Here is a 106,594-nt window from a genome sequence, read left to right on the forward strand (position 1 = left end):
CAATTCTAGGAGGAAAGCTGTCACACAGGGTTCTGTTACTGTTACTTTGTTTTAGTTGCTACTCGGGGGCCATTATAGCGACTGTTTTGGATATGCCTCCAGGCAGTTCTGGCCTGCTGAGATCTTTTTCTGACACCCTGAGAACTACTGATGAGTTTCTGTACCCCTGCGGCAGTGCAACCTGTCTCCTTGGCAGCTAAAAGTGACACTGCGCTGGTTGGACGGCACTCTAGTACGGTTCATGGATTCTCTGCTTGGCACACAGTTACCAACAGGTGTGGCCATGCTCTAAGAGGCCCGTGGTAGCAGCCTGTAATACACTAATTGCTTAAAGGAGCTGTTCTTTTAGAAGAAATGATGCTTGCATTGTCATGCAGGCTGCTGATCATTGCCTGGCACCTCGGTGCCCAAGGCAGGAGTCCAAACAACTTGTGACAAGGCACTCTGCCATCTCAGCAGATGGACATGAGCATAAGCAGCTTAGGGACTATGCCTGCATTTCAAGCATAGGCATTGAGGGCATGATTCCTAGCCAAGAATGCTGCAACTGCTGTTTATCTTCTGCTTACCAACCTAGAGTTGTTTATCTTCCCTTACCAACCCAGAGTTCAGGGAATATGTCATTGCTAATTAAGACCTGGGCTGGACTCAGTTGCAAAAGCATAAAATATGGCTGTGCAAAACAAGTGTCTGTCTGGCTTGAATTGAACCACAAGTCCTAAGAGAGGGAGTTATCAGGATGAAATTGGTACTGGGGCAGACCAATAAGATACCTCAAAATGTTGCCATTTCATCAGATTCAGGAAAAAGAATAAGTTAAGTGAAACAGGGAAATCACTATTAATATATGGGCAGATTTATAATTTCTCAAAAGAAAAAGTAAAACTTTTTCATAAAGGTATGCAGTTGAAATGGGAAAAAAGTAGGGACAAATATGAGGAAAAAATCCTGATATTAAATTGCATGAATTCACAGAACAATCTCAGAAAGGCAAGCTTAGGGGCATTTTTGTTTGGCAGTTGAAATACTGAAAGAAAAAAACTTCTTCAAAAGAAGAATACAATAATATATTCACTGTGAGAAAACCCAGATCCTAAGGGATCTTTTCTCCTGCCAGTTCCATGAGTCAGATAAGATTTCATTACCTGAGGTACAGTGGTACTAGAGGTCCTAGAATGCCTCTAAAGGCCTAAACTAGCATTTAGTGTTCAGAGACCTTGTCCAGGTACAGAAAAGACACGAACCACAGGAATGGACAATATATTATTTAAACCATGACATGACGTGCTTCTGCTCATTGGAGGCAACTGCAGTATCAGATGGCAGGATCAAGGACACACTGAAAATATATTGGAAATTTATTAAAACTGGATTTTGATCTTGCCACTGGTATCCAAGCTGCAGGCCGAATATTCACGAAATATCCTTCCTTACAATTTCAGTATCAAAACTGATTTGTAATTAAGGTAAGAGAAGAGGTCAAACATTTGCTTTTCTGATAAAAATCCAAATATAAATAGATAGAGGGAAAACAAGTGAATAAAAACGCAAAACTAAAACTGAAAAGGATTCACTGCATGACACTTCATTGACTACTTGAAATACAGGAAAAGCTACCCCAAAAAAGTAAAACCCTGACAAATGAAATTCAGAAACCAGGCACAGCAAATTTCAGTGCTGATATAGTCTCATTCAAGTCATTATTCACACACTATGAGTAGTAACAGGACCATGCATTTTACATTATTTCATTTCACCTTGTTTTGCTCACACCCATGAAGCAATCTTTATCAAGCGAAGGTTGAAGGACATTACGCCTGTGTGGAAACTGGAATACAAGAAACTCAAATGTTACTTAAAGTTTAACAAATCAATATATCAAGACTAGTAAGTTTCTATATATTGTACGTTGCTTTTATCATGCACTGATTCTAAGAAGTTAATGTCTTACATCCTCTTTGTCTTATATTTGAGGTTGGGAAAGAGGAAGGACAGTGGGAAAGGAAGTTTTGCTTACAAAGAAGCAACACTGAAGAATAAGCAAGAACAAGATGCAGCATATTCCAAGACCCTTCTCTAATGATACAACTAGATAAATTATATCACTTCAGATCATTCTCCAGCCCTATGCAGAAAGACTGATGGGATTCATTTGTCATTGCCAAAATGTCTTCCCACAGTGCTATAACCTTTCAAGACCAGGGTGGCCCTGACAGCTTTCATTACTATTACACTTGTATCTATATCAATGTTTGAATTTGAATGTATATATTTATGCTTCCATCAGAGGACCTTAATTTACAGGAAAATATTTTGGTAGTATCAATAGTATTTTGCAGTGTCATCACATTCCCTTGCATTGTTTAATGTAATAATTTTGGAATACAAAGTAAATTAGAAAAAATCTGCAGTTTGCCCTTGTCTGTTACCATGCACTTTTTCCTATTGTAACTATTTAAAGTCTAAATCAAAGCACAGTGAAGTTAGAATTTGCTCAATGAAAAAACCCTTTCTTATTTATCACACTTCAAGTCACCCAGTTTTCATCTGAATATCCTGATGGGGCTGGAATTACACATGGCTGTCAGCTGAACCATTCAACTTGTTGTCTCAGAATGCTCAGACTGCTTTGCAGTCCAGCCACAGCCCTCCATCACCACACCAAAAGAGTAAATTAAATTAATATACTTTTCTTTGTAAGATGAAGATCAGCTACCTGGTTGAAGATGGCACATTAGTCTTGTCTTCACTGCTAGCTGGAAGAATATCTAATTTATGGAGGGCTGGCTTGCAAAAAAATGTAGTAAAGTATTGCTTTCCATCACAAATCACAAATCCCATGACTGGGTTTTCAAATGCTGGAGGATGAGCACTGGGCAGCTTTAGGGAAAACAAAAACCTGAAGAAAATAACTAGCAACCAGCACTAGATAAGACACCAACAACGAAAATGTCTGCTGCTAAATTGTGCTGCTTTTTTCTCTTCCACCTTTAGCTTTTTTCTCCTCTTCCATGGTATCAAAGCCAAGGCTCACAAGGAGAGTAAGCACTTGCAAGTCAGGCATTCCGTAGTCAAATCTGAACTTTCTAGCATCCACCTCTCTGAAAGCTCTCCAGATACCTGCTCAAGGCACCACTGCTCCACAAGGGAGAATTAAAAGGGCATCCAAAGAGACATTAATATATGGTACTAAAGATAGACACTGGTATTATTGTATTATTGGTAAAGATAGTTCTGGCTTTCATCCTGTCTCCAGCTTCTTGATTTCTCTGTTCACTCTCTCACAAATGCACACTCTTCGCTTCAGAGGATTGCTCTAGCTATTCACCTCATTTTCCATTTCACTGATTCTCCTCTAGCATAAACATCCAGACCTGTTTCTATCCTGCACAAAGAGTCTTAATTGCCCGAGCTCCAGCAGAAGGCAACTCATCCGGGACTCCTATTGTCAAGAGATCAAGAAAGCTCAGCTCCTGCCAACCTTACTCTAAAGAGGAATTGTGTGGCCTCCCATCACTTACCTTAGGCCTTGTTTCCCCATTCACAGACACATTCAGTGGGAAATGGCCTTTTTCTCACAGTCGGGTTTCACTGCTGCCTTACCCCACCGGGTAAGCAGAGATCTGTGGTGGTACAGCCGGGCCAGAGCCAGGCAGGCTGGAGAGGGGCAGGAGAGACTGAGCATCTTCACCCAGCAGCTGCCAGGAGGATAAGGCACACTGGAGCCCTGAGCCTTGCCCATGCCTTCCTCCAGCATGCTTTGCCTACAGTAACAAATGTACACTTTTCACATGATTATCAGGGAGAAAGATGATAAAGTAAAAGGTAGAGTCTTAATCTTTCTCTAATCTTTCCTTAGGCCTCCTTTTGCTCCTGAGAGAAGTATTTCAAGAATTCATTTTCTGTTGTGGGGGAAGGAGGGCAAGGAAGCAGCTGTTTTAGGAAACAGTAAGCGCCTTTGAAATGTGACTGTGACCTACTCTGTGGTTCACATTTTGCAGGAAAATGCTTTTATCTGTTGCAGATTCACAGCTTTTAGCCCTTTCCTGAAAGAAGGGGTCTGCGACCCGTCTTTGAAATAGCTAAGCAGGAACTATTATTTTCCTTTTAAAACACAGTTGAAAGGGGACATGATGAAACAGCATTGAATAAAAGAGGAATCCTTGGAGCAGAACTGAAGCTACCCACCTATCACCTAGTGCTCTACCCATGGAGCCATGTTCTACTCTACTCTCCTCTTGGCCCAGTGAATCCTGAGTTCATTGCTACACAACAATCCAAATTCAACAGAACGACTCCCCATGTATAGACCCCAGTGAACATGGAGACACTCAAACTTGGCAAGAGAATGGGGCATGTGGGTCTCAACTCTGTAAGACAGGAAAGAAAGGTGAACATAATTTTTTTCAAATTACAGGCTATGACATATAAAGGAAATGGTAGGGTGAAACTACCTTTCTTCTAAAGGAAAACGACACATCACACTGCATTTTGTCCAGTCTTTCCAGTTCACAAGGCACTTCATTAGCTGGAATCACTTTTGAGATTTAATTACAGGCTCATCTAATTAGTGGATCTAGAGAGTGAAGCCTGTGAAACTCAAGTTTAGAATTCACTGTTACTTTAGGTTGGTATCTAGACAAGTTAATCTAAGTTAAGTGAGTCTGAACAGTGGACGAAAAGGGAAAAAAATGTACTGAAGGATAATCAGCTACAGCTACTCTCCAAAAGCCAACAGCAGTCAAAGGGCCAGCATCCAGATCCTGACACGTAGAAGGAAAAGCATAAGTTCATAGCATATTTAAGCTCACCAAAAAACCCTACCAACCAAAAAACCCCAACCAACCAGAAAACCCCACCCTGAAATAAGGAAGCTATATAATAAAAATGTCACAAGTAGTACGATTTTTTAGGTTTCTTATTAAATAAGTATGGTCCACCAAAGAAAGGATCTGAAGTGTGGATTCGCTAGTGAATACATTGAGCAAATTCTTGGTTCAAAATTTCATTTGGAACAATACTCATTATGTGCTGTCCCCTACTGTAGATGGCTATGAAGTATCTTAATAGAGGAAAAAGCTATTAAATATTTCATCGTAGTAATACCTACCTGCTGTCTCACAGTCTACAGAAACAGACAGGAGAATTCTCCATGATAAATTTATCTCTCTGAAAAGGAAGAACTGCTACAGATTTTTGGCTGATTTTTTTTCCCACTTGTCTTTTTTGCCATTTCACTCCATACACTCTGGAAGCATTTGCTGCCAGAAAGGAAGAATATATTATTTACTGAACCAAAGCAAAGGTTCATGTAATTTTATATCCTGTTCTTGGTGGTAGTCAATATAAGTTACCTGACACAGAAGAGGATAGAATAGGTACAAGCAATTCTGAATAAAAACTCAGAATAGCAGGGTCAATAAGAAAATACTGGCTTAAGCTCAGGATTAATACCTCCTGAAATATAATGATTTATAATAATTTAAATAGTCTATCCCATTAATATTTTTCAGGTTCTCCAATTTTAGTTCTGGTAATTGGATAATACTGAACCATTTCAACTCATATATTTCTAAACAATATTTCACTCCTGTACTGCTTTATGCCAGTTCACTAACACGAGTTAAACCAATTGAGAAACAGTCTGCTCTCCATCTGCTACCAACAAATGTGATCTAATGCATTAATTAGATCCCCAGCTTTGACAAGTTTTTTAAAATAGTGCTAGAGAGCTATTAACACCATTTTTTCCAGTTGAATTTATTTTGGCTCGCGGTCTGGTCTAATACACCAAACTGCCATAACTACTGTCTGCATTTGAAGAGCAAGACATTCATTAGTTTTCTGTTTTACAGCTGTCTGTCTACTTTGGTTAATATTTCTAAAGTCAGATGCAAGCCCCTCATACTGCCTCCATTCTTCTTGATGGGATTGCTCAGATAAATTTCCGTGACCAGCACTCCCTTATATTTCCTAAACCAGAAATGAAGCATGGATTTGAAATGCAAGCAGGAGGTCTTCATACTGGTTGGCCCAACACAGGCAGATACACAAATGGTTTCTGGATCCTGTTCAACATTAATTACTGTGTAGGAGAACTAACTTCTTTCCACACTTAATTCCATTCTTCTGGAATTGTGAATAATCAGTGGCCTTGATTAGATATTGTGTCAAGTAAGTTTTGATAAGATACATAGGTGGATGAATATTTTACTAGTCCTGCATCTGAGCTCTCCAGCAGAAATAGCTCATCGGTTTAACTTATACTTTTCAGCAGAAAGAGCAGGATGAAATGCCATGAAGCTGTACTGGATTGTATGGGAGGTTTCTGACCTAATTCACTTTCATTTTTCCTTCTTCTCTTCTCTCCCTCCAGTAAACTGAATATTAGACTTGCATAACTCCGCTGAAAATCATAAATGCCTCTTCTATCAAGCACTATGAAAAGTCATTGCATCACAAGCTTTATAAAGAGATGCTAAAAACCATCTTTCATTAAAAGCGCATTAGGTGCTAAATGAATCTACAAAGCCAAACTCGGAGACATGTATATTGCACATATGGGGAATGAGATTATATAAAGTTTGTGTCTGACAATCTGCTACTTAAATGGAACATTAATGTAATAGAAAGTATCTGCTTCTATCAGGAAGGCTACCATCATAAACTGCACAGAGTAATCTCTCACTGTTAATAGCATTTCACAGGAATCACCACAGACAGCACAGAAAATATATCCACTGTAGCAATAGCCAGCAATCTCCAAAGGATAGTCCTTTCTCTTCAACAAATTTAATGCAAAATTAGACGGCATTATTTAAAAGGTCAGCTCTTGAATTTTATTCTAGAACTCAGATCCTAAAAATAGGAGGGTAGGATTCCAATCTGATTAATATTTTCCATTTTATCTACAAAATATTGAGAATTCACCAACAAATCTAGTACTAAGTATATATGGAAGGAAGAAATGTTCTCAGGCATGGAGAAGGGTTCCCCCCCCTTACATTAATGATATGAAAATTAAGTTACACTTAATGGATTAAGATGCAAACTAAATGAATGCAAACTAAATTGAAGTTTCTAAGCCAAGTCCTTAACTGGGGTAAGTCAGATGTAGTTCAGACTTAAATAACACCAAATTGGTAATATGAACTACCAGGGAGTAAAAACAATCACAGTGAGAAGGAAGAAATTCCTTAGGTATGACATTTCCCTGACTAAACAAAATATCAGGTTTCAGTTATTTTAGAAATAGCAAGGCTTCAAGCAGCAGTTAGCAAGACACTTCTGAAAATGACGATATTTACTGTTCTCTTGTTTGAAAGAGCCTTTTTGTCTTGATGTTTTGTCTCTTCTTCTATCACTTCAAACCCCAACCTGAAAAATATGTCCTGTCTATAGAGTTTCATTTAGACTTCAGTAAGGAACACTGGATAAAGGCTTTTCTGGCCACCCTGTGGTTGGAATTCTTTTCTATATTCCTGTCTCCATATTTTAGTACAAGTCTGTGGACACTTCCTACTTAAAAACTCCTGTTACATGTAACACTGACATTCCTCTTCATTTCTTACAGACAACAGCTAACAATATATTCTGAGTCTATTTCAACCCGATGAAAGAGTTTAGGAAATCTCCATAAAGTCATCAGAATATTTATTTAGGAACTGGAAAACACAGATCAAAAAGATTAACCACATTATAAAACTTGGACTTATCAAACCTTTCAGCAGGACAGTATCCCACTGAAACAAGATGACAGGTTTCTCTCAATCTTCCCTTGTGAACTTCTTCTTCTTTGCATAGAAAATTTATAAACCATTTGCCATTAGGTTGAGATGGATCCTTGGAATTTTAAAATTAATCAGATTCCTAGAGGAAATTAATATTTGTTTCTCAAAAGTAGCGAGAAGCTGGGGAGGGCCATGAGAGAGGGAGCTCCCCAAAGGCACTGACCTCAGGGCTGCCCCCTCTGGTAGCTCTTCCCCACCGCCTTAGAGGTTTTGCCGTTCCTGCATGCTGAATTACAAACTCATTTTTAGGAAAATATAAGATGCAAGGATTGGGTGACAGAATTCATAGCCTTTTTTGTGTCGTGAACTCATCTAGCCCTCTAGGTATGCAAAGTTAGGAATTATGTAGGTTAGTACCGCATCACCAGAAATCCCCTTGAGAATCTACCCTCAATGCCTCAGTCCTGTGTTGCCTGAAGAAGGGCAAGGGGTCGGGCTGTTGTACAGAACAAAGCATAAGAAAAACAATCTCCTTCTTTTTTGCCACATAAATCACCACTGCCTGAGTCAAGTAGAAAGTCAAGAAATTGTACTCTCTAATTGCAGGTTGTCAGACACAAGTATGCTGCCCAGGTCAGTGTAATGAGGAGTGGCAGTGACAAACTCAACTCACATTTGAAAACATGACTTACTGTCTCCTTTTTCTGACTTTGAGAAGACTGAAAAGCTTGTGTCTTATTAATATGGCACACTGTTTTGGAAGGACATATTTTTCCAGAATATTTCTAGATTAGATTTCAAGAAACCATAAATCTACATCAGAAAATACCTTGAAAAACAGCTGAGGTTTGTTTGTACAAAATGCTTTTGAGAAACGCTTAGCAGATTATGAAGCAAATTTTTCGACGCCAAAACCAAATCTAATCTAATAAAAAACAATTCACTGGAGCTTCCTGGAGGAAAAGATAGGCAGCTGGTCCACTTATGTGACATCTTATTCTTTCTAGGAATTTCAAAAGTGTGGCTATAATGTAGAGATGCTTAGACTCCAAAGCCAGAGTGCTTCAAAAATTATAATACATTTTTAATAAGCACATTGATTGCTTAGGAACCTAAATTCTCATTTTGAAAGTGAGGTAGGCACTGAAAGCTCAGCTGGTCTAAAAATGTAAGTGATTCAACCCATAACACCCCAATTTTCATGCACATATCCAATGTGAATTAAGCTTTTTATCTTTTAAGGTACAGAATTATTGCAAATGGCAACTACTTTTTTTCTATCAATATTCAAGCAAATAAAGAGGCTACATATACGATCTTGGGAATCTGTTTTTTATGTCTGAATCCAAAATTATTCCATCTTGAAGCTGGTCAAGGGTGTTTTTTGTCAGTCTTCCAATCTGAGCAAGATGGCTTCCATAGCTGTGTGCAGTTTGTAGACCTCAAAGAGCACCAAAACCAAACTAGAAAATACAACTGCTTATGGTGGAAATGTTACATTAAGAAATATTTTTAGGTAAATATTTTAAATAGTTATTTCCACCAGAAAAGAGAGGAGGTGGCAATACATGTGTTTGCACCTCTTGGTAGCTGGGAAACAGAAAGAAAATTTTAGTTTCCTTCTACAGAGCCATTCTAGGTAGTGTGGCAAAATCCCAGCACAAAAGCCCCATTCCCCTGCTTAGTGCCTTAATGTGTCAAAAGGACTTTTCATCAAATGAGTACTTTTTTAAAATTGCCCATACATTTTCTAACATTCAGCAATCTGCTGACTTTTGGAGTTGATTATTTATTTGAGCACAGATTTTCCTTCCTCTTAATTTTTGCACAGTGCTTTGCACAATAGGAGCCTAATTATATTAATGGTCCTCTACATCTAAAGTCTGTAAGAGGCTTGGGCACCTCCATCTGTGCCAAGTCTCTAAGAACATACTATTCTAAAAGAAAAAAAAAACAATATCTTAAAGCACATTTAAGGATCTAGCAGATCTCTAAGGATGTTCTTGAGACAATGACAGAAATACATTGACTCACAGGAACCAATCTGGTTCTATGAATTCTCATTTTCTTTTCAGACGGTATCTGATATCTAGAAGAACTACACTCATCTAACCTACACATTACACTGTGATAAACTAATACCAGCATTCCGGTATAGTTACATTTAGTGATACAGTCAGCAGTGATCTGAATTTGGAAGATGGAAATTTAGGATACAATGTTTGCAAACATTCAACAGGATCACTCAAAGCACTAAGTTACTTGAGGGGAAAACCCCCACCACATTATGGGAATTTACACTTCTGAATAAATATTGTTGAAGAATATTCCTGACATCAAGCATGGGGGAAAAAAAGAAATGGTTGTCAATAGTGTTTTTTAAACAAATGAGATGTTGCAGTATTGGAATTTGATGATGTTTGTGCCCTTTCTCACAATTAAGTGCTTGTTTGTGCTTGTTTTCCCTGATAAGAGTCTGCAATCTTTGCTGCTGCAATATTTCAGGCTGCCGATGAAACAGCCTGAGGAAGGCTGGACACACTTCTTTGAAATACACAGCAGGATTTCTCAAAAATGAACCAACAAAACTTAGAGAGAACTCTCCTACAAAACCAAGAGAAAACTCTGTGCATTACAAGGGTAAATGTATTTTGACATCTGGGAAATGCTCAGACAGGACTAAAATGGAGGGTGAAAAAATAATCAAGTACAGACAAGAGTCCACACACACATATGGTTCCCTAAACTAAAAGTGTTGTCCTCTATTGTTTTATTCCCCTTAATGACTATCAAGCTTATACAATGGCAGGACAACTAACCGTGGTTCTTTGCTATGGTCTGCATTAGGAGATACAGGCAGTACACTAATTTATCTGCAGAAAATCACTTGGAGAAAGTGCACATCATAGTTTTTCTGTCTCAGATGAAAGGCTGAAGGTCGGAGTAACAGAAAACGATGATGGACTCAGACTGGTGATTTCATGGCAAGGAGACAAGCAGGAAATCTTCTGTAGCATCACGCTACCAGAAAAATAAGAAATTCTTTCCCACAAGGTTTTGCTGCTGTTTTATTACTGATGACATTTCTGTGAATATGCTTTGTGCAAAAAACGGAGCATTGCACTACAAAGCCTGTAATGAAAAGCAATCCCAACTAAAGCTGATTTCATTTATAGGTAACAGGAAAAAATGGAGCAGAAACCTAAACCTCTCTTTTCCTATATATGGAACTTTCTTCCCAAGGACAGTGCTGTAGGATTTTTTCCCTCTTTCTGCTTTTGCCACACCTGTAAAAGAAGATTTCTGCCAGCACATAGCAATCGCTATAACTTTGGCAAAGAGATGATGGAACAAACCTGCAGTGACAGCAGATAGCTGGAACCAATGATGTAGGCCTGCATTCATGGTCATAAAATATCTGAAAAGGAAGCTTTCTTATGTTTTATTTGTTTTTATATTTCCTTAAACAAAAGAAGCTTTAAGTTTTAAGCCACCTCAGGCCTTTAAAATATTTTAAACCAAAAAGGTGTGTCTAGTTTTATCCTACAAAGGGCATTTAATTAAGAAAAACAATTCTCAGAAACCACTGTGAAGCACAGGCACAGGCTGCCCAGGGAAGCAGTAGAGTCACCAACCCCGGAGGTATTTTCAGGCTAATGGCTTGTGACTGGATGCTTTCAGAGGACTTTCCAAGCTGAAGAACTCCGTGGCAGTGGCAGCCCGAGCCGGACATGTCCCAGGGTCCCTGTCCCACAGGAACGCCACCCTGACGGTGTCCCAGGGACGATGTCCCATAGGAACACCCCCGCCACGGTGTCCAAGGGATAGTGTCCTACAGGGATGCTGCCCTGATGGCATCCCAAGGACGGTATCCCACAGAAATACCGCCTGCAGTGTCCCAGGGACCGTGTCCCACAGAAATACCGCCTGCAGCGTCCCAGGGAGGACAGTGTCCCACAGAAATACCGCCTGCACGGTGTCACAGGGAGGACAGTGTCCCCGGGCACGCCGCCCCGACGGTGTCCCAGGGAGGACAGTGTCCCAGGGAGGACAGTGTCCCCAGGACAGTGTCCCCAGGACAGTGTCCCCAGACACGCCGCCCTCACGGTGTCCCAGGGAGGACAGTGTCCCCAGGGCAGTGTCCCAGGGAGGACAGTGTCCCTAGGCACGCCGCCCTCACGGTGTCCCAGGGAGGACAATGTCCCAGGGAGGACAGTGTCCCCTGGACAGTGTCCCCAGGACAGTGTCCCAGGGAGGACAGTGTCCCTAGGCACGCCGCCCTCACGGTGTCCCAGGGAGGACAGTGTCCCAGGGAGGACAGTGTCCCCAGGGCAGTGTCCCGAGGCATGCCGCCCTCACGGTGTCCCAGGGAGGACAGTGTCCCAGGGAGGACAGTGTCCCCAGGGCAGTGTCCCCAGACACGCCGCCCTGACGGTGTCCCAGGGAGGACAGTGTCCCAGGGAGGACAGTGTCCCCAGGGCAGTGTCCCCGGGCACGCCGCCCTCACGGTGTCCCAGGGAGGACAGTGTCCCCAGGACAGTGTCCCCGGGCACGCCGCCCTCACGGTGTCCCAGGGAGGACAGTGTCCCAGGGAGGACAGTGTCCCCGGGCACGCCGCCCTGACGGTGTCCCAGGGAGGACAGTGTCCCAGGGAGGACAGTGTCCCCAGGGCAGTGTCCCCGGGCACGCCGCCCTCACGGTGTCCCAGGGACACGGAGCGCTCCCGCCGCCTCAGCGCGAGCGCGGGCTGACAGCGCCCCCTGGCGGCTCGGCCCTCACCGCGATAATAAACTCGCCGAAGCGCTTTCGATGTGTTCGGCTTTTATATTGCGCTGGTTTCGGCTGGGAGAGACTTCATTTTCTTCCTAGTGGCTGTGGAAGGCTGTGTTTTGGATTCAGTGTGATGGTAATGCTAATAACACACCGATGTTGGGATTGTTGCTAAGGAGAGCTTAACATAAGTCAAGGATTTAGCATCTCTTCACAAGCAGCCAGGAGGGAGCATGGCCAGGACAGCTGACCCGAACTAGCCAAGGGGATATTTCACACCATGCCCACTCTATAAACGGGGCAGTAACCCGGGAGCACGGCTGGTTGTGGTTTGGGGAGAGTTTGGCATTCATCAGCTGGAGATGTGTAATGCTATTGCGCATCGCTTGTCTTTCTTGGGTTTTATCTCACTCTCTTTTCCTCATCCCCCCTTTTATCACTATCTTTACTATTATTATTATTACATAATATATTATATATGACTTTGTTTCACTTATTAAAGTGAACCCACCGGTTTCATTGCTTATTTCCTAATCCTGCTCATCCAAATGGGTTTGGGGGAAGGAGTGAGTGAGTGGTACTTTACTAGCTGGAGTTCAACCATCTATGCACACTTTCCTATGTCCGCCCTACACTCGCAGGATCGTCCACATGGGATCTTTTGTCCCCAATACACGGAATTGGTGGGTTCCTCACCTTCCTGAGGCATCTTCTGAACCTGAAGAATTGGACATCCTTGATTCTTGTAAGCCTGACTTTTTGTCCCGAATTTAATTATATCGGAAAAGATCAATCTTTGGTCAAGGATGTTTCTCCTTACCACTCTATATAGAAAAATCAGACTAATTGGTGTAATCATACTTCTTTAGTCTAATCTGCATTTAATGATATCCCCTTTCAGTTACTATGGGGAATGTTTTTCACTTGTGGAGATAGAGCCTGGCCTGCTATTCCAGCACCCATTGTAAGTGGACCATGTAGCCTGGGAAAGCTTACTCTACTTACACCTAACACATAAATATCCATATGAGACATAGAGGGAAAAGGTATATCCATCAATATGGTCCAAATTGGAAAGATGATTTCTAACCATGGAGTTTTGGAAAAAAAAATAAATTTCTTTTTCTTTGGAAAAGCAGTGATATCTTCCACTAGATCAGGTTGCTCCAAGCCTCATTCAGCCTCGCCCTGAGCAATTCCAGGGCTGGAGCATCCACAACTCCTCTGGGTAACCTGTGACAGCATTTTATCACCCTCATCGTAAAATAATGCACCATTTCTAGGCTGCTTCAGTGCCCAACAAAACCCAAAGATGAACATCTCGTAACCAGAAGTTTCTAGCATTTGTTATCTCATCTACAAATTCATATTGAAAATACGTTTTAGTAGTCACACATAAAGCTGTCAGTTTGTGACCACTGCAGATAGAATTTTTTTTAACAAATTAACAAATAAAAGCATGATTGTAGGGTATAACTATTGAATTGGAACTTTAGAAATAGTCCCTTAATTTGTTTATTTAGGATTATATCAAGCACCTAAGAAATAATACAGAAAAATAAATATTTAAATCACTGGAAAGATTTAATTTTGGCAGGACTGCTTTCTCTTATTATAAAAAGAACAGAACATATTTCCTAAAATGTTTAATGTCAGTACTTGCAGTTCTCCTTTCACAACAGCAGGAGAAAAAAAATTGTCTAATGCCCAAAAATTACATCTGTGAAAAAATATCTGTGCTAACAAGAATTAAAAGAACATCTAGTATAATTTATTCACAGAAATGTCCTTAATAGACTCAATTTGCATCATAAAATCTTTTTTCTACCCAGTTTATATAATAAAGAAATTTACATTATTGATACTAGTGTTAAATCAGCTTTGTGTAGTAAATCAGACTCATGCTATGCTCAGCAGATGGACACATTTCTGCTGCATGTAGGGACTCTATCAGTCACCCATCTGAGAACATCTTATCAGCACATTCATCCTTGCCATCTGATTTTAATTTAAGAGCATCACTATCAGGAGTTAGATTTAAAAGGTTGAGGAAGCAGTCAGATCACCAGAACACTCTTCTGTTACACAGCCTATCTCAGATAGCCCTTGCCACAGATTTGAAACTGGTGCAGCAGGCAGAGAGCAAGAGTGTGAATTCAAGTTGAAGTCATCTTCCCAGAACAGCATTTGGAATATGACTTGAGGAGGCACATAGTAGAATCAACCAAATTAACATTTTCAGCATTATTGACACTACAAGATTTATTACTCCCTGTTCAATTTAAAAAGATTCCCTGGGGAAATTTTTAAGGGGCGATTACTTTATTGGTTGTTATTGAGCAGAACCATTTGACAGCTTGTAGGGAATGTCTGAATAACAAAAACCTCAATAGAAAGAAATCAAGAGACCCCTGGTGACTGATCCACATGGCATTGATTTGATTTTATCATGATGCATTTAGTTTCCTTTGTTAAAAGAATACAGCAGATTCATTTATGAAAAGAACAGTAACCGTAGTGCTGTGACACAACCTAGAGCCCTGCATTGCTCACAGCTCTAGCTCCAGTATGCAATTAATTTCAGCAAGATTACTATGGACAGCTGGATTACTCTGAGCAGGAAGCACTAGGGCTGAACCCCACAACTTCTACACTTGGTATTCACAGAATCCCTCCACTAATATATCACAGGGGCTGTGGGGTGAGGAGAGAAAGAAAGATGAAAAGGAAGATTTCTATCACCTTTAAGCTCCTGAATAACCTTCTTCCAGCTCAAAGAAACCAAGGAACAGTCTTGTATAAGCAGGATATAGAAACAATAGAAGCACTCTGGCAAATATAAAGACTGGATGAATAGGAGTCAGGTGGTTATGCAATCTAAGAGGGAGTCTTGGTATTAAAATACAAAACACAAGGCTAGCTAACAAGTAGCAAAACACAAGGTTAAGCACTGATAAGACTGAATCTATTTTTTTACTGAGAAAAACAGAGAGAGACTAGGACAATGGAGACAGGAAAGACACGAAAGTTTAAGAAACTGACCCAGGCACTAGAGTATTTATAGAGATGTGTACACACATCAGCTTCCTTTAATATGCCGATAAGCAGAAATTTTAGAAAAGCAAAAGTGCATCAAGTTTTACAAGGTTTACCTTAGCAGCAGTATTTACTAATTACCATACCCTTAAGTCTTTAATTTAGAGGCAGTCAGTATTTGAAACTTGTATTGCTGATGACAAAATGGCTTTCTTTTTCCAAAGCAAGTGTTGCTGGATATTCCTGTAACACCAAAAAATAGGTAATGGAGGAACATTTTGTACTCAGCGCTACTTGCAATCAACTTATCTGAAGCTTAAACTAAAAGCTGAAGTTGTTTTTGTTTTGACTTAAATATAAATAAAAATCTAAATAAAAGGCTCAAAAAGCCAGAATTAATTCAGATTAAACTCCCTCTGGTGGCAGGGCAGCAGCTATACGTATTCTAGACTGAGAACTGCACTAAGATACTTTTCTTTTATGGTTCAAACAATTTCCTCTTCTCATGTGTTTATTTTCCACTCCCTAGTTCCCTGACAAACATATAGTTGTGGCAACATCGCTGATTATCTCTACTATTCCAACCTGCAATCACTGAGAACCTAATATATTACCATATGAAGGAAGCAAAGAGTTTTTATTCAGTCTGTAAGCATTTCAGGGCATATAAAACCTGAATTGTTGAATCCTAGATTTCACCTGTGGCTTAAGGTGAATTGATCCCACATCTGTACTACACATTGGGCTTTGGCAAAAAAAAATTTGGCAGGCAAATATTCAGATTTTACAAACTGAAGGAAGACTGAAATATCTTTCTCCAAGCACACAAAGGTTATTCAGCAGGAAGAGCATTTGTCTCATGGTTTTTTGACTCATCCACACTTTGCTCTGCACAGCTACTGTAATTATACTTATCCCTCTCTGTGTTACATATGCTAATGTAATTTTTGGTAGTGTATAGTAGTCATCCATAATTCACTCCTGCCATTCTAACAGAAACCTTTATGCCTGTGGGGCTGAAAAACACAGTTGGTTTTCGAATATACCAGATGAATGCCCAAAGCAGTGGATTAGAGTCACTATCCTTAACCTTGACTCTGTTAACAAGTCTGTACAACAAAACAGGCTTAATAGCAAGAGATTCCATGGGGTAGGAGATATTCTCAAGCAATAGCTCTTAACTGTGTGCTAATTCTCTCTTGTTTTGGTCACAATATAAGCAATCATTTCTATAGAACAAAAAAAAATCTCTAGAATAGCAAACTTCTTACTAAAAGAATCCACTTCCGATGTTTAACACTAGCTCTTGAAAACAAAGCTGGGCTCTCAGTTTGAATGATATGTCTGTTATATTCCAGGTCTGAATCAAAAAAAGTTGGTGACTGTGAATGCCTAAATGGTAGATAAAAGACACACAAAAAATATTGCTGGGTGTTCCCCAAATGGGAGCTTTGTGCATCTTTCTAATTAGTCTGTGTCCAGGAGGAGCTATTCAAGGCAACTCCATGAGGTTCTGCCATAAATTCCATCTCTTCTACGCTGCTGTGGGCTGGGAGAGCTGGAAACAAGGCACAAATACTTCTTGGAAAGCATTTAACAGTGGAAGGAAGGAAGAACACGCTTCTTCACATTAAATCAAATCAAAATATCATGTTCCAGACCCTACTACAGATGACTGCACCTAGCAAATTGGATGATGATTTTATGGTGAGCTACAGCCGTGGATATTATATGGCAAAAAGTATCCTGCAGCCAAGGAGCAGCACTGAAGATGAGCATCACTAAAAGAATGATTGATTGCAAGCAAAGAAGAAAGAAATTACACAGGATAGCATCTTCTTCTGGGGACAATATTCTTCTTTGTGCTTTTTAAACCCAAGACAAAACTTCTGGAAATGTCAGAAGTTAATTTAAAAGAAGTTTAAATGATTTCTAACTCGTCATACCAAACCCTTACAGAAAAGCATCTCTATTCATTGTGTAATGCCTGTAATGCCTAAAGATCTTCTCAATTGTATTTGTTTTCCAATTGATTTTCCTCATCTAAGAAAGAAATGCCTTGCTATCTAAAAATAAATGCTTCTGACAATTTTTTTTCTCTTTTTCAATAGCATTTTAACAGTAATAAAAAATCTTAAGCCATTAACTTCAGTGCAATTTTTTTTCTGAAAATGGGCAAATTGAACATTTTTGGATTTGCACCACCGTTAGATTCAAATGGATAAATATTTGTTTCCCTCTGAATGATATCGTAATGCTTCCAAAGGAAACATGCTGGGACCGAGGATCACAGGATCAGCAACAACCCATGGCAGTCTGATGTGAAACTTTTTATATATTCAAATGTTAAATTTCAAATACTTGCAGACAAAGAGACAGGGGAGCATTCAAAGGTGACATAAAGTACTTCCTTCTCCCCAGGGGTAAATGCTGGACACGAGGAGACTGCTGTGACAGCAGCTATCCCCTGAACCATCAATCTCTGTTCCAAAAAGCAGGAAATCTAGTTTTGCCAGGATGGAATGGGGAAAATATGTGGGCTCTACAGGAAAAGCAGAAGGCTAGAAGCAGGAAAAACCCTTTACTGTTACCATGTCCTCATCTGCTTCTTAAGGGAAAAGCACTGAAAAGTCCAAGAAGAGGAAAATGTATTCTGAACTGGCTGGGGAAAAAGTGATTAATAAACATAAGGGTAGGAGGGATGGCCTGTTCAGGGGAGGAATGGAAGGAAGGGTGGTATCAGGATCCAATGGAAGGGGAAGGGATCTGGAGGTGGGTAAGAAGAGCTAGGCAACACCAGTGGGATGAGAAGATAGAACAGAGGTGAAGAATGTTCTGGGAAGTTGACTTAGATGCCAGAGGAATTACAGGTAAAAAAAAAAAAAAAAAAGTTGGAGATTCACTGAAATAAAACACTGTACATTATGTGGTAGCAAACCGACATGAATCATTATTCAGATTATAGATAATTTAAGTCGATGTAGAAGTGTGAGACTGTAATGGACAAAATAAATGCTGTGGAAGTATGAAGGAAAGTATAGAGAACTTGTTTTTCTCAGATCATATTTTTAATTACACAGAGGAAAACATTTTCATTCTGAAATGTTAAAAAACAATTAAGACAAAAATAGTCTCAATTAAAGGAAACTTTTGGATTAATAGCTTGTTCTGTGGTCTGTCTTTCGTGTCACTTTTTCTTGTTCCAACCACACTTTCAACATCTAAATGTGTATTTTAGACATACATGTTTAACAAGCCCTAACTGTTGAGTGTGCCCATCACATATAAGAATCATTATCCTGCCAGCTCTGGTATCTAAGTCTCATTCAAGCTCTGTACTGGAAGATATTTCTATTTAAGCCCCTTGCCATCAGAAGAAAAGTCTTACTTCTGGTCATGTTGACAACACAGCAGGACAGCTGAAAGGTAGTCAGAAGCAAAGCTGCCAAAGACCAAGGAAGACTAGACCACATCAAAGCATTGATGCCTTTTGAATTCACTAGAGTGAAAAATTAGAAAATAATTAGCAGGAGAAGAGGTTAGGTTTTTATATCTGGGTGACTATAAATTGTACAAGAGATAGTTCAAGTTTAAGGATAAGAAAGTACAAATGTAGACAAGAAAGAAAAATTAAGGTCAGGTTACTCTGACAGGAATTAAATACATCACTATTATGGACTCTAACATTAAGGCAATTGTGATCCCCTTCCTCTTCATAGTTCCTGCCGGTTATTTTGCATTTTGAAAGAGCAAAACAGATCCCTAGCCAAGCCATTTGTTTGGATTTGGCTCAGACATGTCTACACCCTGCTGCACCAACTTATTTCACTGGAAAATTGATAGCATCTTGAAACATACCACTGGAAATAAATTGTTGCACAAAGCCAAGCTCACTTGGCCAAGTTCACAACACGTAATAAAACTGAGAACAGTCTCTGCACATTTTTCATACAACTCACCCCAGACCCTATTTCCTGACACAGTCTGCTAGATAAGCAACTGCTGAGGTGTATAGTGTAAAAACACAGAGTAATATTCCTGTTGTTAATAATTTTATAATTGGAAGCTGATTGACAGATTATCACTGAACTGTTTAAATCAAATTAGTTATGAGTATTGACAAGGGGAACTGTTCTGGAACAGCAGTTGATGACAATGCTTATCCTATCACTCTCTGGGCCTGGTTTTTTATCTGTTTTAACACCAGCCACTGTTAGGAGTCCACACAGGTAAAGTTTCAAACCCAGCTGCTCACACAACATGCAGACATGGTCACTGCAACTTGGTGCGCCACATAATCACAGCGAGGAACGTAACTGTGTGTCAGGAGCTCATTGTGAGAGAAAAGCAATAGAAAGAATTACAAAATCCCAAGCTCCAAAAACAATGAATGACACTAACAAAACAAACAAACAAACAAACAAACAAAACCCAAAAAGAAACCCAAAAACCCCAAACAAAAAACTCACAAAAACCTCCCACCAAACAAACAAACAAAAAAAAAACCCTGGAAGAATACAGGAGACATGTGAAATGTGTTTCTCAAATTGTAAAAAAGTGCCCGTGAAGCAGCACAGGGAGACTGACCATGCTTCAGGAAAGGTCTGTAATGAAGTTGCTGATGTTTGGAGGAGGAAGGTCTCTTGAATTGTTTAGTAAGATGTACCACAATTAAACAACATTAATAATCAATTATCCCCTATGTGATAAGACTGCTAAGAGTATCAGTGGTAAGAAAGATTGATTAAAGCACATGCTGCAACTGCTCTTAACCCTGAAAACATATGCAGTTGCACTGTATTAGAGAATATCAACCCCAATCTAGCAGCAAAGCAGGATCTTGAAAACTAATTCAAAACAAAGATTATCAGCTGTCTGCAACAAAAAACTATAGCAGAAGAAGAAAAAAATCTTTTAAACATAAGTTCTGGGGCATGTGGATAGAAAAGCAATGATGGACACAGACCATTTGCATTACTAAAGGCTGTAGCATGGAGATACTAAAACACAGTCAGAAATACTATTTTAAAATAACATGGATATTCATAAACACAAGGTAAATGAGAAATGCTCTACCTGTTTCAGCTTTCATTTGAGCATGACACGAAATGTGTGGGGAGGATATCAATTTCAAAAATAGAAACAGAGGGGTGAAGCTTAAGAACTTCATTACTTTCTGAAAGTACAAAGGAAATTAAGAAAAAAACGGCAAAATTAGGTAGGACAAGGCAAAGTTAGCTGAAGCAGACAGTGCCTCGCAAGCTAATGATTGATAACAGCAGCAATTACTCACAGTTCTAAAAAATTTCATTCCATTTTAGTTCTCAATGTGTCAGACTCAGGAAAATTAAATCACATCAGAAGCCACAGACTTATTACTGAAAGGTCAACTTTTATGAAACTTTTCCTCCAAAGTTTTAGTGAAGAGATTAAATAAGCCTACTCCATTAACTTGAGTCAGACAAGTTTTAGGGGAACATCAGGCAAAGATGGGTTAAGAACTATTATATTTAGAGACACTAAGAGACATAATGCTTTGCTTCTATTTCCAAAGATGGCTTGGAAATCAAAATGTAAATGGCCTTGAATATAATTCAAGACTTTCATCAAAACATGCAGATGTGCTTTCAACTGGAAAATGAAGTAGCATCATTTCCCTTAATTAATGTAGGAATGGTTCAGGAAAGCCGGTGTTACCCCTCCTATGTAATGTCACACTGACTCCTCCAATGCACCCTTTGGAACAGATGGGGCAGGGGATGAGCAAATTCAGAGCCAGAATCAGCCCACTAGCAAATCTTGATACTGTAGCTTCTTCAGTAATCCACAGAAGAGCATGAAGGAAAATATGAACACTGACTCCTTGTGCAACTGACTGGTTTTAAAAGCCCAGCCAAAAAGTGCTTTCTGTTTAATACTAACTCATTTCTTGATCCATGCACAGTTTAAAATTGTGAAGCCCAGACTACGTCCCTGAGAAGCTGTATGTGATTGTGCTGGAGAACAGTGAGAAAACTGAGGTTTGATCCAAGAAAGTGAAGACTAGACTTAAAGGCCTAGCTTGGGAAAAAAAAACAACAGGAGATCTTGAAAAGTAGATCTATTGATGTACTTGGAGTGCCACAGTTTGTTTACCAGATTACACAAATATCACTTTCTCTCCTTTACAATACATTGGGCTATCAACAAGTGCCTGTCTGTTCATCTTTTATAGATAAGATAAAAAAGATGAACAGATACAAAGAAGATAAGGATAAGCCCAGTAATCTCAAGCATTGGACAGGTACACCAATACCAACTATTTTAGCAGACTGACTTACCTGAAGATACAACCCAAAGGAAACTATCCAAAAGTGTAGGATAAGTGACAAACTCAGTAATCATGAAAAATCTTCAAGGACTCAAGGATTTCAGAATTTAGGGAATTATCCAATTAGTAACTGCCATGGTATATTTTAGCCTCTTTTCACATTTAAGCTGGTGTGAAAGAGTAGAATTTTTAAAATGAGAGAAACAAAAAATCACAAATGAGACTCTTCCTCATATATTATGCAATTGAATGGATATTTAAGAGGGAATAGTTAGAAGGCCCAACTAGTCTGTCTTCTGCTAAACAATACAATTTATAATTCATGAAAAGAACTGTGTTATGGACAGTAGCAATGATCTCAAGAAAAGAGATTTGACTCCTATTAGAGACACATAGCTCCTGTAATGTATTCAGTCAATTGACAGGAAAGGAGAATTAAGATTCTGACAGGCAGACACTGAAAAAACGTTCAAATGGCAAATTGGCTCTATAGATACTACAGAATTATGTGCTGGCCTCTTTGTGTTACACGTTGGCTTTCCTACCTGAAGTCAGAGGTAAACAGCAAAAGAAGAAATTTTATTGATGGCAATCGTAGGCAAGTTTGAAAGGAGATGAATCACCTTCCATTTTGAGGGCTTTTAAGTATTCCCCTGAAATTTTAACTATATTTCCCAGCCAATTAACATTTTAATTTATTATTGCATTTTTCTTATTTATTGCTTCTATCCTTTTTCACTATGTTCCTCACAGACTCTCTTTTTTTCTGTTTAGATTCTGTACATGAATTATTAGATTATATTGATTTCATCCTACTATTCATATTTCCAATCTTAAAGTACTGATTTTTAGATATTTTTTTCTTAATTTGTCATCTTACTTTTTGCTTGGTAGTTACAATTCCATTGGGTGTGGCTGAGGGCTCTTGTGTATTTAATGACTCCTGCTGCTCCTGGATGCTTATCGTGTTTGCTGAGCTCACACAGCTGATCTGTATGCCCTGTACAGGATGGACAGGCCAGCTGGGGCAGCCCTGACAACTCTGCCTAAGAGTTCCCCTGGGTGAGGAAATAAGTGCTGCATTACTCAGACAGGATCGGGATAGGGATCAGCTATGGCCTGGGACAGGGGAAAGGCTGGAAACCACCACACTCACTGTACCTCACACAGTTCCGTGGAGAAATTGCGAAAATGAGAAGGAAACTGAAGGGCTGCAGTAACCAAGAGCTTCCACTCCTCAGCTTTATTAGAACTAGAAACAAGAGTGTGTTGAGTAGTACTGGGTCATGGCTGACATCATCCACTATTTCATTCACCTCCTGTGCTGCCTTCCAGCACATCTCAGTGTTTCAACATCCACTGGGGTACAGGTCAGCACAGGCCAGACAACAGCTCCCTGAAGCATGCAGCTGTGTTGGGAGATGGTATCAGCCAGTGCACAGCCCCAAGAAGCTGGGAAAACCTGTGTGTTTGGGTTGGGTTGGTTATTGCAGACACCTTAGTCTTAATCACCTTCCTTCTTCCCTATGACCATCCAACAGGCTTCCCTGAGACAGACAGCCCTACACTCTCATCTTGCTTGCTCCTACAAATGCTGTTATTCTCCTTGTCTGTAATCTCCATAGAAAACTGCACTTTTTTTTTTTTTTTCCTGGGCCATCTAACTTCACTAATTTCTGATTAGAAGTGTTTCCTGTAAACCTATGCCTAGATCACTCTGTAACATCAAAGGCCTTTACAGCTTCATCTCTCTGCTTTTGCATGGGACAAGGAGAATGGGACTGATGGCAAAAAAGGTCAAAATTGGAAGCTGCATAAGGTTTTAAAGGAGGAAAACCTTCAGCCAAGGCATTGGAGCAAAACTGCAAAGTCTGCTCAAGAAGACAAGCACAAAAGAGGGATGTAGCTTGATGATTTTATATCCAAGAAGCCAACATGGAAAGGTTGCTTCCTTCTTTTATGTTGTTTAAAGGAGTGCTAAATATGTGCACTGCAATGAATGGAAGTTTTGAAAACCAAATATAGGTCTACCAAATGTAGAGAATTTAACAATCATTTACAACAGCAAATGTGAAATATTTTCTTAAAGCTCATATTATAACTATTGCTATAATTATCATCTCCTCATGGAGAATGTTATAAACAGTAGAGAAGAACAGGGTCACTCAATATTGTCCTTATGAATAGCCAATCACTTGTACCATTATTTCTATTATTATCACCAGCCTTCCAGCTACATAAGTTGTGCTTGAGCATTGCAAGAAGTAACTTACTAATATGCATATTGAGGGGTTTACCTTTTTCTAGACTGTTTTACAAAAAAGCTGATCTCTTAATACAATTTAATACACTTTGTAATGAAATATGTAATCAAGGACAGTTTAAAATGGGCATTTATGAGAGATGTAGAAGTCATTAAAAGCTATGTACGAGAAATTGTGGTTAACAAATAATTACTGTGATGACAGAATCTTTGTGTGTATCTCATATGTAACGGCAGGTTTTTTGTTCTCTGGTACTTTTATGGAATCTATATCATTCAGTTCTGCTTTACAGTCTAAGGTATTAATGCATACTGAACTGAATTGAGCTGTTTTTGTTAATATTTTTGCTGGAGCTACTGAACTCCCTGCATCATTTCAGTGCTCTGGCTTTCACACATCTGACTCAGTGACTCACTCTACAATCCTCTGTGTTAAAAAATTTGACTTTATCTGAACTAGTTATCATGTTGGGATAATCAACAGACAACAGATAAAAACCAAAATGAAGCATTAGGTGCCGGCATCCCAGTCGTCACAGAAGAAAAGACTATCACCACCAGAGGGTACTAAACCCTGAGAAACCAAATTGACTATAAAAGGACAAGCGGAAACATTGATGTAATCACCAGAACGACACAGGAATTTAGTAAGACGATGCAATTTCTTATCTTAACATTGCAATTTAAGAGCCAGAACTGATGGGATGGCCTTTTCCTAACCCCACTCTATTCGGTAATGTGTTCTGCGAATGTACCTATATCAGTGCACAGCCACAATTAAACACTGAACTTCACTGGGTGTTGTTTAGGAGCAGTTGAGCAAAATCAACGGAACTATGCCCACGGCAACATGACGAGAGCCAAGTATCAAGTCTCACACAGTTAGTGAGCAGATTTTGTACATATTCAACCATCCCGAAGAATCTCTCTGCCAGCTAGTCCCCAGAACACATCAAATTACTTTTTCTTGTAGGGTTGGGGGGTTTTTGTTTGGTTGGTTGGTTTTTGGGGGGTGTTCGGTTGGTTTTGCTTTATTATTTTTCTCTGGTTTTTGTTTGTTTTGGGGGTTGAGTTTTGGGAGGGTTGGTTTTTGGGGTTTGTTTGTTGAGGAGGTTGTTTTGTTGTTGTTGGGAGGGTGTTTGGTTTTCGTTTGGGGTTTGTTTGTTGGCTTGCGGTGGGGTGTTTCGGGGTGATGGGGAGTTTTGGGGGCGGACGGAGGGGTGGTTTCTTTGAATGACCGCTTTAAGAAGGCTTCGATGGCAGCTGCAAACCGGGCAATCCAGTTAAGGGAGTGTAACTAGGAGATTACAGAACTAAAAGGTCTGTCTGTCCCGAAAGGGGATCCAGGCTGCCGTTCAGCATCCCGGGATGTCCAGAGGGCACAGAGCGGTGCCCGGGCTCAGCCCGGCTCCTCCCGCGGTCAGCACGGATGGAGAGCCGCGACCACGCCCGGGCGCTTTCCTTCCCTGGGGACACTGCAAACGGGGTGCCTGGTTTACTTCTGCTATTGTCAGTGTGTAGGAGCGCTGGCCAAGAAAAACACATATCTGTGAAGTCATCTGTTTGTTTAGACTCCATAGGTGTTTGTGGCTGTCTGCGCTGCATTCTGCAATTTCAGCTGACTGAAAAGTGATGACGTAGAAAAAAAAATATGCAGTGACTAATGATGAACTTTCTGCATACTTGGTAAAACTTTTTACTTCCTTTGAGAAGCGTTGGCACTCTGCCGCCTCTGACCACAGCTCTTCTGACACTCCCTTTCCGTTTCCTGATGGATTAGGGCGGCAGCAGGCACAAAGCCTCAGCTGTCTCTCGATACACAAATTCACATGGCCATCGGCAAGCCTTGCCGTGTTTCTGAGCCGCTGACCGTGGCGTTCCAGCAGCTGGGTTTCCCTGAGGAACCGCGTGTAACGGGGAGCAAGAGTCAGATCCCGAACAGCCGCTGAGTAATGTGCAGGAACAGCCACTGAGTAATGTGCAGGAAGAGTTCGTGCAGCACGGACTGAAACACTGACAAGCTGCCAATTCCCTTGGGCTTCCCCTTTCGACAATTACATTCTTTTCTTTGCAGTGGCGAGCTCCGCAGGCGAGCGCACGGCACCTCATCCATCGCTCCCTGCCCGCGCCCACGGCAGCCCGGAGTCAGGAGGGGCTCGTCCCTCTCCACTCAGCTCCCACATTTCAGCGTAGAAATGGTTTTGAGATATTAATTTGAAGAATAAAGGACTTCAGTTAAACTAGATATTGCTGAGGTAGACTTCCCTTTGCTAACTAGATGTTGTTGAGGTAAACTTCCCTTTGTTAACAGAAGCCGGGTTTAAGGAACTGATAAATCAGGGGGGCCTGTCAATTTAATCAATAGACTCCAAGAACACAATGTGATCATAAATCAGATAGTCTTGAGAAACAGGATCCAGGTGTCACCAACACTAGAAGGTTAAAAGTCAAAGCGAGGAAGACGCATCTTACTTCATCATTTTGAGACCCCACCCCATAAGAAGGACCACCGCCCCATTTCAAAGAACAAACTACACATGCTTAATTGCTTTTTGGCTAATTACCATACAAGCGGGGAATGGGATGGACCAGAGTTATGAATATGCATTTGTGGTTTGGGTATTCAACACTCTTGTACATAAAAGGACCCTGTGATCATCTGTAAATTACGGTGTGTATTTGGGAGCTATCCCGCATGCTGCCCGGCGTCGTAATAAACATACACTTTCTAACTTCAAACTGTTAGAGAGTCTTTGTCCATCATAGTTGGATATCGGTATTAGACCAATGTCCATATTTTGTTGATAAATCAGTTTTGCCCAGGTGTGTGGTTTGCACAGCCTGGCTTTTGGTAGCAGGGAGGGCACAGGGGTGGCTTTCTGTGAGAAGCTGCTGGAAGCTTCCACGATGTCCAGCAGAGCCAATGGCACATGGCTCTGAAGGTGGACATGCTGCTGGCCAAGGCTGGGAAAATTAGAGAGGCTGGTAATATCTCTGTGATAGCATATTTCAGAAGAAAATCAAAACAAGGGGCACACACTTTTTTTTTCCTAGCCAGAGAAGAGGAGGAGGTGAGAATTTGCTGGGAAATGGCGTGGAGGCACTAGGGTGAGTGGAGAAGGAGGGGCAGCAGGAGCTCCAGGTGCCAGAGCCAAGATTCCTCTGCAGGCCATGGTGAGACCATGGTGAGGCAGTTTTGCCTCTGCAGCCCATGGGGATGCCTGGGGATGCAGAGATCACCCACAGCCCATGGGGATCCCTGGGGATGCAGAGATCCATGCACAGACCATAAGGGGAGGTCCCCACACCAGAGCAGGTGATCCCTGGAGGAAGCTGTGATCTAGTGAGAGACCCAGTGGACAGAGGGGCCCTGCTCCCAGGCTGGAGCAGCCTATCCCTGGAGAACTGCACCCCATGGAAGAGTGACCCACTCTGGAGCAGTTTTGGGAGGACTCTGTTCCGTGGGAGGAATTCACATTGCAGGAGGTGCAGCAGGATTGCTGCTCGTGAGAGTGGAGCCACATTGGAGAGGTTCACGGAGAACTGTCTCCTGTGGGAGGGACCCCACAGCCTCAGAGGGAAAGGACTCCTCTCCCTGGGCAGCAGAAGAGAATCTCAGTGATGGACTGACCCCAAAGCCCCACGCCCTGTCTCCCTGCGCTGTCAGTGGGGAGGAGGGAGGGGCTGGGGGGGAAAAGGTGTTTTGAGGGCTTCTTTTTCTTCTCATTATCCTCCTCTGTTTGTTAGTAATAAATGCACTTTTTTACCTCTAAGTTCAGGCTGTTCTGCACTCGGAGTGTTTTCTCCTGATCCTTCTCTCACTCACGAAGCCTTCATTAACGTTTTTTCGCATCTACCAGCTGTGGCATAGTAGGGCAAGTGAGTAAGTGGGTTCTTTGTGGGTGCCTGGAGTTTGGCCAGTGTCAAACCATGACTGTTTCTTGGTGGAGGATGTGGGCATTGATTCTGTTACCTCTCAGAAAAAACCTTGGGTTATATTTTCAAAGATGCTTCAGCCCCCAAAGTTTTAGATAATCCCCCAAGTGGATTTTCTAAAGTTGGCATCTCAGGTTGTATGTTAGAATTTCTTTGAACAGCCTTGGGTATCTACCTCAGACAATGATAGGCACTGAGATATCTTTGAAATCTTGTCCTCCAATCCCACCAATTTTCTGTGCATTTGTGGGTTTTGGGGGGTTTGTTTTGTTTCGTTTTGTTTGTTTGTGGGTTTTTTGTTGTTGTTGTGTTGTTGTTTTTGTTTGTTTTGTTGTTGTTGTTGTTGTTGTTTTGTTTGTTTTTTTTTTTTTAAATGAAGGCCTGAAAATAAGTTGCATGGAGTGGAAAAGGCCAGTCAGTGGAAAGGAAGACTTTATAAGAGATAAAAACTACCTGGTCTCCTTTAACACAAACAAAGTATTACCCTTTGCCACTGAATATACTGATTCGCTGCTAGCAATTTTGGTGATGTTTGCTACCTTTACCCACAGCCTTCTAGGTTTTTATTATTTTTGGGTTTTGTATGCATTGCATTAGAAATAGTGTTTGAACTCCAAAAGCAGAAATATTATGGTATACCTGGCTACTTTATTATTATTATAGGAATAAAATAGTGCTGCGGTTGTGTGGTTTTCCATCTCTTCCTTCGTTTGGCCTTACCTGTTTCCTGCAGTGATTAGTGGAACTGACAGCCCCCAAAAAACTCCAAACCAAGAACGTGATCATTTGTATTAACAGGTTGATGTAAGTCATGCATCACGTTGTCAGCGTTTTTTATTCAGAGCGAAACTGGAAGGTTTCAGGTTTTCAGTGAAAGTGGGAGGGAAAAGAGGTGTTTCCTTGGAAGGAAGTGTGGTCCTAGATCACTTGGTCAAACTGTGAAACCACCGAGGCAGACAACAGCTGTTTCAACTCTGAATATGCAAGAAAATTCAACGCTGAGTATTGCATAGACCTCCTGTGTGCCTCCACAGATAGCTCGTATCCTTCTGTCCCATCCCTACCACAGGCCACGGTGTAATTTGCACAGAGTCAGTCATAGCTCGACAAGCTATCAGCCTCTGCAATTACAGGGGTCATTAAAACTTTTTGGGCATTCTGGCTGAGGTACTAACACAGCTTTAGGTATGGCTGGGTTCGCTGCTGGGTGGAGCTGGAGACAGCGAGCCTGCAATTAGGAGGAAAACTGAGCAATGACCGTGGCAGTTCTTGCTGTTTCTGGTTCTTGTTGAATAGCAACTCTAATTGCATCTTCTGTGGGCATAAAGGCATTTGTCTTAGATATGTAGTGCTAGGAGGAAATTAAAGGTTTAGAAGTAGAGATCTTAAAGGGAGCCTTGTGACATGGTGCACTGTATGCAGTCACAAGCTGTTTCAGGGCACCTTTTGGCACTCCCAAGCTATCCTCTTTATTCCCACCATCCTGCTTCGGGACATTAAAACCCCAACTAATTTTAGGCATTGGAGAGCAACCAGACACATTTTTAGGTCTTGCTTCTGACTAAAAAAAAAAAAAACAAACTTCTTGAAGTAGTTATGTTGCACAAATAAAGGCTTAGTACTGTATAATAGATCTGATAACAAGCCTAGCAACTCAACTGACTGACTTAACTTTTTAGAAAGAATTCCATGAATTCTTATTGGCCACGAAAGCGCTGTTGTGTTACAGTCGCCTAAGTAACAAAACTCCCTGTCAGTTCGGTGCATAAAATGGTCACTCAGGTAGCAGAAGATGAAATACAAGAAGTTAATTGAAAGAAGGCCTGAGCTTATATTAATTAACATATATATATATATATGTGTGTTAAATACACATACTGAACAAGGAGTGTTGGGAACGGTCTCAGGTGATTGAAGGAAGCGGTAAGAAGCTAGGCTGTTAGAGACATAGCAGCTGCAGGAGCAGGGACAGCAGCTGTGAACGGAGCCTCACGAGTTAAGAGTTCAGTTTCTTCCCAGCAGCTTTTACGGCTCTGAGGTTTTGGGTTGTGATAAGAACAGAGCTGATAACAGAGGGCTGTTTTAGACACCGCTGAGCGAGCAGTGCTTGCGCAGCGCCCAGGTCCGCTCTGCTCCTGCGGGGCACCAGCGGCTTGGCAGCGGGCACAGGCCACAGCCGAGCCCGTGTCCCACACATCACGGACGGCTCCCAGGCACACTGCCCAGCTCCGGGCCGTCCCTCACGGCCAGCACAGCCGGGATCCGCCGCCCTGTCCCCGCCGCGGGCGCACCAGCGGCTTGGAGCGGGAACAGGGCACAGCCCAGCCCGTGTCTCACACACATCACGGACGGCTCCTCGGCACCCTGGCCGTCCCTCACGGCCAGCACACCCGATATCCGCCGCCCCCTCCCCGTCCCCGCCGCGGGCACACCAGCGGCTTGGCAGCGGGGCACGCTCACAGCTCACAGGGCACAGCTCACAGGGCACAGCCCAGCCCGTGTCTCACACACATCACGGACGGCTCCTCGGCACCCTGGCCGTCCCTCACGGCCAGCACACCCGATATCCGCCGCCCCTCCCCGTCCCCGCCGCGGGCACACCAGCGGCTTGGCAGCGGGCACAGCTCACAGCTCACAGGGCACAGCCAGCCCGTGTCTCACACACACCACAGGCGGCCCCCCGGCACCCGGGCCGTCCCCCGCCCAGCACAGCCCGGACCCGCCGCCCCCTCCCCGTCCCCGCCGCGGGCGGACCAGCGGCTTGGCAGCGGGCCACAGCTCACAGGGCACAGGGCACAGCTCACAGGGCACAGGGCACAGCCAGCCGTGTCTCACACAACCACAGGCGGCCCCCGGCACCCTGGCCGCCCCCCGCCCGGCACAGCCGATATCCGCCGCCCCCTCCCCGTCCCCGCCGCGGGCACACCAGCGGCTTGGCAGCGGGCACAGCTCACAGCTCACAGCTCACAGGGCACAGGGCACAGCCCAGCCCGTGTCCCACACACCACAGGCGGCCCCCCGGCACCCGGGCCGCCCCCCGCCCGGCACAGCCCGGACCCGCCGCCCCGGCCCGGCCCCGCCCCGCGGGCACTGCGCATGCATGGGCGGCCCGGCCCTGAGTCAACCGCGCCCCGGCCGCTCCCAGCAGCGGGACGGCGGCCACCATGAACCGCCTGGGGAGGAAGGCGGGATGAGACCCTCATCGAGATGGCTCTGTCGGCGGACGGTAGGAGAGGGGCCCCGTGCCGCCCTTAACCCCCCGGGGGACGGGAGCGCTTCCCGGGCCGCGGTGATCCTGGGCCCCGTGCGGGGGTCTGCGGGCTCTGCTTCCTCCGCAGGGTCTGCAGATGGGGCTGATCCCGGGTCGTCCTGATCCCTCCTGCCTCGGGCTTTTAATCCTTCGGCTTCCCCTTGAGAAGAACAAAACCGCTTTTCCATGAGCGTGATCCAGCTGTGATTAGGTCTTTATTAGCCCCGAATAAACCTTGAGAATGAAGGCTCTCATGTCAGCCAAGAACAAAAACTCTCACCCAGCCAAGAACAAAAACCAGAGAATCCGTTTGATCTTTTCTCTTAAAGACACAGCAGATTCAAAGGTCCTTTTTGCCGGACAGCAAACTTTGAGCCTCTCCCGAAGCACGGCTGGGATGGGGATGGCTCCCAGGGGCTTGTCTTTCCAGGGAGCTCGGAGCAGAGCGGGTCATGTCACCTGGCCAGGTGTCAGCAGAGAGGGTCATGTCACCTGGGCAGGTGTGACGCAGAGAGGGTCATGTCCCTGGGCAGGTGTGAGCAGTGGGGCCATGTCCCCTGGGCAGGTGTGGGCAGAGGGGGTCATGTCACCTGGGCAGGTGTGACCAGCCTTCATGCCCCCATCCTCAGCTCCCAGACCCTGTGGCAGGGGATGTGCAGCCAGGTTGGTGTCGGGGCTTGCTTTTTCTGCCATAGCCGTGTTACAGCTTCCACCTCATGTCACTGTGGTACGGCATTACTTATAATAAATGTGGTCGCGTTAGGGTTTTGTAAGTACGTGATGCAAGTGTGTGTTTATCAGCGCTTCGCCTGGCAACTTGAGTCAACAGTCAGATGTAAGAGAGCATGTTGATGTTTTCAGAGTGAGGCTGTATAGGTTTGTTTGGGGTTTTTTTTTTAAGGGAAAATGCTGACCTAGAAAAAAAATTCTGTTTTGGGAATAATGCTTTGCCATCAGTCCTAGAACTGAAAATCTTAAAAGCAGGAAAGAACCACGAAGTCCCCGTATTGGCTTCTCAGGTTATCTGTTCTCCTTTACAGCTTGACTACCCTGTCTCTTTCAGAAAAACATACACAATGCCATTTTAAACACCTTGAGCGCTAGTGGCAGATCAAAATATTTGGAAGTCTTGTTTCAGAGCGGTGTGATGGCAAGCTCGGCTGTGGAATTAACCAGAGCAGCTCTTTGCAGTGACAGCAAGGAGGCGTGCCCAGCTGCAGGGAGGCAGGCGTCCGCAGCAAGTGTCAGACGAGGGTTTGCCTTCCCTGGGAGGGCCTGGAGGAGCTGGCAGGCTTCTTAGGAACCCGAGCAGATGGATATTGCAGCCTCTTGGCCAGCCGTCCTGTTCCAAAGGGGATGTGAGAGACCTGAGTCATCGCCCATCCCACTGCCTGCAAGCAGGGAAAAGTGCTCGGGCTGAGCTGCTCTCTCCACGGGCTGTTCTTCTGGAGTGCCTTGGGACTAAAACATATTTACAGAGCACACTAAGTATTCCCATTTAGGGAAGGAGTCTGTGAAGTCCCATTCGTAAACTTCATTCTACAGCATTCAGTTTTCCTGTGAGCCTTGTGGGTTTTATAGTCATAAATATTGAATATAAAGAGATTTTGAAGGGTTTCAGTGTCCAAATCATGTTCTAATTCAGTTCAAATTTGTTAATTGACCGCTTTTTGAAAAAGAAAGAAATTCAGTATGGGGTGAAGTGAGTAGGCTTTTTCAAGTTTGTGTTAATTTGTTGCCCGGAAGTCTCCCAAGGTTAAAAACATCCCAAACTTCCTTAAATTATTGTTTAGAAAAGTTAACATTATACCTATACCACCAGCAGGACTTCTTAAAGATCTAAACATAAGCCTTTATCCAGTGTGTACCGGGCAGGGCCTGTGTAAGTCAATAGAAACAAGGCAGAACAGAAAACATCTGCCACTGATTTCTTTAAAGATGTGATTGTGTTTGGATAGTATGTGTATATTTAATTCTGATTTACTACTACTTTGCATTAAACTTGAATGCTGGGGAACAGGTTATAGGGATGCAAAATTAAAAACAAAAATGCTGTCTACCAGTAGCAGAAAGTTTAACTTGCCTGTGTAGAGCTTGTGTGCCGAAACTTTTACCTTGAAGGAAGTTTCCTGCTGAATGACATCTGTGTGAGGTAAAAAATTCCATTTTCGTGTGTGTGGTTTTGCTTTCTGTTGGAAGCTGTGTGTCATTTACTCCAAATGTTAAAGTCTAAGGAAACTGAACCTGCAAAATTGGAATGTAAATATCAGAGGAAGGGGACTGCAATATGTTGCTAGGATCATTTATGTTTACCTTCACTTTCAGTAGCTTTTTTTTCCCCAACATGTTAATTCTGCAGTAGCTGTGTTGTGGGGTATATCCCAAGCCTGCCAGTTTTCTGGAAGCTTGCTATTGGCTCCATGCCCATGATTTGAAGTATGCTGCCTTCATACACATAGCTTCTCTTCTAGAACTTTCAGGAGCCTGGTTTGCACTCAGAATGCTCTAAGTGATCGAATTCAAATGCTTACTTAGGTCAGTTGTCATTTTGCTTGTTTCCCTCTGAGAAAGGTGGAACAGCATCAGGGAAAGCCAGTGGTGTGACTTGCAAATGCTGCTTGTGCCAGTGTGTTGGCATCTTGCAATGCCTCAGCATTCAGGGCTAAATCCTGCTGTCATTTACTGAATGATCCTGTGCTTACTTGGGCAGAATTCATGGCAGTCACATAAAATGCAGGCCACTATTCAGAATGACATCTGTCTCTAATTACTGTCGCAATGTATGTAGTAATTTCTGATCTATTTGTGGAAACGTTGAATGGGATATCATGTTCCCACAGCCCTAAACCAAAGGGTTTGTTAAGAGGAGAGCTGTTTGGAAGTTATTCCTAGGTAATGAAATAAAAGCTCCCAAGAAATTTAGACATAGTTCTAATATAAAAGGCAGGGGAGAAAATAGTCTCTTAGCCCAACCAATGTCCTGGTTTCTGAGTGGAATTTCTTTAGTGGCTGCCATGTGTCACTGTGGGGGCACAGTGTAAATACAGGTTGGTTACTGGAAGTTAAATCTCTTTATAACAGAAAACTCCTGTTTGTAGTAGGAAAAAACGTGCTTTTGGGAACTCATCCCAGCAGCTTGTGTCCTATCACTGTATGGCTGTGGTGCTTTTAATGCAGAAATGAAAACGTCAGGCCCATTCCACTGCAAGTTGTTAGATACGGATTTTTCTCCCAAAGGTTGTCAGTCTAAAAAAAAAAATTTACTCTTGGCCAGCATTTTCAGTTTAAATTTCATTTCACAGAACCCTGGCTATGAAATTAAACTCACTATCTGCAGTTTAGTGAGTAGCAAAGGGAGGATTAAGTCCCCTGCATGCCATTTAAATCCAGTAGCAATTATGTGGGATATTCTGGCCACATTTTGGGAAGCTGGGAAATACAGCTAGATTCATAGAACTATTGAGGTTGAAAAAGACCTCTGAGATCCCTCAGGTGCAGAAGTGAGTGATGGTCCTGCCATCACAGGTGAAAGCATTTTATTCTGTTTTTAACAAGGGGCCTACATTTCACCTTCTGCTCAGAAAATGAAAGAAAATGTTCTGCAGCTGTCTCTCCCTCCCAACAGCTCCTGGAGGAATGGTTTGGTTCAGCTGGGGAGCAGAGGTTCTGGATTGTGAATGCCAAATAAACACCAAGAAAGCCCCCAGCATCTCTTCTGGTGTAAGGCAGAGTGGTGTTCTCTCAGTGATTCCCTCTCCATCAGTTTGCTGCTAAGGCGTAGCCCGCTGTGCAGTTCTGAGGTATTCCCTACAGAATGAACTGATAAGTGTATTATAAAATGGAAGTAGACTGCACCCTTTATGTACAAAGACTTAGCAATTACTGTGATACAAAGAAATACTAGATAAGATAAAAGGGCACTGGTGGAAAATGCCCTTTTGAAATCCTGCTTGAGAACTGTTGGCTCATAATTTGTAAGAAAATCCCAGAACAACTAACAAATGAAGCCACCAAGAAACCAAATACCACTGTCTTCATATTTAGTATCTTTAAATCAGCAAGTTGCATTTGCATGTGGAGGAGACAAAGAGTCACCTAACCTAAACATGTAATCAAGAAGGTGTATAGGTAATGTGAAAACCTGATCAGATGTTAACAGGCAAGGTAAAAAATGCAGTGAACTTTGCACTGGTTTTATTGTGGTCTGGGGATTGAACCAAAGAGCACTGTAATTATCAGGTTGTATTTCTTATCTAGCAGTAATTTTATTATGTTTGGTGATAGCTTTCCACGTGCATATGGTTATAAGGCAGGAAAGCGGGAGGGAAGGTTCTGGTGTTCTGTTGCTAGGGATAGTTCTTGCAATTATAACACAGTTATGGGAAGGATTTACAGTTATTTGCTGTGTGCTAGAGCTGAATAATATGTCAGGAATTATTTCTATATTAAACATTGTGTAGTTGTATGTTGTGTATTCTGTTGTATCAACTATAACATTTTGTGTTAGATAAGCACTGTGTGTGGGAAGAGCTGAGTCTATTGGGATTTCTTTACTTAGATTTTACTATATAGATGCAAGTTTTTCATTGAAACCTAAAGCTGTTAAAGCTGTGGCGTTCATGCCTCTGTTCACCAGTGGCTCTCAGTGAGGACCAGTAGATGTGGTGAAGTTCTAACACATTTTTAGGAAGTGTGTGTAGCTTTGGCATGAAGGGCAGTCTTCTAACTGGAAATCCCAAGGGATTCTCATCTTCTTTACCAGGCTCACAAGGACAAATATGAAATTTGAGGCCTTTGGCAAGATAGCAGAACCCCAGCAAACCATGTGGGTCGACTCATGATGCAGATGGCTGTCCTTTCATTTTCTGTGCTAGCCCTAAATTAGAAAGGGCCCTGTGGTTTGTTATTCAAAGGAGTTGTCTTAACTACTAGGTAGGAAATCACAAAGTCTGTGTTTGCACAATTTATAGTGTGCTAGAATACACCATGCCAACAAGTAATGGCTAGCAGATGTGGTTTGCAGACCACTTGGTTCTTCAAACCACTTTGCCTACTTCAATTCTGTTAATTCATGGTGCTTACATAAAAAATTAGGCAATGGAAGCCATGGCCCATTGCCCTGATAGTTTTCTTGATGGATAGGAACAGTTTCTCATTGGGATCAGTTTAGGAATTCCAAAGTTGTTCATCATTTTTAAAGTAAATCAGACAAAAATAATAATTCTTGCAATTATTGTAAATCTTGCAAATCTTGCATTTGTTTGTTAGACATCTTTCTGTACTGGTATATTTATGTTGTGTAATGTGAGAAACTTAATAATTGGTGAATACAGTACCAAAATTTCCAGTGATGCATTTCATTGGAAGCATAACCAAAAAAGCATTGAGTGTGTAGAGCATAAAGTACCAGAAGGAATTTTGCAGATTAAATTTGCCATCTGGGATTAAATGAAGCTGAGGAATGCCACCAGAGGACAGTAAATTCAAGATAATTTTTTTTAAAAAAATATTGCTGTATTTGCATCATTTTTTCCTAGTCTATGTATCCCTTTTCATTTACAACATCTAAAGAAGATGTCTCATAGAAGGGTAGGAATGCAGTGTGTGTGCACAGAATAAATAGTGCATTGGGCCCTCCACTACTTTTGGACACTTGTGCATTGCAAACGAGGAAAGGAATTGGAGGCTCTGTTGCCTGAGGGTTTACATCTGTGGTTTCAGTGGAAGTTGGAGAAATGCATCAGTAGATGATGCTGTGAGGTGTATCTCTGGCCTCTCTAGGAAAGCCAGTCTGTGCCTAACACTTTCTAAAGTGCTCACAAGTTCCATTGGGCTGTGATGAGAGAAACATTCCTGCAGTTCCTCTTTCTTCATCTTACCTTGAGGAGTGCACTTCCATGGATGTGCAAGGCCTTTTCTGGAGCTGTTTGCCTGCCTCTGCAGTCAGATAGTGCTGATGAAATCTGGCCCCAAAGACATAAATATTCTTTAAGGGCAAACAAGCACAGCCCTAGTGCTTCCTGAGTTGTCAGAATGTAGGAAGGGTAAAAAGCTAGCCTGTCATTTCTTCTAAGTGCAGCTAACAAGTAATCTGTAAGTTCCCATATGAAGCTGTTTTAGAAGGAGAAGTTCCTTTAACACAACAATCTATTCTGAGGGTAAAAAAGAAGTGAACTGTAATACCAAGGATTTGTCCCATGAGAATCAGTAAAGAAAATGTGTAAACAACCAGAATAGATAGATTTCATGGACAAGTAAAATACTTTTTAGTAACCAATAGATAATTAGCAAGAAAGCTATTAACCAATTAGTTGTTGCCCTTGAGGTTTGTAAAAATGGTATAAAGGAGAGCATACAGCCATAATAAAGTCCTCTGAGCCTTCTGAAGATTTTACCCTGTCACTCTGTGTGTGGTATCCCCCCTAACAATGACACCAGACCTCCTGCGGTCTGGTGTTTCTACTACCACCCTGTTCTGCTGAGATTTATTTGGCATTTCCCTCTTACTTGCCTGCATGTAAATGCTGTGCAGTTTAGGAATTCCAAAGTGCGCAGTTTAAAAATAGCTGACTTAATCCAACTATTGGTAGTCTGGGCTTTTTTAGCTGCATTTGAACCTATTAATCAGTTTATGTGTAATTCTGCAGAAAAAATGAAACCTGGAGGGTCAGAGTGCTGAGCATGCTTTGAGTTTGCCTGTGCTGGTACATAAAATACAGTGATGGTTGTTGCCTGAATTGCATTAAAATACCATTTAAGTAGTGTGTTACAACACTATGCTTGTGGGATATTTTGCTACACACAGATTTGCACAACTTCTCTTTTTATTTAATGTATTCCCTTTTTTGCTATCCTGGTGGCTTTTAATCAGAAGGGGAGGTGGTTTTGTGGTTCTTTAAAAGGGAGGCAGCTGAGGGTAAACGGCTGTTCTTATTTAAAATACCCAGTTATTATACTAGAGATTAGGACTAGGGCTGCATGTCTTTTCCAAATGCTTAATGAGATTTTCTTTTAGTTAGAAAGAGGTTTCCAAACATTTATGCCAATGTAAAAAGAGTTGGTTGTTGGTTTTCTTTTTTACTTCTGCGTTGATAAATACCTGTTCTCTGGAAGTACTTGTTTAATAATGAAACACGTGAAGAAAATTATATCAGTGAAGCAGCCTATACTTGAATGCAATCTTCTTCTCCTTAAGGGACTAATAAAATTCTTTTAAAATATTCCCAATAGATTTTCTTGGCTTCACTGAGGATCTTTTCATTGTTAAATAGTTTGAAATTTTTAGAAGCATCTCTGTGTGTGTGCCCAAATCACCACTTTGGGCATCATCTTAAGATTGACCCTTTGTCTCAGCAGTGCAGTTATTACATTTCAGACAATGCCAGCTGGGGTAGTAATAACCTTATTTTGCTTTCTCAGAAGTCAGCTAGGTGGGTCTCCAGTTCCCAGTGGCAACTCCATCCAGCTCTGGAGGGTATCATCAGTCTGTGCATAAGTTTAGTCGAAAAGTCACTGTAAAGCTGCTCTCCTTGGATTTGGAAGCACTTGCAGTAGTTCATTATGGTGCTTACTTGGAAGGAGGGACTCATTTCTCTTTCCTATCAGCCAGGCCAGGCGATCAAATAATGTCAGGGGATTTAATAAGGCTTCAAGACACCTTAAAGATGAATACTGGGAAGTTTCTCATAGTCCAAAGTAGCTACTTCATAACAACTGCAGTGTAAGTTTCAGGGTTTGTTAGGAGTTTGGTTGGTTTATTTGTTTGTTTTCATTTTGCCCAGACCATCAATATTTTGCTCTAGGGGTAGGCATGTGTATAAACTAATATGCCAATGTGTCAGACAAATGTAGAACAGTGTCAGTGGTCTGAAAGCTCCTTGCTTGGTTTTGTTGGCTGAAAAGGATGCTGTTATTGTGTCTAAGAAATAATAATGTGGAAATAATTGAAAGCAGTATTTTGGAAACAATACTGAAATAGCAGAATCTATAGTAATTCTGTCTTACTGCTGCTAAACAGTGCAGTTTATCAACACCCACATGAGAATCCTGTCTGTGGCTTTTCCTTTGGAATAGCTCTGCCAGAGGTCTTAGGTGTGCAAATGCAGACAATTTTTTAGCTTTAGTAGCAAAACAAATTTTGATCCCTAAAAATCTCTCCTCATCTGCCACCTGACTTTGGAAGCACCTGATACATAAATGTTTATAGTGGCATAAACAGTCTGTCAAGAGCTGTACTTGGTGCAGATGAATCAGGGTTGTAGAAGCTGGAAGAAAGGAAAACTTAAGAGCTTTCTCTTACCCTGTTTTCAGATGCAGAGTTGATCTGAACTGTGCCAGACTGCAGCATCTGCACACTAGCTGCACACTGCCCAGCTGTACCTCAAAAGCTTTTTTCTTTGCTATCTTTCAGCAGACCTGGACTTAGTGAGGGTGCTGAAGTAAAAGGATTGTCATCTTCCAAGGAAATTGCAGATTAGGTACAGTTAAAGGGGCTAGAGCATCCGTGGCTGTGACTGTGCTAGTAATTAAAAAAGCCAAGCATTTTTTTTTTAATTGGCTTTCAAAGATGGGAAGCACAGGCCAACCACACCTGTATGGCTAAAATCCCTTCTCTCCCTAGCAAGGCAGACTTGGCCATAATGTTTTGAAGACCAGACTCCAGTGTCCTCCAGAGTGGGCTTCTTCTCCATCTAGGAGAGTGCTGGAAGCTGAAACCATTCTTCAAAGTGCACCAAGAGTTGAATGAGAAGTCCTGTGGTTCGGTCTGGGCTTTGACTTGCGTGGTGGAGGCACCACTGTTGTCGCCAGCTTGCATTTCTTCCTGAGATGTTCAGTTCCTTTTCTTGCTCTGCTGCAGCTATTGTCAGAAAACAGGGTCTGTGGGAGGCCTTAATTTGTAATGCCATCGTTATTTTTTGCAGCAGCACTGAACACAGGTACTTTTACCTTTTCCTAACTCACCAGTTTTGCCATGAAGAAAACGAAGTGATCCCAGCACTGTGAACAAATTCGAACTGTTGTAGAATTTCTGATTGTTTCGTTACACAAGAAACCATTTTTTATGCTTGTTACAGACAATCGCAAGATGTACAGTAATGAAAGTACCTTTTTTTTGTTTTTTTTTTGTGAGTGAACTACTTATATTTAAAGAGTTGAAATCAATCTTGATTATATTCTTTCAGTCATCAATACTGACTATTATTTGTGTTGTGGGTTACTGTCGTTCTCATCGTTTGGGTCTGTAATTGAAGTAGAAATGGTCTGTAATTCTTAGGAGTGGCACACCAAAGTTTCTAAGTAGGCTGCCCTGTGGTTGGGTGTAGTTTGGGAGACAAGCATATGTTGCCTCTTTCTGCAGAATTATAGGCCATAGGAAGCTTGCCTATTTACAGTAACATGCTCACTGCCAAGGCACATGTGTTTAAGGAGTTACAAATGCTGTGTGAGAATTGTAAGACTGTTAAGACACCAGTTACATTGGGAAAGAGGCATTTCTTTCAGCTAGGAGATGGTGCTCTCATGAAGGCCAATGATTTGAACAAATACTAAAGTGATAAATTTCTGAAATAATACAGTGAGCTTTAATAGTCCATGGAGTTGTACTGGAGTTAATTTTGAACAGAAACATTTCAAAGAGTTTCTGCAATTTAAACAAACAATTTTTATAATAAAGGGCCACTTGGTTTAGTAAGTGTCCTTGTTTGTTGTTCTTGGCGGCAGTTTATTTTTAGATCTGTTTATATATATAAAACGTGTAGTGTTGAAGAATGAGGACATACCCCTAATACGGGATTTTTATCAGAATATTATTGTTTTATTCCCATTTTAGATATGAGCAGTAAGTTTTATGAAGAATTTTAGAAGTGTTTTCTGGCTAGTAGAAACTATTATGGTCCTCCTTGCTGCTGCTAAGGAAAATTGGCATCCTTGTTGGTATTGCTGAATAAGGTGAATGTTGGTGTTCCAAGAGGAGCCCGTGCCATGCTTTCTGTCTAGGTCAGTCTCTGGTGTCCAGGGCTTATTATTTTGCTTTAACAGTGCTGTATAGCCAAGATAGAGGAAATTAGGAAATGGGATCATATTAAAATTAATTTTATTTCTGGTTCTTAACTGTAAGTGTTTTTTCCTTTTAAGATGACATTGCGATTCTCACCAAGTTCAACGCCATCACAGTCAGAAGTATCGTACTAACCCATGTTTTAACCTTCATGCCTTTTGTCTGTTGCCTCTGTCCTGTTTTGGTTTTTTGTTTCTCTGCTGGGAGCTTCTTGGAAATCAGATTTCAGCTACTGTAGTCATTGGTATCAGGTATGAGCCAGGGCCTTGTTGCATGTGATTTGCAAGTGAGTTGTTGGCTCTCTGCTGGAAGCTCTTCTGTTAAGATCTAATCGAGTATTTTACATTCGTGAGGTGCTTGGTGCAGTTCTGGGATGGGGCCTCTTTACAGCTTCCGGCTGGTTTGGGTTCATTGCTTCTGCTGCTCGTATTCAGGAATCTAATTACATGTTTTCCAAGGAGTGAACATACTAAGTCTGTTGTACTTTTCAGTTAATATTTTTTTGCGTTCTCTTTTTACCTTCTCGTGTGCTGTTCTAGGGTTATTCAGGTTTATTCCAGTGGGACAGAGATAAGCAAGAGGATTTCCTTCCACGAGCTGCATAAGTAATCAGCTATGGTGCTGGGAAAGCTTTAAAATTGGAACTCTGAATTATATTTGTTCTGAAGCTGGACTTTCACAATACAGAGAGGATAAAATCCAGGAAAAAAACCCACATAAAGGCTGTTATAGGCCATTGAATCAGTTCAAGTTCCCTTAGCAGTGTAGAAAATTGAGTATTCCTGCAGCAGGGCCGAGGTGCCACACGGTTCCTGGCATGGAACGAGAGAGTTGTGTGACAAATTGTTGTGCTTTCTGCTCGTGAGCCAAGGGCTGGTTTCCTTTGGCCAAGTCTGCAGTAGCCACTTGCTCCCAGATTGTATCTGCTAATACAGATTTTCCAGGTGCAGTTTGCTTTAGCAGAACAGCATGCAACAGGTTAAATTACTTGGCATTCAGAAACTTATTTGTTGTATTTTACACACCATCGCCTGGGTTTCTCATCATATCATGTGTATAGTTATAGATTACAGAGACCATTTTCTGTAAGTGAACTTAGAAAAAAAATTGTAACAAAATGCTCTCAAGCTGTACTTAATACATTATATTAATATATAATATATTGTATATTATATTAATTACAATATTTTATAAATTTTAACATCACATTATAATATTAATAATGTGCATTTTAATACTAATTCTATAATTAGTATTATATTGATATTAGATACTAATATTATATATAATATAAATATAATCTATTTTGAAAGAGAACACTTTATATCCTGCCTGAATGCAATTTTGACATCAAATATTGCAGATGACAAAAAGAAAAGTAGGCTTGTTTTATTGGCAGAAATAGTCCATCTGTAGTTGTCTTGACAGTGGTCCAGTGTAAGTCTTTCCAGTCTAAGCTATACTCAGCAATGCTTCCTTCCTGGAAGAAGTGAGATGAATCTTCTTTTCTGAAAGAAAGAGACACCATTTTTAAGTGCATGGTCTAGACTTCGGTCAGCTGTTTTCAAAACTGCTTGTCCTTTTCCATTGGTGGAGGAGTGATGTAAATGACTGATTGAAGAGACTGATCTGCATCAGCACCAAGAGATGTTTCTTTACAAAATCCTTCTTGGAGCAGGAGCCTAGCCTGTGGGCTCAGAGTGTTCTCCAGAGGAAACTGTGACACTGTAAGTTCAGAGGCACAAACCCAGCCAGTGTCTCCAGCCATTTAAAATTATAAAGATAGTAATAGAATTTTCCCTTTGGCATTAGATTTTAGTAAACAGTGAAATGACTGTACTTGTAGGGAAGTCATGTTGTTCCTTAAAAATGAAGGCAGGTTTTTTGTTTGGTTTGGTTTAACATTATTGTTGTTTTGGAGCTGGGTTTTTTTAGGGTTGATTTGTTTGTTTTTTTGAACAAGAAGCCAAGTAATTAAGTTCATATTGCTATTCTTGATCCTATTGTCATATCTCCATTACATGGGCATTTGTAATCTTGAGGTTATGCATCTTTGACTCCTTGGCCAAAAAACACACCCTAATTTGATTTCTAGGACAAACACTTCCAAAGGTAATTGAACTTCCATAACCAAGGCAGCAAGCTTTGAGTGTGAAACCCTCTTAGTCCTAGCAGATACCTGAGACAAGAAAGACAAGTGATGACAACAGGGTTTTTTTCTGTCACAGTTAGAAATACTTTTCTGTGAGTGCAAGGTTACACCAAGGTCGTACAGACTGAGTATATTGTGTCTTGCAGCATTTTTTTTCGCCTCCAAAGAACCATTCTTGTAGATTTTATGTGTTATGAGTATTACAAGTATTATTATCCTTTACTTGTTCATAGTTCCGTGCTTTCAAGGTCCACATAATTTTCGGATACAAGAATATTTTTAAAAAGGGGATTGTATTCATGTGAATCTCTTTTTCAATGTTCCGTAGGGGAGGAATGCAACGGGCCTGAAACTATTTCAACTGCAGGATCAGAAATCCCAAGCAGCTCTGAGGTAAGGTACAGAATGAATGGTGTTAGTTAATGTACTACTTGGTAGAAGAAGAATGGTTGTTGTGAAAAAGCCAATAATTTTCAAAACTAGTATTTCTTTTAGATTGTCTTATACCTCCTTTTTATCCAGGTAAAACTCTCTTCCTGTATTGTTTTGGAAGAGCAAAGCCATGAATATGACATGACCCTCACTGAGTCTCAGAAGAGATTTACAGTGTTAGTGCTACAACACAGGATGGGTAGAAAACAGCATGAGCTTAATGGTGTTTCCTGTATCAGTCTTGCAATGAGAATCACACAATCCTTAAATACTGTTCCTGCACAAACCACACACTTTGTTTTGAGCTGCCTTTTGAGCGTTTTTGACTGGCATGCTGGGGAAAATCAAGGCACACTAGAGTTCCACTGCTCTGGGAACCTTGTGGCAGTGCAGCAAGATTCATGAGAAAGCAAATGAAGGGTTGAGTTACTCAAGCACCTCATTATGTGCAAACATGGAAAGCATCATCAGCTGTAAATTTTTTCTCAGTACCTCATTGCTTAAAATGTACAGTCCACAATGTCTTGAAGAGGTAGCAGTGTGTGGGCAGTATTCAGGCGAGAAGTGAATATTCAGTTCAATATGAATATTGAAAACACTTAATCTTTACATTGGTATTTTATTTTCATTCCTGTTGCCTGATTCTTTATTGTTGTTACATGCTTAGAACAAGACAGGAAGTTTGAGATGGGAAAAGAACCAGCTGTTGTGTCCGAATAGGGTCTCCTACTGATCAGAAGTGGTGTCTGTTGAATGCAGTGTTGAAAAACTGCAGCTGTTCTGCTGAGCTTCTTAAAAGGGAAACATGTCCTCAGTATCTTCTGAGGACCACATCTGGAGATGATCACATGAAGTCAGGACTTAGAAGGGCTTCCTAGATTACACAGATCTTTGTCTTCTTGCAGCATGCAGCCATGTCATCCCAATGTTGTCATAAATGTACCACTTTCATTTTAAAACTTGTTCGTACGTTCACCCTGTTCCCTTTGGAACCTGTTGTAGGAGTGGTAATTATCTTTTTCTTCAGGAAAATTTTCAGTGAGCAAATGCTTCACTGACCAATGGCCATCATACCATGATAATCAGCTGATTCTGAGCAATTACTGGAGTCTCAGTGAGATGACTGAGATGAGCTATTTCACCAAAGCTTGGAAGAAGACACTTCATGGCTAAGGACATAGCAAAAGGCAGGAAGCATGGGAGAAAGAGTGCAGCATGTGTCATCTGTGCAGAGGAATGGGATTTGAACCTTCTTTGAAGCATGAAAGATTCATGATGGGATGGGAAAGGAGGAGGCTTTGATCTTCAGCACTTTCATGTCTGGGAAGAATATATCTGGTTATCCTCTCAAAAATCTCTCCTTGATAACTTCATGCAGCCTTTTCTCTGGTTTTCTGCTTACATGTTTCCTTACATAATTGTTTTTCTTTATACTTTGTTATTAAGTATCACAAGTATTTCCCTATTAGCAATATCAATAAGTAGTTGATAACTTGGGGGTTTTGTTTTGTTGTTTTTGTTGCTCCCTCTGAGACAGCTTGTTTGGCCTTAGTTTGTTTCTTCTGCAGATCAGGTGGTTACCTGATGTTTGCTTACATTTAAATCAGTACTTTTCTGGGCTTTGCCCTGTCCTACCCAATGAACCCTAGCACATTGTCATTTACCTGATTTTTGCTTTCTCTGCATTAGCCAGACATAAAGTTACAGAGTTACTCTTGATCTTCTTGCCCAGTTTCACACTCTTATCAGCCATGACATGCTTAGTTCTTGATGATTAATGTCCTAGAATTCAGTTTAAGTCTATATTTAAAAGTTTTTCTATTAACTAATTGCAATAGTAAGATAGCTCCTAATATTTATGGGATTTTTTTCATATAATGCTAATAATTTGGTCTTCACATGTTGTCACAGCTTTAGTTGCCTTCTGTATAAACTGGAAGAGTTTCTTTTCCCTCAGTTCTTTGCTGGGCTGCCTTTAACATTCCTGTAGGAATTCAGCAGGATCTTCTGTCCCAGCATGGTTTCTCCTCCTTTCACCAAGGCCCTTCTGAGCTCAGGTCTTTGTTCTTGTTTTGACAAGTAGCACATTTCTCTATTCAATGATTTTACATCCGTGATAGGTTGGTAATTTTTGTGTCACTTAACCATGTTTCTGCAGTTAAAGAATACGAACATCTGGAATTCCTAAACCAGTTTAAGTCAAGTAATTTTAAAAGATAAACGGAATTATTAAAAAAAAATTTGGGAAAGAGTTAAATGAACATACTTCATTATGCTCAGGCTGTCTTTTCTTTTGGAAAAGAAAAATCATAACATCCAGCAACAGTATGCTTCTTTCTAGCAGCACAGAGAAAAAGCTAAGGCCTTAGTGTTGATTTAGTAACAGAGGAGGGAAGAAATAAATCTTGATTTAATATGGAGAGCAGAAACATTACCCGTCCATAATTCAGTGGTCAGTTGTTTTGGTTTTTTTTTTCGTTTTGTGAGCTGCAAAGGAATATGTGATTTAGATATAAGGAATGATGAAAGTAAAACAACAAGTGCAGAACAGTCTGTAGTGAAGCCTGGCAGCATTTTATAAAAGTTGGATGAAGTCCAAGACTCAAAAAGCATTGGAGCACCAATCAGTGGTGCATTTGGTCCTTCATGATTTTGCATTCTTGCCTATTTCACCCTGGATTTTTTCTGTTGTTTTTTTTTTTAACTTCTTCTTCTTGAGTCTCCTTATTTTTCTTATTCTTTAATCTCCTACAGGAGCAAAAGAAATAAGATCAATTGGGCTACATCAGCTTTTCATATTCCAAGACTTAGAGCACAAATAATTTTTAGGTGCTTGTCACGCAGGGAGGCAAGGAGATGTTTTCTGCAAACAGGAGACTGGAGAAGGAGGAGAAAAAAAGGATATAATGGGGGTATTTTCAAATAAGTGCTGCAATGGGGACTGCTTCAATTCATGTCCTTGTTAAATCAGCAGTACACATACAGCCACTTCTGTTAGGGATGGCCAGCTTTCTTAAGTGAATCCCTGCGTAGAATCTACCTGAATCAGTCTTTATGGAGTTCTTGTTTCAAGAAATACATAAATGCCTCTGAAAGTCCTTTCAAGCAAATTGGAAAATGAATGAGATAAAACCTGAGAATTTTCTTTTCCTTTGTGCTTTCTGTTTGTGCAGGAGAGTGCACTAGAAAAATATACATTGGTGTGTCTGCTCAGGGACTGTAACTAGTTGTTCAGGTTACTGAGAAAATGAAGATACAACACACAAAATAGAGTTCCTGTGCCTAAGAGAAAAGAAGATCCCTCAATTATTTCAAGATTGGAGGAAAGGTTAAAGAGATTGAATTTGTATTATGTTTCCTAGTAGTAAAAGTTCAGGACTTCCGATGGGATAAATGTAAAATTAGTACAGCTCTTGTGCAAAATTGAATATTTTATAATAATTTTATATTATATATAATTTATAATAATTTATCAACATTTGTAGAGGTCCATCTGTATAGAGGACTATTTGTTATTGCAGTTAAGAAGCACAAAGTAATTTGAAATGTTTGCTTGGTAAGCATGTGGACTCTGCCCCATAAAGGCAGGTGGCTGCATTATTGTCTGAGTAAACCTGCAGGAACTGTGCCCTCTTCTACCTGTAAGGAGATAGGGATGGATTTTGCACAGTTATTCATTAAGCTTTTACCTTTCTGTTAATTTCACACCAGTGAAATGCTTGCTAAAAAATTCCTGTTAATCAGAATTTTCCATAATGTAACTTGATCATAAGAAAATCTGTGAACGAGCTGTCTTAATGTAAGCCAGATTAGCAGAAGTAAACTGGCAAATTTATTAAAGCAATGCATTTTACCACTATTACAGTTGGACTCATAGGTTATTGTCTTTTTTTTCAGAGCAGCAGATGCTGCAAGTGTTCCAAATTATTGGTTGGGGTTTTTCTTCTGAAGAAACACCATCATATTGTGCATTACTTTTCGTGCTTGTTCATTTTTCAGTTCAGACTGGTGGATCTTCAAGTAGAGAAATATAAAATACCACTATTAATATTGCAAAGATGGATCAAATCGGTTTCAAAATCTAGAAAGAAATACAAAAGAACTTCTTCCAAGTCTAACCAAAACACGTGAGGGCTATTGTGGGGAGAGCCAGAGTGCATTAAAGACTTAAGAGATTGGATTCCAGAGTAAGAGGGATCAGCCCAACAGTGCTGCCACCACTGCCTACCTTCTTGGTTTTCATCTCAACAAAGTTGAATTATTTGAGTTGATTCTTGTTTTGCATGTCACGTGCTACCAACGCTGGAGGCCCTTTGTTCTGTACCCAGACTTTGGCAAATGATGAAAAAGCAGTGTGTTTATCAGAGTACTTGAAATGTGCAGGAGAAAGGTGTGAGCGCCTGTTTAAAAATAGTTAATCCTAATGGCTTGAGGTAATTAATTTCTGACAGGTATAATGAGCAGGGTAAGATCCCATGACTAACAGGAAAGCACTTAACAGAATTCACAGAGGCCTCGGTGTGTCTTCACCTGGCAGCTATATGTTTCACAAAGTGCAGTGAAGTTTTGTCTCTGAGTGAAGCAGGCTGGGCAGTGAGGACCAGTGAGTGGCTGAAGCTGTATTTGCACTGAACCATGGAGGAGGTGGTGAGCAGTGGGTGGGAGGAGTATGAGATGGAGAGGCTGGATAAAAGCAGGTGGAAGGGTGGGGAATATGTGCAATGGGGAGGTCAGGAGCCTTAGGGCAGCATTGGAAAGCCAGGCTGTGCTTTCATGAGTGTTCAGCTTGTGCACTACTTCCCATGGCAAGTATTGACTGTGTAGAATTGGAGAAAAACTTTCCACTTAACGTGTCTCAGCCCTTAGCTCCCTTCTCAAAGTGCAGGTTTTGTCAGGAGCATCAGTGACAAGAGGATTAGACCTCTAAACCCAGTTCAGACTGTCTTATGGTGATGCCTTGGGCAGTCTGACCTGAAACAAGAGACTGGACAGAGCTAGAGATTAAAGTAGGAATTATTGAAAGGCCTTTAGCATACACCTTGGGCAGGACAGGAACCTGACCAGGGCTACACCCAAGGTGGACCCAAAAAGGTGACGCAATCATGAGGTTTCATGTTTTTATAAGTTTTGGTCCATTTGCATATTGGGGTTTAATTGTCTAGTTCAGGTTGTGAGGTCCCATCCTTCTTGTTCCTCCCTCCAGCCCACCCTTGTTTGTGCTTTTGGGCCTGAAAAGTTGTCCTTGGTCTCCAGCAGGAAAAGGACTTGTTTTGTGTCTCTGCTCTGTGAAAAGAGCTGACTGACACTTAATATGAGGCTCAGAACTGCACCCCTGGGCAGCACAGAATGTGAAAAACATGAAAGCAAAAACTTAAGGCATCAGTGGTAAGAGCACAGTGCAGCTATTTATATTTGCACTGTTTCTCAGGGGAATTCCTTGCCAAAAACCATATCAATCTTCCTGTTTATTTTACTGCATTCTGTAAAGGACATTTTTTACTTACTTAGATAAGCAAATACCCAGAGATGGCATCATTAAAAAAGAATGTAAAGATGTGTGTATCTATTACATGATGTGTAACCACGACAGGAATGGATCTCAGTGATTTCTCGCAAGAAAAATTGTAATAAAAGTGAAAAATATTATTTAAAAAGTAATAAACAATACTTTGTGAAAATTGGATTGGGGTAATAAGCTTTCTGAAATTTTACAGTTCTAAGCCAGTAAAATGATACTATAATAATAAAATGCTGTTAGTATTCTGCTTCTATTGAAGTTAATTTAATTCCACAGAGAACTATTGTGTTTTCATAATGGACTTTGCACTGTTTGGTTGCACTGTTTAAATTTGTCCACGGTTTGTGTTCATATTTGTTCTGAATGCACAGCCATCTATGCTGTGTGTATTTTTTCTCTTTGGTATTAAAAGAATTAAGAGTACTATTAACAGTTGTTCGTCACCAGTTATAAACGGTAATTTGTATCCACTTGTATTTTTCCTAATGGAAATGATGAGGAGTACTGTTCAACTCTTACCAAAAATTGTAATTATTAATGCTTAAAAATCAATGTGGACCATGTAAAAGTTGGTAGTGCAGGCTAGAGAGCAAGCTCCTCTGAGGAAGTGACATAGAGGTTGGTTTAAACTCTGACCATTTCTACTGAAAATCCATCTGTCACTCAGAAAAGCTTGTCAGCAACTTAAACCAGGAGCTACACTCTTTCTTCTGAATTAGCCTTTAATTTTAAAGCATCATCGCTAACACCGTTATGTTTCTCCCGTGATGCCACTGGCAGGGCCTAAGCAGCACTGAGACTACTTTACTCATCCCTGAACATCAAGTGGTAAGCAGCAAGAAGTATTCATGCTTCCTTGCATGAATTTGTGTGGCGTCTTCTATTACAGTATGCCAAAACGTCCCTCACCAGAAAATTTTCCAGTTTCAAGGATGCCATTCTTCTAAAATCAATTTTTTTCCATTTGACAAAAATGAATGTGGTTTTGCATTTATTCCTCGAGATGACTTAAAAGAGAAATTGGAGCAAATCAAAAGCATGATAGACAAAATTGAAAAGTTGAGATTGGTGGAGAAAACTGGAAAGTTGCTTTTTTACCATTGTTTTGGTTTGATGGGATATAGGATGTATTCTGACCCTGGTGTTATTAACAAATGTGGGATTCCTTTTTATCATGGTGGCTTGAGGGCTCTGTGAGTCAGCATGATACTTTAAAATGTTTTAAAGCGCAAGAAAGAAACTCTGACATCATTTGAAACATGTTGCCTCTTTTTTTTTTTGTCATTGTAGTAAATAATAAGGAAAGGCTCAGAATAGCCACTTACTGAAATTCACAGACAAGATAACTGTATAAATTCTCAAATATATCAGAAAACTTAAAATAATCATTCTATGGAGAAGAAGTACAAAAAGTCATTTAAAATAACTGAAGAAGTACATGCTGAGGTGTATTAATACTGTCTGCTTGCTTACTTTGGGCTCTGGTGTCTTCCATTAACACGTACGCTCCCCTAGCTTACTTTTTATTTTCATTTGTTCTGTTCTTGTTTAATGTATTCCTTTATCCAGAGAGGCTTTTTATGTGCATTTATATTTCAGTGCAAATATCTTGGTGTCTTAAACTGCTTTGAAATGCATGATTTCGAGCCTTCAGATTTTAATGTGGTTCAGAACTGAAACATGAGTGAAGGTGAAAAAAGCAGCTTGCAAGTTTTAGCTACAAGAAATACATGGGATTTTGTGTTTCTTTGGATGGGAAAGGTTATAGTTTTGTATGCAACCTTACGGCCTGCATGAAGTTTAACTGGGAATTGGAATGGGTGGTGTTAAGAGTCTTGATAATACACATCTTTAAAGTGAGCAAGCTCTTCAGTTGCGTGGATTCCTTCAGAGAAGAATGATGATGAAACCTTCGTGGAAAGGGACTCTGGTAAAATGGGAGCTGAGTGCATAAACCAGAAATATGCCATTTTCATTTTCAGGAGAAATACTTCACCTGTATGTTTGTCTACATTCTGTAAATGTATTTCCAGGAACATTCTACTTCTGAAAATACATTTATGTAATTTAGATATGTGTTTATAAAGTTATGTTAAATTCATATATATGTATAAATATATATGTTCATATTTAGCATAGCTGCACTTAAATCCATGTGTTTTTCCTGTAGCATGTTTTAATTCTGTGAAAAGGCAGAGTATATAAAAATTCCATGCAAACTGGGGATCTAAGTGAAGGTGCTAACTTTGTTTTTTAAGTCACTGAATGTTTCCTACCCTTTCAGTAATGGAGACTTTTCTTATATTTTGATTCAGCTCTCAAACCTTGTATTTCTGTCCATTTTTGTATTCTGAAAGCTTTTCTGCTGTGAATTGCTAATTCATAAATTACCTAGTTGCATTTTAATGTAGTTTTTTGGGATTTTTACAGTGTCTGTTTTACATCTAAGTTGCTGCGTGATTATGAAAGGTGTGCAGTTAATAAAATATTTTCTTGGTATACTGTAGCTTTTAAACCAGCAAAAATGTTACAAATCAATTTAATGTTGTAGTTTTGGGTAGGTTTTTTTGCCTGGTAAGGTAAGACTATGATAATGTAATTCCTTGGTGTGCTGGTGGGGGATCATAAAAACCATTCCATGGTACTAATGTAAGCTCTTGTCTTTCTGGTTAGTCACAGCCAGAGGTGCTTCCCTGTGCTGTAGCTAATGAAGTTAGTGGGTTCCTCCACCTCTGCTTGGTATTGGTTACGGCTTTGTTACTGAAAATGCTGCTCTGAACCACCTCCCCACAAAAGAGGTACAGGAAACATAAGCAGAAGGGGAAGGGTGCTCAGGTCTGCACCTGCAGTCCCTGCTCTGTGGGGTTAGACACTTGGGAGACCTTGAGGTCCAAGGCATTGCATTTGGGAAGGGTTTTTCTCAACACAGGCACTGCAGGAACTTGCAGTTTTCTGACTGAGTAGCAATCTGAAAAGTATTGCTCTAGGACAAACTTCTCTGTCTTTGAAGCATGGACACAGAGAGGGCTTTAGTATATTTAGCAGCAGAGTGTGTTTGGAGCAAGCTCCATGCCTCTAAGGTGAGAGCTGTGCTAAGTGACCTCTAAGGGTACATTTCCTGTTGGATGGATATAGAATCCCTCAGAGTCCCATAAACACACGGGATGAAATAATTCAGGTACGATTTGTACAGCATGTTTGTTTTTTGGGTACTGTGCTACCTCTAACCCATCAGGGGGCTGCCCACACTGGCCACGGTCGGTGTGCCAGGGGGAGCAGTGAGGCCACAGAGACACTGAGCACAGTGCTCAGCCCACAACCTGCAGCACTCTCTGTGCCAGTGCCAGGGGCTGCTGCCTCTTCCAGCAGCTGCTTTACCCTCTCCAGCTGTTTGCCTTGGCCCTGGAGAGGTGTCTCAGGGAGCAGGGCAGCCAAGGACTCCTCAGCAAGCACTCAGCACTGAATGGCCACTCCAGGTGGCTGTGAATGTCGTGTGGGGCTGCCAGCCAGCATTTATACACCCTGCCCAAACCAGTCTGGGCAGAGCAGACCATGGGCTCCTACAGCCTTACTTCATCTAGAGCTGTGCTTGGTTTCCTTGCTGACATCCTGGTCTCTCCTGTCCCCTGTCCCTGTTCAGTCAGGGTGTCCTGCAGCGGGGCTCTGGATTGTGTCTGAGGTGAGCGTTGCAAGCCTGGGTACTTGGAGGGTTGTTTGGTTGGACATGGTCCAATACCCCGGCCTCTGCTGGGTGTCCAGACAGAAATCGTCAAATACAGGACAACTATAACTGTTGATGTAATACCATATGAATCCTGTAGGTTTGCACTTATGCCACATGAAGAGAAAATGTGTCTCTTTGTGGTAGACCATTACAGCATTTGATGAGCACGTGTCTGCAAGCTGAGTGGTCACAGTTCTTGGAGAGAGAACAAGACTAGTGAGGCTGGAAAGCTATTACATGGTAACAGGAGGGCATTATTTGTGTTTTGAGCCGGTGGGTTTTGTAACTTGTTTTGCAGCTGATGGATTTAATTCAACTTTTTGAGAGCCCTGGGAAATGCAGAATGTTTGCATTCGTATGATTTCGTAGAATCCTCCAGTGAACTTGGATTGCAAGGACCTCTGGATGGCTAACCTCCTACTCGAGGCATGCCTGGCTTCAAACCCAGATCAGGTTGCACAGTCAGTCCTGGCCTAGCTTGATCAGGCTGTGTGATCTCTGAGGATGGAGATTTTGCAGTCACTCTGGGCAATCTGTTGTGCCCATTCCCACTCAACCACAGCCTCAGATCCAGTCGGAATTTCTCCTGTTGTGACTTGTGGTTGTTGCTGCTTGAGTTTTCACTGTATGCCTCAGGGCTCCATCTCTTCTGTAGTTCCTCACTGGATGTAACTTAATTACTAAAACGCTTCAGCTAGCTGTACTGTGTTGGAAAGTTTTAATATGGTTACTTGTATCGCAGGAGGAACACATTTCAGAATATTTTCTGTGATGAGATGTACCTTCATTTAATAACTGCAGGTTGTCGAGGATCATTAACTGCATTCATGCAGTTCTGGAAGGAGCTGTTAAGAAATAAGATGTACAAATCCGCAGCGTTTAATGATTCACTGATAGAACCTATGCAAATTACAAACTTTTTATCTACGTTAAACTTGTAGGTGCACATGTGTGCACAAACCTTCATGAATGTGCAGGACTGAGCTTGTTCTCCTTGTGAAATCCAAATGCAACAAAAATGGAGAGGAATAATTTATGGGTTTAATAAGCAGGCCTGTCAGTATCCACAGTGAATAATCCTATGTACAAAAGGAGAAGGAGGTAATGAGTATTCCCCTTATAAAAGTAGATCTGACAATGACAACTGCATCTTCTAAAATCGATAGTCACACCTTTAATTACTGAGGATTCTGATCTATCATAGAAAATGACCAAATTGTAATGGCAATGAAGATAAAATACTTCTTCAATTGTTTTGAATAATCCATTTATAACTATGCAACCCAAACAATTCAGGGTATTCCTTTGGCAGGAGCTTTTTTTTTGAATAAGTAATGCTTATTGTTTTATTTCTTCTTTGTGTATATGAATTTAGTGCACTAGAACAATTTCTGCGTTCATGAAGTCACTGTTTTTTTAATTAGTGGTTGGGGCAATTGCTAACATTGTAAGTTGTTAGAATGCACTTTGGAGTTCACTGGTGTAATGCTGAATAATTACAACACTTGATTCTGTACAGATGTTAGTGTGGTTCTGTGCACTGTTTTAACTTGATTAACTTAGTGTCTGAACTTGCAGTTTGCATGTAGTCACAATTACATTTGCAAAGAAGGACCTAAACCTCTAAGTACAAAGTGGAACAGAAAAATGCTTTTTCTTTTCTGCTATTGGATTCCATGCTTTTTGTGAGCCTTTTAGTCATGCAAGATGATGTACTGCATTTGGAAGCTACTTTCTGAGGTAGCTGTCCTGATTTCAGCCATACAAAGTAATCTAATTGATCTGCTGTAAATGTTTCTCAAGAAGATAAAGAGCAAAAAACCTGAGCAGAATTGCTGAAGAGGAAAGGCAAAGAGCCCATGGCAGCATTTTCAGGAAAGAATTCCTTGTAGCTTTCTTCATGCTGCATTGATTTGCAACAGTGGTTTGTAGCTCCCCAAGGGCTAGGATAGGAAGAAAGGAATTCTCCATAATGCATGGCTGCTTCAAGTATCTGATTACAGCAGTCACCAGGGTATAAATTACCTGAATTAATGAATAAAATTAATGAAGATGCATAAAGTTGTGCAACACTGTGGAACAATAGGATTTTCAATTATTTTTATTTAATTTCAGCCTATTTAAAGATAAACTCATGGATTATGTGGATATTATTCCTTGTAATTTTGTCAGCTCTGGAATTACATGGTTGCCATTTGTCTTTTGGTATCCCAGTGGGCCCAACCAAACAGGAGTATAACAGAAAAATGCATGCACTATGCATGAGCCAGTGTTTTGGTACCTTTGCTCTACACTCGAAACCACTTTCTTACTGCTCTTTTTAAAATCTGCTGAAGTATCCAAATGATGGCAGGTAGTATTACAGGAGTCATTATCCTAAAATGTACTTCTGCTGTCTAGACGGATTCCAGCCCAACTTTTACCTTTAATAAAAAAGACGTGATAGTCACATTATTTGCAGGAGCTTGTTCTTTTCTGATGGTTGAAGGCTTTTCCTAGCTTTGAAGGAAAGCTTTACTGTAGTTGGGGGGTGTGTGCTTGAAGCAGTTGGTTTCTTGGAGAGAAGCAGTGGACCTGCTAATTCCTTGTTGGTTGTTCCAGCAGAGTGGAAGGAAGTATAATCTGTTCCTGAAGCGACGTCTCAGGGTAAAGCAGTGATGCATGCTGCTGCAGGTGGCTTGGATGCTGCAGTAATAACATGCTTCACTGTGTGATGCCTCTTGTTAACTGGGAGCAAAGGTTCACAGTTGCAAATAAATATTCTGTGCTTTCTCAGGGAACACGCACATCCTTGCATGATATGAGGGGGAAAAGATAGATTCATAATACTCTGCTTTGTTCCTGCTCTAATAAAATAAAACCCCAATTCAGCCCTATACAAATGCACTTTTGCTGATAGGTGTGGTTGAAAAAATAACACCAGCCTTCCTCAGCACAGAGTTACATTAAACTGGAATATTTGCTTCTATGGAAAGCACTTTGCTGTATGTCTTGTGTGTGATTTGATAAAGCTGAATACTGATGTGATAATAAATAATATTACCTTATGAGTTAACTTTCCCAGCAGAGTGGGGTTACAGTCTTTTATTTGCCTGACATTAATTACTGTGGCCTAATAGTGAAAAAGGTTGATGCTGTTACTAAGACATTCCGGCATGTTGGGAAATTGGTATACTAATTGCCCTGTTACATTGATAGCTTTTATTAGGTGTATTTTTTTTTTCCCATGAAAGTAAATACTCAATGTTGAAACATCAGCTGTGTCTTTATGTGAGCTATTTTTACATGTGGTCATTGCTGAGCCATATGTCTTTGTGGTGGTTGATTTAGTGAGTCTTGTTATGTAGAGGAAAATGCATGGAATTTACATTTTGCTACCTGCTTCAAGTATTCACAAGTATTGCTACACTAACATATGTATATTTATTTTTCCTGTATCAGTTATTTATGTGTAATGCTTGCAGGCATATGTGGTTGATTCTGAAATTATTTAAACTAGATGTAGCCCTTGTTAAAACTTGCCCAAATAAATCTTCACTTGGAAAGAAACTGAAGAGCTGTGGCAATATGGGGAAACTTCTTTGCCTTCTGTTATATTTTAGAGGAACAGCAGTGTTTGTTTTTTTTAATTCATATGCCTGTATCTTCTACAGATTGATAAAAGACATCAAAGCAAAGATTCAATTTTCTTCAGGGATGGTGTCAGGAGAATTGATTTTGTTCTCTCCTATGTGGATGACCTTAATAAGGAATGGGAAAAAAAGTTGGTAAGTTTTTTCTTTTTGAAGTCCTCTTAATTTTTATTTATAATAAGGTGAATGTCAATTACTGACCCTTTCAGGTCACTCGACTCATCTGAAATAAAATTCAGCTAAAAAAATATATAGCTATGTGAAAAGCAGTTCCAGTTATGGAAATTTCTGTGTAAATTACTGTTGTTTGTCAGGACCTAATTCTATTAGACTTTTGTGTCTATGTTTATTGAATGGATTGCTCCTTGCTACTTAGTCTGAGCAATATATTATACAGTGCAGCAAAGAAACCCAAATTATTTTTGCTTCTTCATTTAACAGACTAGCTGAGACTTTGGAGAAATATTTGTACTTGTAAATACTTTCTTTAACAATAACTTTTTTTTCACACCCTTTTCCTGTAGTTAGAGGAGTAGATTCTTAGCTCCAAGACTCTGTGCAGTTTTCCATTAATACTTTTGAGACTTTTTTCTTAAAATATACTCTGGGTAACACAAACACAGCATGTCGTCCTGGAGCTTTTCCCTGTGTTTGACTTCCTGTCTACGTATGTATATTCATTCTTCTAGAAGAATATTTCAAGGGGCTCTGATAAGAGCCCTCCCATGTAACAGAGAACAAGAAGAAACTTTCCCTAAAATGCCAGTTAGTGATTATCCCTGAACTTGCCACAAGACCCAGTTGCCTGAATGGTAATAATATGTCACATGGAATTGGTTAATGACATCTGTTTGTTACATGCTCACACTGACATGAGGTCTAACTTGGCTAACATAAATTCAAGCTCTATAACAAATCCAGTATAATCAGAAGCAGTCAAGACAACAAATTTTATATGAAGAACAATATTTAAAAAAAAAAAAATTATTTTTTCTCTGTATTCGCTGCCTTCTTTCAGATTCAGGAGAAGTTACATTTACAAACTAGTCTCTCCAATATATAACTCCAAAGTTCATTCATGATCAAAAAAAATTTAAAAAGGAGAGAGACACCAAAAAAATCCACATTCTCAAACAATCATTCTCAAAGATAAGGATATCTGAAAAACGTAATTATACCAATGCTTATGACAAAATCATGATCAAAACTATTGTTCTTTGAAGCAAAGAACAGTTACAATCCATATCTTGTCATATTGAAGCATTTCGTAATTAAAAATTTCCTTTTGAGAAATCCTGTGAGATTAGACTGTTAAAAAGATTTGCAAATTGCTTTCATTCTTCATGAAGAAAATACTGTTTTCATTAAGAACTTCTGCTGCCTGTCCTTGTATCCAAATACAATCCAGTGTGGAACACAGCCCCTGCATCCTACTCTTACTACCTTAAAAAATCCAAAAGTTTTTCATGTTTTTGTTTGATGCTTTTCCCAGATGAAGCATCTCAGTCAGCTTTGCTCAGCTAGCCGCATTCCAAAGGTTTTCTTGGGAGACCAGGTTATTTGACAGCTACGATACCATAGGTTTATATACAAGCATGCTTTTTCAAACTCACCCTGACTCTTTGTCAGGTTCTACTCCTGGCCTAGATGCCTTCTTCTCCCCTGAAGCAAAATTCATTTGGAAAAGGAGGAAGAAAAGACCACTCAATGTAGAGAGAAAAAAGATGCCTATGCAAAAATTTGTCAAAGCAACTCTTAAACTTTTCCATTAGTCATACTTGAATTTATATTTAAAATGAGGAAAGAAATGAATACTATTTAGTTAATGTTTCAGGTGGGAAGGAAAATGAGTCAGATGGTCAGTCTAGTCTCCCGCTCATATTGTGTGCAGCAGTTTCCTTCTCATTGCTTTAGGGTCATTAGGGAGTAGCAGGAATCTTTGCCAGACCAGAGCCATGTCCATGGGTGGCATTATTGACTGAAGGATTCACATGGGAAAAGGGCCAAGAGGTAGGAGCTAATATTGTCCTTCCTCATCGAGGTAGAAATGCGCTTCCTAGGGGAAACATCTCTGTCTTTCAAAAGGCCTAAACATCCACATTAAGTCTTGTGAGATTTCACTCCGTTTATGTCTGTTCCTTGCAAAAGGGTTTGTGGCCCCATGGAGGAAGGTCAGTGGCCCTGTAGATTAACTCTGTGGTCACTGGATAGAACAGTCATGGAGATAACAAATTTTTTTTACACAGTTCCTGGGGCATCTGCATTTGTCCTGTAATTATGTTCAGCATAGACCTTTATGCAATTAGTATGTCCATAAATTAGAGCAGACTTCCTAACTACTATGCTGTTGTCTTTGTGGTAACAAGATTTAAATATTGATGAACAGCAGCCTCTGGAATATGTCTGACATACACTGCACTTGTTATTGTACATTTATCCTAGAAAGAAATGTTTCTTTTACAGTAGGACAATGATGCAGTCAAATGGAACAGCTAAGAATAGAAGTGTTCATACAAAGAGGAGAACAGTTATGACAAAGGGTTTTGTTTCCTAGTCTCAAGGAAACAGCTTTATTCTGCATTTCTAAGAATAGGATAAATAACTTCTTTGTGTGTTTCAACATAGCCCTGACAGAGATGTAAGAGACAGTCTGTTCATCTTCCACCACAGTTTCATGCAGAACAACTTTTTACTTTTTTGGTATTCCCAGATATACACCAGCTTCAATGCTTTTTGAACTTGCCCTCTATAAGCTACATGACTAGATCCAAACCACAAAGGTCTCTGAACAAAAATTAGGATTACAATTTTTTGAGACAATACTTAATATTATTCCTTAAAGCCTCCAGCACATGTGGAAATATTTCACCACGAAATGAAATGTATGTGAATGTGAAAAAAATAAATAAAATTTGTAAAAAATATCTAACAAAGTATTGATGTATGACCAGGACATAGTCTTTATTGTCCATAAGTATATTTCTTCACCAGAACTACAGAAGGGAGGCTTTATGAGAGGCAGCTGAGGGCAGTTGGTTCATTCTTGGAGAAGAGAAGACTGAGGAGAAATCTCATCAGTCTGCAATTTTCTTGTGAGGGGAAGAGGAGGGAGAAGTAACAATCTCTTCTCTCTGAGACCAGTGAGTGACAGGATTCAAAGGAATGGCATGAAGCTGAGTCAGGGGTGGTTTAGGTTGGGTCTTAGGAAATAAGGGTATTTTACCCAATGGGTGTTTGGGCACTGGAACAGGCTCCCCAGGGCAGTGGTCACAGCAGCAGCCTGACAGAGTTTGAGAAGTATTTGGGCAACACTTCCAGGCACACAATGTGACTCTTGGAGTGACCTGTGCAGGGCCAAGAGTTCATAGAACTAGAAAATCACAGAATATGCTGAGTCAGAAGGAACCCACCAGGAGCCTGCCCTGCATTGTCACCTGCAGTTGTAGCAGCATTGTTATCACAGTTGGGTTTGTAGCAGTGATCTCTGTTCCATAGGTACCTGATTGTGCAGTGTTGCATTTGCACTGGGCATGATAGTACTGCTGGACTTTGGATCTTGCTTTGTTAATCTTAGTGGGATGGTTCATTACAGCCCAGCATGTGTTTGATAATAAAGTCAGGCTGTGCTTATCCCACATGATGTGAGACACCCACATTATGTGGTGGATGTGGTGACTTAAAGAGCTTCCCTTGTGCCTCTTTGACTGCAGAGTGAGAAATATATGTACCAGGCATAGTTTATTAGGTTTGGGGCAATAAGCTTAAAATTCTTACAAGTGTACATTAGAAACAACCAGCTCTGGTCCAAGGATACATTTTGTGCATTTTAGGGCTTTGACAGTGATATGAAGAAATCCAGTATTTGGCAAGAAAAGGAGGAGGATTTTTTTTTTCAGCAGATTGATTTGCTTTTTGAAAATGTTTTCCCCATCAACTGGAAAGTACAGTACATTGCAGGGGTTTCAGGAGGGGGCTTATGGGAGAAGAGCAAGGTAGTAATAAGAGCATAATTTCTTTTAGAGCACTTGCAGTTCATCACACTAAGTGTATTGTAAGGAAAGATAAGTAAGATGGAGTCAGACCCTTTGGCTCTGTCTGCTCCTGAGCTGCACAGCTGGAAAGAGGCTGGCTGGGGTCTGGTGGCAAAGAACCCTCTGAGCTGACTTGCTTGGCTCTCTTCCAGTGTTTGCTGGAGGAACAGTACACACCAGCTTGCTTTGTCAGGAGAAAAAGTAATCCAGAGTAGCATATAGCTCTGGATGCTGGGCTTGAATGTCAGCTTTTCTATAGCATCTTAACATACATTCTTAAATCACCTTTTAGTTGTGTTATTCTCTGACTAATTATCATGTCAGAGTTCTCTCACATGTTTATACAGGTGCATTTAGGCAGGTTTGTAGGGAAAATAATGCATGGAAATGCAGCGTGTTCTAGAAGTCAGGACTTACCATATTCACAAGTTTATATAGCCCAGTGTTTAATTTAATATCTAGCAATATTTGGCAAAATCAGATGTGACACGTGAAAATGAAAGGCCACTAACACAGGAAAACATTTGAGGGCTATGAAAGCTGTTCTTCAGTCTGCATTCATTTATCTGAGTGGGTTATGCAGCCTTGAAATGCAGAAATGGCAGTACACTCCTCACAAGCATGCAGGAAAGGAAAACTGGCTGAAAACTATCATGTTTTGGGTTTTTTAAGTATGTTTGAAAACTGTGAAGTATGTTTTCAATAAAGGAAACATTAGACAGCATGGCAGGGCTTAGCCAGAAATAAATTTATGGTGTAGGTTGTGCATTTTAAAGAGGGTAAGGCTCAATATTTTGCTAAATATCTTGTTATTCTGGTAGTTCCTCAGCAAATTTTATATAGCTAAGAGGAATTTAATACAGTCTCTCAATAGGAGCAAAAATTATACAGAAAAGGAGAGGAAGAAACTGTTCTTAGTTAAAGACAGCACTTAGGAATTACTGTGCAAAACCAAAGAGAGTTCAAGAAGAGTATCAAGCTCTCACAGGTGATGCAGCCACCACGCAGGTTTGTTATCTCTGCATGAAGTCCATGCTGATTTTATGCAAGCTCAGCATGTGGTGATTTGTTGGTCTTATCAGTGATGTTTGTGAAATGCTGTTTGAATTGTCTGTAATCAGTACTTGAATATCTGTATCGGGCGTAATTGTGTAATTAAGTATACAAAATGAATAGGTGAGGTAAATAGATGAGGCTGTAAATAATCAGTCTTCCACATGCTTCCAGAGTTTTTTTCCTTTTCACCTTTCTCTTGGAAATATAGCTAAACTTGAACACAGCCCACACACCAGCCTCCTGAAGTCAGAAGTGCTCAAGACACAAGACTTCAGATGCTTCTCTGATGACCCAGAGAGCACAGAAAAAAAGCCTTTTCCTGCCCAGTGGGTGCCCTGTGGCCAGTCTGTGCAGTTCCTGCTGGGTTCCCACCACAGAGCTGGCCCTCACAAAATTGTGCATGGGCTGGGTTCTGTCTGCTTGCTTTGAGAAGGTCACCTAGCCTCAAAGGGCTGTCATCAGGGCAGCAGAGAGAAGTGAAACCCGGTGATAAATTAGTTGCTAACTTCATGATTTACTGAAGTGTCTTTGTTTCTCTTCAGGAAAGGAGAAAGGAATTTGAGAGCAACCTGCAAAAGGCTGGTTTGGAGCTAGAAACAGAAGACAAGAAGGTAAAAAAAAAAAAAAAAAAAAAAATTGGGACCAAAAGAATAGATCCAGAAATTAATAAACCACTTTCTTTCTTTGAGAAAACTTACAAATTATACTTGTGGATTTCAGTGGAGTGTGACTAATTTAGGGGAAACAAGGTTAATATATTTTATTTGAGTGCTTTTTGCAGATCCATTGATGAGAATTGTGGAAGCAGAATAATTTGAATTCAAGAGGAAGCTTTTGCTTCTGCTTTCATAAAAAAACCAAAGTCTTTGCCTTCATAACAAGAAGAAGGCAAAATAGCTGTGATTTGATTTAAATCCACATAAATGGGAAGTATGCTTCCAGCAGATTTTAATCCCACCTAACAATGAGTAGCAAGTTTGGAAAGCAATGAATGGATTAGTTATGCTCACTGGATGTTGTAATTATGAGGAAGGACTCTGTAACTTCTTGAGGATGTTTGATTAGTGGTGCTGTTTAGTGTAATAACTGGAGAACTGATGCAGTCAGCATGCCAGAGGCTGAGTTGGGTAAAATAACTCTTGATGAAGTTCAGACTCTGTAACATCCATAGGTAGGGAATTCACTGGGCAATATTAAAAACCCTTATGATTGTCAGCTTCTACTGTGAATGCACAGCGGCACTAGAAGAGCATACATGTTACATGAGGGTATGACAAGATTATTCTTCGTGTTTCCAGTGTAATGAGAATTTTCAGGCTTCAGTGTCTGAGATTAATATAGTTTCAAAAGTTTTTGTGAGCTTTTAGTAGTGCAAAGATTATTTTTATGAACAGCTAACCACTCAAATAAGCTTTTTAGTAAATATATATACATACACATGGAAAGTCCTTCCATTCCCCTCTCTCTCTTTGTTCTTAAATCTTTAAAAATATGTAAAAGGCAATTCACTTTATACAAAAAATATTCCCATAAATCTTGCAATAAAACACAGTTTGGTCTAATGTCTGATAATGTCTGATTTACCTTTTCTGGAACAGGAATCCGAAGATGGCAAGATTTTTTTTGTGAAGATCCATGCGCCGTGGGAGGTTCTGATCACATATGCAGAAGTGCTGAACATTAAAGTTCCCATCAGGGAAAATGACATTCCCCCCATGGTAGAGAACCCCCTGGACTGTGTGCTTCTCCCATTCAGGCTGCCTGAGAACGTGATGCACCCCGAGCCAGATTATTTCACAGCTCCCTTCAGCAAGGACAAGCAGGAGCTGTACCTCATTAATGATGAGAGCACTTTTTTCTCACCATCCATGAGAAACAGAATAGTAAGTATGTGAATTTGGCTGCTTGTGTTTGCCTGGAGGTTTGCAACATAATCAGAATATTCATGCGAGGAAGGAGTGAGTATAGGAATAGTAACAAAAGAAACTGAGGTAAATACAGAGAGGCCTGGGTACCTGTGCATCTTGCTTAGAAATGTAGAATAACTGTTGGAACTGATCTTCTGGATGTCTACAAGGCAATTGTGCCCCCAGTGTTCTTATATGGCATAAGGCCTTCTGAAGAAATACTTCTTGCTTTTGCTTGTTGTTCCTGCAGATTATACACAGTGCACATCCATTATAGGTATTTCTGTTAATGGCCATAAATTAGTAAAAGTCTGAAATTCTCATCCTTGAATCTCAGGTTAATTACATTCTTACACGTTGCCCATATGGAACAGAAGAAGGGAAGAAGAAATTTGGGATTAAGAGACTGCTAAACAATGGCACTTACACAGCTGCATATCCTCTTCATGATGTAAGTATTTCAGCTTTCTGCTCCCTCGAGCATTTCCCAGTGTTTGCACTCTTTTACCTACTGTGACATTTGCTGTTCCAGGAGATACGAAAATATGCTCAAACCTTTCAGTTTGTCCCAGTAATTGTTTCTGTTTGATGACACTCAAGACATACCTGTCAGCCCTACTATTTTGCTTTTATGTGCTGAAATGTTTCTTCCTGTGGATGAGTTTTTAGAATATGTGTCTGTCACATCATTTCTTTGGAGACTTATTCCATCATATTCCTGTAATGCTGATGACACATACCATGCAGTAGCACCTTAGATTAAAACAAGAATACAATTAACAATTAATACAATTACAATTAATTAATAATTAATTAATACATTTAGCAGTGTGTATGTATAGGGTGTGTACACACACCTGCTGCAGTTACACAGTAGTGCACACTGCCTGCAGATGGAGGAAAACTCTTGGGATCATATCACTGTGGGACTGAGGTCAGAGGAGTTGCCTGTACCCTGTGTGGAATGGTGACTTGTCCATCTCCCAGTGAACTTTAGGGTGCAGATACTGTAATACTGGAAATGTGGTAAGGATAGTAAATACTGTGTTTAGTTTTGCTGTAAGGTCAGTTTTTAATATGACACGTGTGGATTTAGTAATGAAATTCCATGGAGAAAACAGGAGAGAGATGGATTACAGTGTTTTACATGGGATTTTTCACTTAAATTTTTTTCCTCCTAGATGCTATGTTTACTTTTTTTGCTTAATTCCTGAATTGTCTCCATGTTTTTAATGGTTATTTCAGATGTCACTATGTTTAGTGAACTTAAGTTGCTTGTTTTTATCGCTGAATTCTGTCATAAGACATTTTTAAATACTGTATATGGATTTATATTTTTTAATTTATATTTAAAAATGTTTGAAAATGTTTCCTTAGAAAATCAAAATAAATTAGTGAATCGACATTCCTTAGGTTTTCATGAGGAAAGTTTGGCTGATTAGGATCTAGAACTCTAGTCTAAGCTGGGAAGCACTTTACACTGTTGGAACAACCAAAACAACCACAGTAAAAAGCAAGAATCTCTTCTATACAGCTACAGCCAACTTTAAATGCTAAGAAATCTTATGAAAAAAATCTAGAACTTGTGAGACAGACTCAAAAATCTTTGTCTAAAAATAGTTATTTAATCTGTCAGAATATTTTCAAAATGCAAACTTTAGGTTGCTTAAAATTCTGTTGGTTGCTTCCTATTTAGAAACCAATTTTCATGCTTTTCTTTGTGATTGAGAGACATTCAGAAAAAAAGGAAAAAACAAAGTGAAAAATTAATGTAGCCAAATATTCCTAGAAGCAGAGTTCTGTAGCACAAAAATAAGTTTACAAAAGCTGTCAAAAACTGTGGTTATTTTACGCTGTTTAATTTCTAGGAAAGTGATGAAGTTCCAACATTTTCTTAGTATATGACAGTTAAGATAATGACCAAAACTGCAGTCTTAGGAGGGGTGCAGAACTGATGGCTTGAGAAGGCTGACCTGAAAGAGAGGCTGGACAGAGCTAGAGAATAAAGCAGATATTTATTGAAAGGCCTTTAGGGTACATCTTGGGCAGATAAGAGCCTGACCAGGGCTACACACAAGGTGGACCCAAAATGGTCACAAAATGGCTGGCTGATTATGAGATCTTACACTTTTATAAGTTTTGGTCCATTTGCATATTGGGGTTTAATTGTCCAATTAAAGCTTCAGATTATGAAGTCCCATCCTTCTTGTTTTCTCTCTTCAGCCCACCCTTGTTTGTGCTTTTGGGCCTGAAAACTTGTAATAACTGTCCTTGGTCTCCAGCAGGAAAAGGATTTGTTTGGTCTCCCTATTCTGTGAAGGGAGCTTACTGACACTGAATATGAGGCTCTGAACTGCACCCCTGGGCAGCACAGAATGTGAAAAACATGAAAGCCAAAACTTAAGGCATGATTTCCCTCCTCTAGACACCATCATGATTCCTGTTTGTCTCTTCCAATGTAGTATTTGAGCCTGTCGATGAGGTGTTTTCCCCTTACTCTGATTTGCTCACAGTGCCAGTACTGGAAGAAGGCCAGTGACCCAAACTGTGACAGTGAGAGGCACACGCTCTACATGGAGTGGGCACGCTTCCTCCGCTTCTACAAGGAGCAGCCCTTGGACCTGATCAGGTGAGATAAATAACCCCCAACTGCCTGTAACTTCCTTGCTTTCCACTGTAATGGAGTCAATACCTTGCTCCTGCTAGGAAATCTTTGCTGCTTTCAAGATCTGGTGAGAACTGGGTGTTAGTTGGGCTCTATGTCCTGGGAGGACATGACACAGCGTTCTTCTGAGAAGTGGAAAAATGCTTTTATATCAAATTGTGTTAGTTTAGTATGGACAGTAAAAAAAACTAATTGGTGATTGGTTTGGAAGCTGATAGATGAGAAGTTCTCTCATTATCTCCAGTGAATCTTCTCTCTCTAAATGAACTAATAAAAAAGTACTTTATGTGTAGTAACTGACTAAAAGTTCTAAGTTTTGTCTCTTTATGTTATTTGTATGAAAGTAAACACTTGTGGGGGAGGAGGAGTGTTTTAATGGTTACATTTTGATTCTCATTCTTTTCCTTTAGTGTATGTTAATAAATCCGTCTTTGTACCCTTTAAGATTTAAGCCTGCTTTGCTTTTCTCCTGACCCTATCTCACATAGGAAAAAAAGAAGAATAAATACTCAAACCACTGCACTAAATATAGCAAACAAAGACGGGCAGACATGAAACCATTACACAAATCAAGTCTGTTTCCACTTAGCCAGTCCTCCTGGGGTCAGGTGTATTACAGATAATTCAGGTGTAAAGAAGCACATACATAAATACATAGAATATCTCAGATTTTTTAATCAATCTCTGCAAGAAAAGGTTAAAGATTTATATGAAATGTTGAAATTTCAATGCAGACGTGAGAAAATACTGATAAAATCAGTTTGGAAGCTTGATTCTTAGTTCTAACCCCAAATTTAAACTCACTTAAGATGTCTTGGATTCAGCTGATGTGATACAGTGGGACAGTTCCTTGTTTGTAACACAAGTGGTTAGTTGTATTTCTGTGGATTACTTATTTGTTTTAACCACACAATCAGAACTGTTGTGCTGTTTTATTTGTGTGACTCCTTGGAAAAATCAGAAAGTAAATCTTCAGTTACACTATACTGTAGAAAAGGGTGATTATAATGTTGGTTTCTGCTAGGAGGAAAAAGAGAACAAAAGAGACCATATATCCTGATCATTCACCTTGTTCATGCAGCTTGAGTAACTTTTCTTGAGCAGCTTCAGACCTCATTTTCCACAGTACTTCAATGCATTTACTCTTCTATTAGAAGCGAATTTTGCCAAATGTTCCACTTTTACTCTGGCCAGTTTGCTCTATTACTCTTTTTACTCTATTTGCTATATTGCTCTATTTGCTCTAGTTTTAAATTTCGCTTTGTGTTCCTGTTAATTGTTTGGGTTTGGTTTTGTGTTTTTTTTTTTTTTATTCAGAAAGTACTATGGTGAGAAGATTGGAATCTATTTTGCCTGGCTAGGATTTTACACCGAGATGTTATTCCTTGCAGCAGTTGTTGGCCTAATCTGTTTTCTTTATGGCTTGTTTACAATGGATGAAAATATGAGCAGGTAAGTATAACGCTGAAAATCTCCTGGGCAAAAGCTAAGCAGTGTGAAAACTTTATTCTTGCAATAAAGATTGTATTCTTGTTGTTATTCAACAGGTAACAAGCTTTTAAAGCTTGTCAGAGCCAAAAGAAATTTGTTCTTCAGCTGTCTTTATTGACTGCAAAGGTGATGGATCACTAATGCAGAACTTGTGACTATCAATTAGTAAGACTCAACTTGTAGGTGAAAAGCAATATTTTGTTGGCCATAGCTTTCTGTACGGGAGAAGCTGCAATATGTGAAATCCTAAGAGTAACTCTTAGATCTCTCAAAATTGTTTAAGTGTTTATTGTTGCCTTAGGCTTGTCTATTTAATCTACTTTCCAGAGCAGTCTGACCTTTTTGTGTAGGTCATCATTTGTAGTAACCAAAGGCATCAGTAAAACAGATCAGCAGTGCTCTTCCATCAGAGAAGGATCCAGTATCTTAGAAGCAGCAGTTTGGTAGTTATTTTTAAAATAAGCATGGTATTTGTTTTATCAGAAGTCCAAAGATTTATTGTATTCAGGGATTAGGGGTGGGGAGAGGAAGAGAGTGACCTTTCATTGCTTGCTCACAGTATTCTGTAAGAAGACTTCCATAAAATTTTGAGTTTTAACCATAAAAGATGACTAATCAAGGTAAAAGTCTCATCTATTCTATTGAATAATGTAATTTTGAGACTTGTATTTTAGCTAAGTTAAGAGTTCATCTGGGAATATTGTTACACGTATTGAGATTTCTCTGGATACCAAAGGACTATCATAGGATTCTAAATTTTACCCACTGTCATTGAATTGAAGTAGCAAATTTTACCCACTGTCATTGAATTGAGGTAGCAAATTTTACCCACTGTCATTGAATTGAAATAGCCAATTCTACTGCAGCTATCAAAGCTGAAGTGGTGTCTCTGCTTTTAGAAAATGTGTTTTGATGACATTGGTAACCTGATGAGAAATAACACGGTTTATATGTTGCCCGAAAGCACGGCATGTGCAGTACAGCTCCTGGCATTCCTGGTTCATTGCTGGTAGAGCCAAAACGCCCATACTGAGAGAGTTGTTAATTCTACTCCTTGTAGCAGCTGCTTCCTTCTTGGCTTGCCCTGACCAGCCTCTGGTTAACACTAGACAATGTGATAAGATGTGGCATCTTCACTGTGAAGCTGCAAGTTTAGAGCTTTGGACAAATGAAACTCCTGTTTATTTTAAAAATAAATTTCATATAGCAGCTTTTAAGATGCTGTGGAAACAGATACTTTACAATGTTTTCCTCCTTAGCAAAGAAATCTGTGACCCTTCAATTGGAGGAGAGATCATCATGTGCCCACTTTGTGACCGAGACTGTGAATACTGGAGACTGAACACCACCTGCGAGTCCTCACAGGTCTGGGTCTGCTTCTGCAGCCACTTGGCATTTCTGTTCATCCTGAAAGCTGCTTTGGCACTAACCTGTTCCTGGGTATTCTGTTGCAGTATTCCCATTTGTTTGACAACGTGGCAACTCTCTTTTTTGCCATTTTCATGGGTATATGGGGTGAGTACATTTAATAAGCTTTATGTCCAGCATTAAGGAGATCTTGGCTGAGCAGCTGAGGGACACTGGAAGTGGGAAGAAGGGGAATGATGGCTCCACCTTGGCAGCCTGCCTAAGGTGCAGGAGTGATGAACAAGTGAAAATAATTTAAAGTTACAGGGGAATTAAGACTTAAAAAACTGCAAGCAGGCATCTAGGATACCATAAGAACATCATAAGCGTTGTGTACTCTTAAATGCTAACATTTGGTTATTTCCTTAGTAACTAGAGGGGTTCAACCTTACAGCAGCCCATATAAGAGTCCTCTCTGCTCATCATCAGTGTCCCAGTGAGGGAGTGGGGAGCTTTGTCTCCTTTCACTGGCTGGATGGTGGCCCATCATGTATTAGCTGTGCTTTTGGGATGAGAAAATTCTACTCCAGTGAACTTCACACATTGTAGTATGTTTTCAGGATGTAGAAATATGATGATTTCTGGCCTCTGTAATCACAGTTTCACACCAATGATACTTCTCCAGACTTTTAAGAACATTATGTTGAATACATGTTCTGTTCTTCAACTCTATGAAGGTTTATAAATTTGGGGTAGCACAGTTATTGTTTCTTGTTAATTAAATACTTTCCTCTTATGTCATACTGTTTGTATGAAATGTCATCACTGAATCTTCAGCTTGTATATAGATACTTCATTAACTCACAAAGATTCTTGTGTGCTAATAGAAAACCTGTGTATTTTTTATCAGAGGATCAATCCACTCACTTCTTTCATATAGAATTTTTTTTTATATCTAATCAGATCTTTGTTGTATGGATGTTTTACTAAACTTTTCTTGGTTTCTAAGAAGTAGCATTTGCGTGGCATGGATTAGTCATTCAGGAAGCACCAGCCAAAGAGTTTAGAACTGCAGAAGATAAGCTTTCCTGTGTTTGTCTAAACCCTAAAACTTTCCCTGCTGAAATAAGAACAATCAGATTACGAAATGTTTACATTTTAAAGTAATTTGTAAAAGGCACTTAAAATGTTATATAGTATTGCACATTTTATAGTTGTTTATATATTTAATCAGTTCCCTCTAGCGTCTTAAAAAATTCTTGGCCAGCCCAACTGTTGATCATATGAAAACGTTCACCGTCTTTAAAATGACCATGTGTCCTGGTTTAGTGCAAATTTGGGAGGAAATCTCTGAAGGGATCCCTCTAGAAAGCAAATTCAATTGGCCCCTCTTCCCACCAGTTCAGGAGACATAAATCTCCTTGGAGAAAAGTGGAACAAACCTGTTTATTTAACAAGCAAAGTACTCACAAGCATAGATAATGAATAATATTAAACAGTGGAACCTCTTGTTGTTCTGAAGAGATGACAAATTCAGACAGTCCTTGCCATGGTGAAGCTGGGCTCGCTCAGTCTCTCATCAGTCCCTCCAGGGCTGGAAAATGCCATCCTGGGCCCCAGTGGGCTGCTGGTGTGAGCTCCCAGTGCTCTGCTGGGTTTTTGGGTCCAGAGCAGGTTGGAACAGTTCCAGGAAAAAGAAAAGCCACAGTCCTGGGAACCTCTCTCTCTCATCTAGCTAAAAACCCTTAACTGAAAGGAAAGGAGAGCTCTGTCCTGCTGTCTGTCTGTGCTGCAGACAACACAGTCCATGAGAGAGAGAGAGAGAGAGAGAATGCTGAAGCTCTTATTATCTCTGTGTGTTTGAATCCAGCTGCCTCAGACATTCCACTGCTTCTCCTTCTCCCCCCTTCAGCCCTCTAGTTTTAAAGTCACAAAACTTCTTTCTGGGCTAAACAGATGAATGGGGATACCATTCAGCTTAATAAAGTCACCCTAGGGACACCATAATGTCAAATCAGCATCAAAAAGCAACAGAAATGTTTGAACATAATACTTGAAAGCTGTTCTGCTTTTGTTGTCATAGTTATTTATGTGTTACAGGTTTGTACACAGCAATTAGTTGAATTATCGGGTTCTTTTCTTAATTCCATGTTGCTTTTTGCATACACAGAGTAGTTAATTGAGCATGATCACGATAACCATGGAAATACCCATATCTTGTCTTGGCATCTTCCTTGTCATCCAATTCTGGAATTTAATTACCTAATAAATCACTGGATCCATATTGTGATCTTATCTGTGAACTATAGTAAGCAGTCAGTAAACATAAGTGAGTCACACTGTAAGGATAAATAATAAACCACAGAAAAGAAGCCAGTGCTCATGTTTAACTTGATTCATGAACTTGTTCATTTCTTCCTTGACTCTATTTTAACATTTGCTATTTGTAGTCACACTTTTCTTGGAGTTTTGGAAGAGGCGGCAAGCAAGACTGAAGTATGAATGGGATTTGGTTGATTTTGAAGAGGAACAGCAGCAGCTCCAGCTGAGGCCTGAGTATGAGGCAAAATGTACCCAAAAAAAGAGGAATCCTGTAACTCTGGTATGAACATGCTGCCTTGACGTGTGGGCAAATTCAGTTGTATGCTGAAAGCTTTGTATCATGAAAATTGATAGATTAAATCAGGAAAATAAGGGCAAAGTTTATGGCTTTTACCCATTTTTAGAGCATGTTTCACAATTCAGGGTAGCAAGTCTCTGAAATTTTCATGCCTTTGTAACCACTTTTTCATATTCCCACACAACATATGAAGAAGCAGTCACCATGATCTCAAGTGGTAAGTTGGTCTAGCTGTGGTTTTGCTTCTGATACACAACCACTTCGTTTGGGGAGCAGCAGAGGGATGAAGGTTGCCCAAGTCCTTTCTCTGAAATGTAATAGAGATGCAATTAGTGACCCTACTTAACTCTTAAACACTCTATATAAATATTAGATGTTAGTTGCTTTCATTTAAATTTATTTTAGGTAGTAGTTATTTGACAAATTTCAGGTCAGCTGGTTGCATTCCAGCACAACATCTAGCACACCCATTTGATGTATTTTAAAATCATCTTTTCCCTTTAATAGAATTGCATATAAATAGCTTATTGTCGCTAGTCCTAAGTGTACTTAGATAACACAGTCTTCAGAAAAGAAATAGGAGCTTAGCCACAATGTGGGAAGAGTCTTTTTTCGATCAACAGTAGCCCTGTCTTTTAGGGCTTCTCCCCTTAATCATTGGGAAATACTTATACTGATCTTATTTCTCATGAGAATAGAGATTTTTTCCCCTTCCACATTTGCTGCAATCATTCTGCTGTGGCAACTAGTGTACCTTGCACAGAGCTCTTTGATAGCAGTGCACTGTGTTCAAGAGTGTAGCTCTGCTGAAGTATTAATTCCTGTATGTTCAGGAAAACAGGTTCAGGTTCAGGTAAATCAATTTTCATTATTTGGCTCTACTGATTGAAAACACATGCCTGCCAGTTGTGTGTTATTTGCTGGTTTGCAGCCTTGTGTGTGCTCAGGCTCAAACCCCTCCCCTGTTGGAACCCTGGGCACTGAGAATTTTAGACTTCCTGTGCTGACAGGCACTGACCCCCAAGAAAACACTGTATTTCACCTGAGGCCGTGGAGAAGGCTTCCAAAATTGAATGACAGCACTGGGATTATGGGTGTGTAGTGTGAATAGAAGTGTGTGATATCACAGGGTGGAAAACATAGAGTTTAAGAGTTTGGTATATAGTAGTATTTACAAAGCAAGATGGAGGTTTTAGGGCAGGGGCCAGTCCTTCTTTTTCACCTTTTTCTTCATGGGCTTGGGTGTTGTTTTTTTTTTTTTTTTTTTGATTGGGTAGAAAAATCTGCATTGCAAGCCACAAGTGGTTGGTTATTGGTTTAAAAGTAAAAATAATCTGTGTCCTTTCATAATTGGACAGTTTGTGCTTAAAAGAACCTTGGAAAGGCTTAGAGCCATTTTTCACCTTGTTAGCTAGAACTCACAACCTGTGAGACTGTAACAGATAAGAATTAATGAACATCTGAGTCCGAACACGAGCTCCATATCTCAAGCATTTAATCCTGGCTCTAACAGAAGAAAAAAAAGATAAAAACCCCCACACCCCCTTCCATGGCTGCCCAGGGCCCAAACCCTGCCAGAGTGCCCTGTTTGTGCTGCAGCTGAGGGAAGGAGCAGGGGAGCTCTGTCCAGCAGCATGTGCTGGCCCTTGTGTGCTCTGTGGGTGATGATGTTGGGACAGGGCAGTAGTGGCTTAGCAGTGCTTGTGTCCAGCATGGACCAAAGCCTGCAGCCTGGTGAGGGGAACCAGCTGGAGCAGAGTGCAGCCAAAGGCTTAGGTGTTCCTGTGTAGCTGTCCTGTGGGAGAAGATTGTTCTCTCTCTAAATTAATCCAGATCCCTTTAGTGAGATAGGGTTTTGTGAACTTTATTTAGGAAGTAAGAATGGACTGTAATACTTCTCTTATCTCGATGTCAGATACTGCACTCCTCTGTACTTTCTAAGTGTGCATTAACAATTGCCCTAAAAATCCAGTGAGTAGACAAGCCTTTATTTTATGACACTTAAATTTACTGTCTCAGTGGTTTTTCAGAGGCTTTTTTGCAGCAGGGTTTATCAGTCATCCTTATCAGTACCCAATTAGAGGCTAACCTGTACAGGTAATATTAGTGTTAATTTCCTTCTGTTAGAGCATGTGCTGTACTGAACATGTGAAAGGCCAGTGCTTTCAAAGATTCTGCAGTAACCAATAAGGTTATGTGGGTACAGGACAATGACTTTCTTGTGTCCCACAACTGGTTTTGCTTCACTCAGAAAATTATTTCATCGCTGTTCATGATTCAAAGTTAAAAATGCACTGAAACCAAATTGCTGATCTTGAGGCTGTCATTAACATACTTGTTCATGGTGCTAAACTAACTAGATCACAGCTAAAATCTGGGTTTGCTGATCACAATAGAATTCTAATTTACATAAATATTGAAGCATTTGATTCAGACTTAGGTTCTGTCATTGCACATTACTGCCTATATAACATTTGTCATTGCAGCCATCAGATTTGATGTACACAGTGCCACTTTGCTCAAGAGGAGTCTAAGCATTATAACGTGCCTTATCCCACAGATTTACCAAATTTAAGTTGTTTTTCACTAGTTCTTCTTCCACTGACATTAGTTTTTAAAAGAGAAGATTCTTCTGTAAAACATGTGCTCTGATATTTTAGGAACTAGAATTGGTTGCAAAAACTTTACATGAGCATTGAAAATTGTACATATGTTGTCTGGGGATACTGGCATAGCTAAGACCCAGTTGCCTGTTGCTGCAGCAGAGCTTGGCAACTAGATTTATAGCCATTTCTTCAACTCAGAAAACAAAATTGAAGGGGTGGAGAAAGGCACACTCTGACTGACATACCCAAATGACAAGTTTTAAGGAATCTCGGCATGAAGAATTTATAAAACTTGAGTCCAGTTGTGGACTCAGAGCTGTTTGACAGCTAACCTAGGATTACAGTAATAGTTGTGGCCTGCTCAGGAAGTTTGTCTTTTTCCTTTAGCTACTGATTTTCAACCTCAGGAAGTTAGTCTTTTTCCTTTAGCTACTGATTGATTGATTTTGTGAAAGTTTAACCATTCTTTCCAGGTACTGTCTTTACTTGTAGCAGTTTTAGGGCCACTTCTGTTCTGATCTTTTTGCCCTGCCCTGATCCCAGCACACTCAAAATTATGTCCTGGCTGCCATATGAGAGGGGCAGGGTTCTGGATGGTTTCCCTTGGATGTGAGCACTTTCCACACAGCTGGTGAGAGCTCTGTGTGCTGCTGGATGTTGGAGTGAAAGATGTGAGAATGACATGAACTATGCTGTGCTTGACTGTTTCAGGAGATGGAGCCTTATTTGCCTTTAACCAGCCAGGCTGTGAGATTCTGCATCTCAGGAGCCACAGTGTTGTTCTGGGTGAGCATCTTTTTGAATCATCATTTTAACACGTATCAGAGATGATGATCATTACTAATCATCACATTAACACAACTTGGTTTTAATCATGAGGTTAACATGTGCTTTTGTTACTGCTCTGCAGATTTCATGCTGTAATTTGAAGTGCACTTCAATTCTGATTTTTTTTAAAAGGTCCTGGAAATCTGTCATTAATTAGTAATTTGATTGGACATTTTAGCATGGGGATAACTTTCTCTGTGACTTATTTGGTGTTAACAGGCATACTGAGAAAACTATAGTAAAGGCAGACCAAAAGAATTCACAACATGAATGCTGAGTGAGTTTCAGAGCTGACAGTTTAATCTAACTTGTCCTTTCCATCTCCTGTCTGTACTCTGCTGCACTTTCTCAGATACCAGTGTTAGATTATCAGCTTTTCTTACATTAGCAGAACCATTTTGTTGGTTTTAAAGTATATAATACAACAAAGTATTTTGCCTGTGCACTTTGCAATTCAGTGCTGCTGCACTCATACCCACAAAGAACAAAATATAAAAAACATAAAGCGTGATGGTTTACATCTTGTTCTTAAAGCTGTGTGGATATAGCTATAGATGGATATATAAAGTGCACAGCTGTCTTTAAGCTGCAGGTGTGTTTCAAACGTGCCTCCTGTGCCCAGGTGTCCCTGATCATAGCCAGCATGATCGCCGTGATCGTGTACCGCCTGGCCGTGTACGCGGCCTTCGCCAGCCTCATGGAGAACACACAGACCCTGCAGCCCATCAGCGGCCTGCTCACCCCCCAGCTGGCCACCTCAGTCACTGCCTCCTGCCTCAACTTCGTCATCATCATGATCCTCAACTTCTTCTACGAGAGAATAGCCATCTGGATTACTGACATGGGTAAGCAGAGGCTCATGGAAGATTCCATTGAGCACCACTGAGGTATTCTGTGCTGTTGTTCAACACAGTGGGAGCTCTGTAACTGTCATTGCTGCAAGCTACTGACTCAGGGGTACCCACAGCCAGACTGAAAATTCTCCCTGTTTTTCAGTAGTCCTCAGATCATACAATCTTACATGAGCCCAGAGTGTTTTGAGCCCCAGGAAGATGTATCAGTCTCTGAGGGTGTCCAGCACTTCTCAGAATCAGCTTAATAATAAATGTGGGATGGCTCCTTGGGTGTGTTTTGTGAAGCAAAAGGTTTTAATAAATGAGAAAATAACAAACGATGCAAAAGCCGTGTGCAGGTGTAGGAAAGCCCCTTGCACCTGGCTAAGACACCCCAAAGAGCCCTGAGCACCTCTATGCTCCTTCTTAAGTACTTAATGTTTTAGGAGGGCTTTTGGCTTGCTGCCCAGTAGAAACAGCCACAGATTTTGAGAAACATTCCAAAGATCCAGTATTTGCCCCTGTGCTGGCACTGAGCCAACCACAGCAAGAAGGGCACAGAATTTTCTAACTTGGCTTCTTTATACCTTCAGAAGTAAACTGAAACTTTTCCTTACAAAGAATCATTTGCTTGAGTGTTGGAAATGCATTGCAACACTCATAACCTAGTTTCTCCTCATGTAATGCTTGTTTATATTAAAACTAGTTTAGAGAGACAGTCACAGACCTGAACATAGTTAAAAATCATCTTGAGTCACCAAAGCAAGATCAGACTGTCTTGAACTAGCAGTATTTCAATTAGAAATCCTGTAAATATATTTGAACAAATAAATCACAGCTGCCTGTACAAGAAAAAAAGACTAAATAATCATCACTCTTAGTCTGGGTCAAAAGATCGGATGGGATGGGATAGTTCCATTTTTTTTTCTGAGCGTTGTTTCCTTTAGCTCTGTCTGTACAGATTTGGAGTTACAAAGATGGAAGGCAGGGGTTGAGCAGGATGAGAAGCTGTGCCCAAGATGTGTTATTGTGGCAGTAGCCATTGATAGCAGTACCCTCACTCCAGAGCTGGAGGCCCAGAAAGAGTGACTACTTTTGTAGTGTATTTTATGTTTGACTTCTGCTTGCTTGCTGGAAATACCATTCCTGAGAGCCCTTCTTACATTTTTTTTTTAATTTTATTTAATTTTATTTGGCCTTAATGATTTAGAGATAGAAGTCCTTGTTGGTTTTTTATAGCAAGAAATAATGGCAGAATATATTCAGTTTGGGGAAGGAAGCTGAAAATATTAGGTACTTGCAGTTTGTGCACTTGTCATAAAAGCAGTTGGCTGATCTTTTTTTTTTTCTGAGATCTTGAAAGTCAAGTCAAGAGTTGAAAGGTGTTCCTTGCAGAAGCTTAAAGGGATGTTGCATTTGGTTTATTTTGATTTATCGTGGACCATCTCTCAGGTCTGTATTGCTTATCTCTCTTGGCCAAATCAGATCAAACTGAAACAGAACAAGTAGTAACTGAAATTGCCGGTAACAAACACAGAAAGAGACAAAAAAATCGTGATTTTTTTTTTTTAATCTTTCTTTCTTGAGGAGCAAGAATTATAAGCATGAAGGCTCAGCAGTGTTATTTTGCTGATTAGCAAGTGTGGATGATTAATTTCTCAAGTGGCAGCACTACCTGGGGCTGTGGGTTACAGGGTTATCTAACAGTTCTCTGGTGTGGGGGAACTGCTGCCCTCCTTGGGTGGCCGAGGTGGCTGTGCCTGGCCCAGGCTCTCAGGAGTGTCTGCCCAGATTTTATTCACTACTGAGCTCCTTGAAATGGTTAGGCCAGATGTGGTGTTCAGACAAGCAGGCATAACCTGCCTCTGGTGCTCTGAATGTTGTGTGCCTCACATCAATATTTTAACAGCTCATGGAAAATAAGAATATTTTAGGGACTTGCAGGCTAGGCAGACTGCCTCACCTGAGTGCTGCCTCCTCTGTCCTGCACTCTGGTGTCTGCTTCCCAGTAAATGCCTTATGTTCTTCTGGCATGCAAACTTAGACTAAGCTTGGAAACATCAGTTTACTCAATTATATGAAACAACTTTACAGTTAGGCAGATGAGTTTAACATGTCCTGACCAATTCAGAGGGACTTGAATGTTTGTAATTTTCTTATGCTGCTTCCCAACTTGAATTGGATCTATGTTACCATTTAACAGGACATTTGACAGTGATATGCTTAGGGCTTCCTACTGCTTTCAAAAATATATTTGTGATAGACAACAAGCAGCAAAATCCTCAGCAAAGTTTTGGTGATGTACAGTAGCTCCAGGGTGCCCATACTCTCCCCTATACACTCATTATGAGCGTCATCTTTCAGAGGCACGTGGACCATGCAGTTTCTGCTGATTTTAATGATATGCACAAACAGTATGTTGGGGAAAAAAATATTGTAACATAGTTCTTTACCACGAAGGAAAAGAATAATCATGTGTTGCCACCAGTGAAATCTTCATACTACAGGAGATCCTTCTAGTTACTGTTTGAGATTCATTTCAGATCTCCTGACTTAGTGTAGCATTTGGGGATGGACAAGTGCTAATGGATAGGACAAAGAAAGGGAAATTAAATTTTATAGAAGTTTTAAATATGAATTTCTTTTGCCTGCCTGAATCAAACGTTGTATTGTAAAGGTAAGGCATCTGAAAGCAGGAACTCCATCTGCTGAAATGTTTGTAGGTGTTCTTCTTTTCCTTTTCTTTTCCTTTGAGGTCACTGTGCATGATGCATATTTATGAATCTGCATCCCTTTAAAGGGAATAAAGGAACATAAAATTATTGTTTTCTGGTTTCACAGAGATCCCCAGAACTCATATGGAGTATGAGAACAGGCTCACTATGAAAATGTTTTTGTTCCAGTTTGTCAACTACTATTCATCTTGCTTCTATGTGGCCTTCTTCAAAGGGAAGTTTGTTGGTTACCCAGGTGCCTACACATACATGTTTAATCGCTGGCGAAATGAAGAGGTAAGATTTTCTAAATTCGAGTGGATTGTTCCTTTCAACCCCCACAGCTGTGAATTTCCAGCTGCAGGCTTGGTCTGAGTTGAGCTGGACCTCAGCTGGCTCTCTTAAAGCTGATGCTGGTCAGGGAAACACCAGCAGTGAAAATCTGACAGTCACAAGAGTGAAAAATCATAAAGCTTTTCTTGGTCCCAGTTCTCGTGAAATACCAGTGAGTCTCACCATGGGTCTTAAAAGACATCTGGTGCTGAGAGCTCACGGAGTGCAAAAGATTCACCTTGCTGGGGTGTGTGCTGCATGCAGGTCCTGCTGAAGTATCTCTGAATTACTCTGCCTTCTTCATATGGTTGTTATGTTTTAGTGTGTGTTTTGTCTCACACTTGAAAGACTCCAAGCCCTTCTCTAACAGCCTTCCTGAGAGATTGGCCTGGCTGGCAGTCCATGTGGAAGTGAAGTATTGTCCTTACAAGTTTTAAGATCTCCTTTCTTGCATTTATACAGTAGTAGAATACAGTTTGTCTGGGTGATACCCATTGTTCATGTCCATTAACACTCAGTTTGTCTCCACTAGTGTGATCCTGCAGGCTGTTTGATAGAACTGACGACACAGCTCACCATAGTCATGGCTGGCAAACAGATCTGGGGAAATATCCAAGAGGCCATTGTTCCGTAAGTTCTCTCTGACATGGAGGTGCCCAGTAAGATGAAGTTTAATAAGTCCAAGTGCCAAGTCCTGCATTTTGGCCACAATAACCCCCTGCAGTGCTCTAGGCTGGGGACACTGTGGCTGCACAGTGCCCAGGAGGAAAGGGACCTGGGGGTACTGATGTCCAGCTGACTGAACATGAGCCAGCACTGTGCCCTGGTGGCCAAGAAGGCCAATGGCTCCTGACCTGGGTCAGGAATGGTGTGGCCAGCAGGAGCAGGGAGATCATTATTCCCCTGTATTTCCTGTGCCACTGATGAGGCCACACCTTGAGTGCTGTGTCCAGCTCTGGCCCCTCAGTTGGGATGGATGTTGAGACACTTGAGCCCACACAGAGGAGGGAAGGAGGCTGGCAGGGGGCTGGGAACACAAACTCTGTGAGGAACAGCTGAGGGAGCTGTGGGTGTTTAGCCTGGAGAAAAGGAGACTCAGAGGTGACATTATCACTCTCTACAGCTCCCTGAAAGGTGGTTGTATCAGGTGGGGTTGGTCTCTTTCTCCAGGCAGCACTGACAGAACGAGAGGACACAGCCTTAAGCTGCGCCAAGGGAAATACAGGTTGGAAATTAGGAAAAAGTTTTTTACAGGAAGAGTGATAAAGTGCTGGAATGGTCTGCCTGAGGAGATGGTGGAGTCAGCATCCCTGGAGGAGGTCTTTAAATAAAGACTGGACGTGGCAGCTGGTGCCATGGTTTAGTTGGGGTGTTAGGGGATGGGTTAATTTGATGATCTTGAAGGTCTCTTCCAGCCTGGTCATTCTGTGATTCTGACTTCACAGAACATTCTGAGTTGGAAGGGACCCACAAGGATCAAGTCCAGCTCTTAGGTGAATGGCCTGTACAGGGACCAAACCCTCAAGTTTGGCATTATTAGCATCACACTCTAACCAAGTGAGCCAATCTGATCTGCTTCTCTCACTGTTAACTTTTTTCTGCATATACAGCTGGATTTGTAACTGGTGGGGTCGTCGGAAAGCCAGAAATAATCCCGAAAATTTATACAGTCGCTGGGAGCAAGACCATGATCTGCAGACATTTGGAGCCTTAGGCCTGTTCTATGAATATTTAGAAATGGGTAAGTTTAAAATTACACATTTGGAATTGAGGACAGGACACCTTGTACTGACACTTTCAAAAGAACATTTTCTCGATTAATTGTTGTGAGTTGATGCCACCACTTCCATCTGCAAAACAGGGCGATTAACTGCTGGAAATCATTAAATAGGTCAGCCCAATTAAAAAAAAAAAAAAAAAAAAAAAAAAAAAAAGCTGTCTTTGCATCTTGAACTGCTGTGAATTTCACGGAAACTTTGCCAAGACTTTTTGTTTTCCTCATTTGAATGGGGAACGTTATTCTCAGTGCAGCCAGCTGCCTCTGTGCTTGTTCTTTTCTTGTTCCAAAGCATATTCTTAGCTGATGTCAGTGGAAATTTTAAGTATGGGATGAGTGCCAAATGTGCTGTAAGGATGGGTACTGCAGACATGAGATGCACAAAGTGGCTGAGGAGAATCCCTTCAGCTCTTCAGTCTTGCACTGCTCAGTGCTTCCATTGAGTCCCTTAGACCAGCAGAGGGCGTTCAGGCAAGGGAACACGGTTTTCAAAGGTAATAAAAGCATGTCAGCATATTACAGTACCTGAGATACTGAAAGCAAAACTGAAGCCAAGCTAAATCTAAAGGACACTTTAAAGAAGTTAATATTTGGCTATTACAAGGATACATTTTGTGGAAAAATGAACCTTTGTATTGTTTTATTTCTGCTGAAATAGTTTTAAGTGCTCTAGAGATGCGTATTATCACTTTAATTTGGTACTTGTGAAACTACTACACTCAGAACAATCACTGTTGCCAGCCATATCCTTGCTCTTCCATAATCAGAACTATGCTCCAGAATTGTCCCAGGGCTACTAAGCTAGTAGGCATTTTGTTGCTTGTCTGAGGTGAAGAACTTACCACTGAAATCATGGAAGAGTGAATGCCTGGTCTACAGAAATTTATTTTTATCCAATACGTAAACCAGACAAAATGTTCTATTTCCTTTATTTGAAATACAGTGGCAGTATTGACTATGTGCTGAGGATTATCACATTCTGTACGGAGATACTTAATTTTGGTAACAACTGAAAGGACCATTTGTATATTTTATTTGCAATTCTTAAGCTGATGTCAAGACTCCCCAATGGAACTATTTCGTATAGAATTGTTATGAATGTTTTGATTAAATCAAAAGTAGGTGGAGATGGGGTGTGTAGTTGATAAGAACAAGATGGTACAAACTGCAAGAGAACAAAACTGGCCTGATAACAGTTGAGAAATTTGATGGGTGAATACATGCCAATTCCCCAACAGTCACACACCATTCCTATGAGAACTGCAGCACCCTGGAAGGATTGGTGTCCAGCACTGCTGGCAGCATTATTTCACAGGACCCAAATGCCCACTCCCCTATGGGTGCTGCTGAATGGCAGCCTGAAGGGACTGGAGAAGTCTTGTGTCTGGGGCTGATTGTCACTTAGCTCAGGCCAGGCTGAAGATGACTTGTGCAGCCTGGCAGAAGTTTGCCATTTGTCTGCTAGTGCTAGACCCCCGTCACCCTGAGGATACTTCTGGAAGGGCAGATTTTAAGACTTTGTTTTTGTCTCTTGCAGTCATTCAGTTTGGATTCATTACTCTCTTTGTGGCATCCTTTCCCCTGGCTCCCCTTCTTGCTCTGATGAATAATATCCTGGAGATTCGGGTGGACTCCTGGAAATTAACCACTCAGTACAGAAGGCCTGTGGCTGCCAAAGCACACAGCATAGGAGTGTGGCAGGAAATCCTCAACGGGATGGCCATCCTATCTGTTGTCACTAATGTAAGTATGTTAACTCTGCTACATCAGCACTGATTCTTCCATGTATTCAAAATGTGAAGAATTAAAAACCAGCTGATGGTTTTTCTCCTCCATCAATGCTGTTTCATGTTAACTCACAAAGGTACCATCAGACCTTTTAAGTGGTTTGGCTTGTCCATGTGTTGACAGTGTGCAGCTCCTGATCCACGTTTTATTGCCCATAATCTTTCATTCAGTTGTCTGTGTTGTCCAGCCCTTTGGAGTGGCAAAAGCCAGTATGAAGCCTAGTCTGATGAAGCACACTGATTGCCCAGAGGGGCAGGAAAGGGGGATGAATTCTGTGGGTCAGATGCCTTTTTGTCCTTGTTGCTATGAAGCCTGTTCTGTGGGAATTCTGCTCTGCTTCTGGATGCCCTGGTGGGAGCAGTAGCTCCAAGTATTTTTTATAAATTGGTAATTAAATGCTATGCCAGTATTTCATTGGAAACATACTGTAAAGCAGACTAGTGAGCACAACAGATCCTCTTTTTAGTGACTCTCAGGCACAAACCCACTTGCAGGTACTGCCAAAGTACACAATACCTCAGCACCTTAAGTATCTCAAGCTTCCAGGCAAAATGTGCTGAGGCTGCAGTCAGCATCTTTTACCGAGGTGAGGTGCCCTAATCGTGTCTCTCACCCTTTCTTAAAAGATTCTGGGTAATGCCAGAGTCACAGAACTACAAGCCCTTTATAAATCTGCTCACAGATTTTGTGTGCCACTTTCTTTATTTCTTTTTCCAATTTCTTTTCAGGCTTTTATTGTTGCGTTCACATCAGATATGATCCCTCGTTTAGTTTTCTACTATGCTTATTCAGAAAATGAAGACTCACCAATGTCTGGATACATAAACAACAGTTTGTCAGTGTTTCTAATCTCGGATTTTCCTGAGAGAAATGAACCTAAAGAGAATCCAGAAAACTTTGTCATATGCAGGTTGGTGTAATAGTATTTTATCACTTTGTATAGAATACAGCATAAAAAAATCAATGCAGATCTAAGTAGTCCAATAGAAAATAAATTCTGTCATTATCGTCATTCTGAAGTGGGAGAGGTAATATTTAGGTTATTGATAAGGTAATGCTTGAGGTGGTAAGAGATCAAGCCAATAGCAAAAACAAGCGCCTCAAAAAAAATCACCACTAAGAGTCTCATTGTTAATTTGCATTTTGCCTTTGCTTCATGGGATTTTTTGTTTACTTACTTAATTACATTACTGATTTTTAATTGAGGAAGGACATTTATGTCCCTAAAGTTGCCAACTTCAGCCTATATTTTCAAAATTTTTAGGCTGAGTAAGTGGACAAGAAAGCAGGATAAAGGAGATGTTTAGATCCCAAAGCTGAAAATGAGATATGGTATTTAAAATCAATCCTTACTTTGCTTGATCAGACCAAAAATCAGATCTATCCTGCTTTTGTTTAAAAAAATAGTTCTTTCTTGCTAGTGGAAGCATTGGAGATTCTAGAATTGCAATTGGATTGCAAAAGAGCTTTGGAAATGGTAAAACAAAAGTATTGATTGGACCAAAACAAAATCTCAAAGCAAACAAAAAACCCCCCAAACCAACCACCCAAGCACTTTTGGAAACATCTACGTTCGTTTGGTGGTGTAGAATATGCACTCAGGTCTGTCCTTTCATGAAACCCTGCATCTGTCCAGCCCATAATCTGCTCATGTCTGTCACATTTATTCAGTGTGTGTCCATTACCCTGTGATACATCCCATCACCCTGTCCTGTAGTGTTTGATCATTGCCTGAAAAGCAAGTAACCTGTGTACCGAATTTCACGTCACACATCCTCTGCTCTGTTGCTGTGTGTGTGAGGGTGTTTAAGCAGACACAAGGATGGAAACAAATTGAGAGGCAACCTTTTTCTGCAAAAGGAAACAGACCATTTAAAACAAGAAAAGGTTCCTTAAGTGACAGCTGTACTTGCTTGTAAGTGTCACTAAGCTTGTAGTCTGTCCCAGGCTGACTGTGACATTTCACCTTTGCATGTCTGTCATTCCAACAGGTACAGAGACTATCGATATCCTCCAGATCATGAGAAGAGATACTTACACACTATGCAGTTCTGGCACATTCTTGCTGCAAAACTGGCCTTTATAATTATTATGGAGGTATGCTCCCTACAAAATTTCCTTCTGACATTGGTACCCTGTGATTCTCCAGATACTGATTTTACAGAAAATAGAATTGCTGGGGAGTATAAAATAGTTTTTCCCCTAGGTAATACCAAGTGCTCATGTCCTAAATGGTTACTGTTACTGGATCTTTTAACTTCAGTGAGCTGACCTCAGAGCAGGAGCAGTGAAAATGGTCGAGGAGACTGTAAATGTTGATCAAAATAACCAGCAAAATAGAAAAAGGTCTTTATGCCAGTGTAAGACACGAAAGCCACCAGGACTAGCACTTGACTCCTCCTGCTTTCCTTAAAGAGCCGTATGTGAGCTGGCTGTGTTCAAAATCCAGACAGCATTTTGCAGTGAGGTATATTGGTTAAAAACAGCTAAATCAATAGTTTGATTTTGAACTGGCACTTCAGTGTTAAGCTACTGCTTTGCAAGTTGTGAAGGGAAAAGGAAGTAGTTCAAGTGCTCATCTCATCACTTTTCCTGCTGTGTTTCATCAGCTCTCAATAGTTAAGTGTTATCAGCACAGCTGTGTGAACTTTCTAACAAACCACACAGAGGAGTTAAAAAGTGATGGTTGAGATTCAGGCCCTGACACTTTCCTCTTGGGTTTTCCATGTTACTAATGGTTTGGAATTAAAATTTCTGCATAAGATGGGTTTTAATCTTCATGTACATCTTAGATGCGCCTTAATTTGGTGTGTATTGTTCCAGGCCTGCCAAATGAAATGTATTTTACTGTGAACAGAAGATGACCTATTTGGTGTCAGATAAAACAAGAAGTGTTTCATTTGGTAATGAGTTGTTACTTTATTTCTTTTTTTTTTTTAGCATGTTGTATTCATCGTCAAATTCTTTGTAGCATGGATGATCCCTGATGTTCCTGCAGATGTGAAAGCCAAGATAAAACGTGAAAAGTATTTAACACAAAAAATCCTACATGAGTATGAACTTGAAAAACTGAAGGAGAGGCTGTGCCAAGGTGATAAACGAGCCACAGAAAAAGAGTTCATCGCCACGGAAGGGAGAATGGAGCTATCCAGAGCAATGTAGCCAAAACCCCAACTGTTTGGGATCTAGGTTGTTTCAGCTTTTTTTGTCTGTGGTTTGCTCAGTATGCATCATGTTGTAAGCTGTCAGAGAGTTCAACCCTTCTCTTTCAGTCCAAAGATTATAGAGTCTTCTTTAAGAGTTTTACTGAGCTTTCAAAATTTAGGAAATCTACTTAACGGTATGATTTTGGCACTGGTTTTTTATTTACCCATGACTTCGAGTAGGAAATGTAATCTTGTAATCTTAGAATTTTGACTCCTGGTATAGGGACTGTTAACTTCAAAGGGCTCACAGGACATGGTAAGGTCATTTTCCACCAAGCCCTCTCCCTGTTGCTAATTGCAGCATTCCAGGCTGTATCCCAGCTGACTGAAAAGGATACCACAGAGGACCCCTGCTGTGGAAAATGCTGAGAATTATTGTTTTTATTATGTGATAATTTAAATAGAACACTCCGGATACAAGGGTTAGGGTTTGGGGCTTTTTTTTATATTCACTATGTCTTAGGAAACATTGGTTTGAACTTCTATACAATTTGTAGAAGGAGTTGATTTTTAAAGATATATTTGCTTAATTCCACTTGGAATTATTCATAGGCACAAAATTCAGTTAGTACCTACTAGTGAAGGGGAAAAAAAAAGCCATAATTTATTTTCATAAAGATAAAATCTACAGAAGGGTTTACTCTCTAAATGCAGATATTGTGGAATCACCTAAATGCAGTGGGTTTTGAAAAGGTGTATGTGATTTGGAGAATAACAGTTATTTAATTTCTCATGCTCAAAAACTACCATTGGAAGATTACGTTTTAGACTGATGTTGGCCAAAACTGCTTGTTTATTTATTTCTTTGTTTGGATTCTCAGTGAATGCCAGCAAAGGGCTAAAGCTGTGTCTGTCCTCGATGCATACTGTGGAGTGTGCCTGCACTCCATGGCAGTGGATTGGGAGCTGGACCACCATACCAGTTGATTCAGCTGAATGGTTTGGTCTTGGATTTTTATCCAAAAGATTTTAAGCATGCCAAATAATATCTATTTATGCTGTTATTGTTCTTATACATAGTATCCTGAGGCTTGGGGGTTCTGGGTTTTTGTTTTCGTTTTGGAACTTTGGGAAGGAATTTTTGTTTTCTTTTTTGTTAGGTGGCTTTTCTACAAAGTTACTGGGTTTATAAATATATAATAACTATTTGTGCAAAGTAGCTTCCAGCTGTTTAAGAATGTGCCCTAATTTTCTTCCTCATTGAAGCAGGTAAGCATTTTTATGATTTTGCTGTATATTTAAAACATATCGACGCTTCCATGCTTAGTGCCTTGTTTCTTCGCGTTTGGCAAGAGGTGTGAAAATGATCTCTGCAGGGCAGTGCCTATTTCCAAAATGTGCTTGCAGGCACCAGGATGCTGTGAACCTGCAGACAGAGCTGTTCAGTGTTACCAAGCCATGCCTGCCCTGTCACACTTCTGTTTTGGTGCCATGTGGACTGCTGGAGAGCAGTTCGTGCCTAGACTGCAGATTGTTGTAACACCGGGTTGATTATTATTCAGTTGTCTCATGCTGAATACACAAGGTAGACAAGGTTAGAAAACTTTGCTCTATTTGCACTTTGAAAGTTATACTTCCTCGCAAGTATACACATGGAAATTGAGATTTGTATTCCATATCAGCTGAAGGATGTGCTGTGTACTAGTACCACAACTTAGGGTATTTTGTTTCAGCAGTCCTCGCCTGTGTCTTGGAGTACTTGGCGAGTAACCTTAATGTTGTAACAGTTTTAAATCAGTGTCCTGAGTGGAGCTGTTGTCATTTGCAAAAGGATTAATATGAAGTGCCTACCTCGAGCACACACCACACAGTTTGGCTGCCAGTCAAGGAGTCGATGCTGATGTACATTTCTCTTTACTGTAAGTTATTCACCTTCATTCTCTTATGGTTGCTTGATCAATCAAGCCTGTTGGCAATTTATGTTCGTGATGAACTGATCTTGTTCTTGAATATTCAGAAATATTTGAAGTAATGGGTCTGTTGGAGGACTGCATGTGTAAATAAATCAGCTCTGCTGCTTAATGTGTAAGCCAAAGAAGACTATCAGCCACCAGTCATAATCACATATCAAACACCACAGTTTGCACAATGAAAGCACTGTGCTGCATCTTGCACATATACTGTTAATTAAACTGCTTAATTTAGATGTTGTGGCTTTGTTACTGTTTGCAGTGCAAACAGATGCTTCAAAGAGAAAGGTGATGAGATGCAAAAGGATATATTTCTGTGCAAAATGTACAACCTAACTGAAGCTGAAAACAGATTTGGAAATTCAGCGTTAGGTGCACTATTTCTGCATATGGAAGATTAGTTTCTTCAAGTGATAAAGTGTCCTAATATACTAAACTTGAAAACATATCAGCAAAATAGGTGTGTTGTGAAAAAACAGTGCTATTTAAAAGCAAGATGGAGGAAAATATTTTTGTTTGGGATACAGCATTGATGTGCAGACCCTGAATTTGAATGGATGTTTTGACTCCTACCTTGTGCTTCTTACAAACTTATTTTTTAAAATTACTTGCTATTTAATATAGTACAAACAGATGTTTTGTATATGTTGTATCATACAATAGAAAGTGGAAAAAACCCTAGGATCAGCTTATTTAGGAAGAAATATGTATGTATCTTAAAAATAAGTCATTACACTTCATAGCTTTGTATACAGAAACTGTTGAAAAGAGAATCTGTTGTCATACTTAAAGTTAATTTCACATAAAAAATTATTCTTGACACCTTCTAAGATATTTTTCCTTTACTTGCCATTAAGCAGTATTTTGTCTAAAGGTATCAATTTGGTTTGGTTTATAATGGTTCTCATAAGTCACCTGAGGTGTTCTTGAAAAGTGACCAAAGTAAGGAAGGCCTTGTCAGTTTGGAGATGGTCTGATTCTTACTGTTGGAATATTTCATTTTGGTGCAATTCAGTATCTAAAAGTGTCCTTTAACCAAAGTGAATAAAATTCTGTGTTGCAGTTACTGTAATTTAAGCGACAATATATTGCCTCATTAGAATTAGTTACACAAAACAAAATTGACCTTTCAGGTGTACTACAGTCAGGGAATTTTTTTAATTTTTTTTTTTAATTAAAATTTAGGGTTTTAACCTTGGGCAGATTTAGTGTGGTATGTTCTAAGCAATGGACTGCAAAAGAGGAGTGCTACTATGAGACACTATCCTATTTTTTCTTGTAATTTTTTTTACTATGCTTTTACTTTTTTGTGTAACGGCGTCAGTTTGAGGCAACAGAATGGAGTGAAAATAGATGGAGTTTCTGACTATTCTAAGTGTACCACTTGTTTGACTTGTACTGTCCTGTAATCTGGGTAACATTTTTGTCTGCTAAGTATGTTGCTGATATATATATGATACACTAATGTTGGAATAAATTTTTTAAACATTCTGCTAACATTTAATATGCACATTTATTAAGATTTAAATCTAGCAAATAAAGCTGTGTTCATTTTTAATGTGCTGTCAAGTTGTGTGTGAAAATTCCAAGGAATGAGAGAGGAGCCCAAGTACTGAAAGTCAAATACCTGGAGAGCCTCGTGGAGGAGAATATTCATACAGATTTCTGCAACTCTGTGAATGTGGTGTTCATACAGATCCATTTTCAGCCAGGCTGCTTTTCCCTGCCTTATCTGGATGCAGTTTTCATTCCTGCCATGCCAGGACCTGAGGTGACTTCTCAAGTTCTCAGTCACACATGCAGGTTCCACAGGCAGCACAAGTGGTTCACATACATGCACTTTAAATAGCTTTGAGTGCATACACTGGAAAAGATGGCAGGGCTGAAGCTTTCCCAAGGGACTGGTAAAGTCTTACAGTACATATTTTAATCTTTCTTAAAAGTCACTTCTGGGACCAGTGAAGGGCTTTGGATTGAATCACAGGGAATCTGGCTGGAAGTTTATGACCTGCTGTCAGTAGATGTTTTTATCTCAGCATGTCACCTCTCCTGTTGTATCACCTTGGCAGGATTCTGAGAACAGGATCACCTGCCAGGCTTTGGTAGGTCATTTCCTTTGTAACTTCGAAATTACAAACTAAGGCGCGTGCAATTAAAGCAAATTAAAGAAAAGTATAAGAAGAATAAAAGAATCATTCTCTGTATGAAAAAAATGAGAGAAGAAAAGTACCAAAACAAGCAAGGTATAATTATATAATATGGTAGCATTACTGTGCTCATTACTGAGGTACTTAATTAAGTATGGGTACTTAATTAATTAATAGGGTACTTAATTAAGTATGAAAATGAGCAAGCATTAAAAAGGAGAAGAAATTGATAGTAAAAAAAAAGAGAGAAGGGAGAAAAAAAAGGATAGTGCTGTTGATATGCAAGATACAGGGAATATTTGTATATTAAGTTGTGAGTTTTCAGGTGCATTCAAGCTTTGTTCTTGTAGGTTAAACCTTGGCTCCACCCAGGCCTGTGGTAAATGGGTAATTTAAATGTAAAGATTTACTGGGGGTACAATATCATCCAAAGCCAATTATATTTTATAAAAAAACATAGCATGGTAGCTTGTGATTAGACATTCACAAATTCTGGTACAAACGTGGCACTCCACATGATTAGAAATTGTAGCTACCCTTCAAAATCTGAATTCCTTCATTATACTTGGGCACCAAAATTCAGTGGCTCTGCTTTCTGAAGCAGAAAAATTGGTAGTCTACCCAGATTAAAGAGTCTTTCTAAAAATGAATCCATATTTATTCTATACAAAGCAAAAAAAAAATTACAGGGAGCACTGAAATAGAAGCCATTTTCCCAATACTTGCATCTCAAATGGTGTAAAATATGTTGTCTTACAGGAGTAGAAAAATAACCCATTCGCCATTGCATTAGTGGGAAAGAACAGCAAGATGTGGGAGAAACAATATGCCAGCATCTGAAGTCTGCAATTTATTTGAGATGTGTAGGCTCTGAAACAAATAAAATCTTGTCTAATATTCCTCTAAGTGTTCAAAATTAATTTAAAAAAATGGTGTTTCTGAAAATACTGTCTAAAATGTTTAGGACATGCTGCTGGGAGACACACAGAGGAGGGGTCAGGGGTGTGCCAAGAGATTGTGAGGGTGAAGGGAGCCTTCACAAAGAACTTATATAAAAAACCTTCCTCCCTTAAACAGATGGAAGTAAAGGAGGAAAAAAAAGGATGATCATTACCATATGAAGGATAACAAAATTATTGCCAGACTATATGAATTACTGTGTAACCTCATTAAGCCACAGCTACGTTTTCTTGTCTGTCTGCCTTGTGGTCACAATACTTGCCTTGGCGTCCTTAAAAAGGAGTAGCTAAATTGAATCTCATTCTGGTTTAAAATGATCAGTTGTCTTAACACAACACTTACATCACTCAGATGCAACTCAGGAAGGGTTTTTTTTAAGCAAGTACTGAGAAATCTGCCGGGAGATGATGAGTAGGATGTGAAATTCAGCAGCTCTATCAATTTTTGGAAGGTGCACACGCACATTCCCCTGCAATAATTAGTGACTATGCTTTCTCAGTCAGAAATGAGTCAGTCTGAACCACTTGATAAGGGTGGGATTTCTCTGAATTATTCTTTGCAGCTCCCCAAAGAACCGGTGCTGTTAGCTTGTCAGAAAGATTTGTATTTAAATCACTGACTGACCTTGCTTGGCCCTTGGGTGTTCAAAGCATCCAACACTATTCAGCATTTCAGTTTTGGTACTGAAGGATGCAGAGGCCATGATAACTGCTTCTGTCATCAGGAGGCATTAAATAAATGAGCCTTGGTGTTATGTTGGCCCTTCCCTAAGCAGTTAGTTTGAAACACTTGATGTTGTGGGTCTCTCTGGCCCACACCATCCTCAGCAGTGAAAAGTTGCTGAGGTAGAAAAGCTCTGGCTCAGGTGGCTCCTAGACCCTTGCATCTCCCAGGCTGGTGACTTTTACTTATTTTTTCTCAGCTAGTGCTAGGTGAAATATAATACAAATAGTGCTGGAATGTTCCAGCACTGCATGCTCAGTAGCTCTTTTAATAGGTTTTTTAAATAGGAATAAAAGCACTCCAGACAGAAGGTTTTAGCAGGGAAAACTGATAGGATATGGCTGGATTCCCTACCATGTTACCTCTTCACAACAGACAGTTTTGCTGTCAGGTTATCTCAAATAAACATGTCTGCTGACAGCCCATTACTAGTGCCAGCAAACAGAAATGCTACAGCCTCTTCTCTGGTGGTGGCATCTATATAATATTCTTCAGCTAAAATTCTGTCTCCACCTGTTTCTATAGACAATTATTTTCAGATGTGGCCAGGATTTCAACACCTCTGTAACAAAGATCCAGGTAAAAAAACAAACAGATGAAATAGGAAGGCCAAGAGATTTATATACAGCTCACCATATAATAGCAATTTTAAGGTATCTAGTTTGTGCTGCTCTAAGCAAGCCACTTGGATTGCAATCAGGAAGGATCCCCTGTTTTCCCCTTCCACGTAGGATTGCTTGCCTCTGTGTCAATGACAGCTTTTCAGCTTCTTCAGAAGCAGCACAGGAGGCAATAGCAAAAAAGTCTCATATTTTGAGTAAGGGAGAACGATCCTGTGTGTTTCATAGTAAGCAATAAGTGCTTTTTCACTGGGTTTTGTTTGCATTTAGGTGGAAATAGCAAATGCTTCTGTGGCTGCAGCCCGCCTGTCACAATGACTCGTGTTTTAATTAAAAGATGCCACAGTATATTGAGTCACCAGGTACCAACAGCCAACTTCTTCACCAGCTGAAAGTACTCTCTGTGGGACTGGCAAAAACATGATGATCTAGTTAATGGGGTCACTGCTGTGATTGGAACTGAGGGAGGTGGTATGGGCAGAGGAAATCAAAGCAGAAGAAGAGCCTGCTTCATACTTCTGCTATAAATTCAAATGCTGGTGTTATGTGCTGAACACGTGGAGGGAACTGAATAAAGAAAGGAGCTATGAAGTCATTATTAATTACTTGATCTTCAGAAGGAGGATGTGTAAGGCCTTATGAACTGGAGAAGACAGAAATGCTGAGGCTCCAGACAGGCTCAAAGCCAGCACTTGTAGAGAAATTTTTAATATTCAGGTGTGTAGAAGAAGCCTTTAAATGTAAATGCTTACAGCAGGTCTCTCCTGCCTAGGAGAGGGAACCCAGTTGCATTAGTAGCTAAAAAAGCAGGAACTGAAGAGGGCATCAGAGAGGTTGATTCTGTTGAGAAGGGAAAAGCAGGATTTTCTTTGCTTTTGCACCTGGAAGAAATGAACTGCAAAGAAATCCCTCGAAGTTTTTGCTTCCTTTTCAGTGCTGGACAAACTCTGCTTCGAATGTCTACCCAGAGTAACCATAGGGTGCACAGAGTAACCATAGGGTGCACAGAGCAGCCCCCCTGTGCACACACCACTCATCCCTGATTGTCACCTCTGTGTCATTGCAGGCACTGAGCTCATTCCTGGGCACAAACACAGTCACAGAGGCAAGGCTTTTCCACAAGAACTTAGGTGCCTGATAAGGATGGGGAAAATGTTGGGCAGAGGAATTTCAGTTTGTCTTGTGGTGAGGACAAATACAGCTCCCTACAAGATACATTGCTAAGCTTCTTCATCCTGCAGTAAGTGCCAATTATTTGGTGCACATTTGACACAGAAATGCACGAAATTCACGGTCATTCCGAATTCCTTTGTAATTAAGCCTCTAACCTGAAAAAGGATTTATGCTGCTTAGCATAAGAAGAGAGTGATATCAGGTCATTGTCTTTGGACAGCATGTTCCATGCTGCATTTTAAAGCCTGCTGGAACAGCAGCCGTGCCTGGGGGTGATCTGAAAGGGCCAACCCAAGTGGTAGGTAAGAATTTCTCCGTTGATCTTGTCTTTGATCAGACCACAGTGATTTGTCAGTGAAATGTCAACCACCTAAAATAATTAAGACAGTCCCACCATCAATCTGTTGTCAGAACAGGCAATAATGGTACAGGCAATCACAAGATGTTCATGTTAACTACAAGGCAGAGAGGAGACATCTGTCCAAGTGGCAACATTATGCTTTATGGCTCTGCATTTGGATGAAAAACAGAGGCAGATTTTGGTGGAAGTGTGTCCGATTATACCTTTTTTCTGACCCAGATATGGGGCAACTGAGAGGCATTTTAAAAACTTTTATTCCATTTTCAGTCTCATGTGAAGAGTTAGACAGTACAGATGTTACAATTCACGCCATCACAATCAGAAGCCAAACTATTTCCTAATTACAACACATTATAAGCATTTCTTGGCCTGTCAGCTTTTGCCACACCATGCTGTTAATGCCTTAAAGCCAATCATCTAAAGCTAATGTAGATGACCCCTTCATGGGTCCTACTACAATGCATCTTTCCTAGTTCTATTTCTCTGAAGTATCTAGTCTATTTGCAAGGCCATCTTTTGAAACCTGTTTCCAGTTCTGTTTCTCTCTTAACAATACCTTTTGTCAAACTTTAAAAATTCTCTACAAAGCCATTTCCCACAGAAGTGCAGGTGGCATCTTGGACACTGTTCACAGGACACTCCTTCCAGGGACTTTTTCTTCATCCCATCTCTGGGGCTGACTGAACATCTCTGTTATTTGGATTCCTTTCTCCAGGAAAGGAAATACTGGAACTCAGAGCAGGATTTTCCCTTGCAGCTGAAACTTTCCCTTCGTGGCTGCTATTGCAGCCAGCTGCACTGTGTCTTTGGAGTTGTTTTGTGCAAAATCACCCTATTTCCTACTCCAGTCACACCTGTTTTATCCCAGGTGAGTTGCTATATGGCCCTGAGATACATTGAGGCTGTTATGTAATGATAACACATCATACAGTGATGATTTGCCTCCACATGTGGACAGTGCCTACCCTGACCAGCCTTTTCCAACCTGAACCATTCCATGATGTTACAGAATCCACAGTGAGGCCACAGCATCTTCTCAAGACAGGATATGACTGTACATGTGGGAAACATTTTTGTACATGTGGGAAACCCACGGACATGTATTCTGGGCTCCTCATTTGGGCAGCTACAGGGTTCATGGAAAATGGCTTCAAGACTGCAGCAGTCAACTTCCAGCCCTGAATATTCTGTTCTTTCAAATGAAACGAGGTAGGAAATGAACAAAGCTGGCAGAAAAACTAAAACTTGAACAAAAAAATGTGGTTTTAGATTATTTTTAATTACATTATTCTCTGTCAAGATTTTTTTATTTATTTTATAGCTTTAATACATCCCAAGCAATATTAAAAATTCTGGTGAAAAGAGTTAACACATTTTGACCCACCACTTCTGCAAATGAAATCATTCCCTTAGTTTTATTTCCTGGTTGTTACCAAAATTTTTCCAAAGTAGAATTTTTCATTAAAAACAAACATCTATGTCAACAGATTTGTAACTGAAAAAGTTTTAAATCATGGAAATTTTTCAAAATGGTTATTAGATATGTTTGAGAAGAATGGAAGCTTTAATTATTTTTTGTTACCATCAAGAGGCAAAATTTGACTACTTCTTACAATTCTCAGTCTTTCATCTTGTTCTGCAAGACTGAATTACCAGTTACTATGCTCAAGTTGCACTTCAGATACTTGCCTGTGTGAGTTGTTGTGTAACCCTAGTATTGGACAGATTATATTGTGAATGTAGTCATTGTATTGTATTAAATTATATTATCTTATATCTGGAGAAATAAACTCAGAATAATTAATAAATAAAAATCCTGAGAAGTATCAGGTATTTGAATACTATCAAGAAGAAAAAGTTGCTGCTCATGCTCAGTTTGCTCAGCCTTCCCTCCTGATGCACAAAGAACTTCTGAACCTGATTTGTCTGCTAACAAAAAAATGGAGTTACACTTTGGTCAAGTAATTATTAAGGCTATTAGAATTGGGGCCAAATGTTTAGCAACATTATCAACTGTTAAGAATTACTTTAATTTTGAACATTATGTTGTCGTATTTATGTCCCTGGAACCTTTTGTGAAACAGCAAGGAATACAATGAAAAGCAGGGAGAAGGAGGTGATACAGCTGATGTGTACATCTGCCAATCCACTTGTGCTGAGAAAGGGACATTCCTTCAAATGTTGGGATCTGTAAATCCCTACTTGTTAGCTTACTGCAGGGAAATGGGGTAGACAAAGCATGGAGTGTTTTGAGAAAATGTATTTTTTATATATATATTTTATATATAATGTTATATATATAATCTACATAATATTATATATAATTATATAGCATATATATATGTGTGTGTGTGTTTGAAACAGAAATTTCCTTCAGCCCCCTCAATTAAGCTTAGTGAGGGTCTGCTCTCAGGCTAATAACCTGCCTGTGGTGTGGGAGAGGAATTCCAGAACATGAATAATTTGTGAGATTTGCTGCCAAAATGCTGGCACCCATGAAAGAGTCCTGTTGTATTTTAAGTCATATTCCTTCAGATTGGGTTCAGTAAGAGAAACTTGGGCTGGTTTGTTATACTATCTGACCACCTCTGTGCCTCAGATGGATTTAAGAGAGTATCTTCCTCTCTCCCTCATTGGTCATATTTTTCCATCTGCCTCAGGCTTTGTGACTGGTCATCCATCCTTTCAGTGAAGAAGGATGAATGAGGATCATTTTGAAATCTCTTAGAAGTGCTGGAGAGTACAGGGCAGCTTTTGAAAGACAAGCCATCAGTTTGTGAAGCCTTTTGGAGAACGCTACACAAGGTACAAGGCACGAGTGAAGGGAAGGTGCTCATGTAGATGGGGAAAGCATGTGCTGGGTGAAGCACTTAGGTGTAATGTTAACCAGCTGCCAAAGTACCTCTCAGTGATTTATGATGTGTCCTGAAGATGGAGCACACACTGATCAGAGAGTGATTAATATCCTTGTCATAAATGGAAAGAAACGGGCAACCTGCCAGGGAAATTTGTGAAAGCAGAAGACCATCTCAATACACCAGGGGTGACTCAGTAACATGAGACTGATTTAACACATGGATTCAGTGGAGATTCTTGTTTAAGATTAGATTCCTCCAGGGAAAGGTGTTTTCATAAACCAGTGAGGCCTCACAGTAAAAAAGAATTTGGAAGTGAAGGGGACATGACTGATGGAATGGATTTTTAGGGACTACTTGCTTTCCAGCCATTCAGTTTGGGGATAAGTATTTATTTTCAGAGCTTTGGTTATTATATGATCATTCCTAACAAAAAGCCAAAAAAATATGAAGCCTGTTGTTGTAAAGGCACTAAATCTAGGTTTTGTAATGCTTCTGATGTGTTTAGAAGCCAGAACATATTAAAAAAAAAAATAGCAATGTATAACATCATGGTAGAGGTGAATTGTGGATGAATTGGCAGTGTCAGACCAATTACTAGATGCATCAAAACAAAACTAGGGAAAATTAGTACATAAAAGTCAGTCTATCATGATAAAGAGAAAAAAAACCCCAAATTATGTGTACAAAAAACCATTTGGATCACCGTAACAAAATTTAGGTCCTGTATTCTGGAAATAGGAACAGTGATTTTATTGAAATTATGTACAAAGTAAGACATACAGTTTGGAAACACAGGAAAATATTAAGTGAGAGAACAAGAAAACCAACAATTAAATTTAATGACTTAGGTGTTGCAGACATTAATTACCTGGTTGCAGCCCCCGGGGTGTGAGCTCTGGACATCTGGCAAGTAACAACAAATCTGTGCTTGCAACCTCCCTTTTCTTACATATTTATTCATATCTCAGTGGTCTTAGCTTGGCTTTAGTATGATGGACAATTTTCATGGATAAAGCAGGCTTATTATCTAAAAAATACATCAACGGGGCTTCAGAACAACCAAATGGTTAAGAATTTTTTGAGAAACTAGAATTACTTCTGAAAGGAGAGCATAGAGGATGTGAAAATTGTATGGAATCTTTGTCAGCTGGTAGAATGCCATGGGCACATTTAAATTAGTTCCATGCAGATGGGCAAATCCTGAATCCTTTTCTGAATATTATGCAGAGATATGCCTCTTGCTCTACAGCGGAGCAAGAGACTTTGGCATTTGTCTCTTTCCTCCTTCCAGCTGTTACTCCTCTAATAGATTGAGAAGTTTCCGTAGCACCGAAAGAGAATAAATAGCATTGTCTTACAAGAGCTTTCTATCTGCACTTTAGTATTTGGCTTTGGCAAACAGAGTGGGATCCCTGGATCATACAGCACTAATGGCAGGGCTGATCACTCCTCCCAGCACACAGGGAGGGCACCAGCGGTGCCACTGAGCGCTTCTCCAGCTCCAGAAAGAAAAAAAGCCAGTGAAGAATTGCCTGCTGAAGAACGCCCCTTGGGTAGAAAAGGGAAGCAACCTGCAAATCTTTGCCCCAAGGGGGGGTCAGGAGGTGACTCAGCTACAGAATGAGCTGCAACAACCAGATGTAAGTCAGTGAAAGTCCATGGTAAGAGGCCCAGCAGATGTCAGCTGTTAAGATGGGGATTGTTGGAAAAAAACCCAAAAGACAGAAATGCTTGTCCTGGCTCTCAGCGTGAAAACACCAGCTTAAGAGACAGACAAGGAAACCCTGAGCCTGTTAAGGGGAAAAGGTTCAGCACAAGTCTTTTGAACTCTTTGAATCTCCAAGTCTTGCAAATAGGCCACTAAATATGCAATTAAAATTCACTTCCCCCGTAGAAGAAACACTGGAATAGCTAAAGACATCAGAACTGGTCACACAGAGACTGAGTCACACAAAAATCAACAGACTTCCTCCAGGGGAATCAGTTACTTGATCTACCAGATCTGTGATGATTTATTTATAACAAACAATAAGAAAAAAGAGATGTAAAAAATTTACACTTAAACACCAGATTATAAAATGAAATGCATTTGAAATCTGAGCTCAATGCTGACATTTAGAAAAGGTGCCTGAATCAAGAACTTGATATTTTTAGTTATATTTAGAGATCACAAGTATTTTTAAATGGATAGGTTGAGTGCTTTGGCCTGAAGTAATCTATCTGTGTGACATCCTGCTCTTCCCCCCTTCCCTGTGGAACACAATGCAACCACCACTGATGTCATTAGCAGTGCCCTAAAATAAAGCAGATATTTTCCTGTCATCTTAATTTATGTGCTGCTGTAATATTTCTGAGGGAGAAGGAACATCTTATGGATTCTACATATCAACAAGAATAGCATTTCTGTCTTTTGATTCCCTTCAAATCTTTCATGGTCTTTGGTTTTCCTTTGCAACAACAAGAACACTTGGACTTTTCTGCCTTCAAACCCGTGGCCTTGTTCTCCAAAGAAGGCATCCAGCACTTCTGAAGTATTTTTAAAGGAGGCAAGACCTTGTGGTTTAGAGAAGGCACACACATTGTCCCTCAAAATATACAACAATATCAAAGGTATCTTCTGCTATTAATGAAACATGAGGTCAACAGCATCCAACAGTGATGGGCTCAATCCTGTTTTCTAACAAAATGAGACTTATACTTCTTTTTTTCTGTGTGTGTTAATTTCCTTTTATAATCACTCTTGAACCCGTGTTGGGAGCAATATAATTGTGCCAGAACTACGAGTTCCCTACAATTAAAAAAAAAAAAAATAAAAAAAATTACCAAAAGCAGTGTTATAAAGGAAAATAAAAGAAGCACAGTAAGGAAGAAGGAAAGGACATGTTGGTGACATGACAGAAATTAAGTATGCTGGCAGGAAAGCATTGGAGAACATGCAGGGGAGGCCCTGAGTTCTCATAGATCCTGACCAGGGCCTGATGTAAGGAAAGGACAGTAGAAAACCTGGGTTACTGAGGACAGGAAGCCTCAGGGGGTCAGATGCATTCATTAACAGCTGGACTCAATTACCTTCGAGGTCTTTTCCAACCCTAATTATTCTATGTTTCTGTGCTCACAGAAGAAGCAATATTTGATTTTATATCATTAATACAATGATGGGAGTATTTATATTAAAATATTAGTCATTTGAAGACATGCTAGCACTGTTAACTTGGGTTAGTGTTATCTGATATAGATGCTAATGTATGACACATGAAACCTCCATAGATTTCATATTTTCCTATTTTGGATCCATATTGGAGACAATGCTTTTATGCTAATTCCAAGAAAATTCCAGAGAAAGTCTCCCTCAGATTTCTTTCTTAGGAATGCATGACAGTTACTTTCTACAGGCTCCACTAACCCCAAACATCAACTAAACACATACTCTCTCCTTATTTACTTTTCGCTACAATGAGCTCTACTCATTGTCTCAATAGCCTTCTACAGAGAAAAGTTATGGCTTAGCACGTGAAAATAGACAAGTGTCCACTAGTAAATTATGTTTGTGGATATAGATTCTAATTACAGTTACATTACAGTATGTCTTTCTCCTTAGAGAAACAACTTTATGTGTAAAAGAATCTACATATATTCTTCCTACACAGCATTTACTGTGTTTTGTGTTAATTTAGTCTATTGAAAAAATCAATATTTATCCTAAAGAGGAATAACCCCCCCAAAAATTGAGGCACATTAAAACTGAGTGACAAATGAAGTTGTAGTATCAGACCCAACATGGTAGTCCAAAACCTGCTCCAGCATTTCAGATGTCAGTTTGCTGTTGTACTAAGCACAATTATTTTCCAAATACGTATTAAGACTTTTCTTGGCTTGTTTCCCCCCACTAGGAATAGTTTCCTCATCAAATGATGTATCTGATGTTACTTTTGGTGTCTCTTTCAGTGTTCTTCTAGCAAATGAAAGCATATAGTAGATTTAAGCCCTGTTCAGATCAGTACAACTTGTGATCTGAATCAATGCAAATTCCTCCCCAAACTTTCCTTAATGCATTTTAAAATAATGCTAAGAGACAAGTCAAAAGAAAATAAAGGACTACTGCAGCCTCATAAAATCTGCTTCTGATTTTCTAGTTCTTGCAATAAAAAGTCACCATCATACAGTCTTCAATTCCTACATTTCTCATGCAGAGAAAAGACACCTGACTGCCACTAAGGCCAAACTGACTCTTGCATAAAAGCCTTTTCTAAGCTGTTAAACAATCCAATGATGGTCATCTTGGAATAATAGTGTAATGACAGATTGATTATATTCATCATTAATCCTCACAGTAATAAAAGACAGGATAATGTGCTGTAATCACAAATCCTTGGCTAAATTTTGTTATGGGTAATTGCAGCCCACTCACCAAGTGTTGCATAGTTGTCTTGGGTACTGAGAGAATTGTTTCTGTGTCTGAGCCTCAGAGGTAGGTGCATTTCTGCCTGTGTGACATGACAGATGGCTTCCAGTCCTTTGGGATCCTTTGCATGTAACTCATGGAACAGTACTGGAATTCAAAGGAACAGATGTTCCTGTAATATGTGGGAAGGATATGAGCATCTCCATTTACTTTTAAGATAAATGTATTCAATGCTGTTAAATTTCTCCACAGATATGGAGAAAAAAAAAATTCAAGTATTATCATTGCTTTCACAATTTAAAAGGCATTTGCCATCGGGTAGACTTTTATTAGTTCGTTGGAGTTTTTTTAACAATCTATCTGCTAATGCTAAAAATGAACTAGATTTTAGACAGGAAAGGGAGGATGGAGAAAATAAATGAATCTCTTTGTAACATAACAGAAAAATTTCCAGCTATGGAGTAGTCCTATATAGTAACTGCAAATCATCTAGTGAGATTTTTTTTTTCTCAGTGAAATCTGCAATACCAATAGAACATAAAAATCGACTGCAATTCTAGTAATTTACCTAGTCCTTTTACCACTAGAGGGCTGAAGAAACAGCTTCAACATGAGCTGGATTATCGGATAATTAGGCACTATTAGAATGCACACTAGGAATTGACATGCTTAGAAACAAGATATTCCTAAATTAAAACACAAAAAACCAAGCAAACCCCTGGAATTCGTAGCGTATCTTTAGAATATTTCATCATCTATGTTAGTGCAGAGATCCCTGAGCAAACTACCTCCAGTTTGGTTTAAGACTAGAAACCCTCCTGAAAAAGGAGTGTGCAACTCCTGTACTCTATCACGTTTCATTTCCTGTGCCTATTTGACTACTGGCAGAGCAATGTAATAAAAATCATTCCAGCAACAGAATAAGGGCACCTGAAAGAGCAGCCCAGTTTGCAAGCACTAAGCTGCCTTATATCAAACTGAGCTGAAGCAGTGGAAAAGCTTCTCAACTTTGCTTGACAAAGTCCACAGCCACTTTTATTTTGCCTCTGTGTCCAACTTCCTGCTGGATTTTATTTTTTTTTTTTATTGATCCCTGCAATCATGGCCCGAAGTTCTGGATTTCTACTTCCAAAATGCACAATCTGGTTGAGAGGGACCATGTGAATGTGGAAGTTCTGCCCAGACACATGCATCCTTAAACATATTTCAGTCCAAGCGTGTTCTCTTTCAGACACAAAAGAAGAAGGATACTTGTGTTGTTGTGGAAACACGGAGCCAAGATCTGATCCAACAGTTCAACTTCTGCCATGTTTGTTGCATGACATATAAATCACCAATCTGGCCAGCAGTTCAGGGAATTAAAGTACCCCTCAAGATGTAAACATCCCACATTTTGAGGAAGCAGAAAGAATTTCCATGAATGTTGCAGCACATTCCAGCTATTCCTTTTGACACCACTGTGCAATACACTTCCCACCAGGACAGAATAACCACACTGTGCTCACAGCCTGGCTCTGCAGCTAGAGGGACAGCCCATTTCATAAAACACAGGTTTAGACGCTGATAGAAAGGCCTCCAAAAGGCAAAATTAGCAATGAAGTGTTGTCAACCCAACTTCACATAGGTTTAACTTGATTCAGGAATCTTTACGGCGTGGCATGCAAAATTCAGCATGGACACATCTTTAATATGTCAACACATGTAATGCTACATCTAAATCCTCCCAGTGATGTGTTGTGCAGTTTTTCAAGGGACTTGTCCAGCAGTGAATCATCATGACTCTGGAGAATAAGACAAAGGCCCATCAGAGTTGTTCAGGAAGTGATCCTTGCAAATTTTCAGGGAGGATGGGAAAACTCCTGGTTTAAAACAATCTTTTTGTCACATTTTTCTGCCTCTTAAGGCTTGGCACAAGATTTTATTTCAATATTTTCTTCTAATGATTGATTTTTTTTTTCATTAAACAGTTTACTAGAAAGGAGTTTACAAAGCTGTTGCTTTTTCCAGAAAGCCTTCTTTCTGGTGGGCTGTCAAGCATGATGATTATTTCAGCATTTCTGTGTGATTTTGCAGCCCCATAGATGCAAATAAGGTAAAAAATTGCTGTGTTTTTCAGGTGACATCAAATTCCACTGGATTTAGTGGACAGCTGCTATAAACAGGAGTAATAATTAGATCGTAATTCATAATTTTGAGGCATATTTATGCTATCTTCAGTACCACAAATCTGTATTATACACAGGGGGTTGATGGCATAACTAAGATTTTAAGCACAAATTTTTTTTCCTGAAGATGACACTGTATTGTTGAGGGCAAGACCTTTTCACAAACAGGAATAACAAAATGTCTTTGGCTTTGTATATATGATCATATGAAGCCAAAGTAACACATTTAAGCTTTTTTTTCAAAATGGATCATGAAATATATGTTCATTTATAAGTTCTGCTTGCATGACACTTGGGAAAGAGAAAATTCATTTTGCAGTGAATCAGCAATAAAGATAAGGTCAAAAATAGAATTTCAATAATTACTATTTTTAAATCACTGGTATGTACCATGATAAAATTTTTAGCTTACTTGTAGTTTTCTTCAGAAGACTAAAACTTAGAGAGAATGGATTTATATTGGTGTGTTAACTTTGAACTTCTCTAAAAGAGTTACGCAATATTTAGGCAGTATTCTGAGGGTTATTGCGGAAAATTTTGAGATTAAATACATAGCAATAAGAAAAAGTTAGCTAAGAACCACATCTGTAATTTTTCACCTCTGAACGAGAGTAACGTCTTGAAATAACTCAGTTTGAAATTCGTAAAAATGAACTATTTATAGAAATAAAAGGGCAGGTAAGAATTCAGTCCTTTAACCTTCACAAGAGCAAAAGGTGAAGAAAACCCAATGACATGAAGAAAATTGTATTTTATTGCAAGATCTCACAACAAAGCAATACGTTTTCTGTTTTATGTGAAAAACACAGACATCTGCAGCATCTTGGATTACACCATATCATCCCACAGATATTGTTACAGCCATTTCAGAGCTCCATTTTTTACTTAGCACCTTTTGGCTGAATCTCTTTCCTCCTGGTCAGGATGTGAACATGTAGCAGTGATCATCTTGGACTAGAATGTTCTGTGTAACATCCTATTTCCCTTTACCACTGTCACCAGTGCAAGGAGTCATTGGGATTTCACTGAAGGCTGAGTGCACTTTTGTGAATGGTCTGTCTGTGACATTATAAAAATAATGACCAATAACAATTTTGATCGATGTTTATTCTACCAAGGTTAAACACTTGATGTATTACGTTTCAAAAGCTGACAGGAGTGTACAAATTTTGAAGAACTCATGAGATTTGCTGTCTACTGCTCTCATGTGAAGCCAAACCAGCTGAGCTTGATCAAGAATGTGACTCAGTAATATCTGGATGTGTCATCTGATGGACATAAAATTTCTGTTTCAGATAGCTACAGCAGCAGAGCCTAGTCACTATAGGATTTTATTGTACCAGGATTGCTTGCTATTTGGGATATTTTATGCAATTAAGGACTATCTAATTCTCCTCTACTAAGAGAAACAACCAGGAATGTACCATCTGGACTTTTCTTCTCCATTTCGGAGTGATACGATAAATTATTTATCTTTCCCAAATCAACCATCGTTTATTTATTAAATGCTATTATTTTGCTAATAATTATTGCTGCTAATTTGTAGCCATAGCATCAAAGCCATGCCAGTGCTGAGCTTTCTATGAAAAGGGCCAGAGCTCCTCACACAGCAGAAAAAAAGAAAGCACTTTGCCTTGCCTGGCAGGTTTTACAGCCTCAAATTCCAGCTCAGAAAAGGGCTCAGTACCTTTCTGAAAGGCTTGGGTTACGGAATCCAATCCCATTTACTGCATCCCTGCAAGACAATATTCTATTCCTGCTGCCTCTCAGAAAAATCTATTAATATGGGTTTCCTTTGAGCATCTGCAATGGCACAGTGGAGCCATGATACACTGGGAAGACGTGCTTATGTAACTGTGCAGCTTTTCCTCTTCTGGGAAAAATCCTTTCAGGTCTGTAATGCCAGTGACAATGCTGCAAACCACATCCAATAGCTACCGTGATGTAGAAATCAGGGCTGAGTCGTGATGCTCATTACCAACATTTCAATTACATATGGTTTATTCATAATTTATTTTCCACTCTAGTACACTGCAGTTCTTTTACAATTTTGAAAGGAAATACTGAAATTCTACATGGATCAGTCGTTATGGGAATTTCAATATTAAAATAATTGGTCTTGTATAAATGTGCTTTGGCGCTGTAAAATTTCATTAACCCCCCAGCAGAGGGCAACATGTGAAAGAAATATTTCTATAAATCCAAAGCGCAGTTGCTTTTAGGATATTGCAACTACAACAGATGTTTTCAGCAGGGAATCTTCCTTTGAAAATACAGTTTGCATTTAGTTACCAAATGGGCAAGTGAAGGAGCTTAATAATATTAAAAGGACTTGTTTATAATACATGTCATAATTTTTGATTTTTTTTAAGTAGGACATTACAGAAACTTTAAAATTAAAATGAAATCTTAGAGAAATATAACGGTTATAACTTTGAAAGAAATACCGATATTTGCATCTTCCATTTTCTTCGAAGAGATAAAAGTTTATTATTATTAGATTCTGAAAGGAAAAATAATTCTGTTCAGAATATGCTCAGTTCCTTCCAGTGCTGTAAATACCACAAATCAAGACTGAGAGTTACAGTGGCCTACTCAGAGGCATGAAAACGGAGGCCAAAAAAAGAGGTGGAAAACACTAAATGCTTTAGAGAAATCAGTCACTAATGGATTCCTAACATGACCTGAAATAAGCTGCGTGAATAAACGTGGATATACGGAGACAAACAAACCTTCGGAACGGCTGTTACCTGTTTATAGCATTACAGCAGCATTATTGCGGCTGTGCCCGGTTTGCCCGGGACTGGCTGCGCCAAGGCCGAGCGTCTTTTGCGCACACCGAGGAGCAGCGGCGCTCCTCAGAGGCGCCGGGAGCCCCGGGCGCGGCCGCGGGGTGCGGGAGCGGCGGGAGAGGGAGAGACGGAGGTGCGGGAGCGGAGGGAATTTGAGCAGCAGGAGCGGCGGGAGAGGGAGAGACGGAGGTGCGGGAGCGGAGGGAAATGGGAGAGGAGCAAGCAGGAGAGGAGGGAGCGGCGGGAGAGGGAGAGACGGAGGTGCGGGAGTGGCGGGAGAGGGAGCGGCAGGAGCGGCAGGAGAGGCGGGTGCGGGAGCGGAGGGAAAGGGGAGCAGAGGATGAAATGGGAGCGGAGGGAAATGGGAGCAGAGGGAAATGGGAGCGGAGGGAAATGGGAGCGGAGGGAGATGTGAGCAGAGGGAAGTGTGAGCGGCGGGTCTCGGCGCTGGCCGCGGTGCTGAAGGGGCGA

The 106,594-nt window shown here is 40.2% G+C and overlaps 1 protein-coding gene and 1 long non-coding RNA gene across 7 annotated transcripts; both read left to right on the forward strand.

Annotated features, from left to right (window-relative positions):
• Positions 1 to 31,154: 31,154 nt before the first annotated feature.
• On the forward strand, positions 31,155 to 89,480 carry ANO5 (anoctamin 5). 6 transcript variants are annotated; one of them, XM_066320544.1, is made up of 22 exons: positions 31,155 to 31,271; positions 43,833 to 43,897; positions 50,235 to 50,282; positions 55,780 to 55,824; positions 56,832 to 56,945; positions 62,440 to 62,508; positions 63,496 to 63,780; positions 64,142 to 64,255; positions 66,318 to 66,433; positions 67,787 to 67,921; positions 69,220 to 69,325; positions 69,415 to 69,475; positions 71,758 to 71,909; positions 75,245 to 75,319; positions 75,984 to 76,206; positions 79,036 to 79,205; positions 79,774 to 79,871; positions 80,852 to 80,982; positions 82,556 to 82,761; positions 83,535 to 83,716; positions 84,798 to 84,903; positions 85,747 to 89,480. In XM_066320544.1, exons 1-22 carry the CDS (start codon positions 31,253 to 31,255, stop codon positions 85,966 to 85,968), a joined length of 2,742 nt encoding a protein of 913 aa, XP_066176641.1. In that variant the 5' UTR covers positions 31,155 to 31,252; the 3' UTR covers positions 85,969 to 89,480. The 6 variants fall into 6 exon arrangements, with proteins under 6 accessions (XP_066176641.1, XP_066176642.1, XP_066176643.1 ...); XM_066320545.1 differs by having other exon boundaries at positions 55,783 to 55,824; XM_066320546.1 differs by lacking the exon at positions 55,780 to 55,824.
• Positions 89,481 to 95,007: 5,527 nt separating this feature from the next.
• LOC136363148 (uncharacterized) lies at positions 95,008 to 98,005 on the forward strand. The gene is made up of 3 exons (XR_010743904.1): positions 95,008 to 95,115; positions 95,529 to 95,599; positions 96,567 to 98,005. It is a non-coding gene; the product is annotated as an uncharacterized lncRNA (long non-coding RNA).
• Positions 98,006 to 106,594: the final 8,589 nt, after the last annotated feature.

This window comes from Sylvia atricapilla, chromosome 6 (assembly GCF_009819655.1).
Source record: "Sylvia atricapilla isolate bSylAtr1 chromosome 6, bSylAtr1.pri, whole genome shotgun sequence".
NCBI classification, from domain to species: Eukaryota; Metazoa; Chordata; class Aves; order Passeriformes; family Sylviidae; genus Sylvia; species Sylvia atricapilla.

What these genes read in the sequence shown, in the direction of transcription:
- ANO5 (XM_066320544.1), top strand. An exon ending in AGGAATGGGAAAAAAAGTTG is followed by an intron (nt 56,946 to 62,439) that starts GTAAGTTTTTTC and finishes GTTTCTCTTCAG; the next exon opens with GAAAGGAGAAAGGAATTTGA. An exon ending in CTATGAATATTTAGAAATGG is followed by an intron (nt 80,983 to 82,555) that starts GTAAGTTTAAAA and finishes TGTCTCTTGCAG; the next exon opens with TCATTCAGTTTGGATTCATT.